At 49.0% G+C, this 102,497-nt stretch overlaps 7 protein-coding genes, 1 long non-coding RNA gene and 5 other non-coding genes across 18 annotated transcripts; 2 read left to right on the top strand and 11 right to left on the bottom strand.

Moving 5' to 3' along the window:
• Positions 1 to 10,464: 10,464 nt before the first annotated feature.
• Positions 10,465 to 31,918, bottom strand: YTHDF2 (YTH N6-methyladenosine RNA binding protein F2). The gene is made up of 5 exons (XM_040086376.2): positions 31,783 to 31,918; positions 31,349 to 31,373; positions 30,961 to 31,040; positions 25,407 to 26,972; positions 10,465 to 11,393 (listed from the first exon to the last, which is right to left on the bottom strand). The coding sequence occupies exons 1-5, from the start codon at positions 31,807 to 31,809 to the stop codon at positions 11,370 to 11,372; spliced, it is 1,722 nt and encodes a 573-aa protein (XP_039942310.1). The 5' UTR covers positions 31,810 to 31,918; the 3' UTR covers positions 10,465 to 11,369.
• Positions 31,919 to 33,271: 1,353 nt separating this feature from the next.
• GMEB1 (glucocorticoid modulatory element binding protein 1) lies at positions 33,272 to 44,631 on the bottom strand. Of its 3 annotated transcripts, none has more exons than XM_040086136.2 (11): positions 44,580 to 44,631; positions 43,036 to 43,196; positions 42,052 to 42,134; positions 40,985 to 41,109; positions 40,058 to 40,161; positions 39,500 to 39,654; positions 38,249 to 38,377; positions 37,418 to 37,555; positions 36,352 to 36,474; positions 34,619 to 35,289; positions 33,272 to 34,421 (listed from the first exon to the last, which is right to left on the bottom strand). In XM_040086136.2, the coding sequence occupies exons 2-11, from the start codon at positions 43,161 to 43,163 to the stop codon at positions 34,395 to 34,397; spliced, it is 1,683 nt and encodes a 560-aa protein (XP_039942070.1). In that variant the 5' UTR covers positions 43,164 to 43,196; positions 44,580 to 44,631; the 3' UTR covers positions 33,272 to 34,394. The 3 variants fall into 3 exon arrangements, with proteins under 3 accessions (XP_039942070.1, XP_039942069.1, XP_039942071.1); XM_040086135.2 differs by having other exon boundaries at positions 33,419 to 34,421; positions 34,575 to 35,289; XM_040086137.2 differs by having other exon boundaries at positions 33,419 to 35,289; positions 36,352 to 36,465.
• Positions 44,632 to 45,124: 493 nt separating this feature from the next.
• Positions 45,125 to 55,345, top strand: LOC120763081 (discoidin, CUB and LCCL domain-containing protein 1-like). Its single transcript, XM_040086132.2, has 15 exons — positions 45,125 to 45,244; positions 47,852 to 48,073; positions 50,175 to 50,312; positions 50,769 to 50,820; positions 51,000 to 51,072; positions 51,227 to 51,360; positions 51,501 to 51,538; positions 51,663 to 51,857; positions 52,556 to 52,677; positions 52,762 to 52,930; positions 53,046 to 53,138; positions 53,331 to 53,421; positions 53,614 to 53,651; positions 53,809 to 53,925; positions 54,363 to 55,345. The coding sequence occupies exons 1-15, from the start codon at positions 45,133 to 45,135 to the stop codon at positions 54,749 to 54,751; spliced, it is 1,983 nt and encodes a 660-aa protein (XP_039942066.1). The 5' UTR covers positions 45,125 to 45,132; the 3' UTR covers positions 54,752 to 55,345.
• Positions 55,077 to 55,205, bottom strand: LOC120763274 (U11 spliceosomal RNA). Its single transcript, XR_005704069.1, has one exon. It is a non-coding gene; the product is annotated as a U11 spliceosomal RNA (small nuclear RNA).
• Positions 55,346 to 55,529: 184 nt separating the features above from the next.
• Positions 55,530 to 62,187, top strand: TAF12 (TATA-box binding protein associated factor 12). 2 transcript variants are annotated; one of them, XM_040086318.1, is made up of 6 exons: positions 55,530 to 55,617; positions 58,417 to 58,668; positions 59,827 to 59,904; positions 60,663 to 60,777; positions 60,953 to 61,041; positions 61,723 to 62,187. In XM_040086318.1, the coding sequence occupies exons 2-6, from the start codon at positions 58,501 to 58,503 to the stop codon at positions 61,756 to 61,758; spliced, it is 486 nt and encodes a 161-aa protein (XP_039942252.1). In that variant the 5' UTR covers positions 55,530 to 55,617; positions 58,417 to 58,500; the 3' UTR covers positions 61,759 to 62,187. The 2 variants fall into 2 exon arrangements, with proteins under 2 accessions (XP_039942252.1, XP_039942253.1); XM_040086319.2 differs by lacking the exon at positions 55,530 to 55,617 and adding an exon at positions 55,652 to 55,815.
• Positions 62,188 to 63,632: 1,445 nt separating this feature from the next.
• On the bottom strand, positions 63,633 to 65,080 carry LOC120763194 (ras-related protein Rab-39B-like). The gene is made up of 2 exons (XM_040086337.1): positions 64,851 to 65,080; positions 63,633 to 64,065 (listed from the first exon to the last, which is right to left on the bottom strand). Exons 1-2 carry the CDS (start codon positions 65,063 to 65,065, stop codon positions 63,633 to 63,635), a joined length of 648 nt encoding a protein of 215 aa, XP_039942271.1. The 5' UTR covers positions 65,066 to 65,080.
• Positions 65,081 to 65,596: 516 nt separating this feature from the next.
• LOC120763013 (ras-related protein Rab-42-like) lies at positions 65,597 to 66,920 on the bottom strand. Its single transcript, XM_040085984.1, has 2 exons — positions 66,661 to 66,920; positions 65,597 to 66,011 (listed from the first exon to the last, which is right to left on the bottom strand). Exons 1-2 carry the CDS (start codon positions 66,918 to 66,920, stop codon positions 65,597 to 65,599), a joined length of 675 nt encoding a protein of 224 aa, XP_039941918.1.
• A 1,616-nt stretch (positions 66,921 to 68,536) lies between these two features.
• On the bottom strand, positions 68,537 to 71,442 carry LOC120763258 (uncharacterized). Of its 2 annotated transcripts, none has more exons than XR_005704059.2 (5): positions 71,153 to 71,442; positions 70,691 to 70,757; positions 70,065 to 70,110; positions 69,599 to 69,700; positions 68,537 to 68,987 (listed from the first exon to the last, which is right to left on the bottom strand). It is a non-coding gene; the product is annotated as an uncharacterized LOC120763258 (long non-coding RNA). The 2 variants fall into 2 exon arrangements; XR_005704058.2 differs by having other exon boundaries at positions 70,691 to 70,754; positions 71,153 to 71,427.
• LOC120763276 (small nucleolar RNA SNORD99) lies at positions 69,105 to 69,175 on the bottom strand. Its single transcript, XR_005704071.1, has one exon. It is a non-coding gene; the product is annotated as a small nucleolar RNA SNORD99 (small nucleolar RNA).
• On the bottom strand, positions 69,909 to 70,025 carry LOC120763280 (small nucleolar RNA SNORA61). Its single transcript, XR_005704075.1, has one exon. It is a non-coding gene; the product is annotated as a small nucleolar RNA SNORA61 (small nucleolar RNA).
• On the bottom strand, positions 70,228 to 70,358 carry LOC120763279 (small nucleolar RNA SNORA44). The gene has a single exon (XR_005704074.1). It is a non-coding gene; the product is annotated as a small nucleolar RNA SNORA44 (small nucleolar RNA).
• LOC120763278 (small nucleolar RNA SNORA16B/SNORA16A family) lies at positions 70,931 to 71,073 on the bottom strand. The gene has a single exon (XR_005704073.1). It is a non-coding gene; the product is annotated as a small nucleolar RNA SNORA16B/SNORA16A family (small nucleolar RNA).
• A 12,605-nt stretch (positions 71,443 to 84,047) lies between the features above and the next one.
• TRNAU1AP (tRNA selenocysteine 1 associated protein 1) lies at positions 84,048 to 100,516 on the bottom strand. Of its 2 annotated transcripts, XM_040086356.1 has the most exons (10): positions 100,409 to 100,516; positions 97,746 to 97,822; positions 97,501 to 97,598; positions 96,674 to 96,773; positions 94,122 to 94,174; positions 93,351 to 93,482; positions 90,104 to 90,223; positions 88,534 to 88,696; positions 87,612 to 87,645; positions 84,048 to 85,446 (listed from the first exon to the last, which is right to left on the bottom strand). In XM_040086356.1, exons 3-10 carry the CDS (start codon positions 97,584 to 97,586, stop codon positions 85,310 to 85,312), a joined length of 825 nt encoding a protein of 274 aa, XP_039942290.1. In that variant the 5' UTR covers positions 97,587 to 97,598; positions 97,746 to 97,822; positions 100,409 to 100,516; the 3' UTR covers positions 84,048 to 85,309. The 2 variants fall into 2 exon arrangements, with proteins under 2 accessions (XP_039942290.1, XP_039942289.1); XM_040086355.2 differs by lacking the exon at positions 97,746 to 97,822.
• Between the last annotated feature and the right edge of the window lie 1,981 nt (positions 100,517 to 102,497).

Here is a 102,497-nt window from a genome sequence, read left to right as displayed (position 1 = left end):
TGGGGAAGGGATGCCCATCTTAGCTGCTGTTTCCTATTTGTATCTGGGTCTTCCCACTGAAAAGCAAAATAGTCTCGACTTCCTTCTGCCAATGGACAAGTCCAGAAAGCATCCTTTAGGTCTATTACACTATACTATATATCCTCAGGAGAAACCCGGTTCAAAAGAGTGTTTGGGTTTGCTACTACAGGGAACCATGTCTTGGTTCTCTCATTTACAGCTCTTAAGTTCTGAACTAACCGATAACTCCCATCCGTTTTTCATATTGTCAGGATAGGTGTGTTATGTCGGGACATGCATGGTTCCAGGATCCCCTTAGCTATTAAATCCTCTATCATAGGCTTTAATCCTCACCTCCCTTCCAGGGAGATGGGGTATTGCTTCACCCTTATGGGGTCCTCTGGTCTCTCGATTTTGATCGAGATGGGTTCCATCTCCAGCTTCCCTGCCTCCCCTCGAGTGTGCCACACCTTGAGGTTAATTTCCCTCTCATCCTCGAGGGTCAATTTATATAAACTCACTATCAATTTGGAATCTTTCACTATTAAATTAATGCCTAATGCAACCATCAGGTCTTGGCCTAATAGTTTATAATCGGCCTCTTCAACTAATAGCATATCTCCTAAGCAAATCTTATTTTCCAGATTCAATTTATACATCCTTGACTACAGAACTTTAAAGGGTTCCCCTTTGGACCCCATGACCATCATAGAATCTTTACTTATTTTACACCCTGGGGGCAATTGTTTAAATGTACTTTTTTCAGCCCCCAAATCCACAAGGAAATCTAACTCCTTCTTTTCGGGTCCTATTTTAAGTTTTACCACAGGCTCTTTAGATGTCATGGACCCTAAAATAAAAAGCCCTCGATACCCCTAGTCTTCTTGAAACATTCTCTCATCCCTCATTCTCTTTTTGCAATCCCTTTTCAGATGTCCCTTCTTTTTGCAATAAAAACATTCGGGACCTTTCCCTTGGTTGTTAGGGGTTCTCCTCTGAGGGGGTGCTGACTTTTTCAGTGGGGCCCTTTTCATGGTTTTTCCTAAATCTTGAGGACGGTCCTGGTTTTGGGCTTCCCTTACTGCTGCCACCAACACCTTTGCCTGCACTTTCTGTTTCTTCCTCAATCTCTCCTCATCTATACTTTCTGAGCTTCTCTCAGCAATTCCTGTAAAACTCTTTTCCTGCCAACCCTCGATTTTTTCTAATTTCCTTCGTATATCTTCCCCATGATTTTGCCAACAAATTGGGTTTTTAATATACCACCTCCCCCACAGGGGAATCAGGATCCCCTCCCGCAGTATACCTGGAGGCTTTTCCTCAGTCTTCTAACCATTCAGTGGGGGTTTCATCCTTTCCCTGACATTCCCCAAACACTTTGCTCAGGTTTTGTCCCCATAGGCACCACTTCCCTGATGCCTTGGATTATTATGTTCCTCATATCAATCATACGTCTCCTGCCTTCTTCCATCTGAGCATTCACCGGGGTTCCTGGCTTGGCTATTTTTGGTCTCCCGAGGTGCTTTGGGGGTTTCAGCATTCCCACTCCCTTATTCCTGCTTGCCTTATCATTTCCCTTTCTTCGGTGTTCAACAGTGACCTTAATATTGCGGTAAGGTCTTCATATGAGTATATGCTAGTGCCTAAAATCTTGTCCAATCTCTCCGAGACCCCTAAAGGATCATCCATAAGTTTACCCATTTCCTTTTTGAAAGCCCTCACATCGCCTGTATTAATTGGTACGTTTACATATCCAATAATTCCTGGAGCAGTGGGCACCTCCTGTAAAGGGAAAAAGTTATTTCTCTCACCCTCATTTTCACTTTCCACTTCATTTATCCTTTTTAGCTGCCTCCTGGTTCTCCTGGCGGGAGGGGTATGCCTTGCTTCTTGAGGGTTCTGAGGTGCCTGTGGAGCGGGGCTGAGGAAAGATGCCAATTCCAATTCAGACAATGGGGGATCGAGAAGCGGGGCTTGGGGCGTGGGAGGCTGGGCACCCTGCCAGAAAGGCTGGGGAACCAGCGTAGGTTCCAGCAGGGGAGGGAGCCCATAGGGCAGGGATTGAGCCCCTGTTTGCTGGAGCTGCAGTCCCAGAGGAGGCGCTGAAGCCATCAGCGGCAGCGCTGGAACCCCTTGCAAAGGTGAGAGCCCGAGCCCTGGGGGTTCTGGAGGGGCAACCGGGTTCTGTACAGGTTGAGGGGGTTGGCGGATTTCTCAGTGGATTTCTCCTGGGCTTTACTCTTCTTTTGCCCTATTCTATGGTATCACCGGCTACTAACCCTAAGGGTGATCGGCCCCTCTTCGGTTTTCCCCTGGTGATGAGCTCTCCCTTTTTCTTTTTTTTTCCTGGACCCTTTCCTGGTCCTAGGCCAAAAGGTTTACCAGTCCCAGAACTCCTGAGGAGGTCCCCTTCCCTTCCAGCCTTCTTGTGACCAACCCCCGAACTCCCCAAGTTTCAGGTCTTACGTGTGAGGTGCGACTGTTACCCCCGTAACTTTCACTTCCCCCGCGACGGACTACACCCCTCGCGGGGAAGTGGAACTGCGATCTTGGGGTCCCTCTCGCTTCGTGATAAAATCACGTCTCACTCACACGCTCGGTCACCCCCACTCAACCACACAATACTTACAATCCTTTTCTTGTGTGGATTCTTCACGCACATAGAGTTTTATGAGTTGTATCTTCACTGCGGCTCTGGAAGCCCTGTATCCCGAGTTCCCTGAGTTCCCTGGGAGCTCTGATCTCACCTATCCTCCTTTTAATTGTGCCTTTTTGGCTTAAGTTCGTCTTGTGGTTTGATCGGTTCCACAGGGTCTCCTGGCTCTGCCAGACCACTGAAATCAGCAGGGCGCCTCCTGGCCAGAGACAGGGGTCCGAGAGTCCTGAAATCAGACCATCACGTCGGGGTCACCAGATTGTAATAAATGGTCAAGCCCAATTTCGTAAATCAAAATATAGAATTTTATTTCAAGACTTAAGTTCAGTCTCTAACAGCCACAATTAAAAGGAACAGCGTCAAACCCCAGGTTTCGTCACTGGGTGAACACAGAAATGGACCCTATCACTCCGAATCTACCCTGTTCACAAAGTGTGTCTTGAGCCGCTTGCTTTTATACAGTCTTCCGCTGAGAGTGGAGAGCGACCGTATTACTCTTGTCCCTCTGTTGCTTCATCAGGTATTCATGTCCATGTCTCTGGTCGGTTGAATAGGTTCTCGAGGTAGAACAATGTCGTGATTGCTTACTCTGGAGCGGTGTTTAGAAATGGTAAACTTGGCCGGAACAGATAAGATACCCATCTGGTGTTGATCGCTGTGTCATTAGCAGGTCCATCTCCAGAGGAGACATGGTTTATCTCATCATCTCTTCCATTCACTGAGTGAACAGTTGTCCTGGGGCCCTTCCCGGCAGACACCCTCCCTGTCTCTCAACTCTCATGTCCCCCTCTCACAGTTCAACTTTTAAACCGCAAATACATTTCATATTTTACAGAGCTTAATTCAGATCGAACGCAAATTAACTTTATATTACATATCACAAGACCGAACACGAATTAACTTTAGGTTACATATCACACTCGGGAGCAGTGTGCAAAGGCTCCTGGAGCTGCAGCCACCTCAGATCTGCGAGCATTGCGCTGGCTGCAGAGGTCTCAGGAAAGGGTCCGGCCCTGGCTCTGGGCTTGGCCAGTGAGCCAGGGAGCAAATGATCTTGCAGCTTTGGGCCCAGAGCAGGGAAGAGCAGGGGCAGTGCTGGCTGGGGGAGCCTGTTGGCAAGGGCCTGCAGCACCAGGACACAGGCAAAGTCTTGACACTGCTTGGAGGTAAGGTGAGCTGGGATGTGGGGAGGGACACCAGCACACCCCAGCTCCCCCAGCCCTGTCCTTTTCCTGCCCCAAAACTCACATGATCTTCCCCCTCCTTTGTGTTAGTCAAGTACCATCTAAGTACCAGAAACTTGTTTCTTAGCAACTTATGGTGAAAAATTCTTTAAGAAAAAAAGGAACAAACCTAACCCCCAACAGTATCCACCCCAAATTTTTTCCCATGCCAACATATTATATTGAATTTAAAACTTTAAATTATATACATATATATACATATATACATATATACGCGGAGATGGATACAGACACAATCACAGTGTTCACCCTAAAAAAAGGCCCCCTTGAGGTATGCATCGAGTCTCTCCATCCTTTTGCATCATCCACCATGTGCGACCAGGTCCCTGAGCGAAAACCACCCCACGGGTGGAATTGTCTTTGCTGGTGGCAGAATTAATCCAAACAGTTTTTCCCAGCATACCTCACATGTGTACCACTGGATCCTTATCTCCATCTCTTGTTCTCAGGGGCTCAGATTGGGCGGGACCTACTCGGTTGGTGGAACCTCAAGTGTTCACTAACCAGGTGGCCTTTGCTAAATTATCTCCCAGCTCTTGAAAGTCCCCCCCACCCATTGTCTTCAAAGTGGTTTTAAGCAGGCCATTGCACCGTTCAACTTTCCCAGCTGCTGGCGCATGATAAGGAATATGGTACACCCACTCAATGCCATGTTCTCTAGCCCAGGTGTTTATAAGGCTGTTCTTGAAATGAGTTCCATTGTCAGACTCAATCCTCTCAGGGGTACCATGTCTCCACAGGATTTGCTTTTCAAGGCCCAGGACGGTTTTCTGGGCAGTAGCATGAGGCACAGGGTAGGTCTCCAACCATCCAGTGGTGGCTCCCACCATGGTCAGCACATAGCGCTTGCCTTGGCGGGTTTGGGGAAGGGTGATGTAGTCAATCTGCCAGGCTTCCCCGTACTTATATTTGGACCATTGCCCGCCATACCATAGGGGCTTCACCCACTTGGTCTGCTTGATGGCAGCACATGTTTCACAGTCATGGATAACCTGAGAAATACTGTCCATGGTTAAATCCACCCCTCGGACTCGTGCCCACTTATAGGTGGCATCTCTGCCCTGATGACCTGAGGCACGACGGGCCCATCGAGCTAGGAACAACTCTCCCTTGTGTTGCTAATCTAAGTCTATCTTTGACACCTCTATCTTTGCAGCTTGATCCACCTGCTTGTTGCTTCGGTGCTCCTCATCAGCCCGACTGTTGGGGACATGGACATCTACATGATGGACTTTCACAGGTAGCTTCTCTACCCAACTGGCAATGTCTTTCCATTTATGTGCAGCCCAGATTGGTTTCCCCTATGCTGCCAGTTGGCCATTTTCCACCTTTCCAGCCAACCCCACAGAGCATTGGCCACTATCCACGAATCAGTGTAGAGGTAGAACTTTGGCCACTGTCTTGGTTTGAAAAGACAGGTGTCTGCTAAGGAGAGGCAGGCCTCTCCAGGAAATGAGGAATTCAAATCCTTCTCTCCGTGTTATTATATTTTGGAAGATTAAAAAAACCCAAAACTTTTCAGTCAGAGCTATGGGAAAAAGAATAACAGTCTTTTACTAGAAAATATAACAGGACAGACAAAAAAACCCAACAGCAATTATAACAATAGTAGAACAGAACCAAGAATCCCAAGGGCAAACAGTGGAAGCTCCGGCGCTGATGACTGGAAGCCGGGCACGGTAGATTGTCCTCTGCAGGCACGGGGTGTCCTCGGCAGGCAGAGGTGGCAGTGCCAGAGAAGCCGCAGCGGCTGGACCCGGGCTCACCCAAAATCCAGCAGGACAGTGAAGAAACTCCGAATTCCTGGATACTCCAACAGATGGTAGAATTCCCAGGGCCAGACTCCTTCGTTAACCGTGGACTCCAGCAGCCAGCCGTGGCCCGATCGGTGTTCTCCCCGGAAGAAGAGAGCCGCGAGACCCTCCGCCGACCCTCAGCTCTCTCCGGGAGCTTTTCTCCCTCCCCCAAACTAAGTTATCAGTTCTTTTGTCCAGGTTAAGCACTCAGCATTTAGTCTCCTAGCAACTTGGGAGGGGGAAAAAATTCTACAGTAAACTTAACCCTCAACAGCCACTTCTCTCTTTCAGCAATGTCCAGGGCCAGTTGAACAGCTTTGAGTTCAGCAAGTTGACTCGATCCTGTAAGAGTCAGTCTGAAGTTCCCCTCATTTGCCTCACGATCATCATAAGGACCCCGAGGACCCCACTGGAGTTCTGGCCTGCTCGAGGTGGATGCCTGCCAATCATCTGCAGATGCATTTTCCAGTGTCACCATGCCACGGTACACTGGCTTTGCACAGTGTAATGGCAATTCTGTACCTGACCTACTTCATGCTCTCAGCTTCACGACAATAGCCTATGAATTTCCCCACCTCTTGGCCAAGTGGACTTTCTGGGGTAAATCTGGTGGTCCCCCACAGAAAATCCCTCATCTGCTTCACAACCACCATGACAGATGGAGATCAAACCCCCTCCCCAGGACTGAGATTGAGACCTCTATACGAAGCCCCTCTCAAGGACTGAGACATGAAGTCCCTACAACCCTAATAAAGGGGGGGTGGGGGCTGACTTAACTGAAGCGAGATGTTTGCCTGCAGGCGCAGTCCTTGGACCAAGAAGACAATGGCTCTCACTTACTGCTGAGAGCATGGACTACCTGCTCCCCCTTGGTGGCTTCAATGGATTTACCTGTTCCCCCCCGCGACTGAGGACTATAATAAAAACCCCTGAGTTAACCAGTAAGAGAGAGACTCTCCCCGACGGAGAGACCCATCGACTGGACCCATTGACTGGACCACAAGGACTTCGTCTCCATGTTTAGTAGCTATATCCCCCCTTTCCTCTCTCTCTTTCTCTATCTTCCTCTCACTCTTAATCCCTCTATTGCATTTGCTATGGTCAATCAATAAAAGGTGCATTTGTTTTAATGCTGAAATCCCCTCTGTGTTGTGTTTTGCACTCTGAGATCAGTAAACGAACCATCATGACCCCCACTTGTACGAGCGAATCGTGACAGATCCCCCTTCTCCTTCAGTGGTTTTTGCAACCTGTCGTGTGGGGCTCCATACGGCTGCTTTCCACTTCCGGTTCATCCCTACGATGCGGCAGGAACCGTCAGTGAAAAGAGCATAGCGTGTTTCTTCTGCTGGCAGTTGGTTGTATGGTGGACCTTCTTCAGCATGTGTCACTTGTTCCTGCTCCTCTTCGTCTGTGAGACCAAAGTTTTCACCTTCCGGCCAGTTTGTAATTATCTCCAAAATCCCAGGGTGATTTGGGTTTCCAAAGTGGGCGCGCTGAGTGATGAGGACAATCCATGTGCTCCGTGTGGCATCGGTGGCGTGATGGGTGGAGGGAACCTTTCCTTTAAACCTCCACCCGAGCACTGGTAGTCAAGGTGCCAGCAGGACTTGTGCTTCTGTGCCAATCACCTCTGAGGCGGCTTCAACTCCTTCACAGGCAGGAAGGCCTTATCCCAAGCCAGAATTTCACTTGGAGGGTCATTAGCTCCCTGGGAATTGCTTTAAGGGAGAACTGAACTTTGTTCTGCACTTCCCAACTTCCCGTCTGTTTCCCAGATGTGTTGGGTCTGGGCCATACAAGATTTGAGCTGCCAAATGTCACCTCTGAGGATGTTTGTGATTATTGTGCTAGAAATTGCTCTGAAAGTATTTAATTCGCTTTTCCATCCCTCAGAATTTCCATGATATTTGATAGGATCCTCTTCATAGGGGTTTCTTTCCAAATAAGTTCTGAATATCCCAGTAAGTTTCAGCTAGGAAAACTGAGCTTCTGGGTTGGTGGGGTTTTTTTCCTTTTTTTTTTCTGTCTGATGTCTTACAAAGTGATTTAAATTTTAAGTGAAATCTCATGCAACTCTTCCCTGAAATAGGGTTAAAGGAAGATTCCCACACACAGACACACTTATGCAGCACTTTATTAGGAAGCCTGGTGAGCCATAATATTTGAGCTGCCTCAGAGCTGGAAAAAAGTCCCTGGTTTAGAAGCTTTCAGTAAACTACTTAACTTATCCTGAATCCCAGTCTGTCAGTAGCAGCTTCCCATACATCCTGGGAAACCAGATAGGGACCTTCCTAAACACCATCTGAATTAGGCACAGCTTTTTTTCATGGAGAGATGCTCCAACAGCACTTGGCAGTGAGTGTTGGGGATTATTCCATAGGAACCATACCTATAACCTGGGACTGATCTCAATTTTTTGACTCTGATGTCATTGAAGTATTGTATTATGGAAAACAGACGAGACAGTTGATCACTCATTTATGCTACCCACTGGTTTTTGGGCAGGGCTCAGTAATTTGCAGCAGGTGTGATTAGGGAGAAGAGCCACTGCTTCCCTTTCCAGCAAAGTATGAGGATGCCTCCAGCATGCCTAGAGGATGAGGCTTGGGAAGGAACTGTGAGCTGAAAAGTAGTTTAAATCAGCCTTAAATTCCTGGAATGGTCTGGGATGGAAAGGACTTTATAAATCATTGTATTCCAACCCCTTGTCATGATCAGGGACACCTTCCTGGGGTGTCCATGGATTATGCTCCATGCCAGGGTGGTGGAACAGGTGGGATTTTCTCCCTGAGCCCAGTTGGCATTTTTAGGGTTTCCTTAGGAAGAAGCCTGTGAGCTGCATTTCTGGAGCTGGGAAGCTCTATGCCTGGAAATGTTTCCCGTACTGCTGTTTGTATTTTTCCAGTCTTGGCCAAAGCTGGGCATTATGTTTCTTCCCAGAGTGAGGTGGTTTTCCCTTGATTGTTGGGATTACGCACTAGGTGTCAAAGGGTTGTGTTTGTCTTTTTCTCCAGAATGGAAGATTGAGGGAACACGGATGCTCCCAACTGTCACAGACAATCAAAATGTGAACAAGTTCTCATGAAACTCAGCTCTCCAAAACTTGATTCGGACTAAAGAAAGATGGGAATGTCCTTGGCAGGAAAGCACCTATGAGGCAAAGCAAGCTTAAAATGCCTGTGAGCAGTAAATCCAGGAGAAATTGCTGCTGTCTCCTGGCATCCTGGGCTTGCCAGGCAGGTTTTGTACGAGATTGCAAGGCAGTTTTCCTGCCTCTGGAGGGTGGCACATGCATCCCACTGGAAAGGGAACATGTGGATAGTGACAAGTGAGAAGGCAGTTGCTGACATGTGTCCTTGGATTGCAGGGCTTCCCGGTGGGTCTGCACTGCTGGAATTACAAAGGAGATCAGTCTTGGGGTACCTGTTCACCTGGTGGGGCTTAGAAGAGATGCTGGACATGAAATTCCAGGGATGTTCCCCTCGCAGTGAGCAGTGGAAGCTGTTTGCTGTCTGCTTCTTCATCCCCTTCACCTTGGTCCCCTGGGGCTCCAGGTAATCCCACCTCATTTTTGCTTTTCCAGGGGTCTCTAATTTAAATTAAAATTCAAATACCATTTTGAGTGTGGCATTTCTTGCCCGGCAGCTGCAGTATGTGGTACTTATCACCAGGTGACAGCAGCAATTTCAGTCCCAGCCAAGATCTGACTTACACTGAGACAGAAAAAAACTCCCAATAGTCAGAGATATTTCTATTGCCTTCACAGAGATACTTTCCTCCATTTTCAAGCCCTTTGTTGTTTAATTTATATATACAATAGTTGTATTTGCATTTTTAAGCCCTATATATCTATATTTAGAATTTCTTATTCTCCAAGATCCTGTATATAATACAGTAGATAGAGGGTTGCTTTTGAAATCAATTTTAACAAAAATCATTATACATAAGAAATACTATCGTTTTTGCATTCTTTGCACAAACACACACCCTAAACTTCCAAGCGTTTTTGCACTGTAACCTCCCTTTTCTGGGAGGACCCCACCTAACCCCTCTTATAACCTACTCACATTCTCCTCCAGTGCATCTTCATTCTCCCACTTGGGCTGCCCCAAATTACACCATCTCTGCATCACCTCCAACCCAGGGCTTCCTCAAAGCCCCTTCCCCAGTGCAAAGGGAGAGGAAAGGCAGCCAGTAAAATCACACACACACCAACTTCCTTCAGCAAGTCTGTTGGTACTTGGGGGCCCTGACATTAGCCATGCCCCCAGGACACCTGACATTGTTTCCAGAGCAGTGCTTGTCCCACTGGTCAGTTGGTCCTGGTGCAACAGGCTGCTGGACAGAGGTGGAATCCACCAAAAATGAGCAGCAAGGTCCATGATGAGAGAAGAGGGGGAGGGGTTTTTTTATTATTTTCTTGACAATGAGCGGTTTTCCCAGGGAAGATGATTTGGGATGTGAAGTGTTTGCATTTCCCACACCTGGAAAGAGCTGGATCATTACCCATGACATGGGAAGGACCACCCTGAGAGCAAAGCTGGGTACTGCTCCTAACACCTCGAGCAAGGCCACACTAGGGAGTCATAACAATCGCAAAGTGCTTGGAACAGTCCTAGGATTGAGCTGGGGATGCCAAGGTGAGAGCATCCTACTTCAAACCCAAGGAGGAGTCACCTTTTCAGTCCTTATTTTCAGATATTTTTCCAATAGTTGAAATCCATGTAGCTGACAGCACGGGAAAAGGAGTAGGAGACAACAGTGATGCTCAACAGGATCTCACATTTATTACTGAGAAGTGATAAATGGTGAAAAGAAAAGGCAATGCCCATTCCTCACTGGCTTAACAAGAAACTGAAACATAGTCACTACACCTTTTACAGTATTTCTTCCTTGGTTTGTTTGTTTTGGGCTTTTTTTGTCCAAAATTAATTTTCCTGTAAACAATAAAGATTTTATCACTGTTCTCAGTTTTCAAAAATCAAATTCATCCAGACCTAATCTTTAAATCCATATAATGCACAAGAACAGAACCTTTCTTAGGACTCCTAGTACTTGACTTTTGAGTAACAAAGGGTCAGGGAAAAATGAACCACCTTAAAGACATAACTTCATGGACAATTTTCTGTTCAATTCTTCTTAGGCCAAAACCCCGACTTCCTCATAGAATTCCACCTCTTCCAGCCCAGGGAAAGAAAGAAAAATAAAGTTACTCCTCTTTGCACGGTGGATGTTACAATTCAGTGCAAATGTCAAAACCAGGGAAGGTGGCACAACAGGGTGGAAGGAGGGGGAATGGTGAGATTTGAAAATCAGAGGGGAAAAAAAAAAAGGCATATGCCACTTACAGACTTGAAATCCAAAAACCATAGTAAAAAGACAAAAAACAAACTGTATGCTGTGAAATCACAACCAAAGTCAAAAGAAAGGGGACAGGTTTTACCTCTATACCTAGAAGGGATTTTTTGTTGTTGATTTTGTTTTTTTAGTCCTATGTCTTGTGATATTCCAAAAATTATTATTTTTTTTTTAACTGGGTTTGTAAAAGTCTTTTTAAAGTCAAAGGAATTAAGGAAAAAAAAAAAAGTCCTAATTCTCTCTGGGATATTCTTGCTCCTTTCTCTCTCTGAATGACAACTGTGATGCAATCTGTGGTGGAGGAATGGTCCTTTACTTGACACGGCCTTGGCGTTCCTGCAAAAGAAGTAACAGATCATATTAGCTGAGAGTAGTTTTATTCATCACTATTACACATCAGCATTCCAAGACATGGTTCTTCCATAGCCATGGGGCCTGTCCCATAGCCAGCAAAGCCAGGAAAAGAACATCGTTCTTGTTAAAAGAAGTGCTGCTACTGCAATCAGTCATTGCAGAGACGTGACATTGCTGAGGTCAAACAGCTCGTCATTCTCCTTTTTTTCTTATCGCAGGTATTCACCACCTGCAGAGCTTCATCCAGCTCTGGAGATTCCAACATCAGAAGCATGTGGAGCTGCTGGAACAAGCCCAGAGGAGGCCACAGAAATGCTTTGAGGGCTGGAGCCCTGCTGCTCTGGAGACAGGCTAGGAGAGCTGGGGGTGTTCATCCAGGGGACCTTTGAGGCCCATTCTGGTGGCTAAAGAGGCTCCAAGAGAGCTGGAGAGGAACTTTGGACAAGGGCCTGGAGGGACAGCACAAAGGGAATTGCTTCCCACTGACAGAGGGCAGGGGTAGGTGGGATCTTGGGAAGAAATTCTTCCCTGTGAGGGTCAGGAGGCTCTAGCAGAGAAGCTGTGGCTACCTCATCCTTCTAAGTGTCCAGGGCCAGGTTGGACTGGGTTTGGAGCAGCATGGTCTAGTGGAAGGTGTGTGCATTGGAATGAGATGGTCTTTAAGGTCGCTTCCAACCCAAATCATTCCATGAGTCTGTGAAAAAACCCCACCTGAACTCCCACATATGCATTAAAGTAGGTTGGATGGAGCTCATCTGACAGGGAGGACTGACACCAGCATTGGTCTGCAGGGACTGAAACAGTCCCAGCACCCAGCAGAAAACCTTCCTGATACTCCGGACACTACCTGATGGCAACTCACTTGAAAAACAAGAACTTCACAGGAATTTCCCACTAACTGCTGCTATCACCCCTGGATGTTCCTCCAGCACTATAGAAACACCCTGTCCAAACACCTGCACCAGAACAAAGAGGCAGTGCAGCACCAAATACCCCCAGACACCAAAGGCTGCCAGCCCCTCTGCTGTGCTCAGCAACCCACGCCCATCTCTTCTGGGTTCTGCTTGGGTTTAATAGAGAAGTTGTCACAGAAGCAGGCCCAGACTTCCCTAAAGGGTTATGGGGCATTCAAAGTGTCATTCCCAGATCATAAGACACCTCAGAAATTAAACCTGTCAGCAGCCAGGGGGCCCTGAGCTGATGCTCCTTCCTGGCTCTGCCTTTTCCATGAGGACAGGCAGGTCCCTGCAGTCTGGGCATGACAGACACTGTGGGGCTCTGGCTTCTGTGGAGTGAGTCCATCACCACCCAGCCAGTCTGAGAGGTGTCAAGTCCATCCCACTTTCACAGCAAAGCCATGCCTGCAGCAGGTACCCACAGGTATAGCAGGTTTTCCCTCTTCACTCAAAGAGATGCTGTCAGGGCTCTAAACCTGGTGCTTTGGTTCAGCTCAGAATGTTTTCCTGTGTGTCAGCTGCTGTGCCTAGAATTGCATCCCCTGAAATAAGGACAGCAACAGAGTCCCCTGCCTGCTTCCCACGGTCCCATGCGAACCTAGTGATGAGAGGCACCTTCCCAATCCTGGCAGCTCACAAAACCTCTGCCACAAGCACACAGACTGCTGCAGGAAACACCATCCTTTGCCACTGCTAAATCCAGGAAGAGCCCATTCCCAAACAGCTTCAATCCTGAGACAACAGGTGCAGTCATCCATCCTTAGAAACTTTCCGAAAAAGGGAGGCCTGGCCTGCAGCTCAGAACACTACCACTGGCTTTGGCCTCTCAGCCACACACCCAAGGAGGCTTCACCTCCAATTCCTCTGCAGGATGCAAAGCAAGGCCAGTGTGATCCTCTGCTGTTTTCTGGGGACAGGGATCAGACCAAGGCACATGATCTCATCAAGAACAGTTACCCAACATAAGTCAATTTAATTCCCCTCTTTTCCTGTAACTCTGCCCAAGTTTGTTGCAGGTGCTTTCATTGCCAAAAAAACCCGCTGCACCACAGCAAAATTCAACTGCCAGGGTGGGAAGCAGGGCCCGGCCTGAACATGGAGGACAACAAGTACTGCAGGGAGAGCCACAAATCCAAAGGAAGGTGCCAAGCCCTGTTCCTGGCTCAGCAGCCAGCATGTTATGTTACAAATGGACAGATGGCAATGTCACACATCCCTTTGGGAAGCAGCTGCAACTGCCTGAGCTAATGTCACAACTTTTCAAATGCAGACATGGGATAAGCTGGCTGCCATGTTCAATCATCTCCAGGGCCAGTGTCCCAGGGACCTGCTGTACAGATCACCCTATTAGCTGAGCAACTGGAGCCCAATCAATCTCCTCTTCCCATGGAGAAGGTAATGCTGTTCCCAAGGCCTGCATGCAGCTAATAAGGAGCCAGGGAAAATCCCCCCTTAAATACCAATATGTCAGAACAGAGGCTAGAGCAGATGTCCCCCATGTCACCGAGCTAGAGAGGGGACCAAAGTGAGTATCTTCACTTCAGACCTGCTGTAAACTGGGATTGGGGAAGGGAGTCCCCAAAAGGTCCCCTTTCCCCTTCAAGCAAGGGGCTACCTGCAAGAAGCAAGCCAGATGAGAACGAAGGGAAGGTGGCTGGATATGGAAGGAGATGGATTCCTGATCCTAAACCACAGAATCCAACTGGTTTGGGTTGTAAGAGAGCTGAAATCTCATCTTGCCATAGTTTCCACTACACCAGGTTCTTCCAGGCCCTGTCCAACCTGGCCTTGAATGGTTACAGGGATGAGGCAGCCACAGCTTCTCTGAGCACCCTGTGCCAGTCTTACCACCCTCCCAAGAAACAATCCCTTCCTAATATCCCATCTAACCCTGCCTTCTGGCAGTGGAAAGCCATTCCCTCTGTCCTGCCCCTCCATCCCCTGTCCAAAGTTCCTCTCCAGCTCTCCTGGAGCCCCTTTAGGCATTAGAAGAACTTCTGAGGACCCCCTGGAGCCTTCTCTTCTCCAGGTGAACACCCCCAGCTCTCTCAGCCTGGCTCCAACCCTTGGAGCATCTCTATGGCCTCCTTTGGACTTGCTCCAGCAGCTCCGTATTTTTGTGATGCTGGAATCCACAGAGCTGGATGCATGTAAGGTCTCATCTGAGTGAAGCAGAAATATCCAAGACATCTTGGTCCTTGGAATGTTACAGTGAGCATTCAACCACCAGCCAGATCTACCAGAACACAAAGCAAGGCTCAAACACATTGAGAACATTTGTCCTTCCTGACTCATCCTCATCTGAATCCACAGGCTGTGGAACAGTGTAAGTCACAGGGCACTCAGCTATGTGGCAGCCCTGGAAGGAAGAGCAGCATCTATGCGCACACACACTGGGCTTTGCTCTGGGATACGATTCTTGGAGAGCAAAGAGATTCCATCAGGAAGTGTTTTATGCCCTTTGGCTGCACTTTCATCGAACTTGGGTTGCATCTTATTGATCCATATGGGAGAAGCAAGAAAGACACCTGCTCAGACTCATCCCCATCCACCAAACCCCTCAGGAACAGGAACGGCAAGAGCAGCATGGCATAGGAATAGCTGATATGCGCCATGGCTCAAATCCTGTGCTGACACCAAGGGCAAGTGTGCAAGCTCACACAGGGAAAATATGCAAACAGAAGCCCTCTGTGATCATACCACTGAAAGCAACTTCAGTCCTGTCACTGCTGTCCCTAGGGGCTGCAGCCATGCTACAAGCCAGATCCTGATAACAGCAACTGTTATCAAGAGATCACCCGTTATAAGAGATCACCTTATATATTCACACCGCATGGGAACCAACAACAAAAGGCTCAAGTGTTTGTACCTGACAAAATGACAATGAAAGACAATGCTGCCCATTTGTTCAGAGGCTCTTACCTCGATTGATAACTAAGGTTCAGCATCAACACTCCCGGCAAAGGTTAGGGATTTTATTTCCACATCACCAATAGGGAAATAGCAGACTAAGACAAAGAAAAGAAGCCAGGGCACAGTTCCCAGCTGTGCAGCACACAAACCCTAGTTTGTTGGAATCTGCCTGAGCTGCAGCACAGCCCAAAGTCCTTGGGCAGGCCAGGCACAGTATCAGTTCAGCATTAGAAGGTCCTCCAACCAAAAGACATCACTTGCCCAGTGCCTGCCCACAGAGAAAACAGCAGGAAATTCTTTCATTGGAGCATTGGAACTCCCAGTGTCATTAGCCAAAAGGTTGAGACACCCCATCAGAAAATCCTATGCTGGACCCACAAGGATCAAGTCCAGCTCTTGGCTCTGCACAGGATATCCCAACAATCCCACCCTGTGTCAGAGTGTTGTCCAAATGCTTCTGGAGCTCTGGCAGCCTTGGAGCCCATGACCATTCCCTGGAGAGCCTGTAATCAAACCCTGCCCTTGGTATACAGACACACACACTCTCACTGGATCAAGCACCTCAACAGCCCCACTCAGCCTGTGGTGTTGCACTTTACTGTTTGATGCAATCCCAGACAAGCAACCCAGAGGGATTGCCATGTGCCTGTGTCTCCAAGGCAGACATCTTAGATCATTGCCTTAAAAATCAGGAGTTACTGTAGCTATTGGTCCTTCCAGCAGGATCTGCTCAAGGGACACAGCACAAATGATGGATGATGCATCACTTATATATTATGCTCCACAAGCAGTCTCAAGTCCCAGTATTTACAAACGAAACATGACTTTTCCGGTTTTCAGCATTAGAAAGCCATCAGGGTTACAAAAAAAGCTACATCCTAGTCTAGAAAAGGGAATAAAAAAATCAGGTAGTGATCTGGTTATAGCCTGACACCTCCATCCTACCTCCCATTCATTTAATGAGGCTCAGCATAAAGGGAGACAGGAAATAATGCAAATAAAAGTGATTCTTTGTCATAGCAGGACAGGCCTTTTCTTCTACAGATCAAAATCTAACAGAACAAACCCAAATATCCACAGAACCCTAAACAGGGCAAACTCCCATCACTGGACAAGCAGGAGCCAAGAAGAGACATACGGCCTTGGACACCTAATTTCCATGTCAGAGCAGCCAGCCTGGGACAAGAAGGGCATGAAGACAGCCAAGGCTTTTCCTCTACAGGAGGGTTCACACAAGGTGGTCTGAGCTACTGGATATCCTCAGGCACACTGCTGTTACCCAGATTTTTTCCAGGCACCTTTTGAAACTGATGCAATCAATTGCAAAGAACAAATCTCCTCTTGCTTAAACATCACATTTAATTGCCTGAATAAAGCCCAATTCCCATAAACATTTATAATTACTCTCACATAGGGACTCTTGTCCCACAGGGCACAAAACAGAATGGTAAAAAGCTGCGACCATGCATGAATATTTGAGCAAAGGAGACAGAGCAAGCTGGGAGGATTCCCAGTAGCCTTCCGTGGGAAGACAACTGGGCTCACAACACAGCCTGGAACTGGACTGGCTGACTTTGGAGCACAAGCAAAATAACACAAGTCCTTTCCAGTCATTAGGAAGAAAGAAAATTCTGGTCTTCAACAACCAGAGAGTTATTTATTCTTCCCCATCACTACAAGGGAAATGCATTTCATTAGTTTGGTTACCTTAAGCCAGCACTCAGGCAAGAAGTCTTACAATGAGTGCCACAAAACTCTTTAGAAAAGGAAGGAACTCCACTTTAGTATTTCAAAATCTTCACTGCTGTAGAGTTAAAGCCTTGGCAGTGCCCTCTGTCACACCATGCAGGTGTAATGCCAAGGACTGAAAACCCACAGAGCTTCAGTGGAATTTGTGGCTACATAGATTCATAAAACATCTAGAAAGAGGAGTGAATAATAGTGACCAAGTTCACTGATAATATTAAGCAATTCAGGGTAATAAAAACAACAGTTGACTAGGTGGATGACTGTGAGAAAAAGCTGCTGAACTTTACAGGACACTTGGTCTACCTGGTTGAGAAAAATTAAACTATGCGTGTGCAGAGAATCACTACCCTTATTTCAAGATTACAGGTTCCAAACTGACCACTAACCATTGGAAACATGATCTGTAACTCCAGGAAATTGCCTACCCTGAAAAAAAGTAAATATCACCCTAACCAGAACATACCACTGTGCTGTTATACAAACCCAGAAAGGATCTGTTCTGAGCAGAGCGTAGCTCTGCTCCTCTCCACCTCCACAGTCATGGAGCAGAACTGGAAAAGGGTCAAATGAAAATGGGTGAGCAAGGCACAGAGTCATTTCCATCTGCAGAGTTACTGTGCTCTAACTCTCCAGGCTACTGGAAGATAGATGACTGGAAAGGAAGAGTAGGCTTAGAGAGACAGTGAAATAATTGCTTGCCACCTTTTCTCACAACAACAAGGGGGAATCATGAGGCAGACTCAAAGCAGACCAACAGGACACATTTCCCCACACAACACAATTTAGCTGAAGAACTGGAGATCCTGTGGATGCTCAAGGAGAGATCTTGGACAGAAAAACAATGAACTGATAAAGACAAAGATACATCCTCGGGGTTATGTAAATTCCAAAGCCACATATTGTTCAAGGGAAGAAAAACCTTCAGAGATGGATACGTGCCTGTACTGCCCTCACAGGTGTTTGCTCTCAACTGTGTTATTGCCAGCTGCACATAACTGGAAAACAGAGAGCAGGGATACCCAAGCAATATCTCTCTCTGTGCCCAGCAGATGTGCAGCTCCTACAGCCACGTGAGACGCACTGACAGACTTTGATCTGACCCACCGCAGCTGTACTGGTATTTGAGGCTTAAACACCACCTCCATCCCAAATAAGACAAGAGACACTTCATGCTACGAGAAAAACACACCACAACATTCTGTATTGAGAGGACAAGAGGAGATCTATTTGCCTGCTTCTGTCATCCATGAAGAGCTGAATTCACAAACTCAAGTAAAAGAGCCAACACTCCCTATAGAATGTCCCGTCATTTTACAGCCACTTGAAAGGGAACACAAAGCCACATTCACTGAAGGAGTTTTGTATTTCTTTTTTTTTTTTTTTTTTTTTTTTCCCTCCTCTAAGTGTACCAAGAACATGGCTCTGGAATCAGCTGAATTCCAAATCAGGCTGCAACAGCCAAAAGGTTGATGATCAGGGCTTCTCGATTTCCTTAATTTTGAGATGATGATGGGAAATTCCCTGAAGGTATTTTACAGAATGGTACCACAAATAACAGAGCTGAGATGGAGAGAGCAGAGCTTTCCCCTACTGTACACAGATAGAGAGAAGGAAACTAAAGAGTGTGGAAACTAAAGAGTCCTTTCCCCCCAAGATTAGAAACAAAAGACGAGAGTTTTAGGTTGATTCTATCCAAGTCTACCAAACTGGGATTACATTACAATAGCTCTGCAGTTAACCACACAAAAAAAGCAGCTCAGCACTGTGCTTTTAAGAAAAAAAAAAAAAAAGCTAATTATAAAGAACCAGAAATTTCCAAGTTCTCGCACAAACCCCAAATGCTTCATTATTAAATGCTCAAACACATTGTTATATGATTTATATGTCTATTAAAAAGGCTCATAGTGGGCACTAGTCACTGGAAGGAGCTACAAACAAGTCCCTACCCCAGCCATCAGTTTGGGTAATGACCATCCTCGTTTAACAGGGACTTCCCTAGGAACTGCTGTGGTAGAGCAGGGTGCTGGCACTGTTATGGCTGCCAAGCCTCCAGTGGCTTGCACCACTAAGGAATGAGTTATTAACTCATAAAGCCATAAGACAGCACAATTATTACCAGGTACAAACCAGAACATGCAGGAAAATGAGAAGACTAATTGCAGTGAGAATGACTATACAGCACAAAACAAGGAGCTTCAGGAACCTGAGACATAAAAGAAGAAAGCAGGTTCCTTCAGGCAAAAAGCTGGTGCAGAATTACAGTTCCAGTAGGAACAAGGAAGGAACACTGTGCATGGAGCTGTTCTTGATGGACTGCCCACCTATGAATGCGCTTCAACTGTTTTTTTGGGATCCTAATCGGTTTTCAGCAATTCCTTGTGACCCACTGTACTTCTGCACTGGGGAAAAATTCCAGGAGCTGAACCAGACCCTGCCCTGGGGGTTTCACTGAATGAAACCGCCAGCAAAGAGTTTTGCTTGGAAGACAAGTACTTTTTTCTGGGGGAGCAGCTGTTAATAACATAACCTGAAACACATACCTGTGCTAGTAGCTTTTAACCTCAGTGCCAGCAAGTTATCCAGAATGCTTGGAGGAAAAAATAAGAGATAAAAAAACAAAGCAACCCCTACTGCTTACAGCTTACACACTCCTTTGTGATTCCAAGTCCTCCACAGTGTTTCTAGGGCATTTGCCAGCCATAAACATACAATTTATCACAGAACCATAGACTGGTTTGGGTTGGAAGGGACTCGAAAGCCCACCCCATTCCAGTCCCTGCCATGGAGAGAGACAACCTTCCATTAGACCAGGCAGCTCCAAGTCTGTCCAACCTAGCCTTGGACACTTGCAGGGATCCAGGGGCAGCCACAGCTTCTCTGGGCAACCCCTGCCATGACCTCAATACCATTACAGAAATTAATTTCTCCCTAATATCTAATCTAAATCTACCCTACTTCAGTTTAAGGTCATTCTCCCATTTTAATTCATCTGCTAAAGGGGGAAAAAAAAAAAAGTTGTTGTTTTTTTGAGACATTAATTTGAAGTCATTAATATGTTCATAATTAATTCAATTAAGATATTTATAAGAAAAATTTGTTCAGGGTATTCTGCATCTCAGAGCTGAAATCATCTAGCCAAAACAACCTGGAGTAGGGGGACATGAACCTTTTTCCACACTGAGGGCAAGAAGTATGTTTGGGAACAAGTTCACAAGAACAGGACGTGGAATAAACTCCCTCTGCTCAAGGCCATACCTCTAAGAGGTGCAAAACCCCATTGCAGATGGCCTGCACTCCCTGGCTGGCACAACACCAATTCCAGTCCTTGAATCCTAGAATGGCCTGGGATGGAAAGGACCTTATAAATCTTCTAATTCCAACCCTCTGCCACGGACAGGGATAAAACAATTGAAAAAATTTAAGCAGTGCATCTGTTGTGGGTTATCAACAGGCCCTCAAACCAATGTCAACAAATCAACTTCAAATATTATTTTGTAATATTAACAAACCTTACAATCAAATATTATTTTAAAGACTTATAAAACAATACTAATAGGAGAGAAAGGACTACAAGGCAAGTGCAAGTGGTTTGCTCTTCCACTGTTCTGATTCAACTTCAGTCACAGTGAAAAGGCTCCCAGCTCCTGTTTTAGGGATGGGGAAACACTGCTCCCTGTCTCACAGCAGAAACCATGGATTAGAGCATCAGACAGATCTAAGTCTTCCCTCCAGTTTTCTCCTATCTTTAGACACAGCTGGAAAACAAGCAAAAATCTGAGTGTTAAGGGCTGGCTTAAAAATATCATAAGCACAAAAGTATTCCTTACAAACAGCCAGTGCCAAGCCACTGGTATAAGCAGGATAGTTTGCTTCCTCCATTTCTGGGCAAATATACAAGCATGGACACAGTCCCATGGGATTTAAACAGCCTGGAAATAAACTGAAACCATGTGCATTGCTGAACAGCACAGCGGAAATTCTGTCTCGGTGCATCAATCAATTAATTTCACTATGGCCAGGATCTGGAGCAGAAAACAGCAAATAGCCCTGGGATTACTGAATGAAAGGAACTGTGTGAGTGGAAGGAGTGTTCCCTTGCTGCCACAGAAAACAGTTGGCTTTGTGTGGATATAGAATATCCAGGAATTGAATCTTCTAGTCAGAAATACTGTCCTGTGGAATATGGTAAAGCCAAAGCAAGTGCAGCATTCTCCAGGACAACTCTAACAGCAGGAGGAAAGAGTGCTGGTTCACCCTATAAGGAATATTCTCCCTCCTCCCCTCTGAGATTACAAATTGGGAAGAAAAAAAAAGAGCTTTGTAAAATCCTTCAGAAAGCATTCATGTATTCCAGTGACTGTGAAATAGCCTGTTCATTTCAAACAGGCTCATACAACACCCCTCAGTTTTCCCTTAAATCACGTGTTCCAAGGAGGCATATTAATACTCCTTTAACCAGCAGACAGCATCAGCTGAGGCGCAAAGCAGCACAATCCTAGAAATAACAGATCCAATCTGGCCAGTCCCACCTTTGAGCTTTGAGGCTGATCCTCAGCACGACAAACCCCATCAAAGCCCTCCCCACTCTGCACAGCTCAGCTTGACTCAAAGTCACTCAAATCCCAGTAAAAATTGTCTCTTCTCAGCTGCAAACCTGACCACTAAGCACTCTACAGGACTGGTTTTCACGAGATAGTCTTCCTAAACTTCCTGGAATGTGTGAGTAGCCAAATATCTCAAGCCTGGGGAGGCAGAAAGAACCGAAATAAACTTCCCTTAGAGTTCCCACTGACAGTGTTTCCACAAAACACAAGCTGTCAACCTTTCACACCAAGCAGATCATTATGGAAGATCTTTACACCAAGGTTACTGCAGCATTCCTAGAAATCCAAGTGCATGACCATGGGGCAGAGATTTCTGTTGTTGTTTTGGTTGTTAAAGCAAAGATAAAATAATTCTTACATGGAAGTCAGTGACTAGCTCTCCAATAAAAGCAGCGGTTCTGGGTTTCAAGACTGCTCTGGGCAGAATTGCACTGCGAGTCAGCTCCACCATTTTGGGTCAGGAGAATATTCAAACCTTTTTAAAAACTGGATCAGTAGAGCAAAGCAACACAAAAGGAATCAGGATTAGCTTTAGAGGAACAGGATGGGCACAGGCAACAGAAAAGGAAAAGAAAGAGGATTATTTCAGTGTTTTTCAACACTGAACTAAATACCCACTCCTCTCCCTTCACTGGGCAATGGAAACAGCATAAATACTATACATTTTTAGGGGATTCTGAAGAAATTACTAACATTGAGAAGTGTAAAAGAATATTCACGAGTTCCCAGACTTCCGCAAGAGATCATCCATCTGCTCAGACAGCAAGGAGGAATCAAACTAAGAGACTAAGATTTGGGCAAGGTGAATCCAAGTGAAACAATTTCAGCTTGGGAGAAGTTTGAAACAAGCCAAACCTTGAAACATTAAGCTTCAAGGAACACAACTGCAGAGCATCAACATCTCACATGGTGGGAGAGATAAAAGAGCTGGAAACAATGGGATTTTCCCCAGCACAAAGCAGTACAAAAAGCTGGCAGAGCAGCGCTTTAACGTTCCAGTGCTTCAACTGTGGTTCTTCATATAATTTTTTTTAATTCAGGTGATTACTTGAGATGCTTCAAGCAGACAGAACACGGTTTGAGCTTTTTGGCACCTCTAGTCCCACGGTAGGAATTACTCCAAGAAAAAAGAAAACCCTCCTTCAGCAAAAATAACTGGTCCTCAATGAAGCCATGAAAGAGAAGTTACAGAAACCTTAAACCACATTCCTGTCTGTGTCAGGGAGTGACTGAGGAAGTCAAATTGTTACTGCAAGAATGACCAAGGATCAGAGAGTCACCTCGTCCATGCCGGATGTTACAGGGGCCCGGAGCATGAGACACCGGGTGAGTAAATAGCAAAGAGCAAACACCAACTGTGTTTACACAAACTCCCTTCTCCTCTGTGAATTCCAAAGACCTATGACTAAGCTCCTTTGCAGAGAAAGAGCACTTTCCTAATCAATTGCTGCTGCATCCACTAGAATATGGTTGAGAAAGCCAGCGCTGGCACTCAGATTATTGCTGCAGCTTTCAACTATCCACACCAGCACATCTCAAGAAGGAAGCAAGGGGAGGAGATTTCATAATGCAACTGGGAAGATGAATAAAGATGGTTTACAGCTTTAAGAAAACGACTAAGTCTCATTTCAACTATATTCCTGATTTTCAGAATTTACACAGCAGCTTTCCAGAAGAGCCCGTTATTCCGTCTGCTTTTCCCAAAGCCTTCCCCTCTCTTTTCCTTCTCCCTCTGCTTACCTGTACTTAATATGAACTCTTTTCACCATCCATCCATTCATCCATCCCCTGTCCTTAAGGAGCATTTTCTGCCTTTGCCTTCATTCTCCCACTGTGCCTGACTAACAATGCTAACTGTTGCTCCCTGAAGTCAGGTCTCAAGGATATCACAGAATCCCATCATAATTTAGGCTGTAAAGAACTTTACAGATGATCCTGCTCCACCCCCTGCCATGGGCACGCACACCTTCCACTCAACTAGGTTGCTCCCAGCCCCATCCAGCCTGGCCTTGAACGCTTCCATGGATGGGGCAGCCACAGCTTCTCAGGGCCAACCTGTGCCAGAGCCTCACCACCCTCACAGGGAAGATAAAAGCTGGGTAACGAGTAAAACAATTCTAGGAGGTGAAATCATACAAAACAATCAGGTCCTCACTAAATACCAGTTTACACCTTCACACCTTGCTATTTATAATTCCTCCCTTATAGACCTTCTCCAAGCACTGCAAATGACCACCTTTGTGCTTAAGTGTTTTTATTTATACGATGCTCCATGTAAAATATATATAAAAAATTAAAAACTGCATTCACTGCCATAGTGAGCAGCTGCAGCTCCTCATTCTGTTCTTCAAGTCTTGGGTTAAAAATTCCCCATTGCTCAAACTAAAGACATAATCAGGAAACTTGGCAAACTCCCAGCCAGCTGTGCTAATGCTAATTTTATAATTATCATTTTGTTCAAACGTAAGCCAGACCCACACCGAGGGGAAGGGCAACCCCAGGTGACTTTACTACAGCTGAACCCAAGTAAGATTCAAAGCCCAGTGGTTTCTGAATTTGGGGTAGGATTTTCAATTAATGCATCTTTAAGGAATAGATGATGACAGGAGGATTTGAGAGCAGCTGTAAGGCAAGTTGTGAGCTCAGCTCATGTGCCACACTGCTGGCAGTGCCGTGCAGATGACAGCCCACCATGGCCCCAAACAGAGCAACAAGGAACACAACAACCGTGTCCACAGGACAAGCAGTCATGCACTTCAATCGCAGTAAGGGAGATTTAGGTTGGGAATTAGACAAAGCCTCCTTACAGGAAGGATAATTAAGGAGAGGGATAGATTGCTAGAGAGGAATGGGAACTGCTGTTCCTGGAGGTTTTACAAGTAGAGGGAGACATCTGTCATGCTGACCCCACTGTGGCCAGGGGGTGGATTAGCAGCCGTTCTAAGACCTGGCTCTGGTTTCTAACAATTTCCCAAATGCCCTGAAGGTCTCCAACTTCAAAGTGCTCTGATCCAGGAGCCGATAATGGCACAGAAATACATTTTGTTTACATCACAGCACTCAGCGAAGGCTGAGACTCAGCATAACCAACACACAGACAACTGCAGGCAGGGCCTGGGCAAGGCTCCTCACCCTGCTCTGCCAATTGCTGGCACCCATTTCATAGAATCATGTAATGGTTCGGATTGGAAAGGATCTTAAAGATCATCTAATTCTAATAAACTGCAATGGGCAGAAACACTGTCCACTAGACCAGGCAGCTCCAAACCCCATCAAACCTGGCCTTGGACTTTCAGGGATGGGGCAGCCACAGCTTCTCTGGCAATCTGTGCCTCACCACCCTCACAGGGAACAATTTTCTCCTAATATCCAATCAAAACCTATTCTCTCAATTTAAAGCCATTCCCCCTTGTCCTGTCTCTCCAGGCCCTTGTAAATAGTCTCCTTCCATCTTTCCTGTGGGCTCCTGTCAGGCACTAAAAGGCCACAATTAGGTCACTCCAAAGCCTTCTCTTTTCCTGGCTGAACAATCCCAATTTTCTCAGCCTTCCCACACAGGAGAAGTGCTCCATCCCTCTAATCACCTTCTCTGGACATACTCCCCCACAAAGAGGGGCTACTATTTTGGTGTGGGTTCCAGGTACAAGGAGGCAGATTGCCAAAAAGCAGGCTAATGCCCACAAGTCCACCCCTTCACACCCCCCAGTTTGTCCAGTGGAAGGCAGCCCCCACCACCTCTTGTCCCACTCAGATGAGACACACAAGTGCGTTACCTTTTTAACATTTTCCTCCTCCTCTTGGCGTTTCTCATAGTGTGAGAAGTCATCAAAGATGGAGGTGGTGTGCTTGTAGGTGGCAATGATTTTCAACACCTGCTTAGCCTTTTCCAGAGGCACCTCCTGAGTGTCCCTGGAGTTGGTCACTGGTTTATTCTCGTTGTTCTCTAGGCGGATGTGTCGCAGCTGGCTGTTGGGAACGTCCTTCACAAAAATCCACCTGACATCAAAACGTCCCTTCCATTTGTCCTGGGACCACACACCTGCACAGGTGTTATAGTCCACAGCAGATTTCATTTCTGCTACGCCGCAGAAGTGACCACTACCGTTGACACTGAACAGTAAGTATACAGGGCCCTTCCCATTCATGGAGCGATAGGCTGCATCCAGTCTCTTGTTGCCATGCTCCGTACTGCACCAGATGTTGTATTTAATGGAACGGTGGATATCGTCCTCAGAGTAACTCTTAATGATGAAAACCCGCCCATGCTTTGGGTTCCAGTCAAAATCCTTGGGGTTGTAGTTGTTGACAGATCTCAACTTCTCCAAGACTGGGTGTGGCTCTGAAGGAGAACCAGAACTGGCCTGAGCCTGTCCCACTCCGTTACCATCCACTCCATTCTGGCTGAAGCCGTTGCCACGATTCCGAGGGGCAACCCAGCGGGTGGGCTGTGCTGGTGGCACAGGCAGCGGGGCTGGTGCTGGCAGCGCCTGCGGCTGCTGCCCACCCGGAGCCTGGGTCAGCGGTGGGCTACTATTGATCTGCTGGCCCATGGGCTGCAGAGACACCTGCGCTGGCTGTTGAGCGAGATTCTGGACCAAGGCCTGTGATGAAGCTTTTGCCACTGGCCCTTTGTTATCCCAAGTTCCAATATCCATGTTATGTTTTATGGGAGGTGGTGGAAGACTCGACCCTGCAATGCCATTCTTGGTCTTCAGCTTGGGCTGCTGCTTCGCAGGTTTGCTGGCAATGTCAGCCCATGAGGTCGGCTTTGGTGGTGCAATTGTTACTGGAGGCAAACTGTTTGATGTCACAATATTACTGGTGATAGATCCACTCCCCACGGCGGAGCCAACGACTTTTGGGACACTGCTTGCCACATCTGTGCCACCAAGCTTGAGGGCTGCCATGCCCTGGTCGATGGTGTTCATGCCAGGAGCCTTGTTCAGACTCTCGCTGGGAAAGGCCGACTGCCCATCGATCATGGCCCCTCCCAGTGAGCTGGGAGCATAGGCATAGTTGCTGCTGTAGCCAGAGCTTTGAGTGGATTGTCCCTGAGAACTGTTATTCCCCCAAGCCGAAAAGTCAATCCCGCTTGGAAAGAAGTTAAAGCCGTGCTGCCCGAGGAACGGAGTGCTGCCAAGCGCCCCTGGCTGCCCAAACATGGCATCAGGGAGGAAGTGAGGCTCCCCGTTGCTCAGCTGTCCATACGAGGTCAGGTAGGGCATGGGGGGGTCTCCCCCTGTGGACCAGGCAGCTTCGCCTAAAGAGTAGGAGAATCCAATGGAGGGACTGAAGTAGCTTGGTAAGTAGGAATCAGACATTGCAGTGTATGCATTATTCTGAAAGAAAACCACAAAAACATAAGCACTGAATAGTTAGGAGTTGAACCAATTTTAAGGGACCAGGAATAAAGGCAGCTTAGACTTCCCATGCCCCACTCCTCCCTACCTTAGGGCTGGGCAGATAAACAGGCCCAGCCTTGAACTGGTCCTTTGTTAGAAGGGCTCTAAAATCTGTTCCATTGCCAGAAAGGTTAAAGACAAAGGCTAAGAAAGGTCAAAGACAAAGCCTCCCATGCCAAGAGGGGAGTGTGCAGTGGTCTTGACATACGGTGTGGGACTGGACACCGGGAAGCCCCAGTGCTCCTGCTCGGGCTTTAAAATCCAGTATCTTGCATACAAATAACATCTTCTGTTAGTAGCTACTTCCAACAAGGGTTTTTCTTGCTTATATAACATCCTTAACCCTTATTAGGGTGTTCCAGGGAGGATTTGGGGAAACAAGGCAGAGAGAAGGGGAATAAGAAAGAAAATTACCCAGTGGAAACACACTGGAAATCAAAGGTGTTCCTGATTGCTTTCCTTAAACTTATTAGCTGCAAAAACAGCTTTATTCCAACAATTTGAAGTTCCATACTTCACAATATTCCACGAAATTGCAGACAAACAGGGATTTAAGGCCTATTCCTCAAAACACAAACTTCTCCAGTGTTGTGGGCACACACTGAAAATTTCCTGAAAATGGGAAGTAATCAGTAGAAGCCTTCTACAGCACAGTGACAGCAGGTTTCAAATCCAGAGAGGAAAAAAAAAACAGCTCCATGCCTTGATCTCCCTTTTAACATCCAAGTAGCCTTCAGGTTACAAAAAACCAAATGCATAATTTGACAATTAGGAAAGTCTCAGACATCCCTAAGATTTGCTTACATGAAAAACATCTGTCATGTCCCATTCAAACCCAGGTCCCCTCTGGGGAGTGGTTTCAGTCCTGCTAATGGACATTACCCTGAGTAATTTGAACCTGTGAGAAGCAGTCTCATGCTGCCCAGCCCCTAACACACCAGCCCAGTGCAGACGAGATCAAAGGCATGCTCAGTTCTCTGCTAAAAGCTTGGCTTGCAGCAGGCTCTGCTCCATTTTTTGTTGAATCATGCATTCACGTGCCAAGCACAGCTCCCAGAGGACTTTACGCCACACTGAAATCCAGGGAGACTCTCAAGATGGCTCTGGCACCCTCCAGAAATAGCTGGTTTGCCACTCTACCTTCTACTTACAGGAGAGCAACATGTTTGGGGCTAACTAAGCCCCAGTTTTACAGAAATTAATAGGAATTATTTAACACCATGTGTTTAGAGACAAGGTTTCTGTGATACTGCCTGGAAACTCAGAGATGCTCTCTTCAACCTTTGTTTTCACAAAGGTCTCCCAAAAGCAAATTTAGTAAAAAAACCTCACTCTCATCCAGGGTTTTACTAACTGAGGAACCCAATCCGGCTAAATGCAGGACTCAGTTATGTCCAAAAGCATCAACTCTGACACTAACTTGTAAGACAAATGAAACTTAATACTTCCTATTACTATTTTGAGCCAGCAAAGTCACTTCACAAGTTAACTGCCTCAATGACAAGAGTAAAGAGTAACATTTTTTCTCCTGAACTCAGCTTTAAAGAAATAGGAATTTGCCAGCCCATCCCTAAACCCAAGGCAAAGCCATTTTCTCTCCACAGGAGCACTCAAACCATATCACTATCAGATAAAAATATTTCCTCTTGTCACCTCACAATGTTTTCCAACTTGTCAGTTATGTTCAGCTTTGAAATATCTAACACAGGGTGTATTAAGCTATGACCTGTGGAGTACTAAACAGCTACATACAGAAGGGAGGGAGCAGAGCAGTTCAAGAGTTGAGCACAGGCAGCTCAGAGCAGATTTGGACAGTCACTGCTGTTCTCCACCGGAATGTCTCCAACATTGCTTTGTTATCAAACACAGCACCTCACTCTGCTCCCCTCCGCTTGGAAAACTGACACGCTTGCTGATTACCATGCAAATAAAAGTCCACCAGCTTCTCATTCTCTCTATGACTAAGACTCTTCACACAGTTATTTCCTCAAATTCACTGTTCCTCTTCACCTCAGACCAGAACCAGGGTTCTGAGTGAGCCTTGCTGTTGAGCTTTTGGTTTTAAAAGGGTTGAAAAAATAATTTACTGTGTATCTGAGCCTTAAAATACACAGTAACCTCATGGGAACTGACAAGTAACAGTCAGACCTGAAAGAGGTAGGGAATAAGGAGCAGTGAAACTTTACAACATGGTTACCTCAGAGGTGTGTGGAGAGCCCAGGAAGCAATTCCAAAACTCATTTAATTCAGTTATTCAGAGCAGTTTCTCTAACTCCCTTCACCATCTTCAGCAAAGAGGTGTACCCTTGGATATCTGTGTACTTTTTGCCTCCCTCCAGACCAAGCTCTGGAGGTTTTGGACTCTATTTTATAGACTATAGACCAGCAACAGAGCACAACAAGGAACTGAGAATTACTCAAAGGTTCCATTCCAAGTTAACTGGGTAGTTTCACCTTGCTCCGTCTTGGTTTCTGCCTCCTGGGGCATATCCAATCGTTTCCTTATTTTAAAAATGAATTTTTATCAGCCTGCGACACACCGAAAGAAATGAAAGATCCAGAAATACTCCATCAAAACATGCCAAATAGACTAAAATACTGTGTTGCTTCAAAACTACAGTAACCTTCATTGTCTTCAGGAAACTTAAATAAAACTGCAGTTTGTAGGAAATACATACATATTCAGAAAGAAGCTGGGAATTAGGGATGTTGATAGCTGAGTCAGAAAAAAATCAGCATTAAATGACAGCTAGTAGGAAAGTAGCTGCTTTCATTCAAGACTTGAGAAAGCAATAATGTTCTCTCAATCTATGAAGGCTGAATTTAGGCTTGTAACTTTTCAAGGGGCTGAATGTAGTGATTTGTCTGGATGGACAGGCTGAATTCTGAAGACTATGAACAGCTGACAGACAAAGAATACTTATCCTCAGATCTTTAGCACAAACTAGGAAAATACTTGTTGAAAATTTAACTGAGACAGAAACTTGTATCACGTTTACGTGAAAAAAATAATGTACCGACTAGTAAAAATATGCAAAAATACAGCAAGGGGAAACCAGAACAGCTTATTTTTACTGATCACAACCGGAAAGAGAAGCCAAGAGAATAAACTGACTGCTCCAGTGCTATATACCAGTGTTTATCTATGGTACTCACTTGTACATCTAATCAGCTGAACTCCATCTGTTCTGTGTCACTCCCCTGCAGCTCATTAAGGAAAACAAACACCAGTTAACAGTGGTGTTACTCTAAGAGAAAGTGAAGAGGAAAAGTAGCTGCAAGTTTGACTTCCAGGATCTGGTCACAAAATTCCAAAACTCTCTGGCTCAACTTATAACCAAAGTTCTAAGAAAGTCTCAACACTTCTATCACATGTGGGCTCTCGGTTTGGTTTTCTTTGTGTGGTTTTTTTTTTGGTGTTTTTTTTTGTTTGTTTGTTTGGTTGGTTGGTTTGGTTTTTTGGTTTGGTTTTTTTTTAAGAAAAACAGAGAAATCTCCCTCACAGGCATCATCGGTTGACTTGGTGTAGAGGTTAAGAAGGTTGATCTGATTCTCCAGAAGTGCAGCAGCCTCATGTGAAGCAACTTCACAACCCAACTCAGCACATTTCTCTAGTGTAAAGAACCAGAGACCAACACAGGCACAACACTAAAACTAAAAGAGAAGAAATGGTAACTTTGAGAAAGTCATGTTAAAAAAAAGAGCTGGACACCAACTCTAGGAAGTTCTCACAGCCTCAAAAAGTTGTTAAAAACCTTCTTACTTCACCCACCACAATCTAAGGGCAGTTGATGCTTTGTACCAGCAGAAAAGCAGGTGTAGGATAGGACATAAGGCAATCAGTCGAGATGGGGAACATACAAGGAGGCCAAACTCCCCTCTCTTGGAGGAGCAGGAAACCTTGCTGCCTGCAGCAGGTACTCACCGGGCGGGCCTGGGGACTCAGGTAGGGCTCAAAGTCATCATCATTCAACCCATCCTTCTGGTGCACAGAGCCGTTTTGCACTGAGAAGAGAAGTGTAACTTTAGAAAAACCTATGCAAGGAGCTCCCATTACTATCAGCTTGAAGTATTTCGAGACAAATCCGGGAAATATAATGTACTTCTGCCAATGCTAACAGACCACATTCAGCCCACGGCATACAGACACCTCCCCACGGCACAGACATCACCTGCAAACTATCCCCAGCCCAGCAGCCAGGCCCGGTCGCAGGGTTTATTTCCCTCCCGGCGGGTTTAAGGAGACCCTCCCTCTCCCGGCGGTGGGATCTTCCCGCTCCCAGCCGGGCCCGCCCGGCCCCGCGGGATCTCACCTTTGTTGCCTTGGCCCTTGGGTCTCTGGCACGAAAGCGGCGACGTGGGGAGAGAAAGAGGGAGAGCGGTGAGTCAGAGGAACAGACCCGCCTCGGGTGGACACCCACACCCCCCCCCCCCCCCCACCTCCCCCGTGGGGACCCCTTGGTGAGGGGAGGAGAGAGGCGGCGTGGGTAAAACAGACCCGTCGCGGCGGAAAAAGCCAAAGCCCGGGGAGACACGGCCCAGGGAGGGGAAAGATCCGGACCGGCGGGGTCCAGCCCTGCGGGAACAGGCCCGGCCCGGCCGCATCACAATGGAGCGCGGCCCTGCAATGGGAGAGGAGTGAGGACGCGGTCGCCCCCCGGCCCGGCCCGGGGCGCAACCTCTGTCCGGCCCAGAGCCGCGGCCTCGTCCGGCAGGGCCGTCCTGGTATTGGCGGTGAGACTCCTACCTGCTCCAGGAGGCTGCTAGCCGACATGGCTCCGCGGCGGGGCTGCAGGCGGGGCGGGGCTGAGCGGGAGGCAGCGGCGCTTTGTCCGGGCCCGGCGGCTCGGGGTGGCCCTGGCGGACTTGGGGCGGCCGCCGGCGAAGCGGGGCGGGGGGACGCTCTATCCCGCCATCCCTACCCCACCCTCCCCGGCCGCGCGTCTCTATGGCCCGGGCCCGCCGCCACGCGCTCCCCCCCGCCCGGTCACGCGGCACCGCGCGCGCCCAGGCACAATGGCGGGAAATGGGGGGGGTTGGGAGAGGGGGGGTTGTGTGCGTGTGTGTGTGTGCTGCGTGTGTGTGCTGTGTGTGCGCGCGTGTGTGTGTGTGTGTATGCGTGTGTGTATGTATGTAGTGCATGCCGGGACGGCGGAGGTCCGGACCCGGGGATTGGGGGGGGAGAGGGAAGAGCAGCGCCCCCATTCGACTGGAAGTGGGAGAGCTCTTAAAGGGCCAGGCGGCCCTGATGAGGTTTTAAGGCAAAAAAAAAAAAAAAAAAAGGCAAGTTCGGGGCCTGGCGGCGGGCTCAGCCCAACCTCATCCTGTCGCACCGCGACATTTTAGGTTCCCCAATCCAACACTCCAGGGTGCGGAGGACCCAGGGGACATCACAGTCCTACAGGACCCCACCCAGGTCAAGGGAGCTAACTGGGTGTTGGGTGGGTGTACAGAGAGCAGGGAGCCCAGATTCACCCCCCTTCCCAGCCGAGAGATGGGAACAGCTCCAGCAGGGCCCTGACTGGATCTGCTGTGTGCCTGCATTGCAGAAGGGGGTCCCCAAAATGTCCCCATTCCCCTTCAATCAAGGGGCTTACCTGCAAGGAACAAGCCAAAGAATGGAGGGAAGGTGGCTGGATATGGAAGGAGGCGGATCCCTGATCCAAAACCACAAAATCCCAGAGTGGTTTGGGTTGGAAGAGACCTGAAAGCTCATCTTGTTCTACTCCCTGCCATAGGCAGGGACACCTTCCACTATCCCAGGCTGCTCCAAGTCCTGTCCAACATGGCCTTGGATACTTCCAGGGATGGGGGAGGCACAGCTTCCCTGGGCAACCTTTACCAGGGCCTCCCCACCATCACAGGGATGCTTTCTTTCCCGTAACTCCATCTAGCCCTGCCCACTGGCAGTGGGAAGCCATTCCTCCTTGTTCTGTCCCCCCAGGCCCTTGTCTAAAGTTCCTCTCCAGCTCTCTTTGAGCCCCTTTAGGCATTGGAAAGGCCTCTGAGGTCCCCCTAGAGCCTTCTCTTCTCCAGGCTGAGCATGGGATATCGCTCCCACAACAGTTCCCACCTCCACCCTAAGCCAGGAAAAACTTCCCAGAGGCCAAGATCAGAGCAGCACCAATCACCCCTCACAAACGGGTTCAGGAATCCCTGTTCATTCCCTGCTATCCCCAAGGCAACGGAGGCACTGCCTTTCATCTCTCCAATGAAAAAATCTATTGGAGCTTAATTCTGTTTTTCCTTTTAATGCAAAAAAATAGCCAAACACATCTTCCTGCCCCTCCCCCCACCCTCCCCAGGTGTGTTTCCTTTGCTGTTGTTTTGCTTAATATTTCCAGCCAAGCAGCTCCCACCCTCCCAGCCCTCCCAAACCTCCGTAGCTTTAAAGCCACACGGTACTTTCCCCCTTCCATTTTCCCAGTATGGCAAAGCCCAAATGGATCTCCAGCCACTGAAAAAGAAAGAGGGAAAGAGGGAAAACAGCAGGGTGCACAGTATTTCAGCAATGTGCCAGTTCTAACCCTGCCAAGAGATTATAGGAAGAAAGAAGAAAAAAAATACAAAAATAAAACCACCAAACAAGTAGTGACAAGCACAGAGCAGCCTCAGCACACAGTGTAAACAGAAACTGTCCTGATCCAAAATCCGGCTCTCTCGGAAAGCAACAGCACAACATGCTTTGTACACCCCGAAAGGTCCCTGTGGTGCTGAGCAGGCAAGGGGGAGGATCTGGGTTTGAGCTTGAGCTGGTATGTTTTGCCTTACACAAAAGGCTGAAGTGATCTTAGAGTCTTCAAGCGGTGTTTGCAGCACCGAGCCTTGCCAGGCAGGGAAAGGGATGGGGGAAAAGTGCCATGGGAAGAGGAGGGACTGAGATACAGAGACCCTGAGAGAAGTTCTCAGGGCTTTACAGCTGGGAAATCTGGACAAGGGAGAGAGCAAAGAAATACAAAAAAATAGAGATATAAAAACAATTTGTGTAGAGGAGGAGAACATGGACAGTAAATTAATTGTACTGTTGGCCTCCCCAAAGCAAGAAAAATAATAAAAAAATCCCATCTGAGGGACTCCATCTGACATGACCGTGAAGAGTCTGACAGAATTCCCCTCCCCAGGGAAAATAAAAATACAAATGAGGTACCTGTTCCACCCCAAATCCATCACCCTTCCTCTCAGCCACATACACACTCAAGCATCATTGTCTCTCAAATAAAGTCTTCGGGCCAGGGCAGCCCTGGAGCGGAAGCACCGAGGCATGGCTAGTTCCTCCTGGTTGGGTTGTCCAGCAGAGATCCAGTCTCTCCTTGACCCTTCCACAGGTGGCATTGTTCAGTGCTCCACAGAGATGGAGCCTTATCCACGTCTCACATGTTTCTCCATCTTTGTTTTAAAAAACAAAATTTTACATATATTTATACAATATACAGTACAATGAAAATATCCATGGTAATAAATGGGGTGGCTGAAAAAGATGCTTAACAAAAAAGCCTGAAATAAAACAAATTCCCAATTCTTGCCCTAATTGATGCTTGCCTTCCCCACTAGTCTTCCAAGACCACAATCTCTACATTATGGACCTGGTGCTGATGGTCCTCCACATCTCCCACTGCTTTCTCTTCAGTCCTCAGCTCTGTCTCCAGGATCACAGCTTTGCCCTCTGATTCATCTGTGTCTGCCTCAGGATCTGGCGCTGGGTCGATCTCTATGATGGTCTGCCCATCATCCGAGGTGCCTTCCACAGCTTGGATGGTAGAAGTGATGCCAGACTCCATGGCCACCAGTTCCACAGGGTTGACCATGGCCGCCACATTGGCCAGGGCCCCGCTGTCCTGCATGGCTGCTGAGCTCAGCAGTGCCAGGCTGGAGGACGGGTGCAGGGTGACTGTGTCTGAGGAGCTGGTCTTGGAGGATGAAACCACAGTGGCATATCGGAAGAGCTGGGAGCCAGATGGCAAGGTATGAACAGTCACTGGGCTGGAGCCTTGGCTGAGGTTTGCCACCGGGATGTTGCCAACAGAGAACTGTTGTCCAACGGGCGCGATGGCAATGGGGGAGATGACAGTGAACTGAGGCTGCTGGATGGGGGTGGAGGGGCTGAGGATGGTGGCGGAGGCTGGGCGCTGCAGACGGGGTCTCTTGGGGGGCTTGGGAGCACTCATGGGCATCAGCACCACATTCTGGATGGTTTGGGACTTGGCCTTCTGGTCCCTGGCAAGTTTTTTCTGTTCTTCCAGCTGCCGCTCCAGGTCTGCAAAACGAATGGTTGAGCAACACGTGACACCAGGGTAAGTAGGAGCTCCTGGGACTCCAGAACCAACCATCACTCCCAAGTTTGTGACAGGAGGTCACCCAACCACCCAGTGAGCCTGATCTTGGCTTCTCCCCCTAGATCAAATGGCACTGAAGGAAAAGGGTAGGTTCTCCTGCCACCCACATAGACCTGGTTAATGTTCCGGCTGCTGGTGCCTGGGTAAGACACAGGTAACATTCCATACTTGTTGGCTACTCCTACTGACAAGGAGATGGACATTTCTGCTCCCCACAAGCTAAACCCACCTGCAAGGGAGAGTGGATTAACCCCCCCAGGCAGCTGGAATTGCTTCCTGAGCTTGGCTGGGTCACCTCCTCAGGAGCCAAGCGCCTGCACTGGGGACAGCCAGCAAGATGCCTGGGTCAATTAAACATCCCCTCAGCCCTTGTCAGTGGGAACACTAGGAGCCAGAAGTAGCACAATGACTTCACTTATCCAGGGAAGTAGAGCTCTAGGACATCTCAGATAACAACAGATCCTACAGGACATGGTGAGGAGGGAGACAAATCCAGTGAGCAGCTCTGGGGATTCTGAGTCAGTCAGTGGCTTCAGCTCAGCAGAAGCTGAGCAGGACACCCAATAGCATCACAAGCAGATAGCCCTAACAGCCAAGAGAAACAGAAGCTCAGCACCCCATACTCACAGAGGCTTATTAGCTTGGGTACAGCACAACACTGTCCATGGCTCAGGTGACCATGGCACAACACTGGGCTGGCAGTTCCTGTCCCTAATCCTGAGGGAATTGGACTCATTCCTGCAGCACCCCATCTGCAGCAAAGGGCACAGACTTTGGGCTGTCCAATGTTCCAAGCAACTACTCTCTCTGAGACAGGAGAGAGAGGAAGTTCCACTCAAGCCCTAGGACAGAAAGGAATTGGGATGCACTTGTTTTGGGGCAGTACTGAACACTAATCCTAATTCATTGCGGTTCTGTGGAAGGAAAGTTATGTCCATTCCCAAGAGTAGCAGCAGGATGTGAAGCCTTATTAGGCACTTTACCTGCCAGTGTGTAAAGAAACTGCTCCTCTCCTTGCTCTGTCTGGTTTTTCCTGTTGTCCAGTACCTTCTTGACTGTGTCCATTAAGCCAAATGTATGGGCAACATTGTTCAGGACTGCAGCATCTCCAAGGAAAGGGCACAGGGATGTTAAGACTTGGGCAGTCAAAAGATGCTCCTGTTACACCAGAAATTTTCTACTGCTTTTTAAAATGCTGTTCTTTCACAAAGGCTAGCTGAAAAAGGGAAAAACTCCCTCATCCTTCTGACATCCCAGGATTAAATAATCCCATTCACATGATAAAGCAAATTGGACAGAACTGTGTCACTCAAGCAGCTCCTAACTGCTGCAGATGAAAATGTAATTTGCAATTACAGAGATACAAAGGAGCTCTCCACCTACAAGTCATCACCCCATGCTGCTGACAGTGTCATTAACATGCCAAGTTCCACTGAAAGCTGTGCAAAATGTCTATTATAAACCACTGACTTCAATCACTCACAGCTTCCAAAAACTGACACCTACCACACACAAAGACATACCAGCCCAAAGTTAAGTTAGAAAATTTAAAAAAAATATCCTGGGTAAAATGAAGTTTGTGGCTCAAGGATGTTCTCTCAGAAGAGCACCAACAAGAGGTGTTCACAGGGGCATGTGCTGAACAAGATTAGGGAGCCCCAAAAGAGGTTTTCTGGCACCAGTGAAAGCCAAATGAGAAGTGAAGGGGACAGGACCTGTTTAAGCCTGCAGTGTCACAGAGAAGTGTTTGGGTAACTCCAGTCCAAATGATTCTGGGAAAGTTTCCATGAGGGCTGGGAGCTGTGGACAGTCATCTGATGGTCCCAGCAAGCTGCCAGGGTCACTTTGCTCAGGGTACAGGATGGAATGGTGTGTCCTTGTGCTTTGAAGCAAAGGGCAGGTTCAGATGGGCAGGCTGAGAACACAGACTGTGCTCCCACAATTCAGCTAATAAGTAGGAACTTGTTCCCCATCCTGACTCACTAGCTTAGCATTGGGGTGTTTTTTTGCCTGCAACTGCCCTTTTGAAGCTTCTTCCTCACAGCCTACCTGTCATCTGGAAGGGAGACTGACCCAACCGCTGCTGCACACCTCTAAGGACTTCTTCTATTTCCTTCTGGATGTTGCACAGCACCTCTTCCATCAGCCCCACATCAGCTATTCCTTTCCAGAACATCAGCGTGTCCTCTGGCACAAAAGAGGAGGAAAAGAAGTCAACACGTACAAGCATTTGGCAATTTTTTCCACAGGGACACCTTAAACCTGTCAGGCAAGTGTATCTTTTCAAGGTGACTATCTTTGCAAGGTAGTTTGGCTATTGGGGTGGACAGGATGTGAAAAAAATAACCAACTCTAAACCAAGCAAAATGAACTCAGGCAGCAAATTAGGAACAGGTTTTTAAACAAGTCCATGACTACCAAGACAATATTTAACATCTTTGCAAGGTGCAGAGCTTAAAATCATTATTTGAGGAAATTCTAGCTAAGCTTCCATACTGATACAACAAGGGAATGCAAGGCAGAGAGACAGAACATAGAGTCAATAGGTAACAAACATGACTGCTCTTGGTTGGTTCCAGCCTGACTCCCCGCTGGCAGATGTGTTTAATATCCTTGGAATAAAACACAAAAGCCCCTCACTGTAACCAGTAACATCTGATCTGAGGGATCATCCATCAGCCACAAGGCCGGGGCCGAAGTCCTACAGTGGTGAGGAGCTCCATTGGCAGAAAGCCTGGATGCCTGGGTAATGCTGGAGATCGAAGGGGCTGGGGGACAGCTTTGTCATTGCCCAAACTTTACTTATTTGCAAGATTTAGGTTTCCAAAATGTAACGGGAGGAGAGGGGAAGAAAACACCCAACAAGCAGCCTGAGCTTACCTGAGATCTCGTCTGTGTCCTTTTTCATGCCTTCCTCAGTGGCCATGGTGACAGCAGCTGTCAGAGCTGAGTTCCACTCGATCCCCTCCTCCATACTCTCCTCTGACAGTGCGATCTGGGTGATGCTCCCTGCCAGAAAACCCCCATCAGTTCCCTCTGACAGCCTGAATCCCTGCTTTGCTTCCCAAGCCCTCAACCCTCCCCAGGCTCTCTTTCACTCTTTGGGTCAGGTTTGTGCTTGGCTTCTTTCAACCAAACCAGTCAAAAGCAAATATTGCTGTTTCCCATTGGAACTGTGACTGTGAAAAGCTCTGGGGCTTCTGTAGGGAAAACCATGTGCCTTGCACTTTGGAGTCCCAGCTCAAGGGAGAAGAAAGGGATCAGAATAAAAAAGGGAACAAATAAGGCTCAGCCCAGCCACCATTCTCCCCTTGCATCATCCACAGGAAGCTCTGCACCCCTAATCCTTCAGGAAATGGAGCTGGGGTCCCAGCTGGTTTATAGAAGGGAAATGGATCTGACGCAATTCTAAGTTTATGAGTCAAATTTGAGACTAAACCAATGTGCAGCCACTGTAAGTCGGCTATGGTGCTTTCCAAGAGATTCTCCTTAGCCTATGGACAACTCTACCATGTCACCCACCAAGGGGCTCAGAGAAATGAAACCCCCCAGCTTAATGATGTGGTACAGTTGGCAATAGTCTTATCCCTAAAGCTCAGCAAAGAGATCAATTTCTGCTCTGGAGCACAGGATCACTGAGAACTTGCAGTTGGAATGATAATCAAATCATGTCCAGCCACCACATCCTGTTCATGGATGTTCTGAGGGAGCATAGCCGTTCTAAATTCAGTCCTGGAACCAACTCATGCCTTTATAACAGACTTCCAAATGGAAAATATATCGGAAAATGCTGTGCGAGCTCTCACAGGTGTTCGCTTATGTGATGAGCCCAGAACAAGGATCCCTGCAAGGCTCTCAATCCTTCTCCTGCCTATGAAGGCTGCCTCTCTGGAAAGCAGCTGCTTGATGCCAGCTGTTTTCCAGCCTACCAAGTCCCGCAGAGCAGAGCTTCCTGACAGATGCTGCCAAGACTCCTCCAAACAGACATGAGAAGCATATTCCTTCCCAGAAACCAGAGCAATCTCCTGGTGAGACTGCCCTGATGTGCCTGGGGAGAAGGTGTAAAGTGTGTGTAGGAGGGAGAGGAGCCTCAGAGGGAAGTTCCCATGGCATTGGTAACTGGTTTCCTACCATCTGCTGAGGTTGGAGTCTGCACTATGCTCTGCTGCCCTGGCACTGGTGCTCTGGCACTGCTGATCAGGAGATCAAACTTGGTGCTTCGACAGGTGTTGGTGCAAACTTTGTCATGTTGGTAGAAATCAATCTGCCCCGAATCCATCATCTTCCTGTGCAGGGAGTAGGGATAGAATCAGGCTCAGCTCAAATCTAAGCCTAGAGACAAAAGGGAGTATTCCACCCAGGAATGCTATGGCCATGGGAAGGAAAGAGAAAGGGAGATCCCATGGCCACTCTGCATCCAAAAAATCTGCTGCAAGGCTTTCAAATGGCAAACACAAGAGCAAACACAAGCTTCACAAACACGGTTTCAGTCCTGTTCCACCCCAGGTTCCCCAGGTGATACCACTTCTATCCAGGGTGAGGGTTCCTGACCCTCACATCACAGGGTTGGGTTCTCTGCAGGCTGCTGGCTGGGTACTGTGGGCCTCCAAGAGGCCTCCTGGGGACTGCAAAGCAGATAAAATGCCTGCTGGCAGGGGTGGAGCCCTGAAGCTGGTCAGAATCAAATACCTTAGCATGATTCCTCCAAGGCGAATGGCTCTCTTCCAATCCTTCAGGGTAGACTTCCCAGCCAGGTGAACAAAGTGCTTCGGGCTAATCAATTGGTCATTGAACTGGCAATGAGACAAGCAAAGGCTCAGCAAACAGGATAATATCACTTGGGAGGACTGGGACATCCAACACAGCTCATCTGAGCCCCCACCTCCACCCAGAGAGAGGAGCTGCTTCTCAGGTCCTTCCCAGCTTTGATCCCTTGGGCGGAGCAATGCTCACAGCTGTGTTTTGTCAATGTGTTTTGTCAAAATCAATGGAAGCATGTCTGTTGGGGTGACCTGCCAACCATAGGTATTCACAGCCCTAACCAAGAACAGCCCTGAAGGCTTTATATGAACCAAATCATTTCCTATGAACATGTATGGTCATTTTTGAGATCATTTCAGGAGGTTTCTGTTACATCCAATGGCCCAGCTGACACAGGTATTCCCTTGGGCATCTGTTCTGCCCTGCTCCAGTGACTTGAGTAGTTCCTGCTGAAGGGCAGGAGCACAAGGGGCTTGGCTGTCACACTGCCATGCTCTCAGGTGGGAAAAGGTAACACCAAGATTTCCCTTCTCCATGCAACCTGCTCACTAAGGAAGTGACAGGAGTGGAGTACCAGGACACCGAGGAAAAAGAAGGGGGCAAAGCTCTGCCAGATCTCAACACACATCTCCTGTGCCTTCAGTCCCTCCTCAAGGGCTAACAGAACTGAAATATGAAGTGGGTGATAAATCCTTCCCCTCCTTAATCCCCTCTTTCCATGCTTCTCCCCATCAAAATCAACGTTAGCACCAACAATCCAAGGCCTCAGTTAGAATGAAACACAAAAAGTAAGGAATTCCTGTGGAGGCCAACCAGTACACCTGAGAATGAATCCACTGGGAGTTTCTCCCTTACCTTCACACACTTGACATTAATTCCTGGACAGACAAACTTCTTCCAGAGAAGGATGGCTTTGCTCTCCCCACAGGTGATGGGATAGGCGATCTCGATTTCCTCACTCGTTTCGAGGGTGCTAGGGTCTGAGGGAGGAAAGGCTCAAAATGAAACTTTCCACCCAAGAGGCTCTAATCCCACAAGGTGGGAGCTGGAAGCTCATAGGTTGTGAGACCTGCACTTGGGAAACCAAAAAAAAGGGCAGATCCCAGTTCAGGATCAGTCCTCTCTTCATCTTCTCAGAGTTAGTTCAGATTAACTCTAACAGCAACTAGCATCTGCTTTTTGCTATAACAATGCTCCAAATGAAGATCATCTGTATGGAAACATGAAATCAGAAATCCAACACATCTGTAAGAGGGGAGGTGTCAATGAGAACAGTCTTAGTGGCAACAAAATGGTTTAAAATTTGAAGCACAGATATCTCTGATTCTTGCAGCTCTGGTATCTGTTTAGCAACGATATCAGATATTTACTAATAATATATTCTGTTCATGCGCAGAGTTTCTCTTAATCCTACCAAAAGACCCACAGCCACACAGGAAGAACTCTAGTCAAGATCTAGTGACAGCACCCTATCACAGGAGCCTTTTCCCACACACTGCTCAGCATGACAGAGAACACTTGGAGCCAACCTGCTCGCTTCTTATGAACATCCAATGCAAACCATCAGTCAGTTGGTTCAGTAAAGACCCCACAACCAGTGCCTGATGCTTCAGCCACCACGTACTCATCACTATCATTCCTGCTGCCAGTGTCTGCACACCAGGACTAAGGTGACATCCTGGCTGCCCTGGACCCCATCGGAGCCCTTACCATTCACTGCAGGAGAGCCAGGATCTCACTTCCAGAACTTTGAGACCAAGAAGTAACAGCAGACTCTTTATTCCAGAGTATGCCCAGACCCTGTACCCACATCCATACCTAGGAATCAGCATCTGCAAGGGCAGAGCCAGAAGGAAGCCCAGCAAATTGGAGACACCTGCCCTATACAGGAGGGGATTCACCCACTCCAAGTGGGAACTCACCAATCCCTTCTTCCAGCTTGTGGATGGTGTGGGTTTGCACGGCCACCACAGCGGCGCTGGCCTCGGAGCTCTCTTGGTAAATCCTGTGATGAAAGTGGCCATCCATAAACAAACTACATAAATCATGGGAAATCAGGATTCACAGCACAGGGTTAAAAAATTAAGTAAATTTCTTTTTGCCAGTCCTCAGGGGACATTAATTTTGTATGACACAGTTACAATCACTGGGAATTTTTTGGCAAATTCTAATTAAACAAAACACTAGTAATCCCAAGGCTTGACACACACAGGAATTCCCAGTGCTGTCATCCCACCCTCCACTCTGCCAGTGCCACTGAGACAGCTCTGCAAGCTTCCCTGTGCATTTTCCTCTGCTTTCTGTCACCCTAAACAGCAGGAAGCAGAGCCCAGTGTCCCACGATTTCCCTTCCAGCCCTGTGTGACACAGCACAGATGATCACAAAGAAAAGTCACTGTCAAGCCCACAGCCACCCCTGCCCTGCAAATATTATCATACTAGAGCCAGTTTTTTTCCATCCTGATTGATCCAGAGTGAAGATGAAGCCACTCTCTGCAGCAGCTGCCAGGGAGCTGCAAAATTCCCTCCACATCCCAGGTCCACTTTATTTTAGAAGAGGATTATTTTAGGGGAGGGCTTGCACAGAGGCACATGAAGATCTGGACACACAGACCACCGCATCCAGCAGCTGCAGTGTGGCAAAAATCAGCCCCTGAACTGGAGAAGGAAGAGAAAGCTTGAGACAGCACTGATTCCATGATCCAGGAAGATTGCACCAACACAGCGTCACAGGACAATTTCAGCCCTTGGAGGCCCCATGACAGCAACACACTAAAAGATTTAATCTGTTGTATTTTCTCTCTCCTCTGCATGGCACAAAACTGACGCAGATCTGGAAAACACAGTAACGCTCTGTCCCCATCCCACTTCGCACCTCCCAGTCACACCAGTACCATCCTACTCACCCTTGCTGCACCGGCTGGAGCTGCAAGATCACTTGGGTTTTGGTATCCTCCGGGTTCTCGCCTTCATTCCCATCACTTGGTACAACCACCACATCACCCACAGGGACGCTCACCTCGGCATTCGCCATCTCTCACATGAACCCGCCAAAGTTTTCTCCTCCCTGTGGATCATGAGAGTTGGGAACAGATCCCAGAGGCAGATCCCCCCCAGTGTCATCCCACTCATAGCTTCCCAAGCCAGCAACTCTCTCCAGCTCTGAACCTCCCAACCTGGCACCAAGGAATAAACCCACATTGGGTGGGTTTTGGCAAGAGTGTGTTTCCAACACAGAGCTTCTCCCACTGGCCCTGACCAAAAATGCTTCCAGCCACCATTTGGATGCTCTGATCCCACACTACCAGGAACATGCATGTGGATGATCCTTCCTAGTAAAAGCTGGTGTCAAGGTTTGGTGCTACCTCAAGAGGACCTGATAGGCGGTCCTGAAGAAGCTCTATTCCCAGTGGATGTGCCTATGGTTGTGCATGAAGCAGAGGTGGTTTTTTTAGAACATGGGGCTGGAGATCATCTCTGCAAGCCTGGGCTCTACAAGCTGCTGGGAAAGCCATGCTCAGAATCATGGAACGGTTCAGGTGAGAAGGAACCTGAAAGCTCATCTCATCCACCCCCTGCCATGGGCAGGGACACCTTCCACTCGACTAGGTTGCTGCAAGCCCCATCCAGCCTGGCCTTGGACACTTCCAGTGATCCAGGGGCAGCCACAGCTTCTCTGGGCAAGCTGTGCCAGGCCCTCACCACCCTCACAGGGAAGAATTTTTTCTCAATATCCCATCTAAATCTCAGAGATTTCAGGTCAGGATCTCCTGGTGGGTGACGGGGGGCTTGGTATCCCCTGGCTGGAATACACCAGGAGAAACCTGGGGAGCCGCTGGCACAGGGGCCACGCGCCCACCCGGCTCCAGGCGTGGGACTTTCCGTGGGTCCTCGCACGTCATCCCGCTCCGGGGAACAGACAGACCCACCCGGGACCCCTCGAGAGAGGCAGGGTTTCCCCAAGATATCTGGCGGGGGGGGGGGGTGTCAATAGGACACGGACAAATCGCGGCGGCGATCGCGCCGATGCCTTAAGTGAGGAGGAGGGGGGCTAAACGGGGGAACCCCCCGGGCCCCGCGGGCTCTCCGGGCTGCGCTTCGGGGGTCGCCGTCTCCCCCGCGCTGGGGTCGAGAGGTCACGTGAGCGGGGACCCGTGGGGCCACCCCGCGGCGCGCACGGCGGCGAAGGGGCGTGGCCTGCCCGGGGGAGAGGGCGTGGCCTCAGCCCCCCCTCCCCACGGCGCTGGCAACCCCCCCGCTGTCCCCCTCCCCCCCCCCCCTCTCCCCCGAGCGGCGCGCGCGCGACGCCCGCCCTCGCGGCAGCGGCGGCGGCACGTACGGCGGCGACCCCTCCCTCCCCTCTCGGCGGGGCCAGGCCCCCTCCCGCCCCGCCCCTTCGCGGCGCATGACCCCTCCCGGCCCCTGTAGCGCGGCGCCGACTGGGTCTTACCGTCGGCGAGCGGCCGAGACCGGGGGCTGTGGGACGGGGGAACGGGGGGATGGGGGGGGGGAAGGCGGGCCGGGCAGCGGGAACGCATGCGCAATGCCCGCCGCGGCCTCGGCCGCCAGCACTTCCGGCCACCGCCTGCTTTAAAGGGGCCGACCGGTGAAGCAGGTGGCGCTGTGCTGCTCCCTGGTGGCCGCCGGCAGTATCGCCTTCGCAGCGTCTCCCGCCGGCCCAGGACACGAGTTGCCGGCGGGGGTGTCACGGCCGGGCTCGCTCCCCCCTGGTCCCAGCAGCGAGTCGTAGAACGGGCTACCGAGCATCTCCCGCCCCGCCCCAAGCCAACCCCGGCGAGACCACGGGGACCTCCCACGGCCGGCCCGCCGAGTCCCCCACTGCCCCTGCCGCGCAGGTCGACTGACAACGAGGCAGACGAATGGTGGCGCGGGGTCGGGCGGCGACAGCCAATGGACGCGGTAGGGCGGAGGGAGGGGGGGCCGGAGTGACCGCGCCGCGGGGCCGGGGCGGCGGCGGCGGCGGCGGCAGCGGCGGGAGGAGGATGATGATGATGATGCGGAGCCGCAGCGAGGCGGCCCCGGGGGCGCTGTCGCTGGTCTGCCGCTGCCTCCTGCTTGGCTCTCTGGGGTTGCGCTCGGCCGGCGCACAGGATGGTGAGTGCTGATTGCGGAGCACCGATGGCGGGACATCCTACACCGGGACGGGGCACCGAGAGCCCCACTCCCACCGGTACCCCCGGAGCTTCCGCTTCGCTCGCTGGGATGGGAGCGGAACTTGGTGCGGGATGGGGACTGGGAAGGGGGGACCGGACGGGCTCGCCTCTGCCCCGGGACGGGCTCTTCGCTGTGTCTGGACGGGGATGGAACCAGGATGGACTCTCGGGAACGGTTCCCCGCTGTGTCCAGACCGGACCACACCAGGACAGGGTCGTCGTGGTGCGCTTGCCCCGGTTCCTTTCCGGAACGGGATCTCTGCCATCCCTCTGTCCCGGTACCGACCTCGGACAGGGACCCTGCCATCCCTTTGCTCCGGTAGTGGTCCGGGACGGGGTCCCCAATATCTCTCTGCTCCGGTACCGGACGGGACGAGCTCTGTCCGTGCCCCCGCCACCCTCGCATCACGCCGGTCCTGCAAACGCCTATTTTCCCGGCAGCCCCCCCCAGCTCTCTCTGTAGCTGCCTCCGGTGGCGACTACCCCGGGTGTCCGGAGAGTCCCGCGTTCGGCTCCATCCCGCCTGCAGGGCTTCCTCAGGGAACCCCTAATCCACAGGTTACGAGAATCGTTGGAGTTGATATGGAGAGCCAGGCAGTGGGCTCCATCCCGGAAATGCCGCGGAGCCCTGCAGCGTCAGGGGATTTTGTAGCCGCGGGGTCCAGGACGACCCCGAGAGAATGTTTATCCAAACGTGATCTCAAAGTTCGTGTTTCCCGGAGCCACTCGTCCCCAACTCATCCAAGAGAGAAGAAAGAATGACATGTCATCCAAAGCATTATTCTCTCCAAGGGGAAACTGAGGCATGGGGCTAGGCTGGGATCACTGGACGCAGAATCCCGCTACGTTCCCCAAGTATGATTTAGGGCTCATCATGCAACGGGTTTCCACCAGATCCCAAACCCACTGGTGGATGCAGGGGGGCTTTCCTGGGGCCGGCAGCATGACAGAGGCAGGAGTGTGCCGGACTTTTATTGGAGTATTGCCCTGTTGTGTCTATCTTGCATCCTGTGAGAAAACAAACAAATCCCTGGCAGTAATGACCCCATCAGGGCCCGGCCATGAGTTCATCCTTACCCACCAGAAATCCAGTTTTCACATTTTTTGGGAGGGGAATAAAGTTTCTGTGGCTGGGGGCAAGTCCCCGTGACTCTGTCTTGGCTATTCCTGGCACCTCGGTAGCATCTTTGGAGCCAAAATCCCAGGAGTGCCTGCAGCTCTCCGTTTATCTCTGGCATTCCCTCCTGGCACGTGCTGGTCACACTCAGGATGTTTTGAACAAAGGTTTCCTTTCCTTGGATGGGTTTTTCCCAGAATGGGTCACCACAGCTCCTCTGCACCACCAGTATGGATATGGAGCTGGGGGGATCCATCCAAGACCCCCCAGTTGGGCTCACATGTCCAGCTGTTCTGGCCATAGAGGGTTTTCCATGCAGATCCCATCGGTTTTGACATTCTGTGAGAGAGACTCCCCCCAAATACCCCAGATTTCTCTCCCCCAGCAAAGCACCCTTCTGGAAGCTATTGTCCTGGCAGGCCTGGGGTCCCCACTTCCCCCCCAGCCCCCACTCTTGGAGGGCCTGATCCTTCCCAGCTCTGTTGTGTCAGTGGACGCTGCCCAGAAAGGGGTGAAGTTGGTGGTTTCTCCCAGTCCCACAGGATAAACCTCCCCCAAGTTTGGATGCCAGCTCCTCCCACAGGCTGGAGGGGAGGGGGCTCTGTGGGGGGGCTGGCATCTTTCATGTCCAGCCCCCCCTTTTTTATCCCTGCAGGATTTTCCTTTGCTGGTGCTTTGTGTCGTCTCCCAGCGACAGCGAGAGGAGCCAAGGCTGGGCAAATCTATGCCCGCTGTTCCTTTTCTTTCTGGCTGTGTCAGGATGATGCTTGGCAGGATCAACAGCTTTTGAGGGAGGTGTTGAGCACTGACTGGACCCTTACAAACGCCCGGCCCACACAGTGGGGCTGAGAGGTGCTTTCCCCCTTTCCCTGCACCCCAATCCTGCCCAGAAATTCTGGCCAGGTCTCAGCGCCGGGTGCTTTCAGCTTATTTCCAGGATATTCCCTCTTGCCCAGAGGCAGTGAGCCCAGAGAAAAGCCCTCTTTGTGGTGGGTTTGGCATCACCCTGGGAATGAGGCAATGGAGATGCAGCTGCCGAAGGGTATCCTCAAGGTCAAGGCTGCAGTCAGGGGGTCCCGGCAGCTGCGTAGTGCTGTACAGCCCCGTGGAGTGGGGATAGTCTCTCCCTGAATCCTTTTATATCCCCCCAAATTGCAGTTCCCTGGGCTGGGGGATGTAGAGGTGCTGGAGGTTGAGAGGTGTGCTGGGTGGCTATGGGGGAGACTATGGCAGCTTCATCCCTGGATCCCCCTGTGGATAGTTCCCAGTGCCAGGAGCATCCAAAAGAGCCACCAGAAAATGATGCTTTGGATGAAGAAAACATTTGAAGAGGCTGCAGGTGCCATGGGGTTGTTCTGGGGGTCTCACCAAGGGGGGAAACTGAAGCAGGGAACAGCCTGTGTGAGCCCTCTCCCCTCTCCTTCTCTGCAGGAAACGGCTGTGGCCACACGCTGCTGACTCCCCACAGTGGCACCCTGAGCTCCAAGAACTACCCAGGCACATATCCCAACCACACCATGTGCTGCTGGCGGCTCCAAGCCTCCCCAGGCACCTCCCTACTCCTGGCATTTGGGGATGTGGATCTGGAGCCCTCAGAGCACTGTGCCCAGAACTCGTTGCTGCTCGCTGACCCCCAGACTGGCACTGCCTATGGTAAGGGGGGTCCTGGGACAACTGAGGCAGGGATGACACAGTGTTGTGGATAGGGAGAATATCAGGAAAATCTGTGGGTTTCATCATGGGGAGGGAGAATATCTAAGGAGTGGAGTAACCAAGTGGGGCAGTATCCAAGGAAGGGGGTATTTGAGGAGGGGGTATCCAAGGAGGGGAATATTGGAGGATGACAGGTACCCAGTGTCTGATGAGTGGGTTATACAAAGAAGAGAAATATCCAAGGATGGGGATAACTGAGGAGTGGAGGTACCCAAATAGAGGGGATGATACCCAAGGAGAAGGATATCGAAGGAAAGTAATATTTGTGAATGGGGGCATCTGAGGTGGCGGGTACCCAAGGAGATGATTATTGCCAAGCTTGGGGGGGGGTGGCGGAAATGCCCAGATGGGACCAGATGCAGCCACTGAATAATTAATTCATCAGCCCATCTGCAGCCCTAATGCTTCCAGCATTTTCCCAGATGAATTTAATGGTTTTGGAGGGATTTGACAGCACTGAGAATGTGACAAGTACTGAGGAAAAAAATTTGGGGATCGGGGAAAGCATTGGGTGATGGGGTGGGATGGAGAAGCAGCCCTGGTGAGGGGCAGGGGCTGGACAGGAGATGTGATGGGAAATGCGGGATGGAAAGGAGGCAGCTAGATCCATGCACTGGGAGTTTTCCCTGTTCTTCAGGGCTTTCACCCTTTCTGGGCTGGTCCCCAAAAGGGTGACAGCACGCAAGGTCCCCATCCCCTCTGACGTGGCCTCAGGGACATAATTGTCCCCAAAGCTAAGAGACATCCTGGCCCCAGGCTGAAATACAGCAGTGTGGGAAAGGGGGGGACCCCCAGATGATGCTCTTGGGGAGAGGGCTGGGGGAGGTGGCCAGGCACCCACTGGGTGCCACCAGGGCCGTACCAGCATGACACAGTTCCACTTTGGTTCCACTTTGGTTCCACTCCCTCTCCCGCGGCTGACACCGGCCTTTGAGAAGTCCCAGATGTTTTTCGGGAAATGTCTGGAGCAGGCGGAGGCTGTGGGCTCCTTCCTGCTGACTCAGAGCTGGTGTCTGGCCCCTGGCCTGAATCCGTTAGGACGTGGCAGGGTCCCCAGGGGGATGGCAGCCGAGGGGTTCCCAGCTCCCAGGGTATCACCGAGATCCATACAGAGGTGGCATCACTGACCCAGGGCAGCGCTGGCATCTGGCAACTGGTGGAAGGGAAATCTGCATGTGGGTCATCTGCATCTCATCTGCATATCGTGCAGACCTCAGTTATATCACATATGTGGCATTTCTGCATGCACATGTGTCCCATGTCCCCTGGGATCAGCCTCCCAGTTCAATAAGACCCAGTGAGGATGAGGATGTGGGTCAGGGTAGGGAAACTGAGGCACAGGGAGAGGTATCCCCAGGGGAACACAGGGACACAGTTTTTTCCTGTCCTCAGGACAACAATGGCATTTGCTCAAAACATCTCTAGGTGCCCAGAGACCCTGGTGATGGGCATGATACAGAGCAGGGAGATGTAGGGGACAGGGGGTGGTGGCAGTCCAGCTATTGGGACCACCTTCTATCCCCAGCTGGGACCAGAGATGTCCCTAAGGAATCCACCTGCCTGCTAAGCTGAAGTTTTAATCAAGGAGATGGAATTGCAAATTAATGTGGATTAAATGGGATGAAAGGGCAGTTTAGGTGTCAGCTTCAGCAGCACCTCTGAAAGGGGGCATGGGGAGGAGACAAGGACACAACTCCCATTTTGGGGTCCTGTGGGGTGATGCCGCATGTACCAGTCTCTGTAGTGGGGGATGTGGTGGCAGATGCCCAATGAGGGCAGTGGGCCACCATGGGGCTGGGACCAGCCTGGCATGGGGCCACGCTGCATGGGACCACCTTTCAGCACCCTGGTGCTGGGACTACCTTGGTGATGGGCCTGGATGTATAACAACTCTGGGACCACCCTGAGCACAGCCCAGATGCCTGAGCCCCCCTTGGCCCTGGCAAGGGCCAAGCCAGGAGAGGTCAAGTCCTGGGTCCAGGTGCCCAAGCATGTCCCCAGGGATGCCAGATTCTCTCCACGGTGCCATCCCTGCTGGCAGGGCCCTACTGCAGGAACTCCATCCCTTCTGCTCCACTCCTGGTGATAAACTCCAGCACTGTGACCGTCCTGTTCAACAGCACCAGCCACCGTTCAGGACGAGGCATCCTCCTGTCCTATGCCACCTCGCAGCACCCAGGTATGGAGGCAGCATACCCTGGGATGCAGAGACACCCCTGGGATGTGTCCTGGCCCATGCGGGGACATGAAGGGAGCTCCTTGCTGACCCCGCGATGAGCTCCCATTGCCCTGAGTTCCCTGAACATCCATATTCTCCCTGGCGGGGGAAAACATGGGAGAGCTGCAGGTCATACAGCCAGCTAGGATCCCTTCGAGAGCCCTGAACCCCCAAGTCAGGTGGCACCCCCATATCAGGTACCATAACAGACACCATAGATTGAACCATGGGGACAATGGCTGCAGGGACCAAGGGGCCATCTCTCCATGCCCCTCCAGACATGGGAGTTTGAAAGGCAGAACCCAAATGAGGAGCAGGATTCAGTTGGGAAGGGGAATGAGGTGCCCTGGGGCAGAAGTGGGTGTATGCTGTGGGGCAGGTGGGGGTCCCTCACCCTGGGGTGTCCCTGCCTTGCAGACCTGGTCTCCTGCCTGGTTCGAGGCACCCACTACACCCAGGAGCATGTCAGGTGAGTGACTTGGGGTGGGGAATGGTCCCATTTTGGTGTCCCTTGCTGCAGGAGTCCCCATCAGCTCTGGTTTCATCCCTCTCCTGAGGTACAGCTCCAGTGGAATGGGGAGCAGAGCAGGTATGCAGAGGGGGTTGGATGACAGGGAGCCCTGACCCAGCCCTTACCATGTGTTTCAGTGTGTACTGCCCTGCAGGCTGCAAGGACATCCATGGGGACATCTGGGGCAACCCGAGCCAGGGCTACCGGGATGTAAGTGTGGGCACCGTAGTGCACCCGCCAGGGATGGTCCCCACAGCATGTGTGGCCACTGCTTGTCACCCCCAGCAATGCCGAGGTGATGAGTGTGACCTTGGGGTGCTTGGGCCTGCCATGGGCATCTGCCCTTACTCCCCACTCCCTGCAGACATCGGTGCTGTGCAAGGCAGCTGTGCACGCTGGGGTGATTGCGGATGAGCTGGGCGGGCAGGTCACCCTGTCCCGGGAGAAGGGGATCACGCTCTATGAGTCGGCCTTTGCCAATGGGCTCCGCTCCAAAAGGTGGGTGAGAAGTGGCTGGGGCTGTGCTCCACATAGCTGTGGGACACACCCACACCAACACTGGGAAACTGCCACCCCTTAGTTTCAGAGACCCCAGGGTTTGTTCACCCCATCTGATGCTCCCACTTTCTTCCACACAGGGGATCTCTCTCCGAGAAGCGACTCGTATTCCACAAAGGTTTTTTTTTTTTTTTCCCATTTCCCCTGAAATTAAGGCATGATTTTAGCTGTCATACCTGGTGCCACTCTCATGTGCCTGGTTAGGTTTTTGGGGTTCCCAGTCTGCTGTCTCCTGTTCCCAGCCTGTGATGATGTGCTGGAGGTGGTCGCTTTCAATGCCTCGTCCTGGTGGCATGAGGTGGACATGCTGGGCCAGGACCGAGCCTGGGTGGCTGAACAGGCAGCACTCAGCATCACCGGCCACTCCTGGGCGGCTGAACCTGGTGCCAAGACTGCCTGGCTGGAGCTGGACCTGGGCACCCGAAGGAATGTGACAGGTGAGAGTTGGCCATCAGAGAGGGACAACAGCTGCCTGTGTCCCCATGCCACCTTGACCACTGTCCTCCCACTGTGCCAGCTTTGTGATCCCCACAAAACTGCCCCGGGCAGTTGCACCCCTGTAGCTCCCAGTATCCACTGGAGTTCATTTTGCCATGGTTTTAGTGGTGCAAACTGGGATGCAAAGCGCACTAGACCCCTGCCACTGCTCCCGTCCTCCTTTTGTCCCTTTGCCCCCCTCATCTGTAGCCATTTCTGGGATGAACAAGTTAATATTATGCTCTTGTATTTGGTGCCAGTGAGCGTCTTTTGTCTGGCCTGAGCCTGCCAAAAGCAGGGGCTTTGTGTGCCAGCGGCTGGCAACCACAGTGAAGAAAATGGGGGCATTGTCCAGCTGGAGGCTGGAGGAGGGAGGAATGCAGGGCTGACAGCCAGGGCTGGAGGTTATCAATTTCTAGAGGCAGACCAGAGTATCCCACACTGGAATCTGCCACCCAAAACCCCTCCCAGGGTCAGAAGGATCCCCCTCTGCCAGGTGACATGTCCTGCCCTCCTAGTCCTTTCCCAGCTGGGTCTTGAGTATCCCAGAGATGGGGGTTATTCCAGTGGGGAGTAGAGGGCAGTGGGGTAGAGAGCAGCCTTTCCCCAGCCCCACAACCCCTGACTGACAGCAGGGACCCCCCTCCTGCATTCACAGGCATCATCACAAAGGGCTCCTCTGAGCAGCACAACTACTACGTGACATCCTACCATGTCTCCTCTAGCCGCGACGGGAAGAACTGGAGACCCTACAGAGGCAGCAGTGGTCAGGAGGACAAGGTGGGCATGGGGAGAACGTCACGGGGCTGAGACCCCCTGCTCATGGGTATTTGGCCATTGGTGTCTCTTCACCCTCTCCGGTAGGTGTTTGAAGGAAATGCTGACAGCCAGGGGGAGGTCTTCAACGCCTTTATCCCCCCCATTGTCGCTCGCTACATCCGTGTCACACCACAGAGCTGGCACCAGCACGTGGCCCTGAAGGTGGCTGTGGTGGGCTGCCAGCTGGCACGGGTCCGTGCACCCCGTCCATATGGTGAGACCCTCCACAGGACCTCACACCCCCATGTTCAAAATGTCCTCCTGGGGTCTTCACCTCCCTGTGCATGCAGTGGTGGTCCCACAGTCACAGTCCCTGGTCTGCCCCATAGTGCCCAGTGTCCCCAAGGAGGTCCTTGAACCCACCAGCCACCCAACCAGCTGCACCCCCATCTCTGGCATCGCCCTGGACCCGGAGAAGGCAGGTGGGTGCCTAGGGGGGCTGTCTTTGCAATGCAGCATTGTCTTTTGGTGTTCCAGGTGCCACTGGGGCTTCAGCCCCCTGTGGGAATACATTGATTTTCCTCCTCTAGTGGTCCCAGGTGGGCTTCTGGCACTCATGGGTGCAAAGGAGTGAAATGGGGGTCCAGAGGGCTGACACTGCCCTCCCTCCCCAGGTTCCACGCTGCTGGTGATGCTGCTTATTGGCGGCTTTGTGCTCCTCTGCTCCTGCCTCCTGCTCCTGGCTTTCCTCTGCCACAGGAAGAGGTTGGTCCTGTCTTGTCCCCTGCTTTGCCCTGGGGGACTCAGCATCACCTCCCCAAATTGCAGCAGCTTCATCCAGCTGCTCACCAGGTCCCAAGGGGTGCAGCCCCTCATGCACTGGGTCTGAGGAGATGGGTGGTAGTGGGCACAGGGTGGCTGGGACCTCTCGCCCCATCTTGCCTCTCCCATTTGCAGGAAGTCAGCAGTGGAACTGAGCTGTGGGATCACAAAAGGTAAAAGGTCCACAACTCCTCCCCAAAATCAGGGGCCTGTGTTCCGTGGGGTGCAGCTGGTGATGCACCCCAAGCTCAGACTTGTCCTACCCCCCAGGAGTGCCTGCACCTCCAGGTGGCAGCCTGTGACAACCGAGGGTTTCCTCTCCCTCCCCAGGGTACCCCAAGCTGGAGTCGAGCCAGGTCTGCTCCCTGCAGACCCTGCCAGTCCCTAGCCTGGCCTCCTTCCCCATGGCCCCCACGCCAGGGGACTTCAGCCAGACCCATTCACCAGGTAACAGGGACATCGGGGTATGAACTGGTCCCTCAGCCCAGAGCTGGAGCTGAATCTTCCTGATTGCACATCCCTCCCCATTCTGGTCTGACCCCTCCTGCATCGTGGTCCTGTGCAACAGGGAGGCCCTGATAAATTAGACATGCCCACTTAATTAATATAATTAATTATTAGAATTTGTTGTAATCACACCACACATTATTTAATAATAGTAGTAGTCTACCTCAGTTGGCACTGGAGGGTGGCTGGGGACAGCTGGGCCCTCTCTCTGGTGTGGCAGAGAAATGTTGGGTCTCCATGGGTGGGCACCCTTCCCTGGGTGGGTTTTGGCAGTTTTCCTATCCCTGAAAGTCCAAACATTGTCAGTTTTTCAACCCACCTCATCCACCTGTGCCACAGCACCATGACTCTCCTGACACGGCAGCCTCCCGTTTCAGAGTACGCTGAGCCAGACCTGGTGCAGGTGAGCCCCAGCAGCCAGACAAGTCCTTCCACCTTTAAGCCACTCCTGGAAGAGGGCTACACTCTGCCGCTGGTCGCGAGCCACTATGATGTCCCAGGAAAGCACCACGAGTACGCAGAGCCACTGCCGCCAGAGCCTGAGTACGCCATGCCCTTCAGTGAGCTGGAGTTCGCCAGGATGCGCCGCAGCACTTGCAGCATCACAGGGCCTGCTGGGTGCTCGCCAGTGCAGTACCAGACCCCTGCCCTGCGGCCTGGGGAGGTGCCAGCTGAGGTGGAGCGGACTGGCAGCCCCTGTTCTGAGGAGTCCCGCGGGTGGCCTAGGCACTGTGCCCGCACGCATGTGTACCATGAAGCCTTGTGAGGACGGGAGCACAGCAGCACTATATTGGCTGGGGGGGAAGGTGTGTAAACGAGGAAGTTCCCCACACTAGCAGGGGGCTTTCTTAAAGTAATCCTATGTAAATATACATACTATATATAGAAACACAGATGCGCAGTGCCCCACACATTGGCCTGGGATGCGACCATCCACCCGGCCTCAGGTGTGGCAGTCAGTTCCCGGAGTCCAAACCACTCCCATCAACCTCGGAACCCTTGCCGAGGCACATCTGATTACGCAGAATGCGCCCCTTGCAGTATTAAGGACGCTCTTGATGCACAATATATCTCTATCATTCACCGATGACGAGGGTGCTGGAACGAGCGGTTACCAGCAGCCCTGTCTTGCAAAAATTGTGCTTCCGAAATCTCTTGATGTCGATTCCGCAGGGGTGGCGCGCAGCCCCCCCGTGCCACGCACGGCAGAAGCCCTTTTTGGAGAGTGGAGAGTCCCCACCCACAACCGGAAAGCGCCAGTGTACCGGCCAGGTCAGGGCGAGAGATGCCGCAGACACAAAACATGCAAAACATGATGTTTAGTGTGTCTATTCTTTTATCCTGACCAATCAAATTTCTCATTTCTTTAAATTTCCCTCATAAAGGTACCGTTTTCCCCGCTTTTTAGCCTACCAGGCTTATGCAAATCGCGCGGGGCATGCCGGGCATGGCCATTCCCTGAGGTAGCGCGGGGCGGAGGCGTGGCTGTGGCGGGAGCGCTGTGGTGCGCACGCGCGCGCAGGCTGACTCGCTCCTCATTGGCGGCGGCTACAGCCGGAAGCGGAAGCGCTGCCCGGTGTCGGCGGGCGGTGGTGGCGGCGGGGCTTCGGCGTGCCCGCGGGTCATGGGGAGGTACGGGGGGCTCGAGGGGGCTGCGCGGAGCCACCTGGGGATTCCACACTGGTGTTGCAAATCCGGGAGGGAGCACAAGAGTGAGCGCCGGGTCGGTCCCCGTGGCGGTCGGTGACCGTTCTGCCTCGCGACTCCCGGCGGGGATGTTCTGCACTGGGCGGGGGATTCGTTCCCATCCCGGCGGTCTCCGTGGGGCTGGTGAGCGCTATAAGCTGGGGATGTTCAGCCTGGAGACGAGAAGGCTCTAGGAAGACTCAGAGCCCCTGCCAGGGCCTTAAGGGGCTCCAGGGGAGCTGAAGAGGGAGTGGGGACAAGGACCTGGAGGGACAGGACACAGGGAATGGCTTCCAGTGCCAGAGGGCAGGGAGGGATCGGGTCCTGGGAAGGAATTGTTCCCTGTGAGGGTGGTGGGGCCCTGGCACAGGTTGCCCGGAGAAGCTGTGACTGCTTCATCCCTGGAAGTGTCCAAGGCCAGGTTGTAAGGTGCTTGTAGCCACCTGGGACAGTGGAAGCTGCCCCTTCCCATGGCAGGGGATGGAATGTGATGAGCTTAAGGTTTTTTCCCATCCAAACCATTCTGAGATTCTATGATTGTATTTAGATACTTCGTGAAAATCACTATGGTTAATGGAAGTGGGATACCCCTGAGCACCCAGGGAATGTGCTGTCATTAACCTGGATTTTAGTTATGGCTCTACTGCTGTGCTGTCCCAGAGCTGAACAACTCGTGGTGCTGATCGCAGCACCCAAACCTCCTCCTGCCCTGGAGGTAACTGCTGCTGCGAGGGTCTGGGCTTACCTGGGTATCAGCAGGTACCAGGATGCTCTGTTTCCTGGCAGAAAAAGGGAGTTTGGTCATATTTTTCATGAGAATCCTGCAGTATGCCTGTCCTCTGCAACAGTGACTGTGTGATCTTTTCTGACAAAAAAATCTGTGCGCTGCAGTGAGGACAACTTGTGAAACTGTTTCCTCTAACCATCTTAACCTAGAATGGGTGATACAAAAAGTATCTGGTGGTTTTGTAGGAATGAGAGTTATGTGGAAGAGGAAGATGCCAGAGTAGGTAACGCTGACTGGTGATGTTCTGGGGAGGGTGTGGGCTATGGCTTCTCACCGGGCTCACAGTAGTTGCTGATGTAATTAATGATCTAGACACTCAGATAGTTGTAAGTAAATGGAGCTGGTGTATGGGATTTACCCTGTGAATCTGTTCCTCCCGTGAGTTTTGTGTTCAGGCATCTTAGTGGCTGTGAAGGGTGTACTAAGATCTGTGGATAAGCCAGCAAAACTACTTTATGCTGCTAAAGTGCTTCTGCCCAAGGATTCTGGGGCTTTGTCTGAAATCTGAGGGTTTCAGTGCTTCCTTCCCTGCACAGTGAGTAGGAATTCCTGGTTTGTGGATCTGTGAAGTGAGGTGTGCAGTGAAGAGCCCAGCTAAAACCAAGACTGAAGGTCCCTCTCGATCTTGTGCTGGACTCCTCAGCCAGAAGTGCCAGCTGAGGGGTTTAGGATGTGAGCATGATGATTTTCCGTACTTAAATCAATTGAGATGGAGCTGGAAACTTGCTGAGGGGACTGCAGAAGGATATCAGGGATATAAATTCCCTTCAAAGGGCTCCATGTCTACAAGTGCCTGAATGTGCATTGGAGTGAAGCACTAAAGCTTCTAAATTCTCCCATGTGCTTTCTCATGTGGCTTTTGATATTAATTAATTCAAACTAACCAGGCTTGCTTTGATGAAGGGAAATGTCTATTTGTAGATCAGGGAGCAGACAGTGTGTGTGACTGTCTCATAAAGCTGGTTAAACAAAGTCTTCTTTTTTCGTGAGTTCAGCCTCAGCTTCTCAGCCATCTCTGGCCCCACCACGATAGGCTTTGCCATCAAACCATTCCTTAAATTCTCTTTCCCTGTGACAGACCCATCATTGCTGCTCACGGTGGTTGTGGTAGTGGAAGGTGCAGGGTTCCTGTCATGGAGCAGTGAAGACAGAACAAAACTTCACTGAGCCTAGGGATTAGAGCAGAAGCAGAGGAGGTGCCAGTCAATGTTCACCCCATGACCAACAACCTGAGTAACTTCAGCACCTGGAGAATCTGTGTAACCACACAATCCACCTGTGGTTCACCATTGGGAGCTCCATAAATCCCACTGCATTTCCTGTGGCTGTCAGTTGCCCAGTATGGGAGGAATAAGGGCCAGGTGTAGGCACACATGTGTTCCTTCCCCTCTGAGCACCAGATTGTGCTCTCAGAACCCAAAATGAACCAATGTTGTCAATCCCAGATGGAGGGGTCGCTGCAGGCTGGGCTGTGAGCGTGATGCTGCCAAAAACAAGACCCCCACCCTGTGGAGACACCAGGGAGGCTGAGTCCTGCCTTCTCTCTGGGGCTCTGGATTGTGAGGATGAGAGATTCTGTGCTGCTGCAGCAGGAATGAGCCATGTCTTGCAGTTAAATATGCTCTGAGTGATCTGTTCTTTGTGGGAAATGGATTCAGGAAGGCTGTGTGGGGGTGGATGTAAGGGGGTTCATCTCAAGGGATGAATGGGTGGGTGGGTGGGTCACTGCTGCTGTCACCAGCATGCAGCCACTGTGCTGCTGGAAAACTTTTTTCCATACACCCAGGGAGATTTTCTTTGCTACTAGGCATCACTTCTCCCTTCATGCTGTGAGTAGAAATTCCTAATCTATAAACTGCAGGCACTGTCAGAACACTGCAGTTTTTCTCTGGACAAAGACCTGCTCACCCTGCTGAATTCCTCTATTTGCTACCCATGGCTTTCCTCTCCCTTTCCAGTTGATTGCTTTGGATCCCCACAACCCCAAGAAGAAGCAGGACCTAGACAAACTTTATGATCTAAAAGCTAAAGCCCAACAGATTATGAACCAGTTTGGCCCTTCTACCTTGATCAACCTCTCCAACTTCTCCTCGATCAAGCCGGAACCAGCCAGCACTCCCCCTCAGAGCTCAATGGCCAACAGCACCACTGTGGCAAAGATGCCAGGAACGCCCAGCGGAGGAGGGCGGCTCAGTCCTGAGAGCAACCAGGTAATTCCATCCCTGACTTTGGGACAACAGGGATGATGCTCAGGCATTACAAGCATCACAGACTTGCCTGTGGTTTCATTCGCCTTCTTTAAATCACCAGCAGAAATATAATGTTTATTAAAGTATCAGTTATTGAGTGAGCAAAACTTCCTAACAGAGTTCCTCTCTCCCAGGTGTTTCCTGGCTTGATGGGGTTTGGATGCTGTAGGTGTAGAGGTTTTTCCAGTCTTAGGAAAGTGTATATTGGGGTGTGACAGGGGAAGTTATTTTTAAATCAGGTTTAGATGGGAGAAATATGGGGAGAAGCTGTGGCTGCCCCATCCCTGAGAGTATCCAAGACCATGTTGGACAGGGCTTGGAGCAGCCTGGCATAGTGGAAGGTATCCCTGCCCGTGGCAGGAGGTAGAATGGGATGAGCTTTAAGGTCCCTTCCAACCCAACCTGGCATGGAGGCTTTGATGTGCATAAAACAAACTGCTGCCCAGGGAATGCCCCCAGCACTGTTCCATGATGGCTTTGCTGGCACCCAGACTCTTAGGAAGTGCACTAGACCCCAGCACAAAACAGCCACAGCAGTGAAGGAATGAGGTAGGGCAGGTATTTCCCATCTGCATCTGGTTGACCTGACCAGGCTGACAACTTTCATCCATATCTTTTAAGACTTAGCCTCCTGTTCTTCAGCCCAGTGTGGTTTCTGCTCCTGCCACGTCTGACTGCCCTGGAATAACCCAGCACTCCCACAACTCTGTTTTCCATGTGAAGCACTAAAGCTAATAAGTGCTAGAGCTATGGAAAAGCTTCCCTCGTGCCCTGAGCACAACTTTAGTCACTGATATGCTGATTGTGCTTGCTGTCTGCATTTTAATGCTTATAGTTTTGCCTTTACACTCCTTGCCAGCAGCGTTTTAGTGCCGGACACATTTATCCTGGTTGCTGCACTCCAGTTGCTGTCCAGAGCAATCACTGGTGCTTGAAAATGACTCCTTAACAGCTGATATTTCTTATCTTTACCATTCCTGAGCTGACAGACTGTGTCAACAGTGTGACTCGGCCCTGGGGACATGGGGGAGGAGGTAGTGGTGGTTGTGGCTGTGCTCCATGAGCAGCTTCTTTGCTGGAGCAGGGCAGTAAATCCTTCCTCTTCTCCCACACGCTCAGGTTTTAACCAAGAAGAAATTGCAGGACCTGGTGCGTGAGGTGGATCCGAATGAACAGCTGGATGAAGATGTGGAAGAAGTATGTTCCAAACTGTGGAAGGGACTGCAGAAAGAGTTCATTTGGGATTTGTCACAGATCAGTGGCCCTTTGTCTGAGGGAACATTGGTTCATTTAACACTTGTTTTCCTGTGCAACTTTCAGCCATCCCTGTTTTTGTGCATCCCAGTCTCTAAAAGGCTTTCAAAGCAGCAATTGCAATTGCAACAAGCACCTATGAAATCAACTCCTTTGAGTGGAATTTTGGACACCACAATTTAAGAAAGATCTAAAACTATTGGAGGGCACCCAGAGGAGACTCTGAAGATGGGGAAGGATCAGGAAGGGGCTGCAAGAGGAGCAGTTGAGGGTACTTGGTGTGTTCAGCTGGAGCATAGGAGATTGGGGCCAGAGCTCACTTGGGGCTGCAGCTCCAATCTTTGCTCTCCGTGACCAGGGACAGGACCCAGGGAACAGCTGGATCAGGGTCAGGCTTGAGATCAGGGAAAGGCTCTTCCCCCAGAGGGTGATTGGGCATTGAACAGGCTCCCCAGGCAATGCCAGCTCTCCAGTCTCTCGGCCAGACTCAAAGAGCATTTGAATAACGCTCTCAGGCACAGTATGGGGATTGCTGGGGTGTGCAGGGCCAGGAGTTGGCCTGATGATCCTTGTGGGTCCCTCCCAATTCAGGACATTCTGTAAGTCTAAATACCAACTTCTGAGGGCATGTTTTCATCTTCCCACATAATTTCAGCTGCTCAGTGCTGACCAGACTGGTTGTTGCCCTTGTTCCACCACAGATGCTGCTACAGATTGCCGATGACTTTATTGAGAGTGTGGTGACAGCTGCCTGCCAGCTCGCGCGGCACCGCAAGTCCAACACCCTGGAAGTGAAAGATGTCCAATTGCACCTTGGTGAGTGGCTTTTATCTGTTTTTTACCCCTCTACCTGCAGATCCTCCTGCAGTCAGGGCACAGCTGCAGTGCTGTGGCGCCTGTGAGTAGATAATGCATCCCTGCCCATGGCAAGGGGTTGGAACTGGATGAGCTTTAATGTCTCTTCCAGCTGAAACTATTCTGTGAATTCCAGAACGCCAGTGGAACATGTGGATCCCAGGCTTTGGTTCTGAAGAAATCAGGCCCTACAAAAAAGCCTGTACTACAGAAGCTCACAAACAGGTAAGAAGCCCTCAAAACACGGGGAATCACATGGAAAGCTGATATGGGGATGGTGGTCATGGCCTCCTGACACACTGAATTTATGGCCTCTTCCAAGTGGCTCAGACCAGAAATGACTTCTAGAGCCTCTTGACCTATTTGTGCAGAGGGTTGAGGTTGCTGTGTCTCCTCAGCTATGTTTGCTTTGCCCAAAGAGAAGCAGCACCTCTTGTTGCTGAAGGCCTTGGGAAGGTTAAAACCAACTGGAAGCTTCACACCAACACTTCTCAGCTGCCCCTGGCAACTCCATCTCTGTGCAAAGGGACTGAATACACCCTTAATTTTGCTTTGAAACTGCATTGGGCCGTTGCTTTTTAAGCCATGGTCAGAGCCTAGAAGGAGCTGCCCTGCAGTGGGTTCATGGGTGATGCTGTAGCTCCCACTGGGCAGAGAGGGGCAGCTTGAGATGGGCTTTGATTCCACTGCCCCAGGGTGCCAAGTGGAGCAGCACAGACACTTCCTTCTCCTCTGACTTCAGCCTGGGACCCCATTAAGATTCAAACAGACCTGAAAAACCTGTGTGGAAGCAAGTCAGGCAGCATCCTGGCAGCACCTGGGATGCCTTGTTCCTGCTGTGGGTGGTTGTGCAGTCAGCCGCTCTGAGCTGTTCAGCTTCCCATGGTTTTCCTTCTCTTGTTGCAGAGAATGGCACTGATCCGCAAAACTACCAAGAAATAGCTCCTGGGCAGAGCCAGAGACACCACCAGTGCAGTTTGGGATACCTGCCTCTCCACTGAAGCCTCCACAATGTCACCTGTGGGATATTTTTTTAATGCTTTACAGAGAAGCATCTATTTTTTATTAACGGTGCAGCAATATCTGACTCGATGAGGAGACCTGCCAAAAACATTCTACGCCCTGTTCCTCGTTCCTCCTCAGAGTGTGTCGTATCTCAAACAGAGACTTTTATTTGTGACTTGAAAGTGGTTTATCGTACAAGTGATTATCCAAGGGACAGAGCATTTGATCGTGTGTGGGACAGTATTAGAAGCATCTGTAGAGGTTTTTGTTTCCTCCTTCCTGCCCCTACCTGCTCCAGTACTTTGTAATGTCAGTGTTTATATAAATACTTACATTTGTTTTTCATTAATAAAGAAATTATTCTAAGCTGCCGGCACAGGCTTGTGCTCTTCAGGCAACGTTGCACAAGGGATGGCAGGGGCAGGGTCCCTGTCACCTCAGCTCTGTGTGTGGTGCTGTTCTCTGGGCAATCTCCTGAGAGTTTACAGGGAACAGAATTGTGGAGTATTCTGAGCTGGAAAAGATCCCCAAGGATTGAGTCCAGCTCCTGGCCTGCCCAGGACACCCCACCACTTCCACCCTATGTCTGAGAGCATTGTCCAACACTCTCTGGAGCTGTGGCAGCCTTGGGGCTGTGCCTATTCCCTGGGGAGCCTGGTCAATGCCTGAGCACCCTCTGGGCTAAGAACTGTTTCCTAATATGCAATCTATTCCTCCCCTGACACAGCTTCAGCTGTTCCCTTGGGTCTTGTCACAGGGAGCAGAGATTGGAGGTGTCCCTTGGGAGGAGCTGCAAACACTGGTGAGTCTCCCGTTTCCTCCAGGCTGAACTAACCAAGTGCCTTAGCTGCTCTTCCAGAGGTTTCCCCTCCAGACCCATCTAGACCACAAGGATTTGGCCAGTCCCTCACCTGCCAGTCAGGGTGGCCAGCTCACTTCCCCGCTGACCTCTGACCTAGAGTGAGTCCCTTCCCCGTTGCTGGGATATTTGGACTGTTGGGAGGGGGATGTTGTGACAAGGCAGGAGGTCAAGGTCCCCCTGATTCTGTCTGTGCCTGAACATTGAAAAGGCCACATGCCCCTGCCTGTTCCTGCTGCTCTACTCAAACCTCAGGGAAGCTGTGGGGGCTGTTCTGGGGATGAAGGAGTTGACAGCACTGCAAGCCCCTGCATGTCAGGGAGGCTCCTGCAGCCCTAGGCAGAGCTGGGCTCATCCTCCCTGTCCAGCTCTCTGGAGGCTTCCAGTACCTGCAGGGGAAACCAGCATGGGTGAAGAGATTCCAGGACCATCCCAGGCTCACTCCTCTCCTCATCGCTGCGGGATGAGGAGCCTGGGGAGCTCCTTTCTGCAGCCTTACACAGAGGGGTTTTTTTTGCAAATTATATTGCATGGAGATTAATCTGAAAGGGAAAGTGGGCATTTCCTCAGAATGGTATGTGTATATTTTTGCTTTGGACTCAGCTAGGCATGTACTCAGAGTGGCAGATACATCATCTGAGCCCCATGATAAATTTGTCGCTTTTAATTCCATTTGAGAAGACTTAAAGAATTTAGGGCTTTACGACTGGGATCTCAGTCAGTACAAGAGAGAATAGGGGAAGAGGTGACACTGACCTCTGCACACCTGTGAAGTCCCACCGAGGGACTTCACCCTTCCAGGACGCTTCCTCTTGCCCAGGAAAACACAGACAGTCAGAGGGTGACCACAGGTATTTAATGCAGCCATGCTACTCCTGCCTGTGCCTGGCTGCTCCATATCTACTTCCCCTCCCGAGCCCAGCGTGTCCCTGCCTTGCCAGTGTCCACAGCTCTAGCACAAGCATCTCTTCTGCTTCTCCTCCTTCTCCAGTGCCTGAGCCTTGGGTAGCAGCTGCAGCGGGACGCTACTCTTCACCCCGTCCCACGCCTCAGTGGCCACCAACCGCCCCGTCTGCAGCGCTCGGTAAATGGCCACCGTCAGCATCTGGAAGGCCTGGACGACATTGGAAGCGTCTTTGGCTGAGGTCTCCACATACTGGACACCCAGTGAGGCTGCCAACTTCTCTGCCTCCCTCTGGCCCACCCGGCGCTGCCCGGCCAGGTCACTCTTGTGCCCCACCAGCAGGAAGACCATGCGGAAAGGCTGGATGGTGTCAGTCACCTCCCGGTGCCATCGCCGTATGCTCTCAAAGGATGCACGGTTGGTGAGGTCAAAGAGCAGCATCCCCCCGGCCGAGTTGCGGTAGTAGGAGCGAGTCACAGACCTGGGGTGCCAAGAGCAGGGGCTGAGTGGCCCATGGGGTCCCTGGCACCTCAGGCAGCATGTTCCCTGCCTGCAGAGAGGCCCTGGCTAGGACCTGCTCCTGCAAGCAGCACCTTGTGTTCAAAGCACCGTGAGAGGAATGAGAATCAGCTTTTTGCTGTGTCAGTAAGAGCTTCAGGGGCAGCTCTGTCCCTGCTCAGCCACCAAAGCTCATCTGTCTCCTGCAGCCACAGTCCCCAAGTGCCCCTGTGTCCCCAGGGCTCCACCATCTCTGCTGTCACGGTCCTGGAACTCTTCTGTTCCTGCTGCCATATCCCCAGTACTTTCCCATCTCTGCTGCAACAGTCTTGTAACTCTCTCATTCCTGCAAACCCAGATCTGCCAGTCTCCCATCCCCTGCAGCCACGTCTCCCAAGCTCTCCTGCCCCCAGGAGCTACCTGGCTTGTGGAGACAGCTCCACAGTGAGGTGTGAAGGCTCGTAGCAGCTGAGCTGAGGAAGAAGTTTTGCTCAGCACTCAGTGGGTTCCCAGCTGTTCCCCAGCCCCTCTGCAGCTGGTGTGGGAGGGCGGCTCTTGGGGGAGTACAGTACAGTACAGTAGAGCTTGAGCAAAGGCTTACATGGCAGTCCTAAGGGCTTCTTTCCTTTGACTTTTGGCATGGTGGTTCCTCACCCAAAGGGACAAGTGGGAACACAGCCACATCAAGGACCTCCCTGGGCTTGGAATCACAACACTCCACCCCAAATCTGGAGGGGGACATTCATCTCTATCACACCATGGACCTACCTGAACCTCTCCTGCCCAGCTGTGTCCCAGAACTGCAGCTTCACTCGAAGCCCTGGCTCCAGCTCCACGAATTGAACGTAGAAGTCCACCCCCACCGTCTGGTTGACAGCATCCAGGAAGACACCCTCCGTGTAGCGCCGCAGCAGTGAGGATTTCCCCACTGTCGAGTCCCCCAGCATGATCACCCGGAACTGGTACTGCCACCGCGGCTCCATTGGTGCCTCTGCTGGCTGCCAGGAACTGCCACCCCCACACCAGGAGCGTGTTGAGGCAGGCAGGGAGCTCCTCCACCCAGGAGGCGTTCCCAGCACCATCAGTGCTGCGTGCCCCCTTTGGAGCCCCTTTGTCCCCTTTATTTTGGCTCCATCCAGCTGGAAGCACTCAGGGGTGCAGGTGCCTTCTCCCATTTTCCCAGGGACAGGACACCCTGAAAAGTGTCCCAGACAAGGGGAGCTGTTGACCCACCAGCAATGCCCCCCAAAGCAGAGGATCCCCCATGCCATAGGTTGAGTGCTGTGCCCCTGCCTGGGATGCAGTGCTTGGCACAGCCTTTACTTAGTGTGGAAAAGCCTTAGGTTTATTAAAAACACTTCTACAGCAGAGTATTATTTTTTCAGAGCCCCCAAATGAAGGTTTGAAATTAACTCAAGCCCAGGTGGGAGACCCAACCTCATAATCACCCACGGGCTGCAGGTGCCAGGTAGAGAGAGGAGGAGGGGTTGGGGTCCCACATCCCCCTATCCCCATCAGCACTGGCAGAGCTCCTGGGGCTCCCTCCCTGCTGGGGGCTGGCGGCGACTCTGGTTGGGGATGAGCCTGATGCCATCACATCCATGGTGTTGGGCAAGGATCCCCCGGCCCAGTGCCTGCTGGATACCCCCAGCCAGTGTCTGGAAGGCAAACTCCACGTTGAAGCTGCTGCGGGCTGAGGTCTCCACAAAGGTCATGCCCAGGCTGGTGGCGAGGTGTCCAGCTTCTTCTGCTGACACGGCTCGCTCGGCCACCAGGTCACACTTGTGTCCCACCAGGACAAAGGCAGGCGGCTGGTCACCCGCAGCCTGGTGATACCAGTCAGGGATGTGCTCAAAAGATGCCCGGTTGGTGAGGTCAAACACCAGCAGCACCCCCGCCGCACTCCGGTAGAAAGACCTAGTGATGGATCTGGGCATACCCAGCAGGATTTCAAAGGATGCTGGGAAGCTCTCACATCGACAGCCCTAAGATGGAGCTCGGGAGATTTTTGGGTGACAGACTGGACCTCAGGAGTGGGAAAGGGAGACCTGTCTTGGGCATTTACACCCCTATTTTCTGGTCAGCATCCGTCTCCCCAGACTGGGGGGCTCCAGAGAAGATCTGTGGTACCATTACCCTCCCCAACAGCCCCAGGTGCAGTGGGGATGGGGCAACATTGGACAGAAACAGGGCACCACCAGGACCAACCCTGGGGTCCCCAAAAGGTTCCCAGGGAAGAGGAGGGCCTGAGAGCCCAGCTCCAGCCGCAGCACTTTGCTCCCCCATTTGAGCCTCCCTCCCTCTCCAAGGTGCTCCAGCCTGATGCAATCAGGGAAGAAACCACCCAGCCCCAGCCCACCAGCACACCGCAACCAGCACCCGGCCCTGCTCTTTTGGCTGCTCCCTAAACAGCTCCGGTGTCACTGCAAGCTCAGCACAAGGCGTCACTGGCTCCTAAAGCACCACCGTCCCAGTGAGCCATCGCTGCCTGTGCCTGCACACCCGGCCGGGGATTTACAAACACCGCAGGGTGGGAGGATGACTCAGTGGACAGCTGGGGTCCACACACCCACCTCACCTGAACCGCTCCTGGCCGGCCGTGTCCCAGAGCTGCAGCTTGGCCTTGCCGGTGGGCGGCATCAGGATAGTCCGGCTGTAGAACTCGACACCGACTGTGGGGCTGGGGGTGGCTGCCCCACCAGGACCTCCACGCAGCCCGTCGGCGAAGCAGCGCAGCAGCGAGGACTTGCCCACGGCCGCATCCCCTAGCACGATGATGCGGAACTGGAAGTGTCCGTCGGGTTCGGGAGCCTGGAGGGAATCTGTCAGTGTCTGCATGGCTGAGCTGGCTGGATCCCGACCCACCGTGTTCCTGCTGTGCTAGAGGCAACAGGACAGGTCTCCGCCCTTGTCCCCACCCCACCTGGGGACAGGGACGGCTCTGTCCCCGCAGTCCCCAGGCAGGCAAACAAACTGTCCCAGGGAGGGACAGTTCTGTCCTCATTCTTCCCGGAAACATTGAGGAAAGTAAGAGGGCTAAGTGTTCTTCCCAGGTGTACATACCAAAAAAAAAGATTTAGAGTGGCTACATAGTTATTTTAACCACTTAGGAAAATCAGTGAATTAAGTTACTTTACTTTTTAATTCCCCTGTTTTTTTAATTATTTTTTTCCATTTGCCTGCTTCCCAATCACCAGACACAAACCCTAGCAACAGCCCAACATTTCAAACTTTAGCAGCAACACAGGTTCAGCTCTAATCACTTCCTTGCAACATACTGGCATTTAGTCCTCGTTTGTTGTCACCAGGATCTTTAGTGTTGCAACATGCCATCTGTCTCCATTGCCTGGCTTTGGTGACAACAGGGACAGCCAGCAAGTGCACAGACTGACTCATGCCCCCAGAAGCCAAGGTTTTGGGAGAGCTGGGACACGCTCCAAAGGGAAGGGTGTTGCTGTGTATTATTTGGGCTTACATTGTATTTAATTTTTAGATTGCATTTTGTAAAGTTTAGATTGCATTTCATAAATTTTAGATTGCATCTCTGTACCCCCTGTTCCCCTGGAAAATGTAACATCACGAGGTTTGTCCCTGCTCCTTTTCCCCGCCCATTCTCCCATACTGGAATGCAATCCAACTCTGTTCCACTCCCACCTTATCCCGGATTGGGTAGTGGTTTGTCCCTGCTTTTAGCCCCTTCCCCTGGATATAAGCCAGAACATGGGGCCTGTCCGGGCACTCGGCTCGGCGATAGGGGCCGGGCTCCTGACCCAGGCAGAGGCAGAGCCACAGGAGAAAGACTGAATAAAGCCCTGATTTCCCCCCCGGACAAGAGCAGACCTTCCTTTGTCATCGACGGGAACCTAATCCGTCTCTAAAGGAAAAGGTTCACTGCCACTCCTGGGTTTTTGGGGCTCTGAGGAAAAATCCTTCCAACCGTGGTTTGTCTCTCAAGCTAGCTGAGGCAAGAACGGAGCCAGAGGGCTCCTTGAGAGAAACTTGCCACAGAAAGGGGCTATCACGACCTGCAGGTAGGAGACCTGAGAGGTCAGAGACACCAGCCCAGTATTCCAGGACAAAGCCAAGTTACCTCAAGTGCAGGGACCTAGCCACAGCCCAGACATCCAGGGACAGAAGAGAGTGGCTCCCCACACCCCACTTTTCTCCATGGTGGAAAAACAGGCAACCAGAATCACCAAGGCTCCAGCTGCAGGTGTTGAAACACCCCAAGGTTGCAGGAGCTGCTCTAGCACCTCCATGAAGGCCCAGGTGGGTTCCCACATTCCAGGGACCCCTGCCCAGGGCTGTGGGGGACACCCCTATGGCAGGTGCTGCAGCAAGCACAGGAACTCGCTTTCTGATGAGCTCCACTGAAAGGGGATGCTCAGGCTCCCCGGCTCAGCCAGCCCAGCCTCAACCCATCCCAATGCAACACAGACACATGAGACACCACGAGCACTTGAATTGCATTTATTCAAACTTTTATCACACACAGAGAATATTTCAAGTCGGAAGGGACTCACAGGGATCACTGAGTCCAGCTCTTAAGTGAATGGCCTGTACAGAGATCAAACTCACTACACCTTGGGATTACTGGTTTCCTGCTCTAACCAAGTATTTGATAGCCAGACCCCTCCTGAGAAAACTCTTACGGAACAGACTTCTTCCACGTGGAGCACCTGAATGGGAGCTTGAGCAACACCTGGAGGCAAACCAGTTTAATATCCCTCCACTGCAGGTTTGTGGAGCCCAGAATGGCTGATCCCATTTGGTGAAGCTCATAGCTCTGGAAGGAGGCAGGATCTGGCTCTGCAGAGCTCCCACTTCTGGAGGAGAAGGCTAGGAAAGAACAGGCTGGCACTGCAGCACCAAGTCCCTCAGGGATGGCTCACCCTCTGCTTAGACCTGAAAAAAGGGATAAAAAAGAATCCAGCCAAGTTGGGTCAGTACTGTGTGAGATTCCATTCACATTCCAGAATTCCTGGATGCTCCCTCCTCGCCCTTTGGTTCTGGGTAGTTCATGCCCGGCCTCAGCCCCATATCCGCAGGACTCATCCAACAGTCTCCAGACTTGGGCATCATCATGGACCAGTCTGCACTACTGATCTTACCCACACCCTGCACCACAGATCACAACTCTGGCCAATTAAAAGCCTCTGAAATGAGGTTGATCATTCCCACCTGCACAGTCCAGGTGAAACACTTGGTCACTTCCAGCAGAAGCAACTGTCTCCTGTTCTCCAGACCATGCAATACCATAATGGTCTGGGTTAGAGGCACATTAAAAGCCTACCCTGTTCCACACCCTGCAGTGGGCAGGGACACTTTCCACCAGACCAAGATGGCCTAAGCCCCAGGTTTGAGTAACCTGGCCCTGGACACTTCAGGGATGGGGCAGCCACAACTCTTCTGGGCAACCAGGGCCTCCTCTCCCTCACAGCCAAGTATTTCCTCCCAGTATCTAGTTAAAACTTACTGCCCATCCCAACACCAGGAGTTCCCCAGGGGATACTCACATGCTCCACACTGCAGCTTCCCCACAACTCAGGTCCTATGGGAAGCAAGCTGAAGCCCTTGGGACAGGGCTCACAGGTTCTCACCCTTTTCCAGAGTAACTGCTGAAAAAAGAGCCAGAGTTTAATGCCTGAAGCCAATGGGTTACTGTAAATCCATGGCTCAGATACTCCCAACAAATCCCAGCCCTCCAACCCTCATGGTACCTCTATCCCCTGCACCCAACATTTCTCTCTTCTCCTGACCAGGAATCTCCTTCCCAACCAGATTTCCCGAAACAGTGCGGCCAGCACAGCCTGTCTTCCTAGTGGCCCCTCTCAGCACAGGACACACCTGCAGAGAGCCCAAGACCAGCATGAATTTTACTCTTCCTCCTTTTTCGACCACAAGATCGGTATCCAGATCTGATGGGAAAGGGATTTGGAGGGATGGACTGTGGAAACCAAACAAGGGTACCTTCCTTCTCACCTGGATTTATCCATCAGATGGGTGAGCTCTGGAACACCCAGGACCCCTGGAAGACATCACAACATACCCCCAACATCAGCAGTGAGCTGCAGACTCTTGTGGACAAAACTTTTGACTCATTCCACCTTCAAACCATGAGCAAAGAACAGCCCAATTCCCAAAAATGTATTGGAGGGGTGAGTGACAGTCATGGGCAGAAGAGGCCCAGCAGTCAAAGACCTTCCCATTGCTCTGGCATGTTTTTGGAGACCTGCAGCTACTACATGGAGCCACAACTCTTGGATAAACATGCAGGTAAACATGGAGTTTTTCCAGTAAAGTCTGTGACAGTGTGATTTACTGGCTTTGGATCAGGGTTGATTCCCAGTTCTGCCTTTAGTGAGCCCCAGAGAGAAGAACTGCCCTTATCTCACCCATACATGATCTGGGTGGAGCAAGAACTAAGGGAGTTTGCAGGGCCCAACCCCAAGGACAAGCCCTGTGGAGGATGCATAGCTTCGGGACAGCACATGCTGGCACTGCCCAATAGCAGAGGGGCAGAAAACGCTGCTGGCTGCTACTCTGGCCCAGAGAGGCCAAATTCTAAGCCCAACTGAGGACTCTGGAACCTGGATCACCCCTCTCACCTGCCTGAAGCTGAGGCCGTCACCAGCCATCCCATGGCCCAGGATCACCTTCTATGTCAGGATGCTGCTGGAGAAGAAGAGGGTCTTGAACTTAAGTAAATTACAAGAGAAGTAAGTTAAAACAAAACGACACAAAGACAGGATACACCCCCCTCCCCGGTGCATCATTTGAACCTCAGGAGCAGTCATTGTGACAGCCGCCTATTTCCAGCACCAGTAATCCCCCTAGCCCACGGCAGGCCATGTACTTTCCCGAAGTGTTGCCGAACAGTTACGAAGGCTCCAACTGAGCGGCGACCGTCGAGGAAAATCCCTTTGCTCTCGGCTCCTTTTTGACTGCATCTACCACACCACCGACAGACGCAGCTTCGATAGGGCCGGGCGGGTCCTGGACGCTCTTCCGCCCGTGGCCGCCTGTCCCGCGAGAGGGGATTAGTTCAGCCTCGGGAGGCCCTCACTCACCCAGGGCCGGGCCCGACCTCAGGAGGGCGAGGGCAAGGCCGCGCTGCCCTTCGCAGCCTTCGGAGCGCACTGAAGCGCCGCGGCCGGGTGCGATGCCCACGGGGCGCCGATGCGGCGGAGCCGAGCGGCGGGAGTGCCCCAGCGAAGAAGGATGGCGGTGGATGGTCCCCGATGGTCCTCACACAGCCGCCCCGACTCGCCGCCATAACCGAGAGAGGCGGAAACGCCTGCGCAGCCACCTTTTATAGCCCGGCAGCGTGGGCTCCGATTGGCTGCTGGTGCCGGACCCTCCCGCAGCGGTTTCTGGGAGTTGTAGGTCGCGCTGCCTAGGGTCCCGCCATCGTTCCTGCCTCGCCGTCTTCCAGCCTCCCCCTCCACCCCGTTCCAAAGGATAAGCAAGCCCCCGAATAACCTGCTCTAGTGGCAGGTGTTCCCGCCCATGGCAGTGGGTGCAATGAGATGAGCTTTCAGTCCCCTCCCAACCCCAACTATTTCATGATTCCATGATTCACAACCCCCACTAGCACTGGGAACAGCTGCACACCCCCACCCCACCTAAATAACTTTCCAGTCCGGGTGGGACAGGTACAATTTTTCCCTCCTCCTCCATGCAAGGTCCACACCAGGGGTTGCTTTTTGAAAAGCTGGAGGCAGCAGCTGCGTTTTCCCTGTTCCTTCCTCCTTTTGGAACGGGGTGGGGGGGAGGCGGTGAACACTCGGGGAATAGAAGGAAAGGTTCTTGGAAATAAAGGTCTGTTTGCCAACACAATACCTCTGTAAGGTTCCCGGCTCATGATTCATAGTCCACGGAAAGGATTTAAAATGGGAACACCTGCCAACGGGCTGGGAGGGAGTGCTGGAACAGCTGCTGCTACTGATGATGAAGGCACAGCCATTGTGGGAAATCTGCCGGAAAAAGCCGGAGACTCCTTCCTGCCTGTGAAAAGTGCATATGATATGGCTCTACGCAAGATATTTACTATATGTGTTATGTTGTGCTAATTGTTAGTGTGGTATTAATATTTTGATAGTATGGTAAATGTAGTTTTGTAGTTAAAATGTAGTTTTTATGTACCAACCACAGGAAAATATAAATCTTTCAAAGAAGAAAGCATTTACTACTTTCTTATCAGAAGAGACCAGCTCCTCCTGCTTCTCTCAGCCTGGTGGACGCCATAGAGATTAAAGGAAAAAAGTGATACTAACCAGAGACAATTCTTAGTTAGAATGGAATTTATGCATTATGCATAAATTGTATGAATATTCAACAGGCTATTGCTTTTAAGAGATAATTTTTTGTTAACAGGGGTCCTTCTTCAGAGCTTGTAGCTCGGGAGAGGCACCCAGACGTCTGTAACTTTGTTTTTATTGTCTTGTATTGTCCTAACTCTAAAACTGTTCAATTTTTTTACTCTAATTCTATTTTTATAACCATCTTATTTACTATTAAACTTTTAAAAATTTTAAAACAAGTGATTAGCGTTTATCACACTGCCCAAGCCCTGGAGAAAGGGCAAAAAAAGGATGGTCACGTTTGAATCTGTTCTGAGCAAATGAACAGATGAAAGAATTCCCAGTGTTCAGTAATGGCCTTTTGAGCTGGTAATTACCTTCAAACATGGCAGATCAACAACAAAATAAACTCTCAGCCGTTTAAGGCCAACTCTGGGAAGAGCCCCAACTTTGTGTGGCCAAACTCTCCACAAGACAGCACTTGCCAAAGCTGTCAGGAACAAGGTACAAACAGCTGCTCCCGTTCTCCTCCTCCATGGATCTCACAGCTGCTCCGCTGTGATAAACGCTGATCACTTGTTTTAAAATTTAAAAAGTTTAATAGTAAATAAGATGGTTATAAAAATAGAATTAGAGTAAAAAATTTAACAGTTTTAGAGTTAGGACAATACAAGACAATAAAAACAAAGTTACAGACGTCTGGGTGCCTCTCCCGAGCTACAAGCTCTGAAGAAGGACCCCTGTTAACAAAAAATTATGTCTTAAAAGCAATAGCCTGTTGAATATTCATACAGCTTATACATAATGCATAAATTCCATTCTAACTAAGAATTGTTTCTGGTTAGTATCACTTTTTTCCTTTAATCTCTATGGCGTCCACTAGGCTGAGAAAAGCAGGAGGAGCTGGTCTCTTCTGATAAGAAAGTAGTAAATTCTTTCTTCTTTGAAAGATTTATATTTTCCTGTGGTTGGTACATAAAAACTACATTTTAACTACAAAACTACATTTACCATACTATCAAAATATTAATACCACATTAACAATTAGCACAACATAACAAATATAGTAAATATATTGCGTAGAGCCATATAATATGCACTTTTCACAATCCTCCCTCTTTCTTTTTATAATTAATTTGGCTCGAGCAATATTCATTGTTTTCTAGCTTTCATTATTCGCTCATTTTTTTTTTTTTACAAATCAATCTCGCTTCTTTGAAGGGGTCTTCTATATTATTTTGTTTCTTTAACACTATAATCTTTTGTGGTGGTGTTGTTGTAGGCAACTTTTGGTCCATGTTCACTAATTGCATGCCTTGTACTACACTGGTGATGAGCCGAATGAAACAGGGAATCAAACAAGGAAAAAATATTAAACTAGCTGTAGCGCATAAAAGGAAAAAGCCTAACTTTTTCCACCATTTTGCTCCTAACACATTATCCCACTAGCTAGTATTTAGCATTGAGTCTCACTTTTGAACTGGTACGTGGGCAATTTTTTCTGATATCATTGACTATGTCCAGGACGGCATCTCCATTGTCATCTATTTTTTAAACAACAATCTGATGTATTGAATTTTCCACAAACACCCCCTTCTTCAGCTAATAAATAGTCTAAAGCCAACATATTCTGATACACAGCCACTCTTGTTTGGGTTTGTTGCTTTGATATTAATTCCATTGCCTGACTAGTTTTGTTCGTTATTATCTCTACAGCGGCCTGAAGTCTTATAATACGATTTAGCATATAAATTGGGGTTCGATATCCCCAACTCCCATCTTGTGCCCAGGTGGCTGGCCCATATGTTTCTAGTATGCGTTCAGGGGGCCATTCTTCATCTCCACATTTTTGGAATCCTCTAATCAATTCTCTTTTGTTTCTCTTTAGATCCTCATAAACTGGTATCCCTAATTGATCTCCATCAGGTCCTGGTAAAAGAAAAAAATCCTGGCTGTATAATTCCTAGAGTACAGCTCCCTTTCCACTGGGAGGGGAGTTTTGGGTATGCTCTTTTTTCACATATCCAAAATAAGCCGTCTGGAGCTTTCTAATAGTTAAATTTTTGTTGATCTATATTCTCTCAAAATTTGGAAACTTCTGGGATGCTATAGTAAGGATTTTTACTTGTATCATTACATTGAAAAAGGTTTGTTTTGTTGTCATACTTACAATTCACTTTCTTTGCTTTTTCTTGGGTCCAATACACAGTTGGTGCTTCTGGGACCCACCATACAGAAGTTCTATTACTAACCGTATATCTTTTACAGGGTGTTTTCTTACTTCATAGAGGAAGCTTTTCCCAGTGCGCCAGAGACATTCTTCCCCTATCACTGTTGAGCTTAAAACCCACCCTTCTGGTCTGTTTTCTCCACTTGTACTTGCTTGGTTTCATTTTAGAAGCTCAATTGGGTCTAAGCTGCTGCCTTTCTATGGCTATTCTTCTGACATCAAAGCCCCTCCACAGACCCAACAATTGGTTATGTTAAGTTCCTTACTTATTCTTTCTCCTAATTCTACAAACTGATTTTTACCCATCCTTGAGATATCTATTTCTTTCTCTAATTGCTGTTCAAGTTTGGTATACAAATCGTTGATGGAAATTGGCACAGGCTTAGGTGGTTTTACTGACTTAGCCTTTTTGCTTATCAACTGCTCTTTTACTAAATCTGGTGCTTTTTTCCCAGTAATGTAGGTAAAACAAATCCACCTCTCCTCTTTTGGGCACTGACTTCCCATCCTGCTACCACTTGTTCCTAAGTTCTCTGCAATCCAGTACTTTTTCCCTTTATGTATGCAATTGCCCAGTTTGGATGGGTTGTAACAGTGGCTGTTGACATGAGTGTGAGAAATGAAAAAAGAACCTCGGTGTCTTTCCATGTACAGCTTTTGGTAACATCTGTAACATGGCCTTGTCGATATCCCAAAAGGGAGAAGACAAAAATTGAGTGACAGAAAAAGGAGTAACAGAGGTCCAGTATGGCTTATACTCCCACCTCCCATGCCTATGGGGTTGCAACCCACAGCAGGTGTATTTGATCTTCTTGGTGGCGAATACAGAGGCCAATCTGGTCTTGCCCTCTATTTCCTTGTCACTTCCTCTTAGCTAATTTCCAGACAAATCGTTTTTGACACTCTTTAACTGTCGTTTCCCACTGTTCTTTAGGTATCTCCCATTCAACAGGCACTAATAATTCCCATCCACAAAACAAAGTTATTATTTCAGTTTCTTGGAATTCTATTTGGATAGGAGATCAATTTGGTCCTTGACACTTCCTGCAACGAGAACGTCGCTTGTGTGAACTACAATACCAATTCTTCCCACAATTTAAACATTTACATTTAACCCAGCTAGCATGTCTGGTATTTGGGTGGATCAAACAAGGTATTTGGTCTGCCACTGATGGAAGTTGCAACTCCTCTTCCTCCTTGTAGAAATCACAGGCTAAGGTGTGAATACAAGAGTTCTCTGTCCGAAACAGTCCTGATCCTCCTGTTTGGAGTGAAAGTATTCCTCCCCAAGGAGGGTATCTGAGGCGTCTCAAAACTTGTCTAGACGGAACTTGAAACTACTGATATAAGCTTGGCCTTATCTCCCAATTAGGTGTGATCCTGGGTATGTTTCTTGGACCATTTGGGTCGTCCCAGTTCATTACCACCCAGTCCCCGTTTAAGAGTCAGTTTTGTATCACCCGGTTCAGATGTAATCGTCCACTCCTTAGGTTTATCCACAGGTCCTTTGATTCTGCTGGCGTGGATCCACCCTCGTTCCTTGGTCTGGATCGCGGCCTCGGTCATCAGCAATACCTGAAAAGGATCTTCCCATTGAGGAGTTAAAGATTGTTCTTTCTAGGTTTTTACTAGCACCCATTCCCCTGGATGAACATTATGGATTTTAAAATCTAAAGGTGTGGTTTGAGGGATTATTCCTTTTAACTGTAAGTTTTCAAGAGTTTTTGCAATGGTGTTAACGTATTTTTTTTTTTAACGCTCATTTCCCCTACCTCATAGGTAGCATTTTCATGTTGGGTGGTTAAAAAGGGTAACCCAAACATCATTTCATAGGGTGACAATCCTAGGTCTGACCAGGGTTGTGTTCGGATCCTTAATAAGGCTAAAGGTAGGCATTGTACCCATGACATTTGGGTTTCAACTATTAATTTGGTCAAAGTTCTCTTTAAAGTCTGGTTTATCCTTAGCATAGGCGGGGTTTGCTGCCGGGACAGGAGGAGGGGGCAGTGTCGGGGGATGCCAGAGGGGAGCGTGGCCAGCTTGCATGGGGCTGGTGGCAGTTGAGTCAACGACTCCCGGCAGAGACAAAGGAGCGGCGGCAGCGCCCAGCGCAGCCGGCTTAGGCAGGGCAGCCGGGGATCGGGCAGTGGGGGAAGCGATTGGAGATAGGACGGCTGGGACCGACGGGCCCCCCGGCACGGTTGGGGCTGCAGCCCTAGACCACGCGTCAGGAGGGGCCCCCGGCACGGCCCCCAAGGCGGCTGCAGACCAGGCGGCTGGGGCAGACAAATTCACCGGCGGGGCCGGGGCTGGGGTGTATGCGGGGACCGGCACAGCTGCCGGGGGCTGCGAACCGGCGCTTGGGACGGGAACCGGGGCAGGCGGGGCTGCCGGAGGCTGCGAGCCCGCGCTGGGGGCGGGCGGGGCTGAAGCGGGACCTGGGACAGGGGGCTCGGCCGCGGACGGATAGAGCGGGAAAGGAGGGGGCAAAACCTGCAAAGGATCCCACTCTATTTTCTTCTTTTCTTCTTGTTCCCTTCCCTTTTCTTTCCCCTTTTTTCTTTCCTTGTTTCGTCTCGGGCGTTTCTGATACATTAAAGATTTTTATTCTCCTAAAATCTCCTGTCCAACATGTGGCATATTCTTTTTCTTCAGGATTAAACGGTTCTTTTGAATTTACAAATATATTTAGAGCTTGACAGATCTAGTTCTCAAAAGAGCCATATCTTGGCCAATAAACGTGGTCAGATCTTATTTCTTTCTCTGCCCATTCTATCATGCAAAATTGTATCATCTTTACCTTTTCCTTTTTTCTTGTACAAGGGTTGTTATCTTAGTTAGCTAACATAATGCCAAGAGGGCTATCTTGAGGTATTTCTGTTGGTAATTTTTTACACTTCTTTTTTTTTTTTTTTTTTATCCAATGTACTGTTTTTCTGCCCCATTTTTCAAGATTTTATCTATTCGTCCCTCACCTCTGTTTTTCACTTTCTCTTACAACCTAAAGACCACTTCTATCTATGCACACACACACAAATCCCTTCTATCGCACACAAATACAATACACTTCCCTCTAAGGAAATATACCAGCCAACATTACATGTGCTTTCTTCCATCTACTCTTACTTCATTCCTTCTTCACTTTTATACACTCTTTCACACTCTTAGGACATAAAGCTTGTCGTCAGAGAATCGTGGCTTTGTGTGTCCTCCCCCTATAGCTGGGCCTCTGAGGAGGGCTCAGAATCTGGTCGCCCCAGGTGCCGATCCACTTATGAGGCTAATTTGCGTGTCACTTACACTTTACTGCCCCCCCCACTCCACACGCCAGGAGAAAAAGGGCTGAATTGCAGGTCACACACACGCTTTTCCACAGCCCCCACCCGCCCGGGGAAACTGAGGCCTATTTGCAGGTCACACACACTTTGCCACAGCCCCCACCCGCCCGGGGAAACTGAGGCCTATTCGCAGGTCACACACACACTTTGCCACAGCCCCCCACCCGCCCGGGGAAACTGAGGCCTATTCGCAGGTCACACAAACTTTGCCACAGCCCCCACCTGCCCGGGGAAACTGAGGCCTATGCGCAGGTCACACACACTTTGCCACAGCCCCCACCCGCCCGGGGAAACTGAGGCCTATGCGCAGGTCACACACACTTTGCCACAGCCCCCCACCTGCCCGGGGAAACTGAGGCCTATTCGCAGGTCACACACACACTTTGCCACAGCCCCCACCTGCCCGGGGAAACTGAGGCCTATTCGCAGGTCACACACACACTTTGCCACAGCCCCACCCGCCCGGGGAAACTGAGGCCTATGCGCAGGTCACACAAACTTTGCCACAGCCCCCACCTGCCCGGGGAAACTGAGGCCTATGCGCAGGTCACACACACTTTGCCACAGCCCCCCACCCGCCCGGGGAAACTGAGGCCTATGCGCAGGTCACACACACTTTGCCACAGCCCCCCACCTGCCCGGGGAAACTGAGGCCTATTCGCAGGTCACACACACACTTTGCCACAGCCCCCACCTGCCCGGGGAAACTGAGGCCTATTCGCAGGTCACACACACACTTTGCCACAGCCCCCACCCGCCCGGGGAAACTGAGGCCTATGCGCAGGTCACACAACAAAACAACAACAAAACAACAACAAGGTACCTTTTACTTTTAAATCACCTATTACCATTTTAGGTGTTACTGGCCAGTCCCGGTGCTCTTGGATATCCCCTCAATCCAGCTGTGTTGTCCAACCCCAGATGCTCTTGGGCACTTTAGCCCTCAATCTAGCTGTGTTGTTCAACCCCAGATGCTCTTGGGCATAACCTCAATCCGGCAAAACCCTGGGTGCTCTTGGGATATTAATCCCTCAACCCAGCAGGTTTCAGTCCTGGATGCTCTTGGGCACTTACCCCTCAATCCAGCAGACTTTTTGCTTCACCCTGGGTGCTCTTGGGATATTAATCCCTCAACCCAGCAGGTTTCAGTCCTGGATGCTCTTGGGCACTTACCCCTCAATCCAGCAGACTTTTTGCTTCACCCTGGGTGCTCTTGGGATATTAATCCCTCAACCCAGCAGGTTTCAGTCCTGGATGCTCTTGGGCACTTACCCCTCAATCCAGCAGACTTTTTGCTTCACCCTGGGTGCTCTTGGGATATTAATCCCTCAACCCAGCAGGTTTCAGTCCTGGATGCTCTTGGGCACTTACCCCTCAATCCAGCAGACTTTTTGCTTCACCCTGGGTGCTCTTGGGATATTAATCCCTCAACCCAGCAGGTTTCAGTCCTGGATGCTCTTGGGCACTTACCCCTCAATCCAGCAGACTTTTTGCTTCACCCTGGGTGCTCTTGGGATATTAATCCCTCAACCCAGCAGGTTTCAGTCCTGGATGCTCTTGGGCACTTACCCCTCAATCCAGCAGACTTTTTGCTTCACCCTGGGTGCTCTTGGGATATTAATCCCTCAACCCAGCAGGTTTCAGTCCTGGATGCTCTTGGGCACTTACCCCTCAATCCAGCAGACTTTTTGCTTCACCCTGGGTGCTCTTGGGATATTAATCCCTCAACCCAGCAGGTTTCAGTCCTGGATGCTCTTGGGCACTTACCCCTCAATCCAGCAGACTTTTTGCTTCACCCTGGGTGCTCTTGGGATATTAATCCCTCAACCCAGCAGGTTTCAGTCCTGGATGCTCTTGGGCACTTACCCCTCAATCCAGCAGACTTTTTGCTTCACCCTGGGTGCTCTTGGGATATTAATCCCTCAACCCAGCAGGTTTCAGTCCTGGATGCTCTTGGGCACTTACCCCTCAATCCAGCAGACTTTTAGCTTCCTAGGGGTCCCACCCCTTTTTTAAAATTCAGTCCCAGTTTCCCTGGGGGGGTTCTCTCACTCTTCTTATCACTCGCTTCGTCTCTTTACTGGCCGTCTTTCTCGCGAAAGAACGGAAACGCAGCGTCAGAAACTCCGCACTCGCTTAGCAGGTCTGGGATAACCAGCTGCCTCTCATTCACACACATTCATCCCCCCCTTTAACCGCCCCTCCAAACCAATACTTACCTGTCCTTTGTCCTTGGGTCTTTGTCTTCGTGTACACTTTGGTCTTAGGGGCTAACTACCGCGGTTTTAGGGAATCTCTTCCCTTTTTTTTGTTTTATTGTCTCCTCTTGTCCATTGATCGTAACCTGCATCTGCCGGTCACAGCAGGAGAACACAGAGCGAGGCTGCCAAACTGGGCAGGGCGCGCCGTCCTCACTCTGATTCTCCTAAGGCACCAGCAGTGAGGTGTTATAACCATCCTCTGCTACCATAATTGTGATAAACGCCGATCACTTGTTTTAAAATTTTAAAAGTTTAATAGTAAATAAGATGGTTATAAAAATAGAATTAGAGTAAAAAATGGAACAGTTTTAGAGTTAGGACAATACAAGACAATAAAAACAAAGTTACAGACGTCTGGGTGCCTCTCCCGAGCTACAAGCTCTGAAGAAGGACCCCTGTTAACAAAAAATTATGTCTTAAAAGCAATAGCCTGTTGAATATTCATACAATTTATACATAATGCATAAATTCCATTCTAACTAAGAATTGTCTCTGGTTAGTATCACTTTTTTCCTTTAATCTCTATGGCGTCCACTAGGCTGAGAAAAGCAGGAGGAGCTGGTCTCTTCTGATAAGAAAGTAGTAAATTCTTTCTTCTTTGAAAGATTTATATTTTCCTGTGGTTGGTACATAAAAACTACATTTTAACTACAAAACTACATTTACCATACTATCAAAATATTAATACCACATTAACAATTAGCACAACATAACACATATAGTAAATATATTGCGTAGAGCCATATAATATGCACTTTTCACATCCGCCAAGTCACGAGGCAATCCCTGGAGTCTCTTTGGCACAGCCACTTGTACAACATGAACCTAGAAATCATGTCAGATCCTAGGGCAGGGTAGAACCTGGGAGACTACTGCTTGGAAGGAGACTCTTCCCAATGCTGAACTGGGAGAATCCCCAAAGAGCAACAATGAAAAGCAATGAATGGCAAGCAGACCTCAGCCTGCCATGACAAGATGGATGGAGATCCAAGAGGGGCAGAGAAAATCCCACTGCGTGTCCATGGACAGCAAAACCCTGATGAAACCTCCCGGGAATCTCTCACCAGCCTCTTCCACAGCACAGGGAGCACATGCTGGAAGAGGCTGCAGTTCCCAGCATCTGACAGATGGGAGCAGACCATGCACGGGGATGTGAAAACTATCAGTAAGGAAAAGCAGGTGTGCATCAGTGATGCAGGTGGATTGTTGTGCCTGTGGCTGCCTGGGACACATCAAGGGCACAAGGCAAGTCCTGGCCTTGGTCAGCTCTCTATCAACTGTATTCTCCACCACTGCCTTTTCCCTCGAAATTTTACAGCAGAGGCAGCATGATCTTTGAAATACAGAATCATGGGACGTCCTGATTTGGAAGGGACCCACAAGGATCATTAAGTCCAACATTCCTGCACAGAGCACTCCAAGAATCCCACCATGTGCCTGGAAAAAATGAGTGTGTGCCGAGCAGGACCCTAAACCCCTTCTTAAAAAATTGACTGCACTTGGAAAAACCATTTTGACTTGGAATAACTGCTAGGGAAGAAAAAAAAAAAAAAAAAAAAAAAAAAAAAAAAAAAAAAAAAAAAAAAAAAGAGATATTTTCTGAAGAAATGCTCTAACCAGGAAAAAAGGGAAAGTGATCTCTGTCAGTGACATTACTTGAAGCAGCTCTATCAGTTTCTGCTACTGCATTTCAGATTCATACCCCATCCTGCCACTGAATTAGTTTCATGGTTAACCAAGTTATATCCAGAAATGGGTATATTCAGTATGCTTTACAAGATCACTGCAAGACAGCAAGGCTGGAAGGTAAAAATTCCTCTCAGATCTTGTTTAGCAGAAGCTGAAGATTAACAAGCCAATAATGAGAAACCCAGTACAGGAAGATTAGAGTCAAATATTTATCTCTGTTCCTTAAAAAGGATTCAGAGAAATTCCTGAAGGTGTTTTATATGTCTCACTGTGTGGGATATGAACCCATCTAAAGAAACTGATTCAAGTAACAGTAATTTTCTCTAGTCAGTCTCACATTAAAAAAAAAAAAAAAAAATCACTGTCAGCCCCTTTCAGCCCTCCTATCCATACATTTGCTAAAGAAATGCTTCCAGACTCCTCATCCCTTTGGAAGCAGGTCAGCATTGCCCCCAGGCCACCCCAATGTGTATTGTCAAGCTTTTAATTAAACACAGGCTAATGGCAAGAGACCACCCTGCAGCCTCACAGCTCAGCCTTTGGAAATCACTACTCTGTGCCTGAAAACACCCATATCCCTCAGCTCTGCTGAACATTCCTAGTCTATGTAACTCAAATGGCCATCGGAGTCCCTACAATTTCATCTAAATTGGATGATCGCATCTTCATCAAAGAACACAATAAGAATGTTTGAATTGTTTTTGGAATTGCTATAAACCTGCCTGCTGAAAGGCAGAGTGCTTCATGATCTCTGTTGCCAATATGGATGCAATTTTCAGGAATTACATAATCCCAGGGAGATGTGATATCATCTGCCTTGGACTTCTTGCCTTTAGCACATAGAGATAAAAGCAGATTTTACCTTATTACATGGAGTCCTTGTCTTTCATCCTGTGTGACAATAAATGGTAATCTGGGCTTTTCCTGTAGCCATCCAGGAGAAACAAAATCCCACACACTATTTAACTGGGATTCCAAAAAGCAAACCACACAAATGCCAGGAGGTGGCTGTTTTGTAGCTTTATATAAAAGTCTCTCCTGTGCGTCAGACACTGCAATAATGGCTGAGAGCTGAAAATGAACATCAAGATGAGTGATATTAAAAAAATAACAAAACAATGCAGAGATTTAACAGCTCCACAGAACCTTGGCTGAGATTCCCCCAAACAACCCCAAAAGCCTGGCTCATACCTCCAGAGAATGAGGCCCAGAGCCTTGCATCAACCTCTCTCCTGAAATGAAAGCTGGAGCTATTTTAAGCTCTGCAGCACCAGTAAACAAGAGTCAGCAGGTCATCTCTGCTGGCCTCTGCACTCCCAAATTATTTCCTCACAAGGGTCTGTACATGCCCAGCTCCCCCAAGAATTAGGAGTTAGGATGGGTTGGTTAATATTTACCATTTTTCTTTCCACAACAAAACAAATGCAGAGAGCAAAAGGATTTTCCCACAGGGTTGCTGTCTGATCCCTGATAACCTGCTCCTCTCTCCTCTAGAGACAGACTTGTCCAGAGATAGTTTATCCAGGCATTAGGGAATACTCCACAGATAGCAATGCTGGGCAGATGAGAACAGCAGAATAAATTTATATTGATAAATAAGTGTGGTTTCACCCCCTGGTGCAAACTGGGATGGCCAGTTTGTAAAAAACTTTTACATTGTAAAAGCTGAAATTCGTGGGAGTAGGAAAAGGCAACTCCAAAATAGGATGACAGGTACACAGGGCAGCACAGTAACAGAATGATGTACAAAGTGTTTTAAATGCTCGTCTTTGCATCTCTTCTGCAATGCCACTCTGCTGAATTTCCCAAGAAGAGGGGATGTCCTGAGCTGAGTGGCCACATCAGAGGATATAAAGCTCTGCTCTCTTCCACTTCTGCTGCTTCTGAAACTCCTGGAATGCACAGGGAACATTCCTTTCCTTACATTTCAGAGTAGGTGAAGGTGAGACAGCAGCACAGTCAGGGGCACAGCATGAGGAAAATTCACAGCAGATGAGAATGCAGGAGTCCAGCAGTCTTCTAGCTCCACCTGTAAGGAATAACCTAACTCTAGTCACATCACCATTGCCCTCACATCCCACATCCAGCTGATAGAAAAGACCACAGACTGACAAATAGGTCAAAATTATGGACACAAACAAAAGTGTAGTAGAAGTAGCTTTATCAAATTATTTAAATTTTGTGGCAAATCTCTGCATCAACATGGGCAGGGAGGCAACGAAACGCTCCGCAGTAGCAATTTCAGTTACCAAACTATTCCTTGGATAGACATTTATTACAGGTAGTTTCTCTGTTCCTATTTCTCCAAGAGTTTAAGGCACAAAAGCCTGAAAAAGGGCTTATAACATGTATATAAGTGCTATTATTTTCACTTTCACCTCTAATGTAACATATCAGCTTAAATATATTGCTTGTCCATCCAGCGTATACAACATCCAGTAGAAAACCACTCTCCAAGTTAACAACCATTTGTTGTACAATATAGCAATGCAATTGCTCTGACCTGTTTGTGCTGCAAGATCTTCCATTTCACTGGACATTGGAAGACACTACAAAATCTCACCAGCTCAGTGAGACCATCAAGGTGTATTCACAACAACAATAACAAAAAAAAGGCCTGATACACAAAATAACATTTGAATATGATTGCTGGAAAAAGTGTTTTAAACTGCTGGTTGATGGGGAATTATTTCCTCATACATAGTTGGAGAAGCAGGCCAGGTGTGCAAGAGATCACCAGGTAAAAGGCATCAGTCTGTAGCTTTATAACTCTCCTTTCTGTCTTTGCTCTCCAAAGTGCTCTTTGGGTTGATCGCTTAAGAACATCAAACTTGCAAGGTCAAGATCACAGCTTAAGTTAACCACAACATAAGCTTTCATTCCATGCTCAAGTTACAGCAACCCTGCCCAGTCACTGGAAAGATTTTGAGACATTTTAGTGGTGTCCAACAATGATCTTTTTTGAAATAACACATTCATGAGCGATGGGTCAAATTACTTAAGACAGTTGAATCGGCAGCAAAACAGAAAGATGGGTAGGAACCAAAATGCAAAGGGTAATTTCACTTAAAAGACTAACTTCTTTATTGTACGATGGAGTAGAGTCTCTCTCCAGTGCCATCTTGTTGGAAATTTATAAATTACAATTCCCAGTAAGTGTTAAGAGTTCATTTCAAGACAAAAGGAGTAAAACTGTTGCAGTTCTAATTTTCACCATGAATAAAGGTTACCATGATGCTCCTACAATACTTGTTCTCTACAGGAAAGGCCATAGTCCTCCTGTACTCCGAGTGCCAGACCTGGGTGGGGAAACGGCCACCCCTCACTACTGCAGGATCCAGGGGCAGCATAAGAGTCTGGAGCGCACTGGCAGATGTCTCACAGACACAACGCCTCAGCAACAAGGCTATAACACAGCTGGGATCTCTGATGAGACAGTGTCCAAAGGCTGCCAGTGACAGTCCATCAAGGCATCGTAGAGCTCTTCACTCTGTTCCATGAACTGCTTGTTTGCTTCATGGACATCTAACTGAGGCGTGGGATCTATGGGAGGAAAGACAGACAAATAAGTCACACATCAAAGGTGTTCAGAAAAATCTCACCCTGTAAACAAGTTGGTATATTAAAACAAACATGGTGGGAGTCTCAGTATCTCCAGGGCAGGCGTCAGAGGATAGTGCCAGACTCTGTTCAGTGGCGCCCACTGACAGGACAAGGAGCAACCACCTCAATATAAGCAATAAGTTCTTTTCATGGAGTGTGGCAGAGCACTGGAACACCTGCCCAGGGAGGGTGTGGGGTCTCCCTCTCTGGAAATATTCCAAACCCATCTGCATGTGTTCCTGTGTCCTGTACTGTAGGTAAGCCTGCATTAGCAAGGGATTGGACTGAATGATGTCCAGAGTTCCTTCCAACCCCAAGTATTCTGTGATCCTGTGAATCACCAAACATTCCCAGCACTTACCCAATCACAAACCTGACCAGATCAGCCCTACTCAATCTCTCTGCAATGGGATAAGGAATAACTACATGCAAACATGTCCTTTTTTACAGTGGTGATTGCCCCACAGGAGATCCAGTGAAGGGAACACACACCTGCACCTCACAGCCCAGCGCAGCCACCTGCACTGCCAGAAGGAGCTTGCCCTGATGGAAAGGGCAGGAGTAGAGACAGAGGCATCCATTCCCTTCTGCTCTCTTCACTGTGAGGTCACAAATGATGGATGGATGGATGGATGGGAGCGTCCTGTGCTGCTGCAAGCAGTCACCAGATCTCATCTTCCAAAGCCTCCAGCAGCTCAAAGCTGGAGTCACGAAGTTAGGAATGGAGTGCCAAAGCATAACATGTGAGCGTAGCCCTATTTTACATGTGGAAGAAATGTTTGGAAAGCATTTTGGGGCTGGACAAAAAGCCAGCAGGTCCAATCTTGTTCCTCCCAATGCACAGTGATGGACTCCCCAAACCCCTCCAGGGTATAAAGCTCACCTAACAACAGTGGTAACCCAAAGCTCAGGTTATCAGAGTAACACAATCACACAGGTCAGTGAATGACTCTCAGTACAAAGCTGAATTAATGGAAAGATTCTAAAATACCAGGAATAAAATGTTTGTAAACATGTGACTTCCCTATGAGGGGAGTAAGGCCTTGGCACAGGTTGCTCAGAGAAGCTGTGGCTGCCTCATTCCTGGAAGTGTCCAAGGCCAGGTAGAACAGGGCTTGGAGCAACCTGGTCTAATGGAAGGTGTCCCTGCTCATGGCAGTGAGTGGATGAAGATAGCTTTTGAAGTTCCTTCCCACCCAAACCATTCCAGGATCCTATGTCTGGTTTTAGCTACACCATGTTGTAACACATTACAGGAGAAGAGATTTAAGGAAAAGGAATGATATAGTGGCAATACATGAATTTGGTTTCCTACAAATGTAGGAATCTTTCACTTAATCAATCAGAAAAAGAGATACCAGAGATATCCCAACTCTAGTCCTGGGATGTTTGGTTCAGCAAAAGAAAAGCTCTCCTGGAATGCTTTTAAGAGCCATTAAGAGCTTCCACGCACATCATCACTCATACCTGTGGATCCTGTAGATCCACTACCATGTACTTTTTAAATTTTTTTAAGAGAAGAGTAAGATACACTGCATAGTGCAGATTACACTCAAGACAGAAATCTGGAATGGCTGGCATGAAATGATAGTCTCTTGCATCAATAAATGAAAGCTACTTGCACAGGTATCTAAAATGCCAATCTGGTTTAGTGACCCATTTCAAGCAATGACTACTTGAAATATTTTATCAGTGTGGTGACTAATATTATTCCTTTTTACTTTTAAACTAAAAGCACAATGAAGTATTCTGGGCATTAAATGTCAAGATTTTAGAGAAAAGCAGAATATCTACTTTTTTTCTTGGTAGCATATCAGAATAAATACCTCTACTAAAAAAGGGATAAAAATTTCAGTACTACAGAATATTAAAATCTCAGCGCTGGGGAAGTCAAACAGTTTCAGTTCTCACCGGGTTCAGACTAGGAGCAGCAACAGTAAAACCAGGATGCAACTGTTCTAGGTGATAGTGACCCACAAATTTTATCAGATTTACTCAAAGATAAAGGTGTATTATAAATTGATATTAGGGCCAATTTGAGAAAGTTTATCTCTAAGCAGTACAGAACATACAGACAACTTAAATACAAAATGTGAGAAACATACCTTCCAATGCATCCTCACCAACTTCTTCATATGTCTGCAAGGAAAAACAAACGCCTTAGGACAGTGAATAATTTTCTTTTGCAAGCATCACTTGTTGATCAGTACTGTCAGAGGCTGACTTATACTGAAATTATTACAACAGGATTCTTCACACATAAGCCTGTGTTCCATTCCCAACACTCCATGGTCAAGATCCTACACTAAACCTCTAACAGAGGCAGTTCTTGAAATTTCAGGGTTTAAGTGGGGTGACTATTTTGATGTGTTCTATCCTTTATAACAAAGTTTATGAAGGGTCCCAAAGGCACTCTGAGCACTGCCTGTACCAAGAGAACTCTTCTACCATGACAACTATATTGAGACCCTTTGCGTCCTCCAGACCTTTTTTTACCTCAGCAATATAGTGTCCATAAGGCAACAGGACACACCAGGGGCTAAACACTAAATAGTAGCTATACTAAGACTTTGAAGAGATCTATAGGAAGAACTCTTGTGTGTTCAGTCTGGAGCAGAGCAGACTGAAGGCAGAGCTCATTAGGGTCTGCAGCTCCTCCTGAGGGACAGCTCCGATCTTTGCTCTCTGTGACCAGGGACAGGACCTTAGGGAACTGGCTGGAACTGTGTCAGGGGAGGGTGAGGCTGGATATCAAGAAAAGATGCTTCCCCCAGAGGGTGCTTGGGTACTGAACAGCCTCCCCAGGAAATGGGCACAGCTCCAAGGCTGCCTCAGCTCCAGGAGCATTTGAACAATACTCTCAGGCACAGGGTGGAATTGTTGGGGTGTGCTGGGCAGGGCCAGAAGCTGGACTCAATGATTCCTGTGGGTCCCTTCCAGCTCAGGACATTCTGTGATTCTCAGAGCTGAAGATAAGATGTTCCCATCCCACCTTTCAATCTCTGTGGTGTTTCTGTGCTGCCCTACCTGCATGGTGCTCTGGGTGTAGCCATACTGGGGGTAGCTGTAGCTGTAACTGCCCGTGTTCTGGTCGTACCCCCACTGAGCGTAGTAGTTGTGATACTGTTGGTAATACTGGTTGTAATTATAGTTGTACATCTGATTGTACTCCATTGGTTTCACACGATTACTTCAAAAAATAAAGCAGGAGTAAGTTGCAATAGAATAGTGCAGAACAAGTATGAAAAAAGCAGTGAAATAGCTTCAGATACAATGTGGTAAAGAGATAAGGCTTAGTCTAACATGCAAATTTCAATCTTTAAAATATATTTACTATTTACTGCAACAATATTTATTATTTGCATATATTTGCATAAAGAAAGAGTGGTTTAAATTTAATACCCTTTCCTGTGTTCATATTCTTCTTCATTAATAAACATTGCTTTCATTCTTTATGAGCTAATTGGGTATCACTTCCTGGCTTTGGGAAGGGAAGAGTTCAGGACTACGAGCTTCAGTTTAGAAAAATCCTGAACCACAATCCAGATACAGGAGTCCCTTTTTCCTTCTGATAAAGAGGATGAAGTTAAGTGATCTGCAGCTTTCTGAGAGAAGGTACTGAGTCTTGCTTTACATGAAGAGTTGACTTAAAGCCTTGCTGAAAGCCTTCAGTTTTCTTTTGTAAGAATGGAAAAAGATCTCCCTTCTGCCACTGTCATACAGAAACCCAAGCAAGGACTCGTCCCTTTCTCTCTGAACTGGGTGGTCTTTAATGCACAGACTTGAAAAAGTTAATGAAATAAGAACTACCAGTAATCAAAAAACAAACTTAAATACCCTGAGAACTGACTAAAATTCCTACTCCTTGCCATAAAGTGGCAGCATTCCCAAGGAAACAGGATTCCACCTACTGTCAAGATTTGAAATAATGCGATGACAAATAGTGTTTGGAAATGGCTATTTCTACTAATGATGAAATTAGTGAGAAGTAGGAAGAAGGAAACATCAATCTTCTTATCATGATAGACTCCTTTTTTTTTCTTTTATCTTCCTTTCCCACGCCCCAAGACTTACGAGGTCACTGAAAATCTAAATATTATTCAAATAGGGAGCAATTACTATGATTTGTATTACCCTAGTGCTACGAGCCCCAAGTCAGACCAGGATCTCATTGTATCAGGTTCTGAACAAACACAGAAAAAAAAGTTAATCCCTGCCCCAAAAGTCTTACATGTAGTAGACATCATAACAGAATTAGCAAGGTAGTTAAGCTTTGCTATCCAGACATCATTAAGCCAATTTAAATTATTTCAACTAAATGCAAAGGAACATACACTTTAAAAACAATCATATTTAACTAGTGTGTGCACATATGTATGGATTTAATAATGTATGCAATTCAAAACAGTGTAAAATGCTTACTCTTGAGCTAATGTTATAATTTCTTTGAACTCCTGGGCATTCTGATACTCCCCATATTCACTGGTATTCCTTCATTTTGTGATGGAGACATCTAGGACATGTACCCAAAGCACTAAAAGGCATTTAAAACTAGATATGATTTTTCATATAAATGTCCAGCTGTTCCTCTACTCACGCTTTTGGTATAGCCACACTCAAGCGTACAGGTTTAGAGCCCAACCCCACAGCTCCCTGACACTCTGTCAGTGCTCTCTTCTGTTCCAGTTCATCCGTGAATTTCACGAACCCGTAACCTCTGCAGAGACACAGAACATCTCACATAAAACCAATCCCAAAGAACCGTGCCTAACGCTATAAAAATTAGTTACAGTGAAGTTTGAATTGGTTTGGGAAACAGTGAATGAAAATGTTCATTAGGGTTGTTGTCCCTGCTTTTTGGAGAGAGGAAATTATTCTGCCTTCCAGTTGCTTTTCCAGAATTCCTGAAGCCCCATATCCAAGCTCTGGCAGTACCTTCAAGGGCTTGTCAATGTAAAGTAGTTCTTGTGCCAGTGGATTCCGGGGAACTGGAAGTGAGCTGACACAAGTCATATCGAAATTCATGAACTGACACGTGGTAAAGCTGCAAATCTCTGCTGGGAGGATACTGATAATCTCAAGAGTTGCAAGTCAGCACAGGATCGACAAGATAGACTTTGCTTTTATCCAAAACTGCCTCACTGTGATGGAAAACACTACTTTTTCCTAGGGTCAATGAGATGTGCTTTCCAATTAAGTCTGCTTTTCAACAGGATAGGCTTTCTGCCACTCCCAACAATGGCATTTCCAACAGTGGGCCTGAAAATGAGCTCTTAACATCAAGTAGCTAAAACCTGCTCTGAGAGCACAGCTGAAACAGGGACAACACATCCAGAACCGCTGGACTCTGCAACAACCCTTCCCTGTGGTGTGGCAGCACTGCATGTCAACCAGACAGAAAACTCCAACTCCCTCCAACCCCAACAGTCTTTTGCGTGGGATTTAGATGCTACAGTGAGTCAGAAGCCATGCAACAGCATCCAAGAGGGCAGTGCCAGGATCCCATCATGGGATGGGCTGCCTCACGCAGCAGAAAGATCAAAGGCTTAGGTGTGGGAGGGTAAGAGGAATCCATCTAAGCAAAGGAAGAAGTTTGGGAGAGAAGGGCTTGTCTACCTGGGAAAAAGAACAAGCTGTAAGCAAGGGTGTATTTACAGTGCATTATCTATTCTGTGGGAATTACTAAACACCAAGTAATGTACTGTTTTGAAAGCAGCATCACTTACTACTCATGGGAGCTCCCCACTGGCAGCTATTTCAGAGAAAATGTAGTACCTTGCACAGCAAGCTCCACACACAAGTCCAAATATCTTATTTATTTATATTTATATATATATAAATATATATATATACAGGTATGGATCTACCCTCCTCACAAAAAGACCAGATCAAAGCTTAGGCTTATCTAAATACAGCTAGATTATTAAGCACAAGTAAAACTCTACACAGACCCACATTTGTTTAACTTGCCCTCTGCCAAAGGACTATGGCAAATTAATCCAGCGCAAGTCAACATCTAAGTCAGTTTAAGGTGTTCATACACAAACCAAACTAAGTTTCTAAACTGCTAAAAGACTCCTGCAGATTTTCAGATGGGACCAGGAGTGTGTAAGAGAAACTGGAAAGACTGGCAGTTCCAAAATAGAGACAGATAGTGATAGATCCAGTGTACAAGAATAGATGCTGGCTGCTGCAAGTGAGACAATGATTCTTCCAAGTTTTCCAGACACTGATTCTTCCAGCTCTTCCAGACATTTAGCTTTTCCACACCAATGGCTAAACCATTGGTCTGGAAAGAAATAATTTCTTCCTGGCCAGGACCTCCCTGCAGACCTTGTGTCCTGTTTGGAAAAGTTTGGAAAAGCCCTGGCACCTGCACCCTCAGCACAAGGCAGAGAAGCAGGCACAGCACCACAGCACCATGCTCCAATTTCCTCTCCTGTGTGACTAAGAGGTGCTGGGAGGAGGCCTTCCTGCTCCACCAGCCCTGGCTGGAAGGGCCAGGGCTTCACTGGGCATGTCCAGTGGAAGCCTTAAGCTTCTCTCTCACATCACACTGACACCTGCAGTTGCCTCAGCTTTGAGCAATTACACAAGTCGCAACAAAGCCCCTGGCACCAACACTCTGGCACTGCCAGGGGAGACAGCTTTGCTCTTCCCAGAAACCGGACTCTGAGTCCTTGCTCCTTCCCCATTTCCCAAGCTACCACAGATGCCCTTTCCTTAAGCTCTGCACCTATGCACAGCTCCCAAAACCCAAATAATAGTCCAGCCTGCAGCACCAACACCTGTTCTACAGACAGAGACTGAAGCAGGTGCAACACAACAGGAACTGTGGGGTTTATACACTGAGGAGGAGCAGAAGGCACACAGAACCCAACCCAGCAGTGTCAGTCCCAGGTGAGGTGGCAATGACAGCATGAAGACTCAACAGCCAGAGAGACTGAGTAGCTCTGCAAGAGGTTCAGGTTGCACATGAAGAGGAACTTCATGACTGGGGAGGGGTGCAGCTGTGGAATAGGCTGCCCAGACAGACTGAATTATCTCTGTCCTGGGAGGTTTTCCAGGCCACACAATTCATGGATGATCTAGTACTGGCTGCAGTCCTTTTAGGAGCTGGATCAGAGACCTCCAGAGATTCCTTCAAACCAGCCTGTCTAAGACTGAGAAACCGCCAATGAGAAGGTGGGGGGACATACAGCCATAGCCTATATCTTATCCCAAAATTCTCACAGGTATTATATCAGAAAATTGTGCTTCACTGAAGCCATGCTCTGCTTTGGAAACAAGGATGCTCACCAACTGCTCCTTCCTCTGGAAAATATAGCTTAATTTTGTGCTGTTTAGAAAATGTTTTAATTACATTAAGAAATCCAACTTTTTGATACCTGTTTTTGGCAAGACATTTTCAGGAAATACAAACAAGGCAGCTACTGAGAACCTGAGAGTGAATCACAGCTTCGTGTGCCCTACCCTGTTTGAAAAAAAAAGTACAGCTCTCACAGGAATATACACTCAATAGCCTAAAGTTTGTAAAGCACAATTCCACCTGAGAGTCCAGGAAGAGAGTGTTTCAAGATTACTTAAGACATTTTTTCAGCATTTTAAGAAGTGCAATAACACACAAAGGGTCTCAGATGGACAGAGGAGTGATAATACCCATGGTGACTATGAAAACTCAAGCAAACTTCAGACTGAATGGCCAAGAACATTATATTTAAAGATTACTAAAATCTAAATACTAAAATACTAAGCCAAAAGAATTTTTTTTCCCCTTGCTGCATTCTATCTTTCCTGTTGCCACGTGTGAAGTGAAAAAAAAAAGTGAATAAAAGACAACTTACTTGGATACTCCTGCCTGGTCCAAAACAACTTTTCCACCTCTACACGATGGATAAACTTTAACAAAAAAATCATATAACATCCCATCATCCACGTCGGGAGTCAGGTCTCCCACAAAAAGGGAATATTCTGGACTAAAGAAATAAAAAGAAAACTTCTTAAATACAACCATACAAAAAAAAAAAAAAAAAAAATTAAAAAAGGAAAAAGGAAGGGACATGCTAAGTGACAGTTACCATTTAGCCGAACTATTTGCACTCAGAGAAGAGTGATATTAAAAGACCATTTAATGGAGACTTTAAAGTGTCACCGGTTAAGCTGCTTAACTAAAATTTTTATTGACACTGCTTTTTCAAGTTAATTCAAGCAGCATAACCAACCAACTTAACACTGCTTTTTATTTAAAAATTACTTCCCTGCTTATTACTCACAGGATATCTCTGATTTCTAAAATGGCAAAACCCCCCAATATCTCATTTAGAGATATGCTATTTTCAATACATAGATCCTAAATTATAATATATAGATCTTAAATTATAACATATGAATTAGATACTTTGATGCTACAAAGTTTAAATACCTTTAAGGACACTGGATAAATGTGCTGTGCCACACACAGGACAAAGAACAAAACTGGCAGTCTAAGTTCTCCTCCCTCTACTAAAGACTGCAGCGCTGAACTTTGGGTTTACCCATTTTGAATACTTTTTGCAAGGCAATTAATAAAGACTCATTAAGCCGGAAAAATTATTATTTAAATATTGAGCACTTACCTGGTATCAGGCTGTTTTCCATATGTTGCATAATTCAATTTAAATCGCTTCGCCTGAAACAAGACAAAAATGAATCCATACATTCAAATGTTGTCATGTGAATACACACAATCAGGGAAAAACACAATAAGCTGATTTAATGCAATCTTAATGCTGACACATGTTCAACGCCTTCAGGCCAGCCAGTTAAGGTAACAAGCACATTTTTATTTAGCGTAAATACAGACATAATCATGAAAATCAAAATCTGAACAGAGGTAGTAATAACAGATGGTAAATTTCTTCCAGTTTAAGGTCTTAAAATGAAATGACAGCACCACTACTGGACTTCTGTGATTTAACACAAACACTAGCAGGTCAGAATCCACCAAACTGGAAAATGGAATCAACCTGAATCTGGAAGTGTGGCTAAATACTTGGCTCTGCACATTTAGTAAGATCCAAAATTAAAGGGTTCTGACAGAACTACATTGGACACTGGAGGCCTCTTTAAATTTTGCATCTGAATTTATTTTTGAAACAAGTTTCCCAGCAGCCTAGATTTGTGCCCATCTGGAACTCTCTGTCCCCAACCTACCAGACTTCAGCAACTTGTCCCCAAGCAACAACTTACACGTAAGTTTAGACCAAGATCTAAGGAGACCAAGATCTTTAGATCAGGTCTTAAGAGATCAGGGGTTAATCTCAGGATCAGAAATCAGGGTTTCTGATCACAATCAGAAATGCCCTAGAGATCAGGGTACTTGTTCAGTACAGTGAAGAGTCCAGTGTGTTCCTGAACCTTGCATGATGGATTTCCTTCCCTCAAAGACAAGTAAATAATTCTTGGGAAACAGAGCACAGACTTAACTCTAGGATACATTCCTGTTCCTTGCATGCTTGCATTCTCTGGAGCATAGGACTACACAACTTTCTGTGAATCATTTACAAGCTAATACAAAATTTAGATTCCACTTTGAAGCACTTAGATCTTTGTTATTGGATCACGCTCTTCACTGCAATATTCTGTGTTTAAAATCAACGAGACCCCTGACAGTACTTCCACTCAGATGGGAACTGGGAACACCAGTGCTTGGAGAAGAGAGACAGCACCAGCACAATGGCTCTCTTATTATTCCTTTGGCTGCTTCAGTATTTAAAAATAAATAAAGGCATGAGCCACACTGAAGTTTTCTGTAAGCAAAAGTCTCTAAATGCAAAGGATGAACTAACTAGTTGCCTGCTGAGTGCACTGATATGGGCTGCTGTGGATCTCTGGCATCTGTAATTCTCTCCATGTGCAAATCACCCCTCCCACACTGTGGAGGGATGCACATCCCAGCACTGTGTTTTGAGCAAACTGTGAAGAAAGATGGGTATTCCCAAACTTCATTATTATCTTACTCCTTACAAGAGCTGCTCTCTTTGTCTCTCCAGTGACTACAGAAGGCATCCAGGATGATCAGCTTGCCTTAATCGTGAGCAAATACGTGAAACAGATATCTCCAGGCCTCTCATGGACTCCTTTTAGCGGGGCACATGACCCTCTCAGGAACGTTGACTAAATAGTCCAATCTGAACTTCCTGGTTTCCTGCTCTGGGTATTAACTACTCTCAGCAGGGAATCCATTTACCTTGTATATCACACATAACTGAGGTGATTCTAGAGCTGCTTTATGAATCAGTCACCCCAGTTACTGCAGCCAATTCCTGTGGGTACAACAGACAGCTGTGTCAGCCGTCCCATTTTAATCTACCACATATCAAGTCAACATCCTAAAATTAGCCTCACTGACTATTTCTCCTCTTCTTCCTAACTACCCAGCTTTTACACAGAGGAGACATTAGTTATACACTACAATTATTCAATACCCTGCATCCTTCTCCACTGTAAAGACGTTTGAGTAATTTCTGTTTGCTAAGGGCCAAGAGCAATGCAAGATTAAAAGTCATGTTTCTCTTGCAAATCAAAGTTACTCAAAAGACAGTGTGAACTTGCATGTTCATCCTGTACACATGTAACAACACACACAGTTAAATTCTCAGGTTGCCTCATCCTTGAAAGTGTTCAAAGCCTAGTTGGATGGGGCTTGGAGCAACTTGGTATAGTGGAAGGTGTCCCTGCCCATGGTAGGGGATGAAATACAATAAGCTTTAAGGTCCCTTCCAACCCAAACCACTCTGTGACTCCATGATTATACAAAAGGAGAGAGATGGAAGAATTGTGGTGGACATACGCTATACTCAGCCTAAGTTCTTCCTTGTTCTTCTCAGGTTTCTGATTAGTCCAACTTTGGTAACAGCAGAAATCCTCAGACATAAAAAAACCCATACCCCACAATACTTCTACAGCTGGATTTTATCTAGACAGTCACAATGAAATCGGTGGTTTTTCTCAACAGTTTTCTGAGCAAGAACATTAACACTTTTACAGCCATAACTTCAATTCTATAGCAAAGAAGAATCCCAGTTTGCTAACTATTGAATCTATCTGTAATCATTAAAAATACACATTCTACACTATCTGTCCCTTACAAGTTTTGGTTCTCAACTGGCTGATCCCATTTACTCACCGGTGTAGCACCAGGAAGTGGTTTTCCATTGATTTTGTGTAAACATTTCTCTGCAGTAGCTAGATCTGCAAATTCTACAAAGCAATAGCCTGCTGGAATTCTGAACATACAACACAGAAGAGATGAGACAAAAGTTATAAATTTAAAAGATATCTGAGGAGGAAAGTTGTATTTTAGATAACTGATAGGAAATTTGCTATAGCTGCAATACATAGAAAAGTTTTTGGGTTTTTTAAGTATAAACATTAGCTACCAAATAGAAGCTGGATTTCAAGGGATAGCCCCTACTTACCATAAGTCAGGTCAGCAAAAGCACATAGAAAATGGTTTAGCTTACAGTTTGCTTCCTACTTTCATTGACCATCAATTTGCCCACTCAAGCTTAAACTACAGAAAACTGAAATTACAACTCTTGAAAGAATAATGAATAAGAATGAAACTAGTTTGTTCTGCATAAATCACTCACTTGATTTCAAATGAACTCTAAAGGTTCTCTTATTGCTTCAAGTCACACTTCCCACCTCTGTCAGCATCACATAGCTGCACTACAGACTAGTGACCAAAGCCTGGGGAGGTGTAATTCCCAGAGGGATGGAATGAGATACATACACTGCTCTGACTGAGTGCTGGAGCACTGCAGGATGAGGGCCAAAGCTTGTTTGTTGAGGGAAGGCTGAAGAGCCAGCAGTGCCCTCTCCATTGCCCTCATATATATTTCCATATTGGTGGCAGCAATGGTGAGAAAAAGGGAAAATTCACTCTGATATGGAAGGATCACAGTGACACTTCAGTCCAAATGCACTTGGAGAACAAACAGAAACAGTTACCCTGTCAACCTGTTTCGAATGATTTTTACACTCAGTACAAGCTCTCCCATAGTGGCAAAGGCTCTTGAAACAAAGTTTTCATCCATATAGGGCTCCAGCTATAAAAGCAAAAAAGAAAAAAAAAAAAAAAAAGAAAAAGAAAAAGAAAAAAAAATGTTATATTGGGGCATCTACAAAAAAGAGAATATATGTGTCAATGTCCCCCTAAGCAGTTAAAACATTATTGAGAAGGATTTTACCCTTACACTTCAAAAAGAAGACTCATTTAAGAGGGTCGATGCCACTCAAAACCAGCAGGCATGCATGAACCAGGCTCAACAGTCTGCAAAGTGGAACCCAAGAGACAGCATGAATTTCAGAGAACAGGGAGCTTCACAGAAGGATAAAAGCCACTCAGAAACATACAGCAACAAACTGAGCATTCACTACAGGGGACAGGGAAGAAGGTGGCAGGCTCCTTCTCCATGTGCAAATGAAGGCTGGGCCAGCACTGTGGGTACACAGGTGATGTCCGCCTTGAACAACCCCAGAGATACCAGGGCAGCACTTGGGGGAAGCCCTGGAATCGCATCCCACAGTGAGTCTATGCTTCATCCTGCCCATGAGAGCACTGACCATGTTCATGTCACAGGGGGGAATGGCACTGTGCAGGTAAGAGTGTATGTGAACATGCTGGAGAGCAGGTGTCTGTGTGGTGTAAGGGACTGACAAGCGGGAAATGGTGCTGGAATTTGGATCAAATATACTATGAAGAGCCTGAGTGAACAGGGCACCTCTGTGTATAACAGAAACTGGAGGAGGGAACTAACCAAAATTAAAATGGAGCTGAAAAATATATGTACAAAATATATATATCTCCATGTATTTACCTAAGACAGGTGGCTCACGGTAACCTACAGCCCTCAAGTATTTGTGCATCTGTCAGGTATCAGGTGGCTTCACGGTGTACAGTATGTGAAAGAAGGTGACCATAACAGCACTTGCATGTGTAAAAGGCAGCAGATGCCCTGTGAAGGTGAGAGTGAAGCAGAACTGACTTGTCCCAGGAGCAGAGACAGCACCACTCTGCACAGATGTGCCATGCAGGGTGATCCTGGGGGTGTGTGTACAAGAAACTCAATTTGTAAAGACAAGCAGTTACTTGGATATGTCGGTATGGCTCAAAGAGCCACGGCTTGCTTGTGAGAGTAGTGATGAAAAAGAAGATGGGCTTTATGGTAGAGAGGTGGCAGATAACCCTCTGTGTGGGGAAAAGAGAGAACAGGCTCCATGGAGTCTCCATGCATGAGCAGAGGCAGTGGAGGACTCCCTGATACCATGGCAAACTGCGTGTGCTGAGTGTGTGTGTGGGAGAGAAGTACCTGGTGGGATTCTCAGGGATGTGTTGGGCTGTGTGTACACACACATGAGAGATGAGGAACACTACATGCAAGCAGGACTGTGCTGGTGTGAGCTGCAAGAAAGGGGCTAAAGGAAGATGTGTGTCCAAGAAACAGGTGGCAGGGAAGTTGTGACATGCTAGTGTGACTGTACATGCATAGCGGAGTGCATGCAGATGTGTACAAATGTGTGACAGACAGCAAAGACACTACAGGCAGCAGTGGGACCACGTGTGTGTGTCAGAGTGTACCACAGTGGCAGCAATGCAGGCACCACAACACACTGAGCACACACACACATGCAATGCAGCTGGGTGGCAGAGCATTGCAACACATGGGGCAAGTACACAAAAGTGTGAAAGTGTGTGCTCAGCAGTGAGTGGTGAAGGACACAGGGGCACAAGAGTGAGGGTGTGTGAAGGGCACACAAGGGACACTGTGGGCTCTGCATCACTGTGAGCGTGCCCACAGCGTGCACGTGAGTGGGCAGCAAGACATCCCTGGCTGAAGAAGTACCTGTGAGTGTGCTTCACACAGGTGCTCCTCCTGTCAGGTACACACAGAGGCAGGAATGAAGGATGTAGCAGGGTGTGTAAGTGCTTGTGAATGCCTGTGCATGTAGGAGAGTCAAACTTATACACTATGAGGGTGTAAGTGCACCCACAGGTGTGCATGTAGGGGGCAGGTTGTGAGGGACAGTCTTGGACAGATGCATGCAAATGTGAGTGCCTACAAGTGAGCACAATTAGCAGCACAGCCATGCACAATATGAGCATGTAAGTGCCTATAGCAGCTGAGCAGATAAATCCTCAACGCATGCAAGTGTACACACTGTGAATATGGGAGTGTGTAAGTGCCTCTTAAGAGTATGGAAGTGTAAGACGTGGTGCCCATGCATGTGTCTGCCCACCAGGGACACTGGTGTGTGGCTGTGACCCGGCTGCAGGCAAGCAACGAGGGTCACTCTCACTAGGGGGGAGGGTGTGTGTGCGTGTAACTGCTCACAGATGTGTCTGTCAGGCTGGGGTTTGTGTCTGAGTGTGTGTGTCAGCCTGTGTGAGCATGTCAGCATGCACAGGAGTGTATGAGGTGAATGTCACTTGGGGAGTTTTAGGTATATGGGGGTGTCAGTGATGTGAGGGGGTTAGTCAGGCAGGGAGAGGGTCAGCTGGTGTCAGGTGTCAGAGCGAGGGTGTCAGAAGTGTGAGGATTTCAGTCTGTCGGTTGCCCGAGTGGGTGTCAGACTGAGAGTGCCAGTCAGTCACATTGAGGTTGTCAGTTGCTGTAATGGTGTCAGACAGTCAGCGTGAGGGCATCAATTGGTGTGAGAGAGTCAATCAGTGAGTGTGAGCGCGTCCGCCAATGTGAGGGTGTCAGTCGGTCGGTGGGAGAGTGTCAGCCAGTGTGCGGGTGCCGGTCAGTGACAGTATCAGCCGGTCAGTGCCTTCCGCGCCCCCGCGGCCCGGCCGCTTCCCCCCGTAGCTCCGCCGCCCCCTCACAAAGCCGCGCGGTCCCGGCCGGACACTCACGTCCCCCATCCACAGGCTGGCGGCCATGCTGCTCCCGCAGGCCCCGCAGCGGGTTCAGCGGGGCCGCGCGTTCCACCTCCCGGCCCGGCCCGGCCCGGCCCGGCCCTGCCGCCGCCGCCACACCCCTCCCTCCGCCCCTACCCCGGCGCCCCGGTGCCTCGGTCCCTCCCCCGGTCCCTCCCGCCGCCGCCGGGCCGGCCCAGCCGCCTCCTCCGCGGCCCCGGCGGGCGGAGAGAGCGGCGCCCCCGCCGCCACAGCGCCCCCTGGCGGCAGGAGGAGCGGCGGGAGCGGGAGCGGGGGGAGCCGCGGCGCGGGGGAGCAACCTGCGGAGGGTTTGGAGCAACTCCGGCTGCCTGGAAAGAGATGGTAGCGAGGTGCGAACCGGTCTCTTGTACAGTGCCTGCAGTGAGAGGGCAAGAGGAAATGGCCTTAAGCTGAGACAGGAGATTCAGATATTAGGAAAAGATCATAGAATATGCTGAGTTGTGAGAGACCCACAGGATCATCAAGACCAACTCTTAGCCCTGCGCAGGACATTCGAACCCCTGTGCCTGAGAGCATTGTCCAAATGCTCTTGGAGCTCTGGCAGCCTTGGGGTTATGACCATTCCCTGGGGAGCTCAGTGTCCCAGCACCCTCTGAGGGAAGAACCTTTTCCCGATAGCCAACCCAGCCCTCCCCTGACAGAGCTTCCGTCACAAGCACTTCGGTCATCTCTTCAAGGTGACCACTGCTGTCAGAGCTGGTACAGGGTTTACAAGGTCAGACAGGTTTTGACAATGTCGGAAGGCCAAAGACTTGATGTGGGGTTTTTTTGTGATAGAGAGGTTCGCGAGAGACTATGATCCTGGCTCCCCTCCACTCAACGGGGCAGCAGCTGCATCAGAAGCTTCGAATCCCAGCCGAATTGGGGTTCTGAGCTTAGACCGCTGCCTCTTCATACAGATAGGAGATCTATCCTCGGGGTCATCACCTCGGAACGTGGGGTTGGATTGGGTACGGTGTGATCCTCTTCTCTTGTTTACTTCCGCAGGCTTTCGGCAGCGAGGGTGTAAATTCCTGGAGAAGATGAGTCCCCTCGTACCGACGGAGCAGAGACGAACGCGCCCGATAGCTGGTTGGTATTTTCAGCATCCCGAGAACCGGTTGGAATTTCAGCATCTCCCGTCACGGGTGAGCCCTGTGCCCTATTACGGAACACCAGGCATGAGCTGAATCCCTGGCTGTGGCTGTGCAGGCGCTGCCGCACGCCATAAATCCCGCTCCTGGCGACAGGGACACTCCAAAGCCTCCGCACTATTTTTGCCGCGGTGGTTCGGGCTCCGGGCGGGTCGGGCGATGCCTCGGCCGTATCCCGGGAGAGGGCAGCAAGAGCTCGCCGGTGTCGGGTGGAGCTTTTCCGGTGCTGGCACTGGGCAGCTTCGCGTGATGGAGCCAATTCTGGAACTCCTTCCGAAGCGATGCATCAGCGTCCGCTCAAATCTTGCCTCGCAACATCTCTCCTCCACGACTAATCCCTGAAACCCACCGGGAGGGGAACGGAGAATTCTTTTCTCTGCTTTTCTGTGCAGACAGAGCAGGGGATGGTTGATTGTTCCTATATTCCTGCAGGAGACTGTGAGAATCCTTCATCCTCATTCTGAGCAGGACCTGCACCTCTCATCATGCTGAAGCACAGCCAGTATTGGCTGGTCTAGAATATCAGATATTGGTGCAAGACATGAGATTAACAGTTTATGTGTTTTCTGACATCTGAGTCCCTAGAGCATCCTCAGGTCATTTTTCTCCAAGTTCCTCCCTAAAGTGTAAAATCTAGCATGAAATCAGAAAGGCAGGAACACCGACAGCTGAATGAAGACCTTGGGTTGTCAAGTTGCACTTTTTGTGCCACGGTATCACTAGCAACCTGGTCAAATTCACCCCCCTTTAAAGCCCCTGCTGTGTCTGCCTTTAAGATGTCAGCTTCCAGAATGGTTTTATTTTCCCAACATGGCAATTTATCCTCTGGTTAACTTGGATCTCTGCTCTGGAGAACCCACAAAGCTGTCGCTCATTCTGTTATTACTTACAAAACCCACTATTCTTTGACA

The sequence above is a fragment of the Hirundo rustica genome, chromosome 25 (genome assembly GCF_015227805.2).
Source record: "Hirundo rustica isolate bHirRus1 chromosome 25, bHirRus1.pri.v3, whole genome shotgun sequence".
Taxonomy (NCBI): domain Eukaryota; kingdom Metazoa; phylum Chordata; class Aves; order Passeriformes; family Hirundinidae; genus Hirundo; species Hirundo rustica.
The sequence above is the reverse complement of the archived record's forward strand: the minus strand, read 5'-3'. Positions and strand labels throughout refer to the sequence as shown.

Excerpts from the sequence above, each read along its gene's own strand:
- YTHDF2 (XM_040086376.2), bottom strand. The coding sequence starts at position 31,809 with ATGTCGGCTAGCAGCCTCCTGGAGCAG. Across the intron at positions 31,374-31,782 it reads CTAGCAGCCTCCTGGAGCAG|AGACCCAAGGGCCAAGGCAA; the intron begins GTAGGAGTCTCA and ends CTTTCGTGCCAG. Across the intron at positions 31,041-31,348 it reads CAAGGGCCAAGGCAACAAAG|TGCAAAACGGCTCTGTGCAC; the intron begins GTGAGATCCCGC and ends TTCTCTTCTCAG.
- GMEB1 (XM_040086135.2), bottom strand. The coding sequence starts at position 43,163 with ATGGCGAATGCCGAGGTGAGCGTCCCTGTGGGTGATGTGGTGGTTGTA. Across the intron at positions 39,655-40,057 it reads CTTGGAGGAATCATGCTAAG|GAAGATGATGGATTCGGGGC; the intron begins GTATTTGATTCT and ends CTCCCTGCACAG. Across the intron at positions 38,378-39,499 it reads GACTCCAACCTCAGCAGATG|GGAGCATCACCCAGATCGCA; the intron begins GTAGGAAACCAG and ends GTTTTCTGGCAG.
- LOC120763081 (XM_040086132.2), top strand. The coding sequence starts at position 45,133 with ATGATGATGATGATGCGGAGCCGCAGCGAGGCGGCCCCGGGGGCGCTG. Across the intron at positions 50,821-50,999 it reads TACACCCAGGAGCATGTCAG|TGTGTACTGCCCTGCAGGCT; the intron begins GTGAGTGACTTG and ends CATGTGTTTCAG. Across the intron at positions 53,652-53,808 it reads GAGCTGTGGGATCACAAAAG|GGTACCCCAAGCTGGAGTCG; the intron begins GTAAAAGGTCCA and ends CTCCCTCCCCAG.
- TAF12 (XM_040086318.1), top strand. The coding sequence starts at position 58,501 with ATGAACCAGTTTGGCCCTTCTACCTTGATCAACCTCTCCAACTTCTCC. Across the intron at positions 58,669-59,826 it reads TCAGTCCTGAGAGCAACCAG|GTTTTAACCAAGAAGAAATT; the intron begins GTAATTCCATCC and ends CCACACGCTCAG. Across the intron at positions 61,042-61,722 it reads CTACAGAAGCTCACAAACAG|AGAATGGCACTGATCCGCAA; the intron begins GTAAGAAGCCCT and ends CTCTTGTTGCAG.
- LOC120763194 (XM_040086337.1), bottom strand. The coding sequence starts at position 65,065 with ATGGAGCCGCGGTGGCAGTACCAGTTCCGGGTGATCATGCTGGGGGAC. Across the intron at positions 64,066-64,850 it reads GCTGGGCAGGAGAGGTTCAG|GTCTGTGACTCGCTCCTACT; the intron begins GTAGGTCCATGG and ends TTGGCACCCCAG.
- LOC120763013 (XM_040085984.1), bottom strand. The coding sequence starts at position 66,920 with ATGCAGACACTGACAGATTCCCTCCAGGCTCCCGAACCCGACGGACAC. Across the intron at positions 66,012-66,660 it reads GCCGGCCAGGAGCGGTTCAG|ATCCATCACTAGGTCTTTCT; the intron begins GTGAGGTGGGTG and ends GGGTATGCCCAG.
- TRNAU1AP (XM_040086355.2), bottom strand. The coding sequence starts at position 100,435 with ATGGCCGCCAGCCTGTGGATGGGGGAC. Across the intron at positions 94,175-96,673 it reads CACTTCCTGGTGCTACACCG|GCGAAGCGATTTAAATTGAA; the intron begins GTGAGTAAATGG and ends GTCTTGTTTCAG. Across the intron at positions 90,224-93,350 it reads GACCAGGCAGGAGTATCCAA|AGGTTACGGGTTCGTGAAAT; the intron begins GTAAGTTGTCTT and ends GTGTCTCTGCAG.